This window comes from Vidua chalybeata, chromosome 1 (assembly GCF_026979565.1).
Source record: "Vidua chalybeata isolate OUT-0048 chromosome 1, bVidCha1 merged haplotype, whole genome shotgun sequence".
In the NCBI taxonomy this organism is placed as follows: domain Eukaryota; kingdom Metazoa; phylum Chordata; class Aves; order Passeriformes; family Viduidae; genus Vidua; species Vidua chalybeata.
In genome coordinates this window covers 108,417,821-108,561,999 of record NC_071530.1, presented here as the reverse complement: position 1 = coordinate 108,561,999, position 144,179 = coordinate 108,417,821, and positions in this window count along the sequence as shown.

Here is a 144,179-nt window from a genome sequence, read left to right as displayed (position 1 = left end):
CTTAAGTCTAAAAAAGTCTGGGCCCTGAACTTCTAGTCTGGCCTCCTTGCCATGGGCAGAAACACAAAGAATTTTCGATATCTTCCCATAAGAGCTCAGAGCCATTGATGTTATTGTCAGAAAGATTTCCTTGAAATTAATCCATTTTTCCTCTTTTCAATTTTGTCTTGTTTTGTTGGGTGACATTGCAGTTTCCGTAACCTAGTGTAAAGCTTTTTTTAATCAGAAGTCCAGTTGCAAATATTAGAGCTGCTTGGAACCTTTCAAAATTTACCTTGTTTGTTTTTTTTGGTTTTTTTTTGGTTTTGTTTTTTTTTTGGTTTTGGTTTTTTTTTTGGTTTTTTTTTTTTTTAGTAGCAGTTTATTGATACCATAATGTTTCACAAAATTTTAGAGATTTCAACATGAGTTTTGATGGCATGCTTTTCGAGGTCATGGATGAAATCTGTGGCAACCCTAAAAAGGCATATATAGACAGAAAGAAATATTAGAAAATTAATCTTTTCACTACACAAATGCATGTACCTTTTTGGAAGAATATTTATTGCTATCTACATTTTAAACACAAATTACAATAAAATTTTTAACTGATACAATAAAACCATATTGTCAGTTCTCAGTCAACCATTATATGTGTGTGTTAGGATAGTGTAATTATGTCTTCAATTTGTTTTTCATCAGTAATACATATCTAACAGGATACATTCTAATGGTCTGTCTCCTCTGGGTTTAAAACAATTCAATATTTTCATTAATGATCTAAAAGAAACAGAGAGCAGGCTTATTAAGTTAACAGATACCATTTCCTGGGAGGGATCAAAAGAATGTTAGAGGACAAGGACAGAATTCAAGATGATCTTAAAAAATCAGAGATATGGACAGAAAATATTACAAGATTTAGTAGGGGTAAAAGCAAGATCCTAGTAAGTCATGATTAATTCACTACATAAATACAGGATGAGGAATAACAGTCTATAGATAGTTCTATGAAAAAATAAATGAAGGATTGTGAAGGGTCACAAAGTGAACATGAGTCAACAGTGTCATGCTGGTGTGAAAAAGGCAAATGCCTCAGAATTTGTACAGCAGGATGTATAAGAAAGACTGTGTGACAGGAGGAAATGTGAAGTAATCCCTCTGCTTTGTTCAATGTTTTATTCAGTGCTATGGCCTTAGACAGAATATTGTGTCTAGTCCTGAGCAGTACACTTCAATAAACTCATAGATCAATGCAGAGAGTCTAGCAAAAAAAAAAAAAAAAAAAAAAAAAAAAGATCAGAAGTTTAAAAATATGGCCTATGGGCAAAGACTAAAGGAAATGAGTAGTTTAATTCAGAGTAGAGAAGACCAAAGAATGGCATTTTCTTTAAATAACAGTTAAACAAACAAAAGGGATGAGATGATTTCTTGAAGTTCTTTTCTTGTCCTAGGATTTCATGATTCCTGGCTGCTGAAGTAAATAAGACTATAGTTTTGTGGACTATAGTCAGACACCAGCCAGAAATACATAATACCTCCAAAATAAAAACAGAGGCATCTTTAAATTTCTCAAACTCTTGTTACAGGAAGCTGGAGAGAGAAAAGAGAGTAGCTGAGTCAGAAAAATACATCATCATTAAGTAGCAGCAAAGAATCTGTGTAATTCACTGGATAAGAACTTAAAGTCCATTTGTACCATGCCACCTATAACTTACTCCCAGTCCAAAATTCATAGAATTAATCATAGAATGGTTTGGGTTGGAAAGGACCTTCAAGACCATTGTGTTCCACCTCCCTGCCATGGACAGGGATACCTTTCACTAGACCAAGTTGCTCAGACCTCCATACAACTTGAACACATCAAGGGATGGGACATCCACCACTTCCCCATCATTGCAGAAAGGTATTGAGATTTTTGATGATCATTTTGCAGTCAAACTAAAAGCAATTCAAGGTATAGCTTCTATTCAAATAAAATAGTCAAAGAGATATATTAGACAGTATAGGAATTTAAATTTCTGTGTCTGTAAAATAACCACTTTGGGTTTTTTTTGTAAGCACAAAATCAAAAGTAAATATTAGACCCTCTAAAAAAAAGTCTTGAGTGATCGTGTGCTGTACTTTTTAACACAGATATCTCGAAAACATCCTTAAATCAGCTCTTTGTTATACTCCCCAAATGGAAAACATGAATTGGTGAGGGGGTTTCAGAATTAAGTACTGGGAAATGTGGTGGTAAAAATCACTACAAAATGTGCAGCTTACACAATATAGGTCCTAAATACAGTTAATTTTTACTTCTACGGTGTATACAGTTTCCGTGAATCTTTAAGGAAACAATATTAATCTTGTTTCATCCTGGAGAAACTGCCTAAAAGGAAGACTGCTGAGAACACAAATCACTGACACAATGAGATGTTCTATAGAAGCAACATACAGAGACTGTAACATTCATCAATATTGTGCATATATTGTTCCTTTGCAAACAGTGTTTTTTTCTCCAGCTGCCAAAGTGGTGAGAAAAATAATTTAGTTCAAGTCATGTGAGTCCCCTGTGAAGGTACTGGACTGGACAGTACTTGCTAGGACTTCTAGACAAAAGAGGACAATACAGGCAACTCAGAATAGCAGGGAGAGCACAAAACTAGAAAATCTTGGAAGTTGTGGTCTTTTGTCTCCTCACCCAAGGAGCTACAATGAACTGAAAATGTTGTACCCAGAAAATTCCCTGCAATCTTTCCTGTCCCCAACTTCATTCCTGAAGTATGTAGACTGAGGACTAATGTTCCTCTTTCTGCTTTGCTGGAAAGAATAACCTAGGCTTGTGTGTCACTAACAGGTGCCATTGAGACCAAACTGAAAAGGTGTGGGGCTGTCTAAATAGGAGAACAATTCCCCAGCTCAGGAAAAAAAAAAAAAAAAAGTACTGGCTACCAAAAACTTTGTGACTTGATAAATAGAACACGACACCAGGTAGCAATAACAAGAAAAGAGTTTTCACTTTAGGAAAAAAAAAATCCTATCAGCCACCCACCATGTACTATAATTTAAAAGCTTTTGAGCAAAAAAGCACTGCTTTACTGCTAAAAGGTTTAAAATGCTGCAGTATGTAGACCAAAAAGTCTTGATTAGCTGTGGCAGATGAGTCAGCAGAGAAACAGTTCACAATGTAGTGCAGCCCTTACATTTTGACATGTATTGTTAAGGGCTCCCCAAAGTCATTCCAAAGAGGCAAAGAAAGAAGGAAAAAAGGAAAAAAAATTAAAAAAAAAAAAAAGTGAAGTGTAGCATAATTAATTCAACTTTGAAAATAACATAAGGGAAAGGATATGAAAATGGAGGGCATAGCATTCTTCATCGTCATAGATTTTGTGGAGATTTTGGAATTAGCATACAAAATTTAGTCTTTCCTGCCACAGGGGATTCCTCAAGATGTCTATGTATTGGATTGTCCTGATGCACTTCAGGCAGAAACTTACTTTTGTAGCCAGGGAAGGTGTCTTAATATTATGTGCTACAACACAAGCCCTTTTCTATTTTTGAGAGAAAGAAAATGTTACATAAATACAGTAACAGATGTGCAGTAGTGCTGGATGACTACACACTGTGCATCTATCTGTGACTCTACCATCTACAAATCTAAAGAAACAATTTGATTGAAGGGCTGGATAAAACATACCCCAGAAACGTGCTGGTTCTGCAACACTCATGTACAGTTAGCTGTTTCTTTCAGGCCATGATGAAGTTGAGCTCCCAGAGCAGAAGTCAAAAAGGGAAAAAGGAAGACATAAAAAAGAGGTTCTGACAGTTCCAGATCCCAAGATATTTCTAGCAAGAGTCAAAATTCTGTCATTAATATTCCAGGTTTCTACAGGACTGAATTCCATGAGCATTCCAGACAATCATAGGAGATTATAGTCTGGTGTAGAAGTGAGATGGTTTCCTTTACTCTCTCAAGGTCTGAAGAGTTCCTGTTAAATGTGAGAATGCAGAACTTCTCTTGCATTGTTTAGCATGGCTGCATGACAGGAAACATTTTACAGTGTCCTCTTGTTGGAATTGCTACACTTCCCAGTGCAACAACCAGCTATAGAAGTGACTTTGATCAGGATATTGCAAGAAAGAGTTGCAGAACCAAAAGCAGCAGCTCACTGCAGAGAAAAAGTTAAATGACAAGTCCACCCTTCAACTGGGGCTATAACGTCAAGGGCTGAGGTAACAGTCTCACTTTCTCCTTAGACAGGGATACATAATGGACCCACAGCTGCAGCAACATAGGGAAAAAATAATATGAAAGCAAAGCTTTTCTCACTGCCTGGATAATACCAACAACAGCTTCTGTCTCTTCACACTGAGCTGTATATGCCTAAATTCTGAAAGATTACCTTCTTTTTTTCCTTGTATCCTGAGCCTGAACTGAACAAATAAGTTATGAATAATTAACACTCAAGCCTATTTAAATTTCAAAGGTAGTGGAAGTCTTCCTCTCTAATTTTCTAGATTGGTACACACTGTTTTGATTCCAAAATGTTTGTTAAATCAGGACAGGTGGAGTTTTTTCCCTGTACTTTTTGGAATGTGATCAAAGTCTAAGAAGGTATTAGGATATGGAAGCAGTTTCCAGAAGCATCATTTTCACCACTATGGGTTAAATCATGCTCTTTTTCTAGTATAAGAATCCTATTTTTCAGTTGTTACTAATATAGTTCAAAACTGACTTAAGAATATAAATAGAAATACTGATGGATTTCACAGTTTACTGTTAAATTCCTATCATACTTTCACATCATGAGAGGTTTCTAACCACACTGTTAAATTTTGTACAGTTCTTTACACATTATTATTTTCACTAGGCTTGTATTTTACTGTCTTATAACTGTACTGCATCTAAACACAGAACCATAGGGAGACAAGTAGATAAAAAGTGCAGATGGTGCTAAGAAAAATCTCTCAGCAGATCTTAAGCCAGACAGAATTCTGTGTGCTTTATATTGCAGCTGTGTGCAGTAACTGTAGACCATCATACTGCACAGATGGAAGTGCAAGTTTGAGGGCTATTGAGCATGTGGATTTTCCCAGTGTGTCACAATTACAGAAACATCTGTGCTAAATAACTTCAAGCTGATCCACAGCAAAAATTGGCAATGTTCAATAACTCTCAATATCCTCTTTTTCCCCTGTGGAGAGATGGCCTAGTGATTGCAAGTTGGACTATAGCATAAAACATGTAGCTTCATTATTTCAGGGCCTATTTAGAGATTTCTCCCATGGTATATTACCTAAAAAATCCATATGTTTTTCTTTACTTAGCTCTATAGAGCCTGAGTTTCAGAGATGCCACATGCCTGCAGCTATCATTGACTTCCATTAGAGGTGTGGATATGTAGGTTTTCTGAAAATTGAGTCCTGTGGGGATATTTTTAATTGATTTTGATTTGCACAGGGAAAGGAAACAGTCTGGGTGGCATGACCATAAGAGAACAGAAGAGAAACAGAGGCAGTTTGTCTGTAGGAAAGGATTAATATCTATGAACACATCTGATATTTATATTGTGACATAAAACATAGAAAACATTCATCATTTTCTTTTTTCTAGTGGAGACCGTATTCCCCTGAAAAACTGTTACAGAACAAGAAATGTTCCCAAATACCCTAAATTATATAATTACATGATCTTCAATATATTTAGACCACAATGCAGTTTAGGAAACTTCACTGTTCCTTCTGTGACTGAATTAGGACATTGTTTCTCTCCCTAGATTCTCTTGCAGCATAGGAACCCTGAGGATTTTTGGATGTAAGTGCATCACTCAAATATGACACATTACCAATTTTTCATGCACTGCCACAGAATGACTTTTCAATCCTTGTTGTCTTTAATTTCATCTAGAAAAGCACCCCAAAGCAGTCACCAGATTTTTCTCACTTTCTCCCAGTAAAAGAAATAGGATTTATATATTTTTAAGCTGCAATACAATACTAAAACCTCTGCCTAATGAACATTTTTCCATGCATTGCTCAATGTCAATTGGGACTTTCCAAGTGTATAATATTGTTTCTCAGAAACTGTGATCACTCTTTAATGTAATAGACTCAGCAGTAGCATTCCTTTCCTTGTATCTAGTATGGTTTTTATTTTCCTTAGTTCCACCCCAATTTCTTCCAAGAATACTATTATTCAACTAAATATTTCCTTGACTGCTTTGATGTTCAGACTCTTGAAATATTAGCGAAGTAGTGACATGCATCTTATCTGACATTCAGCCAACTTAAACAGTGTTAGTTCTTTCATCTTTAGAAACCAGCCTCCAGTTTTCGATAATTACTGCTACCTGGTTTTAAATTCTTCCTAGTTAATCTCTGACTCTCTATGTACTGCAGCTACTATAATATTCTAACTACAATCACATCTGAACTACAGAGGAACTATAATCTTCTTGGTTTATGATATGACTCCTCAGAGGGAACAGCCAAAATCATATCGGCTTTTTATGCTGCCTTATCTCTTTGCCAGCTCTTGCATAATTTTTTTCACTTCAATATATATTCATTCTAGGGTGAATACATAGCTAGCTGATGTCTGAATATGGGTCTTCTCTCCTTCGTTTTTCAAAGATGTTAAGCTTCTAAGTAGGAACACTGTAAAAAGCAAAAAAAAAAACCAAACAAAAAAAAATTTTAAAAAAGCAAAATGGACAAAAAAAAAACCACTCCAACATAAAGGAGAGATTGAAAGATTGAAAAAATTTCTCAGTCTTTTTTCTTCCTAGCCACCCATCCATCCCCGGTGCACACCCACCTGAAATCATCCAACAGCCCCTCTCCCAGAGTTCTCTCTGCCAACTCTAACAACTGCCAAGTTGTCAAATGATTCTGTTATTGTGTCCCCATAGCAACAAGCTTTCTGGCCTAAGTGACAGTATTTCCATATTTTCAACTGGAAAATGTCCCAAATAACTCTAGGAGCACCTGGAGTTTTCCTGCTATGCATATATCTTTTTCTTTTCTCCTCCCAGTGCTTCATATTTTAAAAAGGAAGTTATTTATACTCATTGCAATGGATGGTATGATGACAGCTGAGCTTTCGAAATTTGCTTTAAAATTCTGTAAATCTATCCTTTCCATAGAATTTATGTTCCTTTTGAAATATAATTTGTGGATTTTAATGCCATATTTAAAATATTTTTTTTTAAAAAAGCAGTAAGTAACATATCAAGATCTTGATAACTGAACAGAGAAAATATATAATGTATTATGCGACACATTCTTCAAGCTTTTAAAGTCAATGAGAAACATAAGAGAAATGGAAAAGAACTGATGAAAATGTTTTCCTCAAGAAGGAATGTGTTTCTAACCTATGTATATCTAACACATTACTCCACCGTATGCTTTGACTAATCTTCCAGAGCAATAGTGTTTTGATCATACAGACTGATTATGCATATATTAAAAGGAAAGCGAGGTGAGGAATAAAAGCAAAATAAATCCCACCCGTATTAAGTGAACTGGGTGAAATTTATACCCCTGAAAATATGGTAATTATGTCAGCCATCTCAAATTTTAGCAGCATTTTTCAGTTATATTGTTAGATCTTACTGACTTGAAGGTGACTCCCAGTCCATTCATTGTGGCCAAATAAGGTCTTCAGTGAAAGAGTAAGTGGGTGTTCTTGAAGCATGTGGAAACTATACTTATCAGCACCATTACAACATTCACAAAAAATCACTCCAAGCTGGCATGTGAGTAAAAGAGAATAGAAGCCAGTTCACTGTCTTTTGGGCAACATGTGGGTCTACACAGCAAATGGTGAAGTCATCACCCGCATCCTTGTCAAGTGCAGGTTTTGTGCCTAACTCTATCACCTGGGTTACCAGCATGGAGTCAACATTTTAACACCACCATATCCTTTTATTTGACTGCTTTGCTACATATTAAGCTTTCAATAATGAGTGACAGCTCATCCTATTAATTGCATATTGCTAATTTTGTGGGCTTAAAACTATTATGGTGCTTAATTAGCAGCTGTTTGCAATGTTCTTTCAGAGGCTTTATTGAATAAAGGATTGCATGTCCTAAATATACCAATGCAAATAACACAAATTCACAAATTAAAAGCTTATTCTAAAAATTAGGACCCCATATATGAAGGTTAGCTATATGATATGGAGAGATGTAAAAATACCTAACAATTTGATGCAAGCAATTAATCATTTATGAAATAGCATAATTTTAATCTGAGAATAATAGAGGAAGAATTAATAAAGTCTACTTCAAGGAGACAGATCCATTTCATTGCAAATATTAATTTAAAAATATAGTAATTTTATTGGGTAAACCTTGTAAACCCTATATAATAAACTAAAATGCACTTCATTCACACATTATGTCCTAACAGTTCCAGCTAGTTATGCCTATATGACAGAATTATTTAAAGAGAAATCCTTACCTGAGATCTGCAAAAGCACTGGGTCAAGGGTTTGGGTTCCACAAATGAGACACTTCCTTGAGCATTGCTTCTGTCTGGGTAAGTACAAAATACAAATAATATCAAAACATCTAAGTTGGTTAGGTTAAGAGCACAAGTTGAGGGCAAAATTTGCCTACATGACAGCAAAAGAGGGGTGGGTACAGGACAATCTGGCAATTGGACAAGGTCTAGAGACTGAGCACAGCAGCACAATGCTGGCGACATGACATGATGGTGACATGGGCCACCCCTGTCCTCACTGGCAAACCTGTCTTCACCCTCACACAAGTGTACAGCAGCAGACTGTGAATCACCAAAGATTCGCAACACCCTACCCCCAAATATAGAATGCAGAAGCCCAAAACCTGCAAAATCTGTGCTTGTCACAGGAAGAACGAAGGAGGAATGAACATCAAATATTCCACAACACTGAACAAGTATTCAGAGAACCAGAGAATCACAGCACCATTCAGGTTAGAAAGGACCTCTAAGACCATTGGTTCCAAGCATTAACTCAGCATTGTCAAGTCTACCTCTAAACAATGACCTTAAGTGCCACAAGTTCATAGCATTCCATGCAAAGATCTCATGTCTGGGCTTTGTTGTTACTGCTCCAAAACTGGGATTTTTCCCTACTCTTCATGTTTAGAATGCTATCAGTTTTAAATTCATGGAAGTAGTTGCTTCAAGCAGCATATGGGCTTTTGCTATACATAATAATGTGATTTCTGAGCTGACTCCTCTGATATTATCTTTTTCCTATACAACTGGGCTCAGATCAGCTCACGCCCCTGCCTGCTGTGTGCCTGCTGCATTTAAGCTACATAAGGGTTACTGTACTTGAGTGTAATATAGCAAATGAGTGCACCAGAATCCCACTGAGGCAGCATGTAGCCTGCGGGTACTAATGGTTCATCAAGAAGACCTTGAAGCCTATTTAATGCCAAAGACTAAAGATCTTTATATTTCTTTCTGCCATTTTGCAATTCATTGCAGAGTTGAAGTCAAAGAGCGAAGGTTTTTTCCTCATGTAGCAAATTAAAAAATGAACAACTGGGTATTATGTGTTTCTTTATAACACAATATGATTCATGCCTCATCCTTCTTGCAAGCCAATAGTTCTTTGATTTAGAGCCTGGATAGCTATAAACCATTATTACAAAGTAATCTGGTTCAGATGAATTTATAGGACAAATCCCTTAAGTAAGGGTTCATGGCTCTTCAGCCCAAACATCCTACATCTATCTATTTAATCTAGTTAATTCATCTATCTCTATATTTATAAAACATCCAGTCACTGGTAGCCAGATGCCACCAGTGTAAATGCAGTTTATTGACAAATGGAGAGGTGGGAGGGAGGTTGTTGCTGACAGATACAGTTCTGTCATTAAGGAAATAACTGTTTTAAGACATGTAATCACTGTGTTGATATATTTTATAGGATTTTATGTTCTTTCACATTCTGGCCAATTATAGTATTTTTATTTGGACTGGAGTATTTATCTTTGCAAGTAATAGCTGGGGTGGGTGGGGAGCACAGGGAAGGGTAGTACAGATGAAGAGTCCCAGATCCTTGCCAAAACAGCAGTGTCTGCTATCACACAAGGAACTCCTTTACATGTTATACATGTTAGAAGTGTTACTTAAGTAATCAAAAAGTTGATTCGGGAAAAATCACTGAAGTTTCCTCTCTTTGTTCCCTGTTATTCATAGTGACTACATAAAACATTTCCAAATTGGGAATATTTTCTCTGGAACAATATGTCTCATTACTTGCAAGGAATGATTATGATCATTTTGTATCTAAGTTGGTATACACACAGTTGAGAATAGCATTCATAGAAATTTAAGCTCACACATAAAGAGCTGTTGTTTCACGAGGACAATTCCTGTTGCTTTTCCTGATAGTGAAGGTCCTGCTGTGCTAGTTTTGTTTCTGCTATGATGGGACAAATTCTTGCCTGCAGGCGAGACTGAACTTCCAAAATGGTCATGTTATTCTCTGTGTCTAGTGAGCAATGTGGAAAGCATGGGGGTTTGATTTGAGGATACAGGAGAGCTATAAGGATTTAATGTCTGGAATTAATCACACTGCTAGAGTTCACTCTGCCACTGGTCAGTCATCTCTTCTGTGCTCACATATTGTTACAAATCCTTGCATGTTGGTATATTAAAGGAATATTTCTGTATTTTTTGTATCAATGAAAATTTTATAATGGCAGGAGTTCATTGGTTTTTGTATTGTTTCAGTGAACAACAAGGATGTGAAACTGTAACAAACAAATTCTTGGTCAGACCATAGAGCTTCAAACGTGAGCTGACACATTGTGGTGATGTATATGTAATACAGATACTCTCCATTTTCTGCCAGAAACTAGGCCATCTAACTGCATCCTCCTGAGCAGTGTGAGTCCCAAGCTACCTCTTCCATGCTTCTTCCCAAAAGCTTCAGAGCAGTCAGTCCCTTCATTCTGTCCTCCAGCTGTGCCTCATTTAATCCAGATTTTGAAGTAGAAAAGAAACTGATTGCTGAATAGCACCATGAAGATGATAAATTGAGATTTTTACTCTTTTATCTATAGGCAGTAATGATGCCTTTCCTAAGAGTAACAGTACTGTTCCCAATGGCACTTAATGGCTAAATCTCTGATATTATGCTATAGAGACTAATATCTTCGTAGATGTCTGCCCTTGTTCTGGAGTACTTTTAAGATAACAATGTAAGGGCACATACTTTTTCAGATTTTTAATATGACACAGTCACAATCCAGGCCCTTCACTGTCCAGTGCTTGCAATTAAATTTTATATCAGATGCCTACATTTGTTTCCTTTTTCTCAGACAATGCAGTTATTCAGATCTTTAACATTTAACTGCTTATATTTTTGCTTAACTGTTTGATTATTATTTTTCTCCTCACTTACTGTGAGCATTTCTCCTCACTTACCAAAGCATGTGCTCAGTCAACCTGAAAAAAATGCAATGAAAGGTGTAACCTGGAGTCAGATTTTGGTTGCCTAAAATAATTTCAAATAAAACCCATGGGAGAGTTGTTCACAGTGTTCCATGATTTAAGGAGGTGCCAGGGTCAGTTTGGCACCTCCAAAAAATCGGCAACTCCAAAAAATCAGATTTGGGACAGAGGTACTGGAACTCATGGTAGTGCATGATACTTGCAAAGAGGTATTTTGTAGGTGGAGCCATTAGGATTCAGCAATACTGTGGAAAATCTTATTGACGCTGTGCAGCTGCTGTACCAGCAGAACCAGTATTTATGCACAAAAATCTGGATAATTTGATCCAAATCCCTGTATTTGCTATTTCTGGTGTGCATCTTTTTTCTATTTCCAATACAATGAAAAACTGATATCTTAGGTCTGAGCATGACTCCCTATGTATGAGTATTTCTCAAAAACCAATGCCCATATTAATCATCACACATTCTATGTTTCACTCAGATGCCTGTGCACTCAATGCATTTTTTCCCTGTGTTACCATGACCTCTAAAAGTTAGTTTTGTTATTCCATGCTTCCTAATAAGCAGACAAAGCTAAAGCAAAACAAAAAATTATTTTCTTCCTCTGATCTTTTTTCTGGCTTCTGCACCTAAAAATGCAACCTCTATTTCTCTCTGTTCCCTAGCTCATTCCCTTCTAAGCACACCTGACACACATAAGGTTTAATAATTTACAGGTAGAGGGCCTAGTTTGCCAGGCTAGAGACATATTCCAATTTCTTCCCACAACTCTAATGAGACAAAGCAGTCAGAAGCTTATTGCTACCGCCACATAAAATCAGATTTATAGATGCTTTTTGTCAGAAAGTGGTGCAAAGCAGTTTGAGTGTTCCACTGAATTTCTCCATTCATCTTCCAGAGTAAATTTTCCTGCCTTTTAATGGAAGAACCACTATTATGAGTATTATTTTTTTTTCTAATTAAGAAGCTAGATAAGATTGCCCCAGTCCAAAACACACTGTGCAATTCTACACAAAACTACTGGCTTTATATCTAGTGGTTATGATGGTGGATGGCTCTCTCTCTGCAGGGAGAGAGCTTTGTGTGCTATAGCTCATTCCTGGGTGACATATTAGGGAAGGGTGATATGGAACCAGTGATCCTCTAAATGATCTGCCACTGCTAGCAGAGCTCCAGAGAGCTCTCCTCACAAGGTAAAGGTTATTCTGTACTCTCTGACAATGACAGCACAGCATACTGAATATCCCCTTCTTTCCCAGCTAACCAGGAGATGTCCATTAACTTTTGTTTGTTTGCTTTTCTCTGTTTCTGATGTGAATTATTCATTGCTTCTGTTTAAACAGTCTGGGGTTTTAGATCATCTGAAGATGCTGCCTCAGCATTATAATTTCAGAAGATGCAGTACAAAGCCAAAAGTGAATCATGTTATATATGGTGGCAGCATATCTAGCTCTAGAAATGGCCAGATCTGAGATACTATATTCTGAACCAGATGGTGCTGTCAGACAGCACTGAATGACAACGTTTAGGTGATACAGAAAGGGTAATGTGCCCAAGAAGTGAAGGAACTCTATCTCTATTTGCTCTATTTTTTTAACTTCAGTTACAGATGGCACAGCAAGGATCATCTCAGAAGGAAAAGTGAGACTTCCATATAGCTGAACTTAACTTAAAAGTATCTGTTGCAACATTTAAAAATTAGGCAGGCAGACCCTTTTTTCTAGTGACTGCCTTTGGCTCCCTCATAGTATAAGGAATAAAGGGTAATACAAGGAATTGGGATTTTTTGTTGTTGTTGTTGTTTTTTTTTAATCTGAAAAGCTACAGAATAGTACTCATTCCAATCAAGCAACATTTCTAATGCAAAATATATATTAAAATAAGACATGTTGTTTTTTCTTCATAAACTGGTTCCATTTCAGGTCAAAATTTTTTCAGTTCAAAATACAACTTATAGTAGAAACAGTGAAATCTTTCTGGGGAATCAAATTGAAACAAGTTGAAATTGTCAAAACTAAATTATATCATTGACTCAAAGTATCACATATTACTTCACAAGTCAGAATTTTTGTTTTGTAAACAATTCTTTTAAAATTATTTTTCATCATAATTTGTTGTCCACAATTTCTCTCCATCTTGAAAATACTCATGAGAAAATACAGTATTTCTTACCCAGTGCCAATTCAAATATGAGTTTTAGCAGTAATAAACCAATTATCCAAAATGTCAACTTTCTTTCCCAAATATCTCAGGAGGATATATTCTGCATTCACCCCATTTAGAGCCATAATGCTACTAAATGACTGGACTTATATAAAAATTAAGCACAATTTTTGTTTTCTCTTAAAGTAAGTTTGCTTTGAACTACAGGATCCACAGGCCAAACGGTCTTCTTTCATCTGAACAAATGAAAATTAGCACGTAAGTCCATAAAGTGTACACTAAGACTGTGCCAAAAAAAAAGTAACAATACCTGGGGCGTTTATTTTGTTTGTGGCAGATAAACTCAAGGAAGATGAATTTAAAGTCAGAAAATTAACCACTAAATTGATAATGAGGAAAAAAAAATGCAATATGCTACTTCTCTTCCTGTAGAAATGTATTAAAAACACACAAATACAAGGGGTTTAATTTTGCTGATCTCAGCTCTCTGCAGTCATCAAAAATTGGCTGGCTGACAAATTTCTAATGACAAATAGGTGGAACTTTTATCTCTAATGGGAAAACATAAATAAGATATTATTTTACACATTTAGGACTAAAATACAGTCTTTAATCATTTAATGGAGATGCAGAGGACAGCCAGAAAAATTAGAACATTTTTACCTGTTGCAAGCAGATCAACTCCTTGCCATGTTTGTTTTGAGCTGTATGGCACATAGGTGTCTTTGTAAATTACACAAATTTACTTTTGGGTGGGATGGTTAGGAGGGAGGATACAAAATGAGAATCTTTCCCTGCACCCTGTATGGGTGCAGGGAAAATCAGCATGGTGTAGATGAATCAACATAGAAGCAGGAGTCAGGAAGGAGTAAGGGAATTAAGATACTTGTCTTTCAGGGGTGCATTTATTAGGACTGACTGCTCAATGAAAACAGGTATTTTAAATTATGTAGTATAAAAAATTCCATATAAATTCAAAATATTATTAGAAACTTGTTCAGGCCTAAATTTTCTCAGTCACACAAGGAAAATAATTTTATTGAACCTCTTCTCCTGAAGCATTATACTTTTGCAGAATTAGAATGGATGGCAATATTGCTTTCTGTTCCAGAGTGAAAGCACATTCATATGTTTTTTTTGCAAGATTTCTTTCAAAAGCTCATCTATATTCTTCTAGCTCTAGCAAAAAATATGGCATCCACCAAAAGCTAGTTTTTGCTTGTTTGTTTGTTTTTTCAAAAAAAAAAAAAAAAAGGCTTTCAAACATGATAAGCAAAGCCAGCAAAAAGCAAATTTACATTGGCAAAACTGCATCTCATAATGGTTTGGCTGCTGTAGTGATGCCAGCCTGGGGAAGAGATATTCACAATACTAGCAGCAATGTTGAGAAAGTGAAGTCAAACAACATTTTTAACTGGAGTATATAAATACCTTGTGTTTGTTTTTTATTTTTTTTTCTTGTGGTAACAATAAGTATAAATCATCATATAATCTACACTAATGCATGCAGCAACAAATAAGAGGAGCTAGAAGTCACTGTGCAGCAATTAAACTGTAACATAGTTACCTTGACAGAAACATGGGATAACCTGCACAACTGAGTGCTGCAGTGGATGGCTAAAGACACCTGGGAAGGAAGAGGCAAAGAAGGAGAAGCAGTGGGGTAGTCCTTTTCTGTTGAATCAGAGAGCTGACAGAAGTGCTCACCAAGCCACTTTTCCATCATTTGTAGAAGTCCTAGATGACCAGAGAGGTCCAAGCTAGCTTGAGCCTAACCATTGTGATAACTACAAGAAGACTGGAAAGAGGAACTGGGGAACAGCAGGCCCCCCTAGTCTGACCTCAGTGCCAGTAGAAGTCATGGAGCAGATCATAAGATCATGTTGAATGTCATTGCCTGGCATGTATAGGACAACAAGGGGGTCAGGTCCAGACAAAATGGCCTCATGGAAGGCAAGTCCTGCTTGACAAACCTCCTTGTATAACAGTATAACCCACTCAGTGGATAAGGGAAAGGCTGTGGATGTTGCCTGTCTAGACTTCAGTAAAAAAATCTGACATCCTTTCCCACAGCATCCTCCTAGAGAAACTGCTAATGGATTGGATGAGCCTACTCTTCACTAGCAGGAAATGATAGGACAAGAGGAAACTGCCTACAGCTGGGCCATGAGAAGTTTAGACTGAATCTTCAGAGGAAGTGTTTTCAAGGACAGGAACAGGCTGCCCAGGAAGTTGAGTCACCATCCCTGGAGGGATTTATGAGACATGTAGATGTGTCACTTAGTGACATGGTTTAGTGCTGGACTTGGCAGTGCTGGGTTAAAGGTTGGACTCAACTGTCTTGAAGGTATTTTCCAACCTAAATGATTCTGTGATTCTATTCTATAAAGCAGACTTGGCAATGGTATGGAGACAAGTACACCTGCTGTTCTAGGTCTGATATGCAATTTTTTAATTTTTTTTTTTTTTGTACATGAAGAGGTACTGTGTAAAGAGAGTTATCCTGCTGATGGATGAAAGAGTTAATCCATAAATAGGCAAAAATCTTATGGCAGTTGCATCTGTCATAGAATAATTGGAGACAGCTGTAAAAACACATCTTAAGTAGGGATCAATTATTAGATTTACCATTCTATATAGTTCTTAAAAGTATGTATAGTAATGTAGCCCCTGAACAACTTGCCCTTCATTGTGCTGTCCGATGACTGAACAAGTTTAGAAGCAGCTTCTGAGTCCTGACACTGTTCTGTTAGTAGATGAATGCATACAAGTTCCGCTGCAAAGTCCTCTGCCATTTTAGCTGCGAGTTACTGAATTTCTAAGAGCTTCCTTAAATCCAGTCTGGCAGTTTGGAACCCATCATGTATAAGCCGCAGGAAGCTGAAGGCAGTTTCAAAGACTGCAACAATGGAAAAAGAGTCTACATTGAGATATACATTTTAGACTGTGTATTGGAGCATTGTAGGGAAAGGTACTGCCTTGTAATGAAAAGTGGGACTAATTGAAAAGTAGAAACTTACTCCTGACCAGAAAATAATTTCAAAGTTCCATATTTCCTTCCAGGTATTTTCTCAAAATAACTTGCTTGTTGTTCTTTCTCCCCCCAACACCTTTCCTTGAAGGTTTGCTGTTTTGGTTTTGGTTTTTTTTTTTTTTCCTTTTGGTAAAAATAACTTCCGTTTTATGTATAGTAGGGGATGTCTATACTTCAACCTTTTGATATTGCGTCAGTTCCCACTTCCTCCTGTAACAGGTAAAACTTGAATTATCAAATATAGAAACAGTCCTCTGTTCTAAGCACTTCTTCCAGGTTCTGATCTTTCTACAGAGACTCAGGTCCCTCTTCAATAAAGTTACTCCTCAGCTACCTAACTCTAGCAAAGACTTCACATCACAGCATTCTCACCCAGACAGGATTGCCTCAAAAGACCTCAACAGATCAAAATTCACCAGTGGACATCTTATGTTGGTAAGGATTTATGAATTTGTCTCTCTGAGGGTCACTAAGTTTCCCCAGACCACAGTTTATGCTCACAGTTTACAAGAGCAGGAGTGACACGGCCACTGACAAGTACCAGCAGCATTATTAGCTCTAGCAGACATGCTGTCCAATCCAATTTTAGGCTCTGCAGACCTGCCCATAACTGCAGTTCATGAAAGGTCAGATCTGTCATTTGTGATCATGGTACAAAAAAACAGATTAATGTCTCTGTTCCCATTTTGCTGGATAAGTGTGGCTTCATCCACTTGCTCTTTCCCCTGGAGTGTTAGAACAATCTTAATTAGAGTCATCCAGAAAGCTGGGATAGACAAATAGCTTATATGGGAGTTTTGTCTCCTGCCCTGCCCTGCACATTCACCTTTTCCATAAGGTCATATTTGGAGGATGAGGAGGGGAACTAGCCTGAGCCTGGAAGCACTAGCAATACATTTCATTATTCCTATTTGATGTGGTCAAAATCTGCATCAGTTCTGTCAGTCACCAATGAGCAAGAACCACTCTCATTCTATGTTATGGCCTGTGGCCACAGAAGCTCTGAAAAAGTTTCTTGTGATCTTTCTAAGCCTCTTGGGATTATTCCTTGACTTCTTGCATCACCTTCTAATTGTTAAAGTCTGGGTTTTAACAGGCACCCCTGGACAAACTCACTATGACAAATCTAACTTTTGTGACACCAAGCATTCATTTTTGCTCAAAGTCCTTTGAAACATCTCTATTTTGAGGCCTTATTTAGAGTTAGTAGTTCAAATGGCTTTTATTAATGTAGACACAAGTACTTGCAGAAAGAGAAATTCTCTCTGAGCTCCTCATTACAAATATTTTTCTGAGACCTTTAGATATTTTTCTAAGAGCTTATCACTGTCTCATTTGTTCTAATTTCAACCAGTAGTCAGACAGCATCATGCAGGTATGAGTGTGGTTAGTTTTATCTGACATATCTGGCATCAGTTTGGGCTGTCCCCCTGCATGATTTATTCATTTTTATCCCCTTAAGTCCACTATTGCTTTATTTCTTCCCCATAATTTTTATTCCTTTCTGATCCCCCTGTTTTATTGTAAATATTTTCCTTTTCCCTTTGGATTGCCTTGTAAAAATAGATCACCAAATGAAAGTATTGCAGAGTGGATAGTTAATTGTACTAAACTGACAGTCTTATCTGCTTGTGTGCTATCGTTACTATTGTTATGTTTTGATAGGACATAATTTCTTTCATCTTTTGAAACCCTCAGGAGCAATTAGGAGGACTTGTATTACCAGTGCAGGCTTGTATAGAGAAAGGAGAAAGAAAACTCTATTTCTCTGCTACATTGTGGTTTTGGCCACAGACCACAGCAAAAGCCAGTACAAAGCTGCATCATTCTGTGGAGGAAACTGGAGGAAATCTGGACTGGACACCAAGATGCCTTGGAAGTATAGTGCCTTCAAAAGTCCTGGGCACATTTATCATATTTGACTAGTCTGAGGAGAAATCTATTACTTCCTTTCCACTCTGCTTCATATGTTGTCCAAAGGAAACACCACCAAAACTGCCTATTAGCCTCAACTAGAACCTCTGTGAAGGAAGAACATAGGTAATTTTAACGTCCAGGAGGTGAGTCGTGAGGAAAAGACCTTTATCCTTCCTTATGACTTGTTGTCTTTAAAAAGTCCTACAAGCTTTTGGGAACCTTCAATATTAGCCAGACATCAGATGTGTTTAATCATGTAGAAAGCTGAACTCTGAGCATGTCCTCTCCCAACAGTCAGAAAAAGTATGGCCTTTCTGACAACTGAGAATTTAGCATTCAATTCTGGCTAGGCAAAACCACAAAACTGTGGAAAGGTATGACCTCCCACGAAAGGGGGGTTGGAACTAGATGATTCTTAAGGTCCCTTCCAACCAAACCATTCTATGATTCTATGATTCTATACTTATGAACTAAGGATTTTCACTTAGTTTTTTCAACTTTGAGACCTTACCCTTTATGCAGTTTGTGACTACCACAAAAAGGCTGTCTTTGCCTGGTAAACTGGGGACTCCTCAGAATCCAGAAGGGCTGTCCGTGACTGTCCCTCTGAGTGTTTGCAGAAAGCTGAGGCTTAGTAACTAGCTCTGCCATGCTTGCAAAGCATTGCTGTGAACTCAAAGCTGTAGCATGTTTCAGACCACAATGCACAGGAATGCGTGTCCTGCTTATCAAACTTAAAATCCTTCCTAATTTATAAAAGACAGAGCAACAAACAGAAAGGATTGAGCCGCAGTCTATATATAATGGATCTAAGAGATACCCTTCTGTCATGCTGAGACTTGATTACAGCCTAAGTGCTGTCAGAAGGGGCCATATGTTCCATTCACAGCATGGCTTAGCCCTCTGTGGGCTCAGCAGGAGTGGGCAGCAGCTTGGCAATTTGTCCAAAGCAAGTCATGAATTGACTAGGATAAAGAGATTAGGGCCCTGATCCTCGAGTACCTTCCTCCTTGTGAAGTGACTTGTTTTAGTGTGAAGTGGATATGAATAGGTACTGCTTGGCCTTGGTAGTGATTTAGCACCACTTTGGGCTCATTTTGAAAAGGTGAAAATGACTGTAGATGCAGAAGATAATCATTGACCTTAATTCCTGTCCTGTATTTCCTTTGTGCTTGTGTTTTTCTTCAACGTTTTGTCTGCTTTTAACTGCTACATTTGAAACAAATTGGAGTGGGGAAATGCAAAGGCGACTGCCTTTCTTCACTGCATTTGAATCTGCGCTTAAACACCAGGCATCTGTGGTCACTAAAATCAAGAAGTAATGGGAAAAGCTAAAGTTTGCTTTTAAACAAAGATTAATAACACAACTAAAAAAAAAAAAAATGCCAAAAAAAAAAAAAAAAAAAACCACCAGAAGTGGGCTAAAAAATTAATGTTCTCTTCCTCTACCAAGCTTCTAACATTATTTACTGCTCTGTTCTCCACTCCCAGTCTATTTCTGTAATGGTGTTTCTCTTTCTGTTTTGCCTTAGAAAATGGCTTGTAGGCTCACAAGTCAGTGGTACAGCAGTATTTCATGCACTACTTCAGGAGTGGGGATCATGTCCAGAGCCCTAATTTTCATGCAAATTGCTGTCTCTGTTTAGAAAGGTCAGTACTGCAAAATGTTAACAAAATGCAACAGCAGGCAAACCTACTGGAGTTAAAGGTTTGCTCATGATTTTTTTATTTTTCACAGAGCCCTGTAAAAAATAACCCTGTCTCCGTCACAGAGAACACAACATTATGATCTGAAATAAGAATTCTATGAGTCAGTTGGGAGGTGGATAATGTACTAATTTACTTCCATCTAGAAGAGAGGGGGAATAAAACGTCAATCTCCCCTTGGTTTTTTGCTCTCAAAGAAACTGAACATAAGTATGGTCCCTTGAATCACAGGTATGAATCAGAATTTCACACGTTTTTTGTGGTAATTGGCACCACACTCCTTTCTTCAAAAGGGCTCCTCAATTAATGCAGGTAGGACAAAAGGAACACTGACATGGTATTGTAATATTAAGCTCCATCTGTACTAAAGGGTCAACTTAATGCTAGCAGGTATAAAATTCCATCTTTTGTCATATGAGGGGACATTCAGTCTGTGAGTTCTTTTAACACTAGACAGAACCTGGTATTACAGCAGTACTGGAGTATTCTGAGTATTTTTTTTCTTGGTTTAAAGAAGGGAAAAAGAACCCAAAAATATTTTTTGTTGTTTTGACCTAAATAAAATGTGTAACTCAACTATTCAAGTTTTCAACATTAAAGAAATAGTCATTATTTTTTTTTTTTAAATAATCACTTCAGTTATTTTAAATGGTTAGCTTTTCAAAACTAAAAGCAGTATTTTTCCTATTTAGACTGAAATGTACCCAATTTTTTTTCCTTGAAGTTGTTATTTTCAATTAATAGGTTCCCTAAATGCAGTAATTGTCCACACAAACTTGCCAGTTTATATGAAAAAGAGAAAAAGAGCAGCATGGAGGAAAGCTTATTTTCTGAGTGGTTGGGGTAGTCTGGTGATGATCCATGACTATCCATGACACCTATGATCTAAAGCAATGGAGGATTTAACATTTAGTTCTGACTGGCCACATGTATGGGGCTGATGATAGCATTCTGCTTCCTGGACTTTCACCTTAAGGTTTGTTTGGCTTAGCTATCTAAAAACACTGTAAAGCATTTGGTGTAGTTCAGCTTTGCCATTAAAAAGTATCAAAAAAAGAAAAATTCCTGAAGTCCAGGGAGGCGCCTGTAAAAAGTGGGAGAGGGAGGTATGTGTTCAGACGAGGTGCTGAGCTCCTCTTATTTTGCATGGTGGGATGGTGAAGGCTATTCTGCAAGATCATTCCACCAGTGCTGGTAGGACTGGGACTTCACTGCTTAGCAAGGGAAAAGCATTGTTGGAATGTGCCATGTTGGGAACAGTTTGCCTTTTCTGCTATTTAAAACCTCTCTGAAGTAGAAAAAAATGGCAAAATGCACATACTTAGACTGGACTTCATTCCTTTTTAGCTGCACAAATTTGTGTGTTGTGTACAGCAAGAAAGACCAACCCCTGACAACCCCTTTCGCAATGATTCACGAACAGGAGGGAAATTCATCACATACAAACCTATGTACACTAATTTGGTCACCTCTAGCATTAATGACTTGAACACTCTCCTTCCTACTGACTGTTCTGTTATGCCCTGTGGTAGTTCAGCTGCTCTGTTCTACTTCCCGTGGGAGCTCTGCAGTATATTTGGAATAAACCCTTTGGCCTCCAATTTCCTCCATTGCTGCTCCCTGCTAGTAGGCCCCTGTGATTTTCAAAGGTGATCTGGGAAGGAGCTACTTTGGAGTCTGATTTCATTTTTATTTAATGCACAGAAATGACAAGTAAGCCACAACAGTGCCCCTCTGCTTGGAAAAGTGCCAGATTCAAAGACCATAGAGCCTTTTATGAAGTTCCATTACCAGAATAGGTTTCAGTCCTACACCATTCAAGCCCATTAGACATGTGCTCAAACAGATATTTTCCCCATCCCTAACACAGTAGGGTACAAGGTGAGACAGATCAGGATCAGCAGAGAGATATTACCACTGCATTCTCAAATTAGAGTGAAATTGGTTTTGTTGATTCTTTCATTGTACTCCCATGGAGAAAGCCTGTCCTCAGTAAATTTTTTTTGTAATCAAGTGCCTGAAGTGAAACTTCAGAAATACTGGAGGTGCGATTTTAAAAAAGCCTGTATTCTTTATAAAATTTTTATAAATATGTAAATTTAAATGGTATCCAAAACCAGGAAATTAGTATCAGTATTCAGTATCCACATATGTGTTTGTTTTTATGGCTATTAATCTATTGCTAAGCTATAAATCTATTAGGAAGGGCTTTGAATATTGCCTTTCATCTGCTCTTTTCCTCTTCCTAAAATAGATCTCACTCAATAACCTTCCTATTCTTGGATAAGAGGTTCAATATCCATTGGTATCCTTTCGCTTGTCATACATGAGGTTATTACTGAATAATGATGATAATTAAAAGTACTCTAACTGATGTGACTAATAAAACAAATTTACATCAATGATGAAGGGCAAATCTTGACACATAGGGTGTGGTTTAGATAAGCAGCCAAATGATTGATTATCCAAATATTATTCAAAAGCTCTGTGCTAAAATGGGAGCAGCAAAAATTCAGATGAAAATCTTATAATAGCAGCTGCTTCGTGGTGAGTTCCTTCCTGCAGCTGGAAAAAGTAGTAGTTTATAACTGAAGGCAATATAACCATTGTTCAAAATTGGCTGATATATGATGCCTTCCCAGCACTTCTCAAAACCATAATCACAGATACTGACACTTTTTGGACATTGATGAATAATTCTCAGTGAGGTGGGGGGACTTGTAGCTTTCAATTTTGACCACTGAATATTATTAAGCTTTGTTCTGGAATTTTATAAGAAATATAAAAATATGTTTATATTAAGCATATATATCAAAGTAATTTTAATGGTATATTTTCATTTATAATACAGATTATAAATTTATATTATTACTTTTAATATATTGTCATGTATAGCGCAATCAGCTTTCAGCTCTAGATTTTCCTTGCTTATGAATACTTCTCTCCAAAAGCAAATGCACTACCTTCTCAGCTCCATGTATATACTAGCCCTTTTTGCTTCTCTTTCAACATAAATGCAAGCATTCCTTTTATTTCAGGCATGTTAGCCTTTGTCTACCAGGTAAACTCTCTTCTCCTTCAAACCTTTGAGTAAATCTCTCCTCAAATCCCATCTTGCCAAAAAATATGCCCAAGAAATCAGACGAATTTCTAGAAACCGAGTGAAAAGACAGATGGAATAAAAAATATTAAAACAATAAAATGGAAATGCTTATTTCCATTGAAGACTGTAGTTATTCAGCTGTGTGGTTCCTCTCCTCTCCTTTAGCACTGGCAGAGTCCAGTGTGCAGCAGTGTAAGCATAACCCAGATGCAATCCCTGAGGTGTGCAGGCAGACATGAGAGTACCCACCTTATCAGTCAATGGAGCAGCTAAAATTCCCTTCTACTCTTCTGCCTACAGAGAGTACTCTGTCTAATGATTTTTGGTGCCTTCATTTTCTTGCTGGCAAAAATAAATATTAAGCAGCTGAAGGAAACGGTTTTGGAATAAAAAGTTAAAACATCTTGATGTAAAATGTTCTTGGTTTTTTTATTTTTCACACAAACTTGAACATGCCAATTAATAGGCAAAAATCTCATCCTGTGAAAAAATTTCACATATAAAATCTGAATAAAATAAACCAAACTAAGTATTTACCATGAATAGTTTGCCTTGCTTTAGTCCTTGTTCAAAGGAACCACAACTCATATCCATAACTCACAGCTCTGTGTAGAAATCCTGGTATTTGGCCTTTAGTTTTTGGATTAAAAAGATATTATTTTGCTCAGAATTAATGAATGATGTCAATGTTACATTATTCCAAACACATGATGACTAATGTGGGCTATATAAAATCAGCTACCTTCCCTTTTTGTCTTCAATTTCCTTGAATAGGAAAAATGGAAAGACACAAAAGAATTCCTTAAAAATTAGCATTTAAAAAAAAGAAGAGACTAAAGAAATTCCTTCAATTTCCTATGAAGAAGCCTTTCACAGTGAGCGCATTAAAAACACCCCCACAACCTAAACACATTCATATAAGAGCAATTTCCTTAGATAGCAGCATTCTTTATTTCCCTTGCTATTATTAAAGATGCTGGTGTTTGAGCAGCTTTCTCCCTCACAAATCAGCTTTTCCTTCAGATGAGGGAAGTCATAACCCTGAGTTTATGACATCTCATGCTGCTTCTCAAAAAATAATTGTTGTGCCACCAGCGCAGAAAAGATCACAGAGCTGATGAACTTTTAATATATTAAACACTTATTCTGATTCAAAAAGCTATGTTTTCAAATTAGATGCATCCTGGCTTTCAATTTTGTATGATCAGAATAAGGTACCTACACGCCCTGAGGGTACAAATTGGAGCACCTGTGATATTAAGCCCTTAAAGTGGACACAAACAAGAGTGTAAAACACAAAGGATTTGGTTCTGGTGTGTAAAGAAACGCATTTCTAAGGTTTTGAGTGTTATATCAACTCCATCAGCTTCTGTTGAACTGAACAAAAAATGAAGATGCAGAATATTCTAAGATATCCACAGATGAGTGTTTAGTCTTTACCTTAGTGATCTCTCTTTCAAAATACCACTTTACCTCATGAGAATGTTGCGGGTTTTTTCACTGTAAGGGTGACAAAGCACTCAAGCGTATTGCCCAAGGACATTGCAGAGTCTCCACCAATGGAGATACTAAACATGTGTCTGGACACAGTACCGGGTAGTTGAGTCTAGCTGGCCCTGCTTGAGCTGGAGGGCTTGGACCAGAGGACCTCTGGAGGTCACTTCAGGGTGCTGTCATGTGAGATCCAGTTTACTGTCAGAAGCTGCTCTTACTTGCTATAATGTAAACTAAATGAGGCTACCAAGATGAACAACTAGCAAAACCATTTATTTTCAATAGGAAGCAAAATTAGTTAGGTAAATGGCGGAACATAAATGTGTTTTCTCCTGTTGAATGGTGGACATTATTTTTACATTTTCCTTACCATACTGATGTCTTTTTTAAAACGTGAAACAGTTTCTATGGTAATTTTCTAATTTTAAAAAACTGAGTGAAATAGCACTTCATAAAATTTATAGAAAAACATGATTAAGGTAAAATATATTGTTAACAATTTCCTGTGGGAGAAATATGACCATAACAAGAAAAATGAGGAAGGAAAAAACTTAAGCAAAACAACAACTTTAATTTACCTGAAACACTATTTACTCGTTTGATGCATTATATTAGTCAGACGAATCCTGTAGAAAAAGGAAAAGAACTTTCCTTTTAAAGAATTCTTTATGGGCTGCAGAATAATTGAACTCTTGGTTAGGGTATGTGTGCTTGAAAACCAGTGCATAGATAACCATTTATTAGTCAGACTAGAGCCATATTTACCAGTAAATCTGACTTAGAAAAAAACATACAACATTACTTTCAGCTCTCCAAACAACTCCCCATACTTTTGATTTTTGCAGCACTGCCTGGTGGCTCCCTGCTCACCCTATTGAGGACAAAGAGGGTAGTTTTATACCTCTGGTCCCCTAGCTGCTCCTCCACTGTGCCATCCAGCTCTGACACAACCTCTTAGTCAGAAGCAATCATTGCCAGCTGAGAGCTGTATGGATGACCTCTGATAGGATACAGAACCTCCACATTTTAGAAAAAAATAGCAGCAGTCTTTTCCCACAAAATTCTCCTTACCTTTTGGTACACAGGTACAAATTATGGAGCCTTTGGAAGGTGGGGATTATATATCTAAATCCCCTGCTGACATGGGGGGTTCTGACTCAGAGGCTAAAGGTTAAGGCTGAATGTCTTTGAGATAGAAGTCTATACATCCTATAGTCAAGTCACACTTATGGACTGACATTTAGTACTCTTTAGATTAGATTTGATAATATTGGCCTTCTACACTGCCACAGTACAAACCAAAACTAAGTATGGGCACATAAGTCCCAACCATTTTTCACAACCATTTTTCAGCTTCTTATGGTGACACTAGAGAGATTGTGCTTTCATGTTTTTTTATTGTCTCCGTTTGCAGGTTTCTTTTGAATCTGGATTACCATTTGCTTTAACATAAAAAAAAAAAAAAAAAAAAAAAAAAAGAAAAAAGAAAAAAAGACTAATTTATCTTACAAATTAGAGCCACCAAGAATGTTACTTTCAAAATTCACTGAAAAACTAATTAGAGTTTCCTCTGAAACTAAATGTTACTACAGCCTCTTCTGTCCAGGCAGGTTTGCATGGCTGTGGGACATAGCCAGTTATATTCGAAGCATGTAATTCAGGTGATCCAGAAACAAATTATGTACCCAGAACACCTGTGAAACATAGCAAATGTGACACAGAGAATGCTGCGCACCATGTTCTCAAGTACTTCCTGCAATAAGTAATAATCTCCTCAGCTTTAAAGAGAAGCACACTGCTCCTCCCTCCTCAAATGTTTTATTTTCCATGTCTTACCCTGTTAACTTTTAACTGTTGGGAGTGGGAGGGATCAAGATATGGGCAAGGCAAACTGGGATATTGACAGAGAATGAAGTGACCCTGGAGGAGAATGTTGATTAATTAGGTGACAGGTTTGACACCAAGGATTACATAGCGGTATCTAGTTTGCTTGTTATGATTTCTCTGGAACAGTTTTGTTCTAAAACTTCTTTAGGAAAGCAATGCAGACTCTGGATTTCATTGAGGACCTAATTCAATACACTTTTCCTTCAGATACCCCATCAGCCAACAACTAAATCTTCCAAGTTGCTTCATCGTTATTGTTTTGCTGCTTGATTGTTTGTTTGTTGGGGCTTTTTTTCTTGATTAAAGAGTCTTTTACATTTCTGAAAATAACCTATTGTGCATGTAAATTTTAGAGGCAAGAAGTGATGACTAATTAGATCTAATGTGATCACTAAGCTGTAATAAGCCTTGTGAAAAAAAAATCAAATGGATTTTTTATAACAACTCAAGATTGGCATCAGTATTAATATCATATTTGCTGAGACCAAACCTTGAAATTAGTTTAAAAAAAAATAGGTCTGATTTTATCTGTATTACCCATAGATCACAGAAGCTGCATGAATGTCTCTAAAGCCACTCAAAAATACTTATTGCCTTCCTTGTTAATGAAGAGCTCTTACAATAAATCAGTCTTCACATGTTCAAATGCATTTTAACAGTTTTTTATCACTTTTAGCTGCTAAATTCCCAAGATAAATATGTAACGGAAGAAAGTGGAAATTTTTCCACCCAAAATTAAAGATAATTTTTTTTATCATTTGCTATACTATTTTTCCTCTTAAACATTAAGAAATACTGGGGGGGGGGGGGAGGAAATTAAGTGTAACAGCAACTGCAATTTCAAATTACTTTAAGAGTATCCAGATCAATATTGAAAAATAAATAATGTTAAAATGAACAAATCTATGAATGCAAATACAGGGAAAAAATCAGATAAAATTTTCAGATTCAAAAATTTACTTGTAATGTCACTAGAATATCAGTATGTGAAAATCTAATCAATTAAAAAGGTATATGATTATTTAAGATTTAGAAAATAAAGGTTATATGCTAGATTCCAGATATCTTATTTTCCCATCTCTTCCACTATTTTTTTTTTTACATATTGGAGTTCCTTGCTTTGTTTTTGTTTTTCTACTATGTGTGGTCAATTTCAAATAATGCTAATTAACCCCATGCTAAGCCAATTGTCCCATTCAGATTTGAAAACTGTATTAATATAACATGAAAATGAAAGTTAAAAACTTGGTAGCTTTTCATTAAGTTACATGGATCTTTCCCCATTGAAAGAATGTTAAATCTCTCTTCCCTTTCTCTTTCATAAAAAATAAAAAAGCTCTCTGAAAGGACGCCTAGGAATTAAAACGGTGCCTTCAAAAAAAAAAAGTTTAACTGTCTTGGCTCTCGGCAAGTATCAGTACCAGTTTCATCTCTGATGCCCCTCCAGCTCTTTCCTCCACAGTTTTGCAAAAACAACTAGCATAGTTCAGATTCTTCTTGGTTGCTTCTCTGTGAAAACTCAAATTATGTAAAAATAAAGCTTAAAACCAATAAGGGTAGCTTTTTTGTTCCAGATTCTGTATAATACTGTTTGATCAAGTAAACACAATTAGCCAATTAAGAACAAAGAAACACATGAAGGTCATGCTGAAGCAAGTCACAATGACTACTATCAGATTAGGATCAGATTAAGTGAGACTGAACTGGCATTTGCTGTTCCTATTAGATTTCATTCTGGCCAGTCATGAGGAATTATTTTAGGAAATAATAGGATTAACTAAGCAAAAACCAAGATGCAGCATTCACTTTCTTAACTAAAATAGACATGATCTTAAAAAGCTTGTCAGCCCTTTATTATTCATTCATACTTATGGCTGGTTCTATGAACGGGTGTTTGTGGCAAGAATATAAAAATCATAGAAAAAACAAGGCAGAACACAATTGGCATATCTGTATTTGGAAATGTTCTTAGCTAACTGTGTCTGACCAATAAAACACACCTGAGTTAACAGGAGATGAAAGATTTCCCAGCTACTTATGTCAACCTTCCAACCTATAAGTGGTTTTGTGTATTTTACTTTTTTTATTGGGTTTATGGTTTTATTTCTTGTTTAAACATTTTCAGAAACAAGAGACTTAGAATTCTGTGTGTGTGCATACATATTCACAGTGGTCATGGTAGGGAGAAGAAATCCTTAGCATGTGATCTATTCATCTAGGACAAAGATGAGAAAAGAAGTGCCAGTATTCTATCTTTGAACATTGAATATACATGTACACACACATATTAAAATGAGGTAAAAAGAGGTCAGAAACTGGCTGCAAAGGTCAGGCAAAGAATTCTTCTTCAAAGAGAAATAGATTGGGAGGAGAAATGGATTTTCTGACAAAGGAATGCTTTCAAGTGCAGAGGAAGATCTCAATTTATTTTTCTTATTTCATTTGCAAACCAAACATCTCTCCATCTCCCAAAATAAAAAGCTCTGTTTTGTTCTTGTAGAAGTTATCAACTTCTAGTTTGAATGAATAGTATACTGAAGAAAAGAAGCAAAAAGCAAAAGAAGCAGATTCACAAATTCCATTTAAAATGTCAGAGTACGCACAAAAGTAAATGTGAACCTTTCACATATGAAAGGTCTTTTTAAAAACATCCTGGTTTAAAGCATCAGTCTGGTGAGGTAAATGACATAAGTAGGATTTTGGAAAATTCCAGTGCAATAGCACTCATGAACCAGCAACTCAGCTGGGCCTATATCAGCTGCTTTTTCCCAGCCTGGGCTGCAAGAAGGGGATCTTGCTGCAATATAAATGCGCACGAGGAATCAGAGCTCCATCATTGCACTGAAATAAGGAGACATATTTTGGTGAGCACAGTAATTGCTGTAAGTATTGCCAAGACAAGGGGTACAGATTAACTAGCTGTAGACGGTTTCCTAAAGCCCCACCTATATCTCCTATAAGGAGCAGAGAGAGATCATATGCAGTAATTGTTCCCTTTGTGTTTGAGTGTGTGCGATGTGGCCAAGTCTGTGGAACATTTGATTGCAGATACAGAGCTTTTTCAGCAAGAAGGCTCTTGTAATTTTAAAAATGTAGAACACTTAACTGATTCCTGCCAAATGAAATTACTTTAGTGCTAAGGTGTAGCTGAGATTGGTAGATGAATCTTGAAACACTGGTGAAATCAGTAACATTTCAAATCCCTACTGTGCATTGACTTTCAGGACACTTCTACTAATCATCGATAGTACTGTTTTCTATTGGTTAGCAGGTTTCTCTGTGCATGCATAATTCTGTGCAGCACTTCTGTCTCAGTCATAAAACAGAAGAGCCCCAGAGCTTGAAATGATTGTGGCCATTTAAAAACTACTTAGTAAATGGTTAATTTTCAACAATTAGCAGCTAAAAAAAAAAATCTAAATATAAGGCAATTTAGGGATTTTGTCAATAATCAATATTTAGGGAGAGAAAAAAAGTATGGGGCATGAAAGAAGGGAGAAAATTTAAAAATTAAGAAGGAAATGGGCTCAATTTCTGAATATATTTCTATTTTCAAATATACAAATCTAACAAAATGCTGTTGAAACCTTACATTTCACTACTTTTTAGGTCAGACCTGAGCTATCTGCTTGATCCAGTTAGCTCACAGGCAGCTCCAGGTTAAAGAACAACAAAAAAATCCCACTTGCTTCCTCCCCCTCTAAACCCAAACAAAAACACCCCCAAACTTTAATTAGGATATATTAATCTCCTCTTTCCCAAGCAGTTACTCCAGTGACTGTTGGTAATACTTTTACAAATATTTTAATTAATTTGGAAAACTTGCAAATGCAACAACAACAAAAAAAAATCATTTATTATTTGCTCACAGGTTTTAAAGCTAAATAATAAATTAAGATCTCATATGTTTAATGCAACAAAATTAGGTTCTACACAACCATCTCAGTAGTCTACTATTTTAAGGATATGGAGGAACAAATTACAGTATTTTCATTTCCAGGGAAAATTCCTGAGTTTTTGTGCTCAGATAAATATCCCAGACATTTTCCAACGTCACTTGCTGAGACAATCAGGGAAAATACCAGCCTCCACACACAGTGGTTTCAGTGATGAAGAATTCCAGAAATATGCAGAAAGGAGGAGTTCTGGTGCTCTGGACGGCAGATGCTGAGAGCCTGAACACACCGCAGCACACATCTACTAGTCGGTTTGGAAGGAGTGTCTGACCATAGATGTACATCCATCTCCTAAGGAGTGACCTCAGACTTTCTTACATCAGTGGTTTCTTTTTTGTGAATCAAAGCACAGATCAGGGAAGAAAATGCCACTCATTGTTTGCAGTTTACAAGAAACATTTTGCGACAATGTACCAGAATTGTGTTGGCTTTTAGACTGGCCATGTAAAGGGAACAAGAGGGAAAAGTTCTTTTACCTTGCTGTCAAGTGTACATACCTACACAAGCAAAGAGCATTGACTACAGTTATCCAGCCAGAATTCTTTAAGTGATTTCGGAGGCCAAGTGGGTCTGCCCACTTGGGCAGACAAATGAACACAGCCCCACTTCTGTAAATCAATAGACATCTGTGTTAATGTACAATATATGAAAATCTAATAAATTATTCTACCAACAAGTAGAATTTTTAACATCAGAAATTTTAGCATTTTTGCAACTGTTCTTTTTCCTTACTAAAAACCATGGATGAGTGAATTCAGTTTTGTTAACCTCCAAACTACTCAAAAATTGTACATTTAAATATTAACATTACTTGTATTCTACTTAAAAAGAAATAATAAGAAAAGAGAGGGGCAGACAGAGGGGAAAAATGTAATTCCTAAATCATCTGAGTCAGAGGCTATCTATTTAGAATATGTTTATTCAAAACCTAGCACAATGGGGCTCTGTTCACATGACTGGCCTCCTCTATGTTACTGTGATACTAATAATAAATTGTTATAACCACAGAAAGTAAAAATTTTTATGCATCCAAATGACAAGGAAACTTTGTCCCCATTTTCCAAAGCACCTAAATTGCCTTCAGAGTCTGAATGCCATTTACTTCCCTACATACAGTGGCATTTTTCAAAATATTACCTAAGATGTAAAAGTGGATCAGTAACTGAGCCAAGACTGAGATACTGTGAATAAAGAAGCTCAAAGAAGGCGAGAGGAAAATCCAATTGAAATGTATAATACCTACACACACACACACGTGTACTTACAATCATACATACGCACATACGTCAACTGAATTTATTGTGCTTAAACAGCATAACATTCTCTTTACCTAGGAAGATTTTGCATTAGCTCAAAACATCTTTCCAAGTGGCAAGTAAGTTTACATTACAAGAAAAACAGTACTTCTGGGCACTAACTGCCTTTATGAACTTTATGAACTCATAAACTACTTTGTGAGGCGTGCAAAACTTCAAACCACAGAAGCAAGAAAGTAATCCAGGAAAAAGAAATAGTCTAGAGTGTCTTTTTTGCAAGCCTTTCCACTTCCCCTGCTGTCTTGCTTTTAGTTTCTCTGCCCTGACAGCTATATGTGATATACCACACATACTGCTAAGTCTCTGCTGAGCAAATTCAAAGCTGCCATAGTGTAAACCAGGCAAGTCATATATATTATTTAAGGTGGTCCAGATGGCTATGGGAGACTTCCTAAATTTCTTCCCTAAAATTTTAAATAAGTTTTAAAATGTAAAAACAAGGGAAATTACTCAGTCTTTGCTAGCAGCATTTAAACATTTGTAATATTGGAAAATATTGAGATATGCACTAGAAGATTTTCTCGAACTTGTTTGGTTTTTTCACAGTTTTGGTTTCTAATGAGAACTTGCCAGATTTAAAAAATGGGATGACCTAAATTTTTCTGCATCATATCAAAACTATACCAAGTAAATGTTTGATCAGGCAGAAAGTATTGATAAGCCTCCCAGTGAACAGGAACTTCAAACCAGTCAAGTTTTGCACTGCCAGACCCTGTCAGACTTGAATACAATTACTCAGGGACTGGACAGCTTCTTGCTGCCAGGATTTTCTCAGGAGTAACATCAGGAAATTTTTTATTCCCACAATGGTCATAAGGCTCTTTGGAACTCCACGTTTCCAACACACAGCAAAGAACAATGGATAAGCTTAGCCAAGCCATGATAAAGGTGATGATATCACCACTGTCATGAGGGTAGTTCTGAATTCCTCTTTCAGAAGGTCTTTGTCTTAATATTTTCCTGAAATGGAGAGTTGGATAAAAACAGTCTGGATGAGTCAAGATCAAGGTAAGACAGAAATAAAGCCAGTTTACTAAAGACATTTTTTAAAGACCTTGGCAGAGAGTAATTTGAGAAAAAAGGTTTGCAGCATAATTTATTTTAATTTATAGTGATATTCTTGATTGCTCTCTATTCCTAAGAGGTTTTCATGCCTTGTAGTGTTTTTCCTTCTTAATTTTATGCTCAACAGAACTATTTCAACAATGTTTATTAGGTGGGAATCTGATCCTAGTTACTGGTACCCCTGTGACCTACAAAACAGAAGAGTAAAATGCACCTCCATAACTTTGTCTCCAAGGAAGAAGCTTGGTCTAGAGAGGACTATCATGGACAGTCAACTTCATTACACAGACCAGAGGGACCTCATTAGGCCTTAAAATCCACTTTCAGGAGTTGCTCAGGGACCGAAGCCATTCTTTAAATCCGTAGCTCTGCTGACTACTGTGTACCCAGGAGGCTACATCCTTCCCTATGGCAGTCCAGTCCAGCTGTTGCACACTTGCCCACAGTGCCTGCAGAAACTCAATGATGGCAAACTCTGATTTTCAGACAGCCTTAACTCTGCCTCCTTTCAGCTACTCGATGCTGAAATAGCAGGCCATCAAAGAAGATTGCAGGACCCAGCCATACTCAGGCTTCTGCCCACTGACCTTCCTTTCAAGCTCCCAACTACAAAGTAGTTGCATATTCTTTTGACATAAACTTGGGGGAATATATATATTTTTAAAATGAATATTAGTGGGACAAGACCACAATTACCTTGCAACTATACTCTTCCATGTTGAATATATCTCCCCATGAATATGTTATTGCAAATATTTTCCAAGACGATAAATGTCCAGTTCATAAACTGTTTGGATTGCTTCTATTAATTAACAACCTTTTTTTATACTGGTAGATTGGTTTGGGATTAATAGATTATGAAGACCACTCAGACCTGTCATTCCCTAAGGCATTGGCAGAAAATCCAGCTGGGTCCTGGCTGACAAGTGTGGAAGGTCATCCAAATTACACTAATAAATAAAGTAAATATAGGTCATTGCTAGTTAATGAATCTTTTGAGCCAAAATAGAGTTTCACTGTTCATGCATGTTATTTTTATGATGTATTCAGGGACAACAAGGCCTGTCTGGTGTCCTTATTGACTTCAATTTACAATACAGCTATTTCACCGTCCCACTCTGTCTTTAATTCAGTCACAAAAGGCCATGCACTGGAAAGTTATTATTATTTATATACACCATGCCACTGCCTAGGCACGTAATCAAGGATCGATTGTACTGTGTAGTGTACAGACATATAACAAAGAAAACAGTCCCTGCCTCAGGCACTCGCAGTCCATGCAGCAAGTACAGCAGGTAAACACAAGTGATAAATAGCACAGGGCTAGATAAGTGAAAAGTAAAATGCATAACATTTATCAGAAAACAGATGTCCCAACTTCCTACCTAGGTTTTATATTTGTCTTGTCTTTGGCATCCCACTCTAACAGTTTGTTTCGGTATGAAAGTTACTACTTTATGCTCACATGCACATAAATTCCATGAATAAAAATATCATAATAATTTTACATATGCTTAGAAACCATATGTATATGCATTTACACAAAAAGTTAAAAATTAGTGAGGAAGACTAATGGCAATCACAAAGCTTTGCATGCATATCAGAATGCATGTAATTATGAGTGCATGTCGGTGTTTTTACTGCATATCTCAGTTCATTGCATGTGTAGAGCTAATACATATTGATATACTACCACATCATTATTCTGTTTTATACTTGTAAGGATAGGAAAGTCACTGCAAAAAAAGCTGGGAAAAAAAAGTAGCTTAGACAGCTTTTAGAAGTTAAAATGAGTGACAAAGTCACAGCCTTGAATCACTGTCCATATATGTACTCACTAGAAAACTCTCCTTAATGTTCATCATAATTGTTGTTTATGGTGTACATTTCATCAGCCTAGTTACACTGATTTCAGGGAGAGATAATTGATGGATGACATTAGGCAAACAAGTGCAGCCTGACATTCAGGTCTAGCAATCACAGAAGGCCCAGTAGCAAAGTGAGTCAGTGAAAAATTCAACTACTGTAAAATGCTCTAGAATTTAAAACAGATTTGTCTCACTGAATTCATTGAGCTGACCCTTCAAATCAGGCTGTGCACATCTGAAGTAAAAACAAGATCTATGGTCTCTGCACATGCAGTGCTTGGGCTGCTCACCAACATCTTCATATGCTGCAACTGTCACCTTTCTCTCCCCATTCTCGTTTTAGCAAGCAGAAGGTCAACACCTACTTCATGTATTTGATTCATTACTGATATCTAGCTCCTATTTTTTACACATGGAGAAATGTACATGAGCAGATCCAAAACAGAAATGGAAGCAGAATGAAGGCTTGCTGCCCCTCACTCCATCTGCTGCTGCACTAGAGACACATAGGGAGAGATGACATCTGTTTCCAGATGTTGATTCTTTTGTAGACTGATCTCTGGGAAGAGCCCACATATACGGAGAGTAAGTGAGGAATGATTTAGCCTACATCTATCCTACTGCAAAAAATAAGGCCAGGACAGAGTCAGAAGTACAGTAAAGTACTGTACCAGGATTGTTTCACTCTTTTATTATTATCACACTCCTTAACATTGTTTTGGCACATGCCAGATGATGCCTGGATGTGGTTCGTGGGACAGCACTTGTCAGAAGCAATTTCCTTTAGCCAGCCTGAACACTGTGACACTGCCTTCTGAGAGGAGCAGACCCAAAATCCAGATTGGTAAATTCTCTTGGTCAAAAATAATTAGGAAAATATTACTGACAAGGATCACATCCACACTGCACCTACTCTAAGCATCTGTTCATGGCCACTACTGGTAGGAGTAGACATGATTAGGTCACTAAATTGGGTCACTAAATTAGGTTTCAAGATGTATTCTGTATTTGTACATATATGTGTATACACACAGACATAGACAGACACATACATACCCCCCAAAATGCAAAGGAACGCTTTGAGTTGGTGTTCTAAGATCATAAATTTGGAAGGTCAACAACTAATAGTAAAAATTTTCTAGAGGTTAAAAATATTCCATCCAGAGTTCAAATAAAAAATTGAAACAGAAGGTCAATGACTACAAACTAACAGCCTCAGAAAAATCAACTCCTCATTCCTGATCTATTATTGGCCAGAAGAAAAAAGTAAAGCAATGCATTCATATTATATGCCTTTTTTATCACCGTCCCCCACTGAGTAAATGATAGTTAAGCACACTTAAACATAGTATCTGAAAAGAAAATTAGCATTTTTTGCTGGTTAATTTGAAGTGTAGCTTTCTGATTAATTTTAATGCAGTTATTCCCTTAGAAACTAGTTTATTAGGGGAAGCTGTAAGTACTACACTTCTTCCCTAGATGTTGTCTTTTATACACTTTCAGATATTTTCCATTGATGTTTTTCAGAAAAGGAATAAAACACTCTTATCACCAAATCTATGTACTTTGGGATCTGTACCTCAGAGATTTTTCACGAACTTAAAAAAAAAAATAATTTTACAGAGCTGAGCCAGGAAAACAGAGACACAAGGTATTGATATTAAATAACATTAAAGACATAAATCATTTTTACCTCTCTGCTTATACTGAATAGTTTTGTGTTTCAACACAGTCTTTGTGTTCCTTTTTGTGGAAGGGGCCTTACAGCTGGAATTCTGAGCACAGGCTGAGGACATTCAGTGGTAAAATGCTTTATCTCTCTTGTGTAGCAAGAAAGCAGCCATTCTGCCTCAGCTGAATCTAAATGTCAGTGATCACGACTGATTGCGCCCAGATTTTCTGTCATCCCTGTTAACTGTGAACAGAGGAATCAGCATTTGGCACCCAAATTAGCAGATATGGCCAGCAACACTTTGTGAGAACGTAAGGAACTCTTTAGGTGACTGTTCTTGCTGCTCTATAATGACTGTAAACAGGAAAGTAAAGCAGTCATGGAATTCACAGATTCCAGCCACAAGTTTCAAATCCTGCCAGGATTTTATCCCCCTGTGACCATTTTTAATTTTTTTTTTTTTTTTTTGGTCATCTCCTCCCCACTCCCCCCTTAAAAAAAACTAGAGAGATTCTTCAACTGTTCTTCTGAAAACCTGACACTTCTTTGTCTGCTCTTCCAAGGGGAGGGCTCTTTTACACTGTATTCATCTTCAAGCTGGGACTGCCAATTATAGCTCCACCTGGGCTCAGGAATAAAAGATGTCAGACTGCAGCCTTTGTCCTTTTTTTGACTGCTTCATACAGCTATTACATTGATTGCTCTTTGTTTCCCTGCAAATGGTGTTTTACAATTGCAGTCCACCTCCTTCCCTCCTTCTACCACACTCCCTACTCCTTGTTACAAGCTTTTTTTCTTTTTCTTTCCTTTTCTTCTTTTTTTTTTTTTTTTCCACTTCTACTATTAATTTTTGGCAGATGTTGAGTTTTGATAAGAATCACTCACCTAGCTCTGAACCACTTCTTTATGAGATTTTAAACTGCACTTAGACCAGCAAAGGTAAGTCAGCAGAGGGATCAACACAGACATATCTCTATCCAGGAATAATACAGCACCCTATGTCTCATTTACACCTTGTGATTATGATTGGTTTTAATATGATTTTTTTTCTCCAGTTTAGAGACCTGATCTGTATTCTTATTAATTAAAAGTGGATCCCTGCCTTTTTGTGGTTTGTTCACATCTGTCCAGATAGCAGAGCAGGAAAGCTTTAGCCAACAATGCCAATACAACACTATAAAGATTAATAGGATACCTGAAAAGCAACAAGGACTTTGAGTGATTTCAAGGATTCCAAAGACTCAAGAAATCAATTTCAGTGAAAATGTCCTTGCTAATTTAGTACCTGATAGTATTTGGCACCTCTGTGCTCCAGTAAGAACACTGAGCAATATAAGGATTTCTGGGCATGCCTTTTGCAATCAGGATTGTAAATGAAAATTAATGTTAGCTAAATCCATACAGACAGAAAAGTAAAGATCACCCTTCTAATACCTATCTATTTAAAATAAAAGTTAGCTCTATTATTATCTTCACATCTAGCAAAAATAAATAAATCAGTAAAGGAAAATAATTTATGGACATTGGTTAAGTAAGAGTGGAACATTGTTGAAACTATTACATTTTGCATATTGTGTCAGAATTGCTGCAGCATTGCCTTAGCACTGTGAGGCTGCTGGGGAAAAAAGCCCACAACTCCTCCTGACATGAGACAATTTAGATGCTAGTTGACTTGATCTTGTCATTGCTTCATTGCACATTAACAAAAACACCAGCTCATGCTAGATGCTCAAAATAGGATAAAAGCAATCCATAAAATAAAATCTCTCCTCTGATGATGTGGTAGGTATTAAAATTCTGTTTATAGTGAAAATTTTCATATGTCCTAATTACATGCTGGAACAAACTATTGTCAGTTCTGCCATGCTGAAAGAGCCTTAATGATGACATTATAGTTTGAATAGAATTTTTAAACAGATCTAACGTAAAAAGAAATATAATTAATCAAATTTAAAGTTTATCTAGGAATAAAGGCCTGCTATATCGTTCCTTAAGACTATTGCAATCTTTTTGATGTAAAAAAGGTCTAGATCTATGAACTTACAAAAACAAAATAGCAAAGTAAATTGCAGACAGAAGGCTGCAGAAGGGACAAAATACCTAATAAGAGACACATTCCTTCTTCCAATATCTATGGAAGATCTTATGCCCTCTTATTTTTCTAGGAAATATATTTCATCAGCGCTAGCAAGGTCATTATCCACATCCCACTTCTAGAGTGCCAAACAATTTGCACATAGAGGAATAACACAAAAGCAAGCAGATGAAGAGGGTTGAAGGGAGAGTGATGTGATACACACTATTGGATGTTGGATGATATAAGCCAGATGTGTGAAGGTTTTTTGTCAACCAGTTGCAGCCTTCACGTTGCATTATTTCATCTGGGGAAAAAAGGTATCATACTGGATTTCTCTTTTTTCAGTTTCAGGTTAGTTGAGAGTAAAGATAAGTAGAGCTTCACAGAAATCTGTTACACTTTGTTACAGTTTGTATGCACACTCATTTTGCGTGTAAGTACATATATTCTCCTTACACAGACACACACATACACCACAAACTCAACATATAGAAGAATGTATAAAGATATATGTACAGGCACATGTGACCAGCAGCACACACCAGTTTAAAATGTAGCAAACAACATCCCTCTGCAAGGAAAGAGAAAACTGCTGAACCTCAAAGCTTATAAACATTGTGATCCTTAGCTGCGTGCCTAAATAAATGTTTTATGTTTTAAGGCTAGCTATGCATAGTTCAAGTTAAAGCTTTAGGTTTTATGTTTGGATTGTACCTACCGTCCAGCTTTCTCCGTTTGTCTAGTCCTGTGTGAATAATGCAGGTTAATCGTCAAGGCACATAGCAGTGTGAGGACAAGGCAAAGCAGAGAGCAACCCCAGCTCCCCTCTCTCGTCACTGCTGGCTGTGCTCTTCACCTGTATGCATTGCCCAGCTTGGCACTGTGGCAAGCTGCACCCACATTTAAATAAAATGTGTCTAATGAGCGAGTCTCACAGATCTATTTGATATTTTTTATGTTCACTGGCCTCATCTGTGCTGATAAAGGCTTATGAAAAAAATCAAGGCAATCAGAATAAATATCTGCTGTGCTACTATAAATGGTGCCAGAAGCAGCCTTTAAAATACAATTACAAGCTAAAACTCAGAAAGAAAATTCTCAAGCAGATACAACAAAGGTAGAGAGAGGTCATTTGTTCTATTCAAATAGCCATCATATGGAAATGTTACTGCCAGAAGAGTGGCATTTCCAACAAAAACATCTGCTTCCTATGAGTCCTCTCAGTAACATCCATGGAGCATACCAAGAAAATGTATTTGAAGCAGAGGTGTGGGAGTTAAAATCTCTGTGATCATTATTGAATTTGCCACCATGTTCATACAGGACCTTGAACATATTGCTAAATGTTGCTAAGTTAGTGGGTCTTACTCAGCTAAATAAACAGACTAAAATTTAGTACAGTTAAAATAGAGTTGATCCCACTGAATACATCAGGAACCTGCTCTGGATTAGAAATATCAACCCACCTTCTGCCAGCTAATTTATAGGCATTAGTGCTGATGATGTATTTCACAGTTCTTAGATAAATAGGCAGACATGGAAAAAGGGCCACTCAAAGACCATGTTTTACTGTGCTTTGTGCTGATGACTCATTATTTTTCTGGGAAAGAAGGTCACTGCCTCTTGAATCATCAGCAAAATGGCAGTAAATTCTGATTTCAGACTGTGTGCAGTGCCTGGGGGGAGAAAGGAGAGAAAGTAGAAAGCATTTTGCAGATGATTCCTGAGAATTTTTTCCATCAGACTTTTCTCCACATTTTTATTGAACACAGGCAGGAGGAGAACCTGTTCTGTCTGTGAAAAAGGCCAAAGACATAACCCTTGTAACTTGTCACTTAAAATTTGTTGGAAGAGATCTTCTAGAGGCCATAAGATTCTCTCCAGAAAACCTCAGCTTCAGCACTTCTTTCCAGGTGTCCATGTAGTTTCTGTAGCTTCATGTTAGTCTCTGTTACTGCTACCCCAGTTTATTTGAGGTGTGTGGGAAGACCAACTCTCCATGAAGGAACCATATTGAACACTGTGACTCTGTAAATGGGAGAAGCTGTGAAAAGTAACTGAAACTGAGGACTAAGATCTTCAACATCACTACAGTCTGTAGATAAACTAAGTATTAAAAAAAAAGTCACAATCTACTCTAGGTCTTATACCTGGCCTTGAAAAAATGGCCTGTTCTGTGATTCCATTTCTTTTTATTTTTCCATTTTACTGGAATATTTGACCATTAGAGTTTGCTTAAAAGAGTATGAAATATGCCAAGAGGAATAAGGGTCAAACCTTAACCCTTAGTTGTTAAAAAAATAATGCATTTTGATTTAAATTATGTTATTATTCTACAATCTTCAACATGATCAAATTTTAAAGTTCCCTGCATCAAAGTATCAAGAGGTGTAGTTATCTATACGTTGAAGTAAGTTCAGAAACCTGAATTTCTTCCATTTGGAAACCCTCTTGAAACAAAATGTGTATATGTCATTGGTAGCAACAAAGTCCCTTCCTTCTCAGTGCCTTGGAATTTTAATAGATCAATGGTGCCCATGCTCTTTTTTTTTTTTTTTTTTTAAACAAAGAAATGAAGCTTTCTCATCTGCTGGTTTCATGTTGCCTAAACTAAATTCTTCACATAACCAAAGCAGGAATTGGGTACTTCAAAAATCTGATAGCTTTGTCTGAAGAAAGAATTGTCTTTGGCACTCCTTAGTGCTTAGTTGTCATTAGTTCTTACAGTTGGTTCCTGTGCTTCAAGCCTTAGCAATCAAACTAGTCTTTGAAGTCCAGTAGATTCACAACACTGAACCAGAATCTGACCTAATGATTCTCCCCCTCAAGTATTTGCTAAGCAGTGGCTAAGTTTAATACAGTCTTCTCTTTTCTGTGTATTTTTGCAGGCAGATGACTCTGGAATTAGACCAACGCATTCATCCAGAAAACAAACTAATGTCAGGCCACCAGAAATTATTAGACAGCAGTTCCCAATTTATTACAAAGGGCAGTTATGTCAAAAAAAAAAAAAAAAAAAGTTTAGGTTTGCTTTTTTTGATTTTTTTTTTTATTTTGAGAGTAGGTTACTAATTTCACTTCACCCCCTGCTTAGCAACTGTGAAAACAAAATATGTCATAAAATGGCATACTTAGCCTCAACATTATAAACTGTAAACTGAACATAAGTGGCACATTCATCACATTTTTGAAAGCATTCACTGCTCTCCCTTACCCCATGTTTTCCTACCTACCAGCACTCCTCAGGGCAGAGGCCAGACCACTGTGAAAGATAAGAGTGGGAAACAAACACTGTGGAGATGGAGCCCTGAGGAAGAGAGATGACAGACTGCATAGCACAGCCACAAAGGTAAGGTCAGGATGGGAAGGTGGAGTCACATGTCAAGCCCACAGCTTTTTATCCCCTCTTGTATGAATCAGAATAGTGCTGAAAACTCTGCCTGATTTGTGTTCTCTTTGCCTGTAAGCTCTGATTGGAGTTTACATGCAAATTGTGTTCTGTTCTTAGCTAAGGTTTTTAGTAGCAACAGCTGCAAGTCAAAAGTTTATGCCTTTGCACAAGTCTGCTAGATTAAAAGGCAAACTTAGTAAAAACTCAATCCAAAATATCTAAAAGAATAGATTTAAACAAAAGTTGTCTGTTTTTCCTGTGCTGGTGAAGTTCAGACCTACCAATTGAAAGAATTTTGTATGGAAGAGCTTTCCAATTATTTATCTTGTATGTATGTATTTATCTTATGGTACAGAAGTATGAATTAGTTTAATTCCTGTTCAGTATTGTCATTTCAAACTCTTTAATATAAAGTAGGATTGGGGAACTACTGACCAGAGCTTGATTAAATGAATAATATTCTTGGCTGATCAAAGTGAAAATGCAAACCAGAGAAGAGGTAAAATTTGGCTTTCTAGGAAGAAAGTAAGTTCCACCAACTTTCTTGTATCATCCCCAGAGATTAGACACCATCAAAAAGGAACAGGAGAGCAGCACTTCAACACCTGGCTTCAAGGCAGTGTCAGGTCAGGTCTGTGTGCTCATGAAAGAAGCAGACCAACTATTGCACATCTGTCTGCCACAAAGGTGTCTTCAACATCAACACCATCATTGTTTGCTTCAAATCCAGTGCCAGAAGGGCTTGTGATGAGTTTTTAAGAATTTGGGGAGGTTATACAAAGACTGATTGAGAAGAAATGTTTTAAATGAACAAGGAAAAGGATCAGTGTTGTGGAAAGGAAAGGCAGGGGGAAGATGGAAGAAAGGCACATAAAAGGTAAAATGAGACTATGGAGGGAAATTTTAGGGCTTGCACTTTACCCCGAAGTCTGGAGAGAAGCATATCTTGTGCAGTCTTGTCCACACTGCCTATTGGGAATGATATAGCCATGGCCTGAACCAAGTCTGATTTTCTACTGGAAGGTGCTGACTAGCAGGAACATGTTATTAGGAATCTAGACAATCAGTAATCTGTACTTGAGCTCATTCTCTGGTTTGGTTTTACATAGCATTATGATTTATAATTTATAATGTTGCAAAACACACAGCCCAGAGTAATGCTTATTACTCCTAGGGATTTTCCCTTCCAACTTTAAAAGTGAACAGTGTGCATGAGACGCTGATACTGTGCTTTGTTTCTTTCATAGTCTGGCAATGCTTTAATACTAAATATTATTAGATGTGGTAGTAAGTCAAGAAAACCTGAAGATAATACAATACTCCTAAGAAATATTATGACTTTTACATTCTCATATGTTTTTTTTTTTTTTTTCCCAATGTAGAGAAATGCTTTTATTAATTTAAGTGTGAGGTTTCTCTGACTAAAGATTTTGTTCAAATCAAGGCTTGATGTTGGTCCACTGGTGTTCCCTATGCAAATCTGACAAAATGTAAGGGAATAAGGATCTAGCATTAGTAAAAAATTTTGAGTGGACAGAATACACTCCCAACACCAGGATTTGACCCGCAGGAATGTTAGAAAGAATCTCACTTCTTACTCATCTTAAAAGATCTCAGATAAGTTTTCAAAAGTTGTGTGTGTGAACATGTGTTTGTGTACATGGACATGTAAGCCTCTGTTTATTTATTTTCAAATAATCTGTCAGAATCAGATGCTGCAAAAATTATTTTAAATTATTTTTCTATATGGAGAGATGAAAAATGTTCATGGCTGTCCTTTTCTTGGCCACCTTTCAAGATGCTACCCCTAAAACACTTTCCTTTTATGAACTGAAACCAAAGTGGGTCATTTGGCTTGTAAGAGACATCATTATATTGAGCTGTGTGCTAATTAGTTCACTTTCACTGATTATCATTAATACCTGTAGCTGTATGATTCACATAGGCCAGTAATATGCACATAAAACCAAGGGAATGCAGATAAAAAAACTTAGAGTGACTTAAAAAAGATTAAACACAAGCTGCAAATATGGAAACATAAGAGACCTGAAATGAAAAACCGACATATTAAACATCAAATTTAAATCTGCTTTACAGAGGGATTAAATGCTCACTGTGGACTGTGAGAGAATCCATTTCTAATGGTGAATTTGTATCAGTCCACAGGGAACCCTATCAAGGCACAGCTGACTAATGACTATCATTTTCTCTTGATTTCATTAGTATTTAAGTTATAGCATGAAGTACATTCCCTTCGGTGCCCTGAAAGTTAGTGATTTACATACATTTGCTGTGAAGCTTTTGCTTTGACTAATATAAAAATGATTTGCTAGTAGAGAGTGTATGCTTTCTCATGCCTACTGAAGTCCACTCATTCAAAAACAAATGTTAACTTTTCAAATGGTTAGTCACAACACATTTCAGAGGCATGTTATAATAAAAATAAAATAATGCTGTCAGACTGAAATCATTCTGTCTTTCGGGATATGATGTAACACTCTTTGTTAGTCAGCCTACAGTTGTTTGTTACCAGGTTTTTCTTTACTGTGTGTGCATGCAATATGTCTTTTTCCTCTATAGTGTACAAATCCACAGTTAGGGCAAAATATCATAGACAAGCTTCGGTTTATAGACAGCTGATGATGTGTGTCTTTGTGACAATGCCTGCAAAAGAAATTCTGAATATTTGGTCAAGATGGGTACCTTTTTGAAAAAGATAGAAGAAAACGCTGAAAGCAAATGACTGCCTGAGTGTCCCTTGCTGACACCTTACTCCTGCATTCCTCATCCAATTAAAAATAAAACCACTCATCCTCACCTCCAGTTTTTCCCACCTATTCTCTCACCTCCCATTACTCAGACAATACAATCTACCAAACTAGCTTCTCCTCATACATTTTTTCAGACTTTTCCACCTTTTTAGCTTTACTTGTACCCCTCTCTTTTTCCTGCTGCTTTTCATCTCCAGCTGCATTTTCAACTTCCTCCCATAAAATGACAAATAAAACAGGTACAAGCAGCACTACTTCAGTATTTTAAAAATAGCTCCATTCACACCAGCTTTCTTCAGAATATCCTTTTCTTCTGATCCTTTTTGTCCAAACCATACACAGATACAGCACACAGTCACTGTTAAGTAAATAATATTCTCTATTATTCTTAGTAGCAAATCCCAAACCCACTCTATACATGACACTAGCCTAATTGTAAGTTGTTCCTTTTTTTAAAAAAATTTCATTTAATGAGGCTACAGGAAAGCTTAAAATATTACACTTAGATAAGGAGACATATCTGTAAAACATCAGTTCTACATGCATAAAACGTCCAGGAAACCCTGAGCCTATGTTCAGAGGCGCAAAGGGATTAAATCAAAATACAGTTCAAAAAGAAGGCTTAAAAGTGCATGGTAAGATGGTTCAGCAAATGAACAGAAATAGAAAACAAAGGTTGTGTGGCAAAGGAGCAAGGGGGGTAACACAATGTGTTTGCTGTGTATAATCACTTGTAAATCCTGGCCACACAAGAAAGGTCCATGCAAAGGACTTCTGATTTGTGTTAGTACCATCAATTATGAGTGCCAGCCAGACACCCCCATCAAAACTGGAATGCTGTAAACAGACACTGAGGTGAGCCCATGTGTCAGGCAACTGACAGGCTAAATAGACAGGGTGGAAAACGGAAACAGAGGAAGGATTGTTGTTCCTGTGTTGTACCTGGATTACTAAAATACTGAAACCTTATACAATTTATTCAAATCACTGAAATGTTAGACAGAAACAAGCTGCAAACCCACATCTGCTCCATATCATTTTGCCCCAACTCACCAGATTTTTCCATCTTCTTCTTTGATTTCCTCCTGTATTTTGATTTTATGGGGTTTTGATTAGTGGTTCAATTATTCCAGTAATGGAGCATGCATGTATCAAGATTATGGTGGATGAAAGTCTTCCTTGATTTTTTTTTTTTGAGATGAATGCATCAAGTTGAAATGGTCCTTTTTCCAGATCAGTTACTGCTTCTCTCCACTCTATATAACACTCCTCTGCTTCAATGCTCTTGACAGAATATTGCTGCTTCAGCAAAAAGCTTTGAAGGTGAAAAAGTTTGTTCCAAGAATATGGTGTGTATGATCATGTGGCCTCTAAGTGGAGATGTAATGCTGAACTGGGGAGCTCCTGTGTCTGTTCTTCTCTCCCTACCAGTAGAGACAGAATCTCCTGTTAACCCCTCTAAGCTTATAGAAACCACGATGCAGATTTATTTTGGTTTATGAAGGGGATGGATCACAGGAAAATAATCAAAACACGTTTTCAACACTAGAAAAACAAAAATTTAATTAAAACTTTCAGTATATAGATAGCATACGTTCCAGGGAAATTATGATAGACCTCCCAAAGTCCATGAAGAAAGCATTGTTTTGCCCACTGGATACTGGCTTCTGAGAATACTGGGAGTCCAGTAGTTCCTTATTTTCTTAAAAACTCAAATCTTAATATACTATTTCAGTAGAAGATCTTTAATTTCTAAATCCCAGTACAGGCAAGACTTTATTGTGCTTCAGAGTTCATCTGAGACAGTTGTTCTGTCCATGTTTCTGTCTGCTAGCAAATGCCCTTTAGCAAATGACACTGCTTTCAAACACTGCATTTCCCTTTGAATTATTTGCAATACCACTGAGTGGTCTGCAGTTTGTTCTCCACCCCAGCAATTCAGTTTCAAAACTAAAGTGCAATATTTTAGATTAAAAAGGGAGGCCCTGAAAATTAAGTCTGCCAACATGTCAGGCATGCTAAATCCTTTTGTAAATACTGGCCTAAAAAAAAGGTATTACTAGTTAAGCACAAAGAAATTTATTATTTTAGTCTACTGTTATTTTGCCAACCCTCAAAAATAGATTTAAGTGAACTGAAATCAAAGGAGTATGTGAAAAAGATAATTGTTTTTGTGACTCTGTTCACAGTAGCTGTTGACTACTCTTTGCATTTCAACTTCATCTATTCATAAGATAATTTGTGAGCAAGATATAAACTGTCCTTGAGGGTGAAAATGTTGGTAGAGTGGAATACTGGCAGGACTTTTGAAAATGTGGCTGAAGATTAACTGAAAGAATTTATCTTATTTCAATATCCATGATTAGCTGAAACTTTTATATCTCCATTACATTTAATCAGTTCACTTTCTGCCTGTATGAAGGATCAGACTCAGGTTGAAACTTGAAATAGAAAATATTTTCCCCATTTTCTGCAAATAAGAACATTATTGAAAGTGGCAATGTATAAGAATAAACACTGCCTGAAAGTGCCACTAGGGAGGATGATAAACTAGCAAACAGAAAGGCTTTTTGTACCTTAGAAGTCAAAACAGAGATTGAGCTTTTTCAGAGCCTGGTTTTGTTTGTTTGTTTTGTTTTTCTGTGCAGAATCACAGGAAGAATTTCATTCATTTGTAAAGGATGTTGAACAGCACAGTATGCTCTAAATGGTTGAAAATGCTACCTATTTGTTTAAACTGTGATTAACACTCTGCAGAACTCAGGCTATCCAAATCCCAATGATTAATTGAACCTCATGTAATTTTCTTATTGTATTTGCAGTAAACCAGACTCTAAAATCTCACAGTAAAGTACCTAATCATTCTTACCCATATCTCAGCAAGTCTGTGTTTTTTTGTAAGGTGAGGCTGTAGCTAAAAGCTTGTAGCTAGTCTAGGCCAGGCTTAGAAAGGAAAGCATTCCTTGCTGAGAAAGTTTAGAAAAATTTTCAGAATTTGAAAGTCTTGTTGCTTCATGAGATCTGGAGTCCTCTTTGTTACTGGTATGATATGCAGACAGATTCTGTTAGATTTCCTGGGATTCATTTGAGCGGGCCTCCCTGAAAACAGATAGAACTTCTGAATTTTCTGCTGTTCCCCACTTCTTGAATTCCTAGCCAGTCTGTTGCAGGGTAGCTTAGAGTCAATTATTGGGTGGGAGTTCACAATTATTTGGAGCTTTGGGCACACATGGACACTATTCCTGTCAATTTAAAACAGAGGAGTCAAAATTACATTTGAAAACCGTGGCAGACTTAACCTCAACTGAGAGGTACTTTGATAACAGGATAAACTGATTCCTCAAGAAGTGCTATCACTAGAGATAGCCATTTCCTATTCTCAGATAAACAGACTTTCAAAAAGTTTGGTGTGCTGCCACTGATAGCGCTCATGTAAATGACATCCGTGGACCTTTGGCTACTGTGACAATGGCACAAAGTATGCAAAATCAAGTAGTGTTTTATTCTACCAGACAGTAATAAGCATGTAATTATATTGTAATTAAAAAGCAATTATTTACTGGCAACTATTGAAGACGTCTTTAATGGTAATTCTGAGTGTGACTACCATGTAATTTGTAGAGAGAAATAAGTGTGCAATTACCCTGTTAGTAACACAGTAATTACCAAATACATCCATGCATCTTTCTGTTTTCTGACATGGAGTTACCGACACCTGCAAAGTATAAATTACATGGCAACTACATATGCAGCTGCCAGGTGATGTACAGTAGAATGAAAAGATGGCAGATATCATTTCAGAATTAAGGCTTGATTCATTAATGTAAAACTGGTGTGACAGATTACAAAACAGTGATCAAATCTGAAATAAAACCAAGCCCCTGTAATCCACAGAGTTTGAGAGAATTATAAATGTGCTGCAAATCAACCCTAAACCTTTGTGTAGAATTGTGGGTAAAATAAAATATACTGTCACAAGTCTGGAATTAGTAGCTTATCCCTTTCACGTGAACTGATCCTATCCTATTCAGAAGAGAGAGTTTCTGTTGTTTCTATCACGGGTTCCTATCACAGATGAGCGACAGAGTCTTGCTGTACATGGAGCTTCATATGTCATCTTCTCACCTCCCTCTTATGTCATTATTGTAGTGACATTTCCAAATAATGGATTTGACAAAAGGTGGGCCCTGAGCAGAGGAACTTACCAAGTGAGAGGGAAAGCAGAAGGAAAAACCCCAAGGCAAGATATGTCATAAACATTTCATAGAAAGCACTAAATACATTATTTTGAAGCAAATGATGTGTCATTTTTTGACTGGTGTAGGCTACATTCATTCTTGTGACATGGACTCCCATTCTAACAAAGTCCTTGTTTATTCCACATAAATACAGCTTTAGTCTTAGGCATGAGACTTGAAAATAGATTGACTACTTAGGTCTTCAAAGCTAAAGATACATTTATCTACACTAGCACACACATCATCTCAGTCTTTAAACCTGTGCATCTAAATCACACCCTGAACACCAAAAGATTATGAACACCAAATATTACACTAAAGCACACGCAGAGCTTAATTTTAAAAAGTCTTGGCAACTAGAAACTAGTATGAGCCCTAAGTGGTCAGAATGTTTGAATGTCAGTCCAATTTTATGCAACAGTCTACAATAAAAACCTGTGTTTGAGGTTTATTTATAATTTATCTAAAATGAAAATAGTCCTTGTTTTCCTCAAAGAAATCATTAAAAGAATAGAAAAACACAAGACTGCAAACCCCTTCTGAATCACAAATTCTAAACCCTATAGAAGAAAGATATTTATTGCAACTAATCCAGTGTAATACGAGACAACACTCTGCCGTGCTGGAGAGATTTCTCTCTAGCTGTACTCCACTCCCCTTTCTTGGTCTGGGAAACTAAGGTTCAGCAACAAAACTAAGTATGACTATTATTTACTTAGCCCTCAGATTTCATTTATTACTATCATATTACTTAGACTTTGCCATCTCATTTTATATGCTTGCTGAATTTCTTCAGTGGTGCCAGAATATAGCCACTTAATATTTACAGCAATTCATTTGATGTTCTGTCATCCATCAGGATTTACAGCAATACTGTCCCAAGATGCCTGAATCCTATATAACAAAACACAAAGCTGTTGATTACAAAATAGGATGGTGAAAGGGGGGCTGAAGTGTCTTTCTAGAAAGTTATGGAGGAAAATGTGAGTCATCTTAAAGCACTGAAGAGAAGCAGGATAAGCCCTTCCATTCACATCCCTGATAATTTAGAATGATATAGATAATTAAAGTTTTCTCCAACAGCTATACTGTGGGAATGCTGTAATCCTTCTTTGTCCACACTGGGTGTTTCAGGGTGATTAATTGTTAATTGACAAATGTCAATATACCCTGGAGCATATTTTACTGAAAACATACAGCCAATGATGGCCATTAATTTTTTCTTTTTGTTTGCTAAATCTCACTGAGAGGCATTCATGTCTTATAATTTATCCAAAAGTTTCTAGGGAACAATAGCTTTCATTCTAGATGTTGGCACTCTATTAAAACCTTGAAATAGGTACAAAGAAGGGTGTGTGTTTTGTCTGAAAGACTGGATCCCACTAAGACAGTGCCTGCACATAAGTAGATGACTATTCATTTGTTCAGTTAGACATGTGCCTAAATGTGATGGAACTGAGACCAGAGAGTGATTTCATCACAAGCACTCTGTATTTGCTGCTGATGTAAATCAAAATAACAAAAACAAAAAAGAAGAAATAAAAAATAAAGAACAAAAAAATCCTAACAAAAACCCCCAAAAAGACAACAAACAAAAAAAAACCCCAACCCAGTCTTGCTTGCTTTTTGAACTGGCTTCCTGCCATTTTGTTACCAAAACAGCTAGAAAGACTATTAAGCCATGGTGCAGGCTTTTAGTGACAATACAGCTATTGCCCAGTTCGTGTTGCTTTGTTGTATCATTGTTACAGTCCAGTAGTTATAGTTAGCTGCAGAGTTTCTGGAGTTGGTGTGGAGGTTGCTGCTTCTGCAAACATCTACAAAAAAGAAAACCGCTTTTGCCACTAATGGATATCGCTGTAGCAGTGTAAATAGAGAGGTCAAAGCCCGTGAACATGAAAACATGGGTAGTACAAAAAAAAAAAAAAAAAGAAGAGGAAAATATTCTTTTTAGTTTTACATTACTATTCTATGTGGGTTCATTCTTTTTTAAAAAAAATTGTCAAAACAGTTGTGAATACACATAACTAGGTTGCATGCAGGGTATGTTTAGTATTTGTGATTATTTGGACTGACAGTGTCTGTATGGTTTCTTTAGGCTGTTGAATAAAGGTCAAAATACATTACTGAGCTCCCAATCCTACAAGTATCTTCCCAGAACTGTGCTGAGGAAACTCACTTCTCAGTTGTCTGCTTTTTTGCCTGTTACAGAGATAAACAGAAACCTTCATTCTCTGGAGCTGTCATTCTCATATCTTTCATGTGTACTAAACTCACTCAAAAAATATTTCAGAGGAAAACAATAGAAGTGCTTTATAACTCATACACAGTAATTGGTGTCCTGATGAAATCTGGGGCCTCATCTTGAATTCATAGCACATCTTATGCTTGCCAGGACGTCACCCAAAGAATGTGGCACAACTGTTTGTTACTGATATAACTTTCAATCCAAATGTACAATCTTCTTATTGTTCACTCTCAAAATATATATATATATGTGAAAATTTCAGTCTAGGCATGTAATGAATAAAGAATCTCTGAATCTTTTGAGGATATTTTTTCCACTCTTTTTAGATAAGAGACCTTATTTTTTTCTATTTTAAGTAATAAGACCTTCTACAAAACTTTGGATGGCATTATTTAACCTTAAAATAGTCTGTATCTTTTAATAGGCATAGAAAGTAATAGGTATAGAAAAACAATATAATTTTATTATTTTTTAACATTATTTTAATGTTTTAAGAGTTTAAAAATTACTAAAAAAACATGATGGACATCTACCATATGGGCTTTTGGTATATCTCCTACATGAAACAAAAAAAATCAACACTGTTTTGGCTACACACTGCATCCTACTGTGTTACCAAAAGGCACAGCAGAAATTTCAGAGGTGGCCCAAATTATGATTGTGCTTGGAAAATTATTTCTGTAGGAGATATCTGTATAATCTTTACCATGAAAAGAACCAAAACGTGCCAAGTTCAGGAAAGTTGCATATGCTTATCTTGGAATCCAGAAATCATCCCAATGGCATGATTTTTGGATACAAGTTCCTTGCATTTCTGTGGTAGCCAGAAGGTGATGGAGTGTGAAGTGGGGTTGGAAAGTGCCTGTGGTACACACAGAGGGAATCCTGCATCCATAATGCAGAGGTGACAGAAAACTGGAGCACAGCAATCTTCCACTTGAGTTGTATATGCTCTACTTCATGGCTTTCCTACAGGGAACTCAGCTTGTGCCCAAATACTAGATTTTATCACTGGCAGAAAAAATGAAAAAGAAAAATGGGCATTTCAGAGGTCTCAGCTGCTCTGGTAGAAACAAGTAGTTATTCACATTGTCTGAAAATGTCTCTGTGGGTGGAGAAGGGAAAAACAACAACCAAAAACACAGGTCCTTTTCCATTCCTCAATCAGTTCAAAATTTAATGCAAGCCTTATCAAGCCTAACTCATTCTCCTTAAGCACCTGCAGTCTTATGCCTCTGGGATCAACTTTGTTGGGAAGCCCAGTCACTGATCCAACCTGTGTCTTCTTAAAGATGACGTTTTTCTTCTAAAGCTTCCATCAATTCTGGAAGTCAAACCTTGTTCTTCCCAAGAGTGCTGTTCCTGAGGCAAGAAGCTATAGCACAAGGAAGTCCTTACAGACTAAAGGAAGCTTGGAGAGAGATGGGGTGTGGGGGCTCCAGAACATTGACTAGCTCCAGGGAAATGGCTATAAAGAGAATAAAAGCCCATTGTTCTCAAGATCAGACATCCGTCATTAAACGTCAAAGGAATATTATTATTATTATTATTATTATTATTATTATTATTATTAATAACAACAATAACAATAATGTTATGGTATTGTTGTTATTATCATCTTTATTATCACAATAAATAGGTTAATCAGATCTGCTAAAAGAAGAGCAGACCTGAATTCCCACTGAACCTTTTTTGAGTTTTAAAAAAAGTTAACATTTTTGTTCACAATTTTTCCCTCCATTCTTCCAAGTCAGGAATGTCTGTTTTACTACCAAACATTAGTATTACTGGAACACAGAGAAAACACCTGTGTCCTTACACTTCCTAAAGGAAAGATAAGCTATATCACATGTTACTTACTCAGCTGTGTATTTTGCTGAATGTTTATGTATAAATTTAACCACAAATGAGAAGCTTGTGACCATCGCTTTCTCTGAAATGTGTCCACATATAGTTCACTATACTTTTTCAAATCTGTATATGTCATTTCATTATTTCTAGCCTATTCAGACTCAATTTCTTATCCTTTCCATTATCTCCCTGGAAAAAATGGATGAAATTGGGTCACTATTGTGCTCATGACAACCCCTGGGCTGCTGGACACCTGGGTTTTTAGGACACTATAATATGACAAATTTAGCAAACTTTTATTGCTTTTTATGTCCAAATTCAATATCTTCAAGATATTTCCCAATATAACATCCACACTAGGATGAAGTGAAGGTATTTAGAGCTCTTTTCCAGTTGATACTTCCCAGCTGCTTCTGTGGAACAGCAATTTGATGCCTCAAACAGCTCAAAGAGAGCTACAGGGTCACATCTAAGCCCACTGCACAGACAATAATATCCATCCTTGTCTCTACATTTTAACAAAACTGGTGCAATCATAAATCACACATAACACAACAATTCCATATCCCATTGCATCATAATAGGAGGGAAGAGTTTGGTTGGATTTGGTTTGGTTTGTTTTTCTTCCTTTTTAGCTTGCTTTTAAGTGTGAACTGGCTTTAGGAACAGTTTAACTCTTCATAGGGGTGGTCTCATATCAGGTTTTTAATTTTACCAACATGCAAAGAAAATTCATGCATCGTTCAATATTTTTCCAAACATTTTTCAGGATTATTTATTCCTTGCCTATATTTGGAAATATTTTTAAATAAAATTCAGTTTATTCCTAATATTAATCAAATTCATCAAACTTTCTGTGACTTTTAAACTAAAGAATGTTATTATACTACAGAACAAACCAAATTAAGTTTAATGAAGTCTGCTTCATAGACATTTGGATTTGCAAAAACCCATGTGGGGCCCTGGTTTGTTGGAATTTACATTTATATATGTAAGCACTTGAAATAAGTGAGACAAGACAGCTCATAGGTGTGTTTTCTTTTGCTTGTGCCATTACATACAGTATGCTTTTGATTTGAAGGTTTGTAACTGGTGGGAGATGGTACATTTCATTTACAGCTAGAGCACCTGAATTAGTGGCATTCAGAAATGTAACCTCCCTTCCTGTCACAGTCCCATTTCATTTTAGATTAAATTATATCAATACTTCAGTTCTAGGAACTTTTAAATCAACAAAAGTAGGAACAGTGGGCATTAATTTACTTTATAATGTTTATTCAGTGATACAGGCACTTCTGCATAAACCAATATATACTATTTGAATAACTTATAATAGATGGTTTGTGTTTCCCTAAAATAATAATAATAAAAAAAAAAAAAAAAAAAAAAAAAAAAAAAAAAAAAAAAAAAAGAATAAGCCTGCAAATTCAAACATTATGAGCAGATTTGCTAAAAAGGAAAATCATGCTATCCTCAAGACCCAAGCTTTCAGAGAGCTGGAAAACCTGCAATCAGAAGGGCACAGTATACACAGGCCTGTCAGGCTCTATCTGCTACCGAGCCATAATGGCCTCTGTTGCAATTAGGGAAACACAGTGCTCAGGCTCGACCTGGCACTGCTGACCTCTGGCATTGTCACCACCACACGGTGCCCAAATGATGTTGACAGGAGCAGACAACGCTCATCCAAAGCACCAGCAGTTTATCGGCAGCACGCAGCAAACACCCAGGCCACCACCAGCTCTACACCAACACTTCCACCCCCCCATTCCAACTGGTTCAGCTCCACTGATAATAACCACAATAGGAAGTACTTGGGAAAAAAACACACACTGCTGTAGGAGCTGAAAAAGAAATTCCTCTCCTCTCAACCATGAGGTTAATGCCTAAAATTAGAAAGCAAAAACTGTGTTAGCAAGCACAGAATGACTTAAAAGGCCCCTGCACAAAAGAGTGAGATCCCTGTCATTATTTAAATATGGCTCCAAATTGATGAGTAGATTTCATGTGGGTTTTTTGCTCTGGGTAATAATACAGTGAGAGGTAGCCAGTGAATCAGACTCTGATATTACCAATTACTATGGTCACTAACAGCTAAGCTTGCAATCACTAAAGGGTAAAAGACACATGGTTTAAGTTGAATGGAACATTGGTAGAGCATAAATGACACATTTTATTAACAGACTATACAAAATAAAGCAGCGTATTTACATGAACACACACAAGATTAGGCAAGAAGGACTAGTTTATGCCTTATCTGAGAGAGGTAGTGTGTTAGAGAAATTTAGAAAGAAGAAACTTGTGCTGTGACAGATAATGTCTAAATATTAGGGAAAATTAAGAAGCTGTTAATTCATATAATGATATCTTCACCATATAAGTTTTCAAAAAGTAGTTTTCCTTTTATCTATTTTTTAGACACTTGATAGAATAAAAGCTTCTTGGCTGTAACTGAAACATCTGAAAGCTGATTGCTTTGGGAAAACAATGAGATTTGTGGTTTTATCAGCCAGGATAGAAGGAATGGAGAAAGAGAACAGGTATTTTTCAAGGAGAAAACAGTGTTAATACAACTTGCATAGGATGAATCTGCATCTTATCAAGTAATAGAAGCACATTCCTCCACATAAACCTTGGCACTATAGTTTAATTTCGTGACAGCATTCATTTGCTGTAATGGCTTGTCAGCCTCCAGCTGCTCTACTGGGATATTGAGATTTCAGCTTTGGTAAGAATGTCAAGACACACAAAAAACCAACAAAGAACAGTTAAATGTCTGTCAAAGCAGGTCACAGAGATGCATCTGTCCTCTTTAAGGTAGGAGTGGAAGTAAGGAAGTGTGGGAAATGAGTTCAGATTGGAAAGTTAGAAAGCTGACATTGATGTGGTCACCATAGGGATTCCTAAGATTTTCTAGAGTCTTGTCATCAGTGGTCCAATGCAATGTAAGGTCTGAAAAATAGAGGAAGTAGTCCTGAGATTGCAATGTCCTCCCACACCATTTATTGTTTTAATGAAAGAGGGAAAGAGTGAAGTACAATTAGGTATTTTCCAAAATTGTGGCTCAACAAACCACTTACAAAATTTTCCAATCCCATTGCTTAAACGTGATGACCCTGGATCTCTAGGACAGTGATGAAATGATCCAAATCCAAGGACTATTGGTTTCTTCCCAAATAAGATGTAAGGGTTGCATTTCTTCCAGCCTGACTTTCACTCAAAATCTTAACAACTCTTACCCTGTATTGATCACATGCCTTTACAGTTCAATTAAAGTACTGTATATGGCCATTGTTCTCAGAGAATCGTGTCCACAAATGCTATTCACATGCTTTTAATCACAGGGACAACATTCATCAACAGTACACTGAAATCGCTATTTTTTTTTTCTCAGTTCTTCTCATTGGTAAGATAAATTAAGTCTTTCTAGTGTTCAGCCTTCCTTCAATTGATAACAGGCTACTTAAAAAGAAAATATTAAACTTTGTGTGAAAAGTCTTCTGATTCAGATTAAAGAAGCACTTAGTAGCTTACCTTGCCTATAGCAAACACCTCCAGAGGAAAGGAAGAAAAGAGTGCAACAAGGCTAAAACTGGTTTTTATTGGCTTTTAAGCTACTGAAAGTAACAAGGTGCTGTAGCACTTTCATCAGCCATCAACATCTTGGCTCTGGGGTAACAGACCTTTGATAAAGAGACAATTCTCCCCAGCCAAATAATATCAGAAAAAATATGCAGGGAACTTCACTTCAAAGATAATCTGCTGGTGCTGAATTTTAAGGAAACTGTCTTGTAACTTGTCACTGTTTCACAGATCTTTTACTCATCATGGTAGAGGGGTTGATAGATAATCCATCAGTGCCTTCATAACAGCTCATGGGCCATGTTTGATAGGAAAAAGCATTTCAGAAACATATGCTAAGATACTAGTAGATTCTTTGGTTACATTTTGCTGGCATGTCAATCTATGTATGTACTATGACATCTACACTTGTGAAAGACAGTGTGATAAATCTCAATTATTCTCTTTTCCTAATGGGAAGATATGGTGATAGGCTGTTTTTCCTTAAGCTACAGAGCTAGATTTATGACTAATTGACTTTAGTATCACAGTTTTATGTTTCCCTGAATATATACAGAAGGGTAATATATGTATAAAAATGTTTGCACAATTAACAACTTAGATTAATATAGTTTAAACAAAAGCCAAACCAACAGAAACTTCTCACAAAATAATGATACAAAATACAAGACTCCAATTCATAGATCAACTCTAATCCACGTCAGTAATACCCAAAAGCCATTACCAGCTGATGGATCTTTACTGTTTCTCTGACAGCTATATCCCCAGGACAGGCTGAACGTCACTGTTTCCATCTGGTGGAAGCAACACTGGATGAACAAACGCTAATTTAGTTCTCACATGCACTGACACTAGCGTGAACTAGGATGAAAATTACATTTTAAAAATTTAGCAAATCAAAGGCAAGATCAAAAATGCACTGCTAGCCTCCAGGGTTACCACCAGAAGTACTCATTAATTCTGTGTGTTTCCAGAATTAGGCTTCTGTGGGACTCCCTGCTTATACCTAGCAAAAAAAGGAGGTGTGTAACCCAAATCAATGGTGGAACTTATATGCTTCAATCTTGTATTCAATAAACCACTGATGCAGACTCATGGCTTAAGAATTCATGTTAATTCATCTTTTCTGACATCCTTCTAAATAAGAACTTCCTTCTCTTCTAAATCCAATCCCCTTTGTTAAGAAAGATTCTGCATTGAAAAGTACCTCTATTTATCCTTCTTTTCTGTAAATAGATAGAGTGACTCACTACCATAATTTGACAGGAATCTATTGTAAAATCACCCTTGTCAAACATTCTTTCACTTGACCCATCACCCAAAGAACAAAAAAAAACTTCCAAGAGGGAAATATCCATTCCCTCTTCTTGAAGTTGCCCAAGGGCTACAGCTTAGGCCGAAGTTCATGGTATTTATGGGTGCATTCTAAGCCCTTTTCTCTAATTGAATCCCCATTTCAACCAGTTCCAAACTGTAGGCTGAGACACCAAGGCGAGTAGCAGCTCTTCAGTTCTCTCTGGATATGCATACACGCAGTCCAGCTTATTAATAAAGAAACAGAAAGATAAGGTGCCCTTAAATGGCATATAAATCAATGCATTGTGTGTCAAACCTCTCTGGGTTGCATATTTGCATAATGTAGTATTAGCTATATAATTAATTATTATATAATTATTTATTTATTTCCCCCACCCCTAGAGAGCCAGAGTGATTCTTTCTCACAGCAAGCCTTATTAAATGCACAGAGATTCCCAAAGCTATGCCACAAAGTGATTTCTGCATACAAAGCAATATTTTGTTTTTCTGTAACATACTATGAAAAAATGGTTTCACAATAAACATACACATTATTACACATGCTTGTACTCTCTCAAGACATAAAGTATACAACAGGCATGCCTTTTCTGTTACTTGTATCTAAATTCTGCCTACTAATCATATCACAATATTTTAAAATTACACTTTTGTCCAAATCTATCTCTGCTCTAGATAATGGTAAACAAAGGCATCCTTCTGTGCTCCCTTGACAGTTTAAATGGATATGGAAACCGTCCTGTCTTTTTGGGGGGTACCTCATGGCTACCATTTTAGGACAAAGCAGAAGCACCTTGACTGCACAGCTTTGAGTTCCTAGTCTTCCTATTCCTCATAGGTGCATGAGAACATTTGCTACCAGCTGTAAAAATCAGATGACTGTTGATTGCCCTCAGCTGTAATTAGCACTGAATGCACCAGATTGCCATGATCACTCTGAGGCTGACAATGTCCATGTTATTCAATTCATCTTGTTTGAAGGATATTCCCCAGCTAGGTCATCATTAAAGGGATTAAAAAGGTACAAAATGGGACAATGCTCCTTTTAGTTTGTTTGGGGGTTTCTTTCATACCTTCCAACGTCTTTGAAGTTTCTCAGATTTAACAGGTGAAATTTCCACTTGAACATTGAACACAAATGTTGTGCTAAACATGGAGTCTTAGTAAATTTTATATTGGTAATCAGATCAGGAAATATGTAGATCTATATCCAGTATCTTCTAGAAATCATCATAAATTCAATCAATAATAAAGGCTCTTTGTCAAAGTGCCTTTATTTTTTTTGTAATGTATTCTCAGGCTTGGCAAACATAATGTGCTTTCAACATTTCAGTATCCACAAAATCCTGGGGAAGGGAATTAGCCTTTCATAGAAAATAAAAGAATGTTCCCCCTTTACCACAGGTAAAACCTACTGTGTTTTCTACCTTTCTGTGTCTTTGTAGTGTGGAAAAAAAAGGTACACCTCACTAAGTTATGACACCAAGTTATCAAAACAGAATCAACTCTTGCCCATTAACACAGTATGTTGTACCATCACTGCCATGCTATTCTCTTTTGCAGTACTGTTTTATTTCTCACTACATCCAATATCCTTTTGTGTCAAGAGTGAAGAGAGAAAACATAATTAACCACATGAATATGCACTATTGTATAATATCCTGTTAACTTTGCTTAGCAAATACCTCTGCTGGAAGTTTTGCTAGAGAAAGGAATGCAAAACTCAGCCCTCAGCAATGACACTTCCTACTAAAATGAAGTGTTGGAGTCAGCAGATGATCTTCAGAACATGGTTAACAGCTTGACATGTCTTGGCAATTCCAGGAAACTGGAAGTGTATGAATCTGACTGCACAGCCTAATGTATTTGTTTTTCATAAAGAAGTATGTGTCCCAAGAGATGAAGTTTCTATTTCAGTATTTTGCTGTATTACTCAAGCGAACACACCTCTTTAAGAAGTATCTTCAGCTGTCTCATTGTCCTTTAGAAGTCAGACACATTTCCCACATAAATGAGTCAGTACTTACCTTAGAGATGCCTGTAAAGGAACAGAAAGGTATACTTCTGACTGATGTGGTAGCTCAGGACATACTGTTTTAAGATCTGAAAATGGGAAGATGGAATATATTTTTATTTTTAGTTGAAAGTGACCTTTCAAGGTACCACTTATTTCTTCAGGTAGCTTCAAAATGTTACTTCTCTATTATATAAATTCCCTTCAATAATCCACCAATTCTCAATGACTCGTCTTTGGGGGCAGGAGGGAAATAAAATTCTTGGAAAACATCAAATAAAAATGAGAATAAAGTATTGTGCCAAAATATTTTTTAAATGTATGAAATACACTTCAACAGCATCAACTATTTCTAAACCATATCAATATGTTTGGCTATGTACTGAAAACCAAACCACAAGCCATCAGATTATAATAATGACATTGTTACTTTTTAAAGAATTCAGTGTGGCATAGGCAAAGCTGAGTTCTTGTTTGTATGAACTCTTCTTTTCCAAACCCAGTGTTTAATAAAGACAGAGAGTAGAGCAATTATTTAATCTGCAAAAATAAACAGATACCTATTAAATAGAGCAAATATTTGGTTTTTAAAAAGAAAATGTTTTAAAATATTGCATATATTTGCAAATGTTGTACCAATTTACTTATACTTGTTTATCTACATTATGACCAAATTTAAGATTGCCCACATTCAATTTAATTTCTTGTTTTGAATTCAGATAAGCAACACTGAATTTTTCTAATTTGTTTACTTCTGCTGCTTTGCTTAACTGACAATATATAGTAACTGGCTCATAACAATCTCTGCACCATGAAGGTATTAATGAGCTGAGGATGCCAGTGAAAATCTGGATGAACAGTGTATCTTCTTTGCCTTCAAGTTATGTTATAATCAGAAAGGTCAAGCTCTAGTAGTCCCTTTTTCTTGCCCACACACAGATTCTTCCTGAAATTGTTCTTAGTGTTATATCGCAGTTTATAGGTTCCATTGCAAGACTAAGCTGATAAAAATGCATCAAGGTTGGTCTATTTACAATGGAAAATTTTGTATGCTTTTTGTTAGCATATTCAGAATAGTTGGGGTTTGTTATCCCATAGTATTTGTATTACCATAACAGCAAACCTATTTAGGGTCTTGCCAGGAAAATAAAGAAAAAACTGTTTCTTCAGACATCCTAACTCTTACACAGAAAGTTTGACAATGAGAAGAGGAAAGAACACAAAGTCTCAGAGCAAACTATTTCCCAAACAAAAACTAAAAATAGAAGAATAAAAATGCAAAAGCATGTCAGTAATATTTAGCATATTGGTTATGCCATAGTCAAGCATTAGCACTATAATCACAGCTGAGATGAGCAAAAGAATATTTTCTAACTCTCTGAAGTTAGTCAAGTCAAAAAAAGGGAGCATCAATAGCCTTGCAAAAAAAATTAAACCAAAAATTCTGAGACATGAGGGAAACAAACTTCATCCATTATATACAACACTACTGATGCACTTGTATTGTCTGTGGCCTCAGTCATGGACAAGTATCTGAGTTCCTTATGTCATTTGGCTTTTTAATTCTGGTTTTTCATTTGACATCCCAGAAATTTTTATAAGTGGGAAGTTAATACAAAGGGGAAGTCAGGGTATGGGCATGATAAAGTAAAATCCCCTTCCTACCCCAGAAATTTCAGCACTGAAATGATTGTAAACCTAAAGCTAAACCTGAGGGACAGAAATACAAGGGGGAGAAATAGAGGAACAGAACTGGTTGGCAAGAGAACTCATCATTGGAAAAAAAGCAGTTTCAGGTCTGTTGAGGCAGACTATATGGAAATCTAAGGCTAAACATCTTCTATAAAAGAAAGTTATCCTCAAATTGATCTGTTCATCTGAAACATTATCAGGACTAAATTATTTTCTAAGATGTTCAGCAACAGATAAATTGATACCCATTCTCTTATTGTTTAGTAATTCATCATTCTCTACTTGATACTGACACTGAGACTGTCAAATATTATCAGATAACAATGAAGTTTTTTCTCCTACCTAATAACAATTAAAATAGATGTGTTTAACAGTATTGCTACAGTAGAATCTGAAGCAAGAATGCAACTTTAAGATAGATTATAAACTAACGAAGATTTTCAGAAATATTTTGGCCAGTTATTTCTCTTTGTTCCTTCAGGAATCATCAATGGAAAACAAAGTCCTAGGAATACAGGATTGTGTAGCAGATGGTGTAGCTTAATATAATCAATATAATCTATAAATCCCATGTATTTATATTTTTCTGATAAGAAAGTATTGACAGTTCCTCAAATAAGTGAGCTGAATTTCTATTTAACCTTAATACAGCTCACTTTTTTCTAATTACTTTATTGATTTCTTTGTTGGAGTGTTGAGGATGGGGTAGGAATTTTTCTTCTTTTTTTTTTTTTAAGAAATAGCATCCTAAAAGAACCAGTCCAATATTTCTATGCTTAGTCAAAACTGATTAAGTTTCTTTGTCTGTTTCATGTCCTTTATATATTTGTGGCATAAGCTTTCAACTAGAGACCATTGGCACATTCCTTTCAAATCAAAGAGATTGAACTAATACTAACCTAGATGCAAATCCATGCTCTGCAACAGATTTCCTGTTATACCTGACATCCAAATGTTTTAGTGGATCTGGATTAAATTGACTTGTCTCTACAGCTCATAAAATTTAATACACATGAAATTAATTGCAATGTGTCAGGGAACAGAAGAGGAATTGCTGGGGATAGCTCAATGGTATTTTCCTCACATCATAAGAACCATGAGAGGAGCCATAATTATTGAATTTGTAACTATTAAATTATTGAAATTTTAACTATCAAAAATCAAAAGAGTAAAGTTATACAAAAAGGGGGAAATGTTTAATATATATTTTATATATGTAAAACATATATATTCCACATTTACATGTACATAATGTAAGACTTATTTTAACATCAGATTTATAACATTTTCTCTTCTTTCTCTAGGTTACAGAATATAATCCTTTTCTGTAAATAGCATTGTAACTAGGCAGTTTCTGAAAACAGAAAACAAGAATGCTAGCAGCCATGAAAAAAATGCCCAGAGATGTTCTCTGAAAAGCCTTATTTAAAAAGAAAATGAAAGAAAGATAATGATAAATGCACTAGTGCAGGCTGTAGTATAGGAGAAACACTTCTAGTATTCCTTTTTCATAAAGGGGTCTGCTAAACCAGTAATGAAGCATCCAGTGAAACTGGAAAGAGAGCGTTTTTTAAAATGTTGAAAGGAAATCCTCCATGTACACAAAATTCACCTGCAAAATCTTTGCCACAGGGGTGACAGTTCAGCACAGGACTGAGCATTACCAAGAAGACAATGAACAGCTGCATTTGCAGTAAATGGAGACTGTCATAACTACCTTAGTGTTACTTAGTAATCCTCAGGCTTGTAAGCACTAGTTCTGACATGACTGGTTAGGATAAAAAAAGAATGCTTCCCTATAAAAAGGTTGTTTTTGGTACGCATATTTCTTTCTCTCTCTGTACTTACCACAGTTGTTGACCATTGAAAGTTCTTGTTGTTTCAGTTTGTAGTATGCACAAATTTGAACAATTATGGCCTGTCCAACATTATTATATTTGAAAGTAGGATAGATATTTAATTTCAAATACTACTTTGATTATTAAATTGTGGAAGAAACTTGTGTGTTGCATTTTCAAAATTCTAGGTCCTTTTATTTACAGGATTTACAATATCAGGCTTCTTAATAGAAAGATTTTGTATGACATGACTTTCTCCTAGTATTAGGAGAGAAGACATGACTTTCTTCTCTCCTAGTATTCCCTCCTTTCTGCTCAAATTTCCTTTTATATTTATCCATCTGAACTAATGTAATGTTTACATCTGTAGAAAATATATTGGAGGAGAAGTAAACATAAGCAACTTATTTATTATATATTTATTTTTTACAGTACCCTCTTGGTCGGGACAGTTTCCATTAGGATTTTCAAGGGACAAATAAATAAAAATCAAAATATGTTTCTACAATGATTTTCCAAAACTGCAACCTTAATCTCTGTAACAGCTACTATACAAATTCCCCATTTAACAATTGTAGTAACGGCTTGGGCTGACTAACATTTCACTTCTCCTAGATTTAATTTTGAGCCTGATGGTAATTTCCTTCTCCTCTTACACATACTTGTGTTGCACCACTTCCCCTATTTTTTTCAGCTTAACCAGTATGTTTAAGTTCAACAGACAATGGCCACTAATAGTTGCAACCTATCAGTGGCTGCGGTGACTAACAGCCCCTGGTCCCAAGCCATGACTGAATTTTTACCTCCAAAACCACAAAACCCATCTCTTACCAGCTGAATTAAAGAATATTGTAAGAGATAAGAAAGTAGTAGATTACAGTTATTGTGAAAAGCAAGTCACGGTCATGGAAACAAGGTCAGTATATCTTGCATTTCCCATGATTTAGTACATTCTGAGCCTCGTCCTAACAATCTCTGTGGCCTTTAAGAGCTCATGTCACTTCCTGAGTCCAGCTTTATTATAAATGCAGCTATATTTCTTGGAAAGTGTGGGATTGTGATAGTCATTACTGGAGAATGGCATTGTCATCTTCTGACCAATGCTTTAGCCCCTCCCTATCATTTACTGCCTGCATTTCACTCTTGGTCCTAAGTCACAGAAAAGTTTCATTCCTCTGGAAGCCTATACTGTGGAGGAAAGAAGGGGATTTACTCCCTACTGACCATGTTTTCCTGAAAGTTGACAGCTTCATCACAGATTCCTCCATGCTTTGGAGCTGGTCCCCACAGTAGAAACTATTCCTGGCTCTGTTTTCCCCCAGAAAATGTGAGTTCCAAGAGATTCTTCAGGGATTGCTCTAATGGCCCTGCAATCCACTGTGAGATGGTTTTAAATGAAATAGCATTTCTTTGGCAACTCTACAGCGAAAGCGGGAAAAGAATGAAATACTGGATGAAAATAATCTTTTCTGGAAGCACACTGTGGAAAACATTGCAGGGGAATGCATACCATAGAAAATTCACCTACCAGGTGCTGAAATATTAACTTGGACATGTAGCATGCTATGACCCTGTGCTTTTCTTAGACTCTTGTCATAGCAGCATGACACTGTCTGAAGGCAAAAAACACTCACACAGTTTGCTTTAAAGATCATCTTGCTAACAGACACTTGAGGCTTTGGGAACACTCTCAGCATTTTAGGGTTGAAAGTGGGTTAACTAAGCTAATTAATTTCTTTGGACCACATCATTCATAAAGAAAAATTACATTCCTTGTCAAACAGCTGTCTTGATTTTTTTTTTCAAGTCCCTCAGATTTGCAGCAAGAATACATTTCTTTTTTATGAGCCTTCTGGCTTTCCCTGTAATACCATTATAATGTTCTTTGACAACTGACATTACTAGCATTACTTATATGCCCAGCTCATTGTTCTTAACTTGCAATTTTTCCAAACTAACATTACCCAACTAGCTGGACAAAGTGCACAGCACAATTAATTGCATAAACCTTTCAAATCTATATGAAGAAACACCGTGAATCACAGTGCCATAAATATTTATTGTCACCTCTCCTTAAATACCTTTAGCTTTTAGCCATATCCACAATGGATAGTCCAGTTTAATGAACCTGAAAAATAGCTATGTTATTTACAGAAATAGTTGATAGACACACACAGTTTCCTTCTTTCCAGTTCATTTGAAATTGTGGCAAGGTGCCTGCTCAGGAGCTTCTCAGATCCTATCCCTATCATAAAATGTAGTAGATTTGCATAAATAACTTGCCAGAAAAAGAAAAATGTCTTTTTGATAATGTCCCATCATGTGCCAACCCTGGCACATTGATACCACATGCCTCTTTTCAAAGGATTATATCAGTCCATATTTAATTGCAGAAAATAGCTTACATATTTTTTGTAAACAGCATATTTTCAAACCAGAAGTGTTGTGTATAGCTGGTTAACACATAATAAGAAGAATGTTAATTCCTAAATAAACAACATATGAGTCTTTACCCTCTACCCCAAAATGAAACAAATAGAACTTGAAAAAACATAGGTGCCTTAGATAAGTCTAATACAAGTCTAATTAAAGCCTGTGTCAGTAATTGTAAAGGACATCACTATCCCACAACTTGTGGCTAACTTGCATCTTCATTTAGCTGTAGTTTTGATGCCATATCTAAATATATTGTCATTCATGTTTTTTTTTTTTTTTATCCATATTTGCCTCTCCTTGTGCAAGGTACAATCTTCAGCCCTTTTTAATATTCTTACATTAAAAAAATAAAAAATTACAAACATCTGCACTAATGAAGGAAGTGTATGTGAATGTGCACGAGAAAGAAACTTTCTCTAATTAAAAAATTAAAACAAAATAGCAATTGCTTGCAATCTGTTCTTGGGAAGAGAACAAGAGAAACAATTTTACCTACAACACAAAGTTGTCACCCAGTTAAATGAACTGCTCAATAGTATTCAAATATTTGAAGATATAAGAGTGATTGCAGAATTTATGTAATGGGAATGGAGAAGGTCTCCTCCACACCTAGAGAAAAGGAGTTGACCAGATGTATGCTGATGTATAGTTTGATGTAAAGCACTAGACTTAATGTCAAGGGTTATCTGCACATTTTTGGAATAAACACATTCTTGAGACAAATTAATATCTGAATGGAAGAATGAATTATACAAAATAGTCACATATCAAAATCCTTCCTGCCTAAAAGGCAAAGCCTTTGAAACTGGACTTTGAGAAGAATCCTGTCTACTGCAGCATGAATTTTGACCAGGCTCAGGATAAAAATTGCTGTGGTGAAGTCTACAATAAATTTATGTTGGTCAGATGGAAGAAATATCAGATGCTTCCAAATAGAAAGGAAGTAGTTTTTCCCCAGACAGTTCAATGTTTAACCAATCCATCCAACATCGCTCTAATCATATAAAATCCTTTATATCATTACAGCTGTAACTGCAAGCAGATAAAATATTTGTTTCCTGAATAGTCATGTAAATGCTGACTTCTTCCTTACATTTTTAGACCTTCTGAGTCCTTCTTTGGCATATCCCAGCATATCCCATACATTACCATGCAAAATATTGGTACAAAACAAAGTTCAGGTGCCTATCTCTTTTTCAAAACTCAAGCTATTTGTCCAGAAGGGATTTCTCACATACTATAAGTATTCTAAGAGTTAAAAATCAAGTCTTTAAAAGGTGCCACTATTTTTAGATGTTACAAACTCCTATAACACACTTTCAAAAGTATTAGCCTTATCAGCTGTTCTTTAATGGAAGCAGCACTTACACAATTATGTTCACCTTCTCCTAAAAGCTTGCAATCTATACAGCAAGGAAAATATACAACATCCTGAAATACTTGCTTTTCTTTTCTGTCCAACTTTCTTATTTCAGTAAAACTGCATTGCATACTAGATGGCAACAATTACCTCATGCCAGTGAAAGGCCAGACTGTAACCATAATTTTTTCAGCTTGCATTAAAATTTTAGTGCAGGAATCTGAGCAAAACATAGGTTTGCAACTGTCACAGCAGGTGCACTGTATGCAGTGGTCTATTAAAGGAATAAAGATTAGTAAAGTAAGTGCAACACAGTATAATGCTGTAGGGTTAGTAAAATCTCTCTTAAAAGTATAGCACTTATGATGCTATCAGACTATCGACTGGTGTGACATAAAAACCACTTTTCCTAAAAGCTGAGAGTACTCAGCTTCTCACAAGTCCCAGCCCCATCTATTGGTGAGAGAAACTACAAACATCTGGAGTCAGGAGCAAGTCCTTACTCCCTGAGCATCTGCACCTTTAGTGTAGGAGTATGGAAAATGGAGAAAGATGTTGGGCTTTGGTTTCCTTTTCCTCACACAGAAAGGTACATGTTAGGGATGGCAAAAAGCAAGTCATATTAAACTAAAGAGCATGTTTGCTCTGCTTAAGGCTATGTAGGAAACTCAGAAGATATATTCCTGGTGTAGAAGACAGTAGACATTGTAAAACTTTTATCACTACTTTCTACTGCAAATAATTTCGCCACTTACTAGTGTTATTTTAAATATAACACGCATTACTCTTTAAAAGTGTAATGATATTTCTAAATATGAGATTAGTTAAATTATGTTAGTTTGTCTTAGACTTTGTTTAAGAGGGAGCCACTATTTTTTGTGGCTATTTTTCTTACTAAGCTGTGTTTGCTTAGTTAATCTACTTCTCCAATTCCATCATACTTGATTACTAACCTCACTGAAAATGGTCATTTTAAGTGGTAGCCCCTCACCATTACAGTTGTATTTTGAGGCTATCAGGAGCAGGGGACAGGCATAAACATACATAAGAAAAATAAGCCTTTTACTAGGGATCGGGTGATTTCAGAGGATCCAAGCAAGAGCAGCAACATCCATGACATGTAATTACCTCCAGCATAGACAGTTGGTTGTGAGAGATGTTCACCTTATATTCTCCCTGCTCTTTTGGAGCAACCATCACATCATCACCCTAAGGCCAGTAAAACAGCCAAGATAAGCCAGAGGTCCTGGCTATTTCCTTTCTTATTATTACAGCTGTTCAGACTGAAACTGCAATCAGGGTTGAGTAAGGAATAAGGTGTAGAAAACCAAGTCTTACAAAGGCAAACTATTAGACCTTCAGTAAGCTGACAGCACTCTCACTTCATTTGAGTTCAGTGCTGAACTGGGATTTTTCAAACCATCTGTGACTCATCTATGCAGTCCTCTCATTTCAAAGTGCTTGCTTCTGCATTTATACCAGCTTTACCATGCACCACACAGGTGTGAGACACCTGTGGGCTATTCTGCCGCAGTGCTGCTACCAGTTTCTGAGCTGTGCAACCATATAACCCAAAACAGGTTAGTCACTAAATTTCAGAGTCCTCTTTATGGTGTAAATGGAGTAACAGAAATTCCACCAGAGGAACCACTAGAAATAATAAAAGATAGTAAATACAAATTAAAATTGTGTCCTGCATTAACTTAGTAGCGTGCTCAGTTACTTGCTTTGTATAACATGCATATAGGGACAGAGTCCAAATTTTAGCAGAAAAGCAGACTATATTTAGCAGAAAAGCAGACTATGAGGTAATATTCTAATGTTCAGTCTATCATTCATGGAGCAGAACTCTGCATTAAAAGCACCTTTCACCATTAAGGAAAGCAATAGCAAATTGACTGATTTGCATAAATGTACAAATGTATTGTCTCTCAAGAGCTATTATCATGCTTTCCAAATGTTGTTAAATTTATGAATTCTACTGGTTTTTTAATATATAAATCTTGGCACCTCTATCACACATACTATGATTCCCAGTAGGTAGGAAAGCCCTGAGAAAATAAAAAATGAACCTTCTTTTAGAAAAATATGTGAAGCTGGGAAAAAAAGACAGCAATTCAGAAAGGCAATTAACGCTGGTAACAGTCTCAAATAAACTTTGGATTGGGAAATTTACAGAGTTTAATCCAGGGAGATTTTGTTAAGCCTTGATATAAACTGCATAAAGCAAATAATAAATTAGTCTCTTCAGTCTTTCACTTCTAAAATACAATAGTGTAATAGTGTCCCACTTCTGGTATAGAATCACACACACACAAAAAAAAAAAAAAAAAAAAAAAAAAAAAAAAAAAAAAAAGGTATGTTGATTTTCATAGACTTTTCCCCTTCTGGGAAAAAAAAAAATAATCAGACCATTATCCCTGAAATCCAAATGTGCTAATCAGCTGAATTCAAGAGGTTCTTTCCCATGAAAAGGCAATGAAACCCTGGCACTAGTCATTCCATTGACTTAAATAGAACCACTTGAATAAGTGAGAATCTCCCAACTGGGCCAGAGCTTTCTTAGCACTACATTGTAAATTATAAAAAGATATACTGTACTGTATCTCTTCCATTAGGCATAGTTCAGCTGTCGAAAATTGTACTGTTGGTGCCTTTTTTATCATCTAGTGAGAATATATCTGAGATAATGAAATCATACATTACCCTTTGAGATTTACAAATCTGACACCACATGTAATGTCTGCTCTCCCTTCTTTAAATTAATATATAGGAAGACATCTCTTTGTATGTAGGAAATCATTTCTTTCAGTTCTCCAAAATTTTAGAGGTCATTTAATGAGGAGAATGATGATCTGATAGAATCTTTCTCTCATTGTAACTAATCTAATAAGTACCTAACATTTTAGGTAGTACTGTGCTATCTGTATTGCTGCTCAATGAGGCTGCCACTTGTTCCAAAGACAAAAACCAGACTGGCAGGGAAGCAGTTTGGCTTAACTTCACATACTCACCTGTCGGAGAATTTCAAATCACCCTTCATATCTTTAGTGAGCTCATTCGTTCAGGAGAAGCAGCTTGGGCTTGGCAATGGATTTTGGAAGTACATATTTCTCTGATGTTCTAGGGAGTACTAATTTGTGCCTTATAAATTATACAAAGTACCTAATAAGCAGTAAATAGGTAAATGGAAGCGAAGGTCAGCAATGTTTGAATGATTCTGCTGTTGAAGATTTGTCCTCTGATATTTTAATTGCTCCCCTCTGATGCATTCAGAAGGCATGATTATCTTTAAATAACGGTGAAAATATAGACCTTTTTAAACTCCCTCTGCTTAATCAACCAAATCAAGCTCAGATTTTATGTATTCACCTATAAGGCATCTCATAGCTCTGTCTGCAGTACTAGCTTATTTCTTCTCTTACTCCTCTCCTTGCCCCTTCACATCTGTCAAGCTGCAGGTTTTTTCCTTGATCTTTTCCTATTTTATATAACCATCACTGCACCATTTTTCATCTTGCACAATAGTATCTGTAGTGGTATTCTGACTAGTCTTAATACTTTGCCTGGTAATTTACATGATATACACATGGAGCTCTGATATTGGATGTGCATTGCCCAGCAGATTAATGCTGCCTGTTGTTTTAGAAAAACCCTTCTTCAAGTCTTGATCCTATTTGCAGGGCAGAGCATCATGTTTTTAATGACAGGAGGATGAAAGGAACAGGTTAGCAGCTGTGTCCATATTGCAGCTCTGTAAATTCACTTGTACAACAGAAGATTGGAGGGTTTGAGCCAATGGTTTGAAACACATCTTGTGACTCTGGGATTTTATAAGTTTTGAGGAAGAGGCAATGATTCTTTATTTTTTTCCTGTGAAATGTTCACAGCCACCTCCATGTGGTGATCAATCCTAGGTCAGAGTGAATTTTGCTTAGACTCACAGCCATCATCCACTTTAAAGAGTTTGTTAAGCCCTAGGCAAAGACCCAGAACTCCACAGGTCACTTTGCTACTGCTGCAGAGAGAAGTGACTGTATCCCCTTCCCTTAAAACCTCAAAGCCATTTGTCTTGAAATTTCTGATTTTCAGAGTTTTTAAGAGGCTACTAGTTGAGTAGTGACAATTATTGTCCTTCAACCTGTTTTATAGATACAGGTTTCTTGTCAGTAGGCTACAAATTAAATTTCCCAACACACACAGACTATTCAGTAATTCACCACAGCCTTTTAATCATAACTCACAGTATGTGAAGTAGTTCTCCACAGGAATGAAGGATTGTCAGAAAAAAAAAATACAGATACAGTTTATTCTATCATTGAGCAAAGGCTGGACATGATGGACTCTTGAAGGTCTTTTTTAGGATTTCTTTAAAATATTTACTCCTTTTTTATCCTGTATATTTTGTAAATACATCACTTCAAAGACTACAATTCCCCAATAGCAGAAGTATTCTTCAGGCAGCTTTCTATCAAACTGGAGGATGTTACCCAACTATCACGCTCATCGGGACTTGTTAACCAGAGGTTTGAAGCCTACAATAAAGATAATGTACAAGACAAATCCTCATGCATTCACCACTCACTATAGATGGCTTCTGCTGTGAGCCACTTCTATTTCTTTTGATCAGAAACTTCCCTAGGAGATGAAATAACAGGTATGCCTACGTGCATGCTGATTGTCTGCATCAATTCACCAAAATCTGTGGGAGAGATGCAGCACAACAAAACTGCTTACAACAAACAGCTTGTTAAAGAAGTCTAGAACAGTTCCCTTTTATTTCTCACCCACATCCCCACACACTCCCCTCTGGTATGTAAGTGGAACCCCTAGATTATAGGGAAGGAGGCCAGGGAAAGTTTCACAAAACCCACGGAGTTAGACCTCTGGATTTCTAAATTGTCTATTTCTGAAGCTTCAATGCAGGGAGCAGACAGCACAAACACTTCATCCACCCACAGATGTGATTATCAGTGCACAAACTGAAAGGAAACACAGAGATGACCTGCTTTAGGTAGGCAGCAGAATGAGTGGCAGAGAAGAAACAACAAAGCACACCTCAGGCTCAATAAATGCCCACTAGTGGCAGCCACCTTCCCTGTGCCTTCTCCAACCAATTTAAAAAAAGTAGTTTAAAGCTGAGGATGAAAATCAGTACCAAAATTTGAAAGAAAGGGGAAGGAAAGTGTCTTATTATCCAGACTAGACTGCTATAATTCAGTCAAATCAAGGCATTCCAGATGCTTTGGTACTAAGGGAAGGATTTCTGGTTTGTTTAAAGAAGGGAGTTAGTTCTCAACCTTTATTATTGTATTTTATTTATACTTTTATGTACAAATTATTTACATGAAAATCGTATACCTGCAGTGCTGAAAGTATTTTTCCCTCAGATGGTTAAAAATAAAGGTAAACTGAAATAGCTTTGGCTCTTATTAATCTTAAAACAGAAACTGGCTAGAAGAGTCTGTGTTTGCCTTAAGATAATGCTGTGTAAAGAATATTTAAAATGACATAGGCATTCTTTCCTGGGGACCTCCTGATGGCTCCTGACATTTCAACCTCGTAATGTACCAGGCTGATTTTATTTTGTTTGTGCAATTAGTCATGTTACTTTGCAGTACAAAAAGTGCTTTTACACTAAACTCCAGGGAATAAAATATGCAGAATTCATGAGATACAAAACACATCAAAATTCATTTCCTGAGCAGAAGCACTGAAACACTGTGTAGCAAAAACTATTACTTTTTTCATTGTGTTTGTAATAAAGAACTCAAGCAACCATGCCCTTCAGGGCTGGGCTCCTCACCACTCCACTTGAACTCAGCCTCAGCATTGAGCCATGGCATGTGAAGTTAATTACTCTGGGCACTGGGGCTCTGAACAGAAGAATGACCCTATTTGCAGCTCTGTGTACCGTGTACCACGCTACAGTGAATTCTTTCAGTACCTACACACCGCACACTCAGTGGCTCCGAATGGAGTAATAATTCTCGCGCTCTGGAGGAAAGCACAACTGTCATCTCATTTTCGCAGGGACACTCATCTTCCCTGATAACCATTTAATGGGGGCTGACATCAGTCCACATCCAGTCACTGTCACCCTCCCAGTTCAAATGGCATGAAAATCCAAGGGTTACAGCTTTCAGAAACGGTCATGCGAGAGGGCAGGCTTGAAGCGGGTTCCGTGCCTGGATCTTGTGATCCTGATGCCTTTCTATCAGCTTTTGTGATAAGGACATCAGAATTATGCAGATTCAGAAGTCTGTGGCTGTGAGTGACTCCCCATCCGAAGAACCAAACACTGTCTGCAGGATACCTGGTTTACATAATTTGACAGAAGGGTTGACTTACCAAGGAGCTGAATATTTTCATATGAATTGCAAATAATTTAGCAAAAAAGGCCATTAGACATGACTGCTCATCAAACAACTAACTACTCTCAGTTACTGTTGGAGTGAGAACTTTCAGCACCTTTAAGAAATCAAAAAACAAAAAAAATACCCTGCCCCTCTACATGTGCTGAAATGTCTGGCTTTATCTGACATAGTCAAAAATTATGTAGATTGTGTGATGTATATCAAAGTAACATTAACCTGAAAGAAGAATAAAATAAGTGAGGAAAGATCTATGCCTGGTAAAATCAGTTGCAAATCTAACTCAAATAATAGAGGCATTTGGGCATTTGGTTTCTTTAGCAGGATTTGTACCATTTTATTTATTTATACTATGATACATCTTCAACTTGAAATAAAGTTCTTAACGCTCAGCACTTTGAACAGTATTTGCAGGAAATGGAATAGTCACTTGGAGGTAGAAGACAAGAGCTGGACAGTTATTTCTTGAGATATTCCTTCATTTTTCACCATCGTAAGGCAATAAGTTTATGTTTCATCTACAACATAAGTTCACAAATTTTTTTCAATCCTTCTTGACTTTTCATTTTTTTATTTCCTGATGTTGGTTAATTATTTGATTCATTCATTCATTCATTCATTCATTCATGTCTAACTAGAACAGGTTATTTTGCAGCTTCTGAATTTAATGCATCAGATACACAACTTGCATAATCATGTAGGGAGAAGAGAGCACAAAGAAGAGCTATGAAATTGCTCTTGAATATTGCCTTAATTCTATATAAGATAGGAAAATAAATTATAGATTGAACTTTTAATTTACTAGGTCTGGACTAGTAATCCAGGTAGTTTTTAACCCTGGCTACCATTTACTAATATTCTCTTGCCAATAATCCTTCACAGGCCTTTGCTAATCTGTTATCCAGCTCTAACAGAAGCAATGGTGTTTGATTGGATGTAGAGAAAAACACACTTGATCCCTTCCTGATACATGTATATGCTGAGATGGGTTGCATTCAAAGAATTATATGACTAAAAGGAAGAACATTAAATGTTCTACCCTTTGGAAACTGTTCCCACTTTTGTACAGCCCATATTAAGTTACTGTCTGTCTTCCAACACAACAAAGACATTCTTGATATGCTTATTGCAATACTATGTTCTCAGTAGCTGAAGAGAACTAGATTTCCTAGTTGCAATTAAATGTCACTTCTTTTCTGATTGTTAACTCAGTAATATCACCATTTATTTCAAATAGATTTTTTTCAGGACATATGACATTGTGGGTTTTTTGGTTTTGGTTTTGGTTTTGTTTTTTTTCATTAAGGAAAATGTGAGAAAGCATGTTCATATCAACAAAATTTTTGTCTGAAACTTTCAAAATTCTAAAAGTAATCTCCCATATCTCCTGAAACATCATCAGGAACAGAACTCTCCTGTTTCTTTCTTTTCTTCATTCATTTTTTCTTCTATTTTCAAGCTCTGAGTCTTTTTTTCTCACAGAGCAAAATCTGAAGCTTCAAAACAGACAGCGATGAAGGTGACACTTTAAGAAAGCTAGAGTAGGTTAGATCTGGAATGGTTTTGCCTGAAATGACACTTTAATGTACAGAGCTTTCAAGTGACCCTGCAGAAAAGGAAACATCAAGTTTTTCCTGACATACTCAGTGAAGTTACCACAAGCCTTATAAAGTAACTTGATTATTGAAACACATGCACTTCCATAAACCTTGCTCAGCTGCCTTAATATGAAAAGAATAAAGTGAGGTTTTGTCCCACTTCCTTTTTTTTTTTTTTCTCCAAAACATAAACCTCCTGTTATTTATTTTCTACTTTACTAAGGAACTGTTACAACAATCCAGATTATGAAATTTCAGATTAATCTATATGATTTTACATGCTGCTTAGTCACAAATTGTCATAGTCAGTGCTGATCTCAATAAGTACACTTCTCAGGTAAACAATACTTGACACAGTATCTCTTTCTCTTTTTTATTTGTTGTTATAGTCAGTGGCTTGTTTGCATGCTAATACACCTTTTTATACCTGGATAGCTAAAACAACAAAACCAGAGACTAAAGACCAGAGGGTTGCAATATACAGCCTATGATACTTCTAGGGGAATTTTTAAGAGTAATATTGATTTTGGAATACAGTCCTCAAAGTTTTTTACCTATGCACAGTTTTCAAAACTGCCAGACTGTTGTCTGAATAATCATCAATAATATTGAACTAGTTGTATAATGGGACTGATTTAATCTTTCCTTATTTCTGGTGAAAACTGACCTTTAATTTCATGTGTTTCTAACCATCCTAGCTTACTTCCAAGAAACCAAGGTTTTTTCTCTTATTAAATCAAATCTGATCATATTAAAAAAGCATCATAGTCTGTCAAGCATAAAATATACTACTCATGAATTGATATTAATATTTGACCCATTCCAAAGGTTTTAAATGTTCCAATAAGATATACAATCACTTGGTAGATTTAGAATATGTTTAGGGTATTTAAATTAATGACTTTGCTGTGTCACCACCAAATGTTCAGGGAAAAGTTGGCTTATGGGATCCAATTACAAAGAAAATCACTCTAAGCATGCAGAGATGAATTGTTGGGAAAAAAATCCATAACTTCCAGAATTCAGTTCCTGTTATGTCATGCTTTGTGTGACAAACTCTCTGGATCTTGAATTCTGCAGTTTTTTGAAACAACATTGAAAGGTTAACTTTAAAGAAAACACACTAGCAAGCCTCCAAGACTATAGGAGAAAATCAAATGCCATAATCTCACAGAACACCCAAATGAAAGGTAAATGTACTGGTTTAAGCAACTGATTTGTGTGTTCTGCAGCAGTGCAGCAATTGCTGATGGAAAGATCTTTTGCGGTTTTGCTTCTCTGAAATGGAAGCAATTAATTTGATTAGTATTTTGCAATTCCATCATTTCCTCTAAAATAAAACTTAATTCTAAAAAAAAAAAAAAAAAAAAATTTGAGAAAGAAGGAACCCACATTGATACGTGCCTTTTAGAGCTCAGAACCAGGGACATGAAAGTCCCTTTAGAGAAGCAGACTGACTTCTGCCATTCTCAAGATGCTATGGACTGTTTTTCAATGAGTTTTTCCCTTCTGCTCTCATTAACTTTACTGATGAAAGCCAAGCAAAAAGCATTTTCCTGAGAACTTTCCATTTTAATAAACCATCACAGCAAACAACTGTAACTTCCCAGGTACAGAAGAAACTTGTTATTTGAGATAGAGTCACTCCTTCTAATACTTATTAAATATGCATTAAGCCTGTTAATGACTCTGCTGTCCCATCCAGTGAGAATCCTGGACACATGGGATCAATTCCTAGGAGAGTGGTGGAGGCACGGTCTTAGATTGGATCTGCTAAATTTGTTGCCTAGGTTTCAACATTTTAATATCCACTCAGAGTATAAATATGGTAGCAGTAAATGTTGTATAATGAGAAGTCTTTACTGAAGTATACAAAATCTCCCACTGATTCTTGGAATGTGCTGTTTCTGCAAGGAATGTAAATGATGTGCTGATTTCAATTGAACTATTCTTACTTGTATCAACTGAAAATCAGGTTCAGGACATGTAAATTGTCATTATTAGACACTGTTTACACAGGATATGTTTTTATTATTGTTTATCACTGATGTATATACCCTTTCCTCTTCTACTGTCATGGTATTTAGAAAGATGAAAAATTAAAGGAAGTACTGTCTAACTTCTGTGTTATTCCTTTTTCTCTGTTCTTAAGAGTACTGAGCAATGTGCTTTTTTTTCCCTATGGATGTTGCAACTCTACTATCTGTAAAGCATCAAGAAATTATAGTAAAAGACAGAAACAAAGTCAACATCTTGATTTGTTTTCTAAAAAAACCCCAAAATCAGTGTGTTTGAGAACAAAAACTAAATTTTAAAAAAATTTAAAAAAGGAAAGAAAGGAAAAAATATGCTGTTGACAAGTGACAAGAGAAAATAACTTGTAGGAAGGTTTTAAGCCCTGAGGATTTATTTGTACCTGCTGGGTTAGAGACGGCCAAAGAGCAGAAATAATGATCAGACAGACAAATACACAAGCACAAATAAGCCTGTGCCATTGCTCCTGGCAACTGTTCATTATTTAAAACAAACAAAGACCTGTTCTTTTTATAAAGGTAATGGAAGGCTCTGTTTAAAGATTGAGCATCCTGAGACAACTTTGAAGGTAAAAGGCAGTCTTCCAGAAACATTTCTTGTGGTAGATATTTAGAAACAGGATGTGATTTGTGTAAAGTAAGTCAAAAGTGTTCCAAAATCTGCAGCTCCATATCTGTAGCAGTTCAGAAGGGGTTGTAGATGTCCATGTTGCTTTGTGGCCATTCACTGAACCAAATAATTTAATTTAATTTCTGGTATGATTTACATGCTCAGCATACTGGATTTATTCAAAGGATGCAAATAAACTAGTAAATGTTGCACTTTGAAGGAATGGAAGGGGAAAATGGCATACATGAAAGCTTTTCATTATATACACCACAGAATGAATTGGAAGCCTAGGTACAACCTTAATTCTGAGGGATAGCATGTGATCCTTCATGCATTCAAAAAGGTTGTTTGAATATCCCACAGGCATAAATATAACTTGCCAGTTCACCCAAGGAGTAAATAGCTTTTATAGTGTCACTTGCAGTGACTCCTGGGATGGTGCTGTGCAGGCCAAGGAGTTGGACCCAATGATCCTTGTGGGTCTCTTCCCACAAGGGAAGAGCAACTCAGCATATTCTGTGTTTCTGTGTACTGATAATCACCTACACCTATGAAAAAATCTACTGGGAGTCATTAGATTCATTTATCCTTTCTATTCTGGCTACTCTGTACTTGAGTTAACTCAACACACTTGCTTAAAGAAAAACAAACTTCCCACATACAAGAAGGGAGCTTGATGCAAGAAGCTTGATGCAACAACATTTGCTTCTTTTCTTTTTCCTTTTAACTTTTGAAGAACTACATTGTACCCAGCAGTTTATCAGACTGACACATCTAGTTGTGTTACTGCCTGATGTGATGTGGCACAGCCCATCAGGTACTTGAGAGTCAAGTTCCACTTTTCCATTTTGGCAGCAGCCACTCAGTCCCAACACAGGTTGCTTTTACTTTCTTTGTTTGCTTTGTCACACTAACACATATTTGTGTGTGAAATAACAGGAGCAGAGCTAAAGTCACAGCCTTGTGACGACACATTCCGTACCTACGTGTCCTTCTCAGTCCTTCGTGGCCACACTGGTGTCTGTATGGCTAATCTAGACCTTTCATTTTAAAGAATAACAGAAAAATTGTGTTTGTTTCTTCCCAATTCCATATCAAGCTTAATAGTGCATGTCAATTACACTGTCATGTCCAGGCAAGTGCATATACAGAGTTTAGGTTAACAAAACCAGAAGGACTGCAAATCCCACAAGAAAATTCCCTTCCAATTTCTTTGTTCAGCATAAGCCACCATCAGTATTCTTCCACCCCAGACTTATTACTGGGGTGCTCCACAACATTACAGCAGTCTTTCTACGCACAGCCTCTGGAAATTTGCCAATAAAATGAGCCTGAATTTTTCCTTTGAAGACAATGAATTTACAGACAAAAAAACTTGTGCAGTTGAAGAGCTGACACTCCTCTCTCCTGTTGTTTCTCAGTTTCAGTTTTAAGTGAATAAAAGGAAATCTGTGTAGTTTGAAGTCCCTAGGAATTCTCTCAACTACAAAGAAAGAAGCTCGTGTTGCTGAGGTGACAGCAGACAGATAAAACCAATACTCAGGAGAGAAAATACCAGCAGAACATCACATGGCTCAATTTGAAGCATTATTTTTATTATTTGCAGCTAAATCAATTATACCTAGTATTTTTAGCTGTAGATCAAATCTGTTCCTAGTTTTATGTGAATGTTGATGAAAGCATCACTTTTAGCACACAGTCTGAAGGTTTCTTTGTAGTGAATAAAAATATATATTCAAGCGATATTTTTCCCATTGAAACAGATATTTAAGCAATTTCGACCTTCTCTTTAATTATGTATAACAATGCCCACTTTCATCCTCAGACAAGCCCCATATTTCAAAGATCAGCTTTGCCCAAGGTCTGCAGGCAATTCTAAACAAATGTTTGAAGACCCTGGAAAATGAGCCTATTGCTACTTGCCTCCAGGGTGGTTATCCCAGTTACACTCCCATATACTGCCTATGCTAAAGAAGTATCCTTTTTATCATACAAGAATGACTTCTGAGTGGCTGCAGCTGAATGAAAATAATAAAAGGGAACTAAACATTATCAATTTCATAAGAGGTTTTAGTGGGTCAACTGAGGCAGGATAGAATATAGCACAGATCTCTTGCTTAAATAGGCGAGTTTAGCAGTTACTTGTTTCCAAATTTAATTGCCTCTCTCTGGGAAAAGAAGTTAGGGTAATGTTTTCAATAGAAGAATTTTTGCTGAAATTTCTTCCCATCCATCAATCTTTTCCTCAGTAATGTGGGAAGTTTGTTTTTATGAGCTCAGAAATCTATTTTATAGTTGTAATACATAGAAGCAAAGATTACTCAGGGTCTGTTTTCGTTTGGTTTGATGTGTGGGGTTTTCTTTACAGAAATTAACAGTTTAGCTTTCCTTTGCCTTGTGATTGCCTAACTTAACCAAGGTCACAGGGATAAGTTGAAATTTAGAAAGGAAATGTACACAGTTCTGGGGATCTGGGCTCTGCTATGCAGTTGCATGATCTCATCATCCACAAACTCATCCTTTCCCACAGATCTCCACTCACTTTGCCACTTTCTCCTCCTGTTCTCATCAAGCAGGATGTAAGAGGGCAGGCTCACACTCATCCAACACTCATTCCACAAAGCACAGCCAGCAGGATCACAGAACAAGAAAGATTATTCCTTTCTCTTCATCTCTTCTGCCGTTTAGTTGTGAAACTAAGGGGACTGCATCAAGCAGTGAGTACAACAGGCATGTCTGGAACCAGGTCATTAGTGCTTACCCAGCAAACTTAAGAGGTATAAGAGGAAGGAAAGCAGAAGCAGACCCATGTAACGAGTAGTTTCATTGACTTGTGGGGCCAGATGTGGCTCTACTGCAATTTCATTGACTTGTGAGATTACCCCTGAGTGAATATGGGCTGTAGAGAGATTAGTCCTCTAGGAGAAAATGACACCTCATCAGCCCATATTTTGCTTTCTGGAAAACTGCATATGGCTTGAGAGGACAGATTAAGGCATGAAACAAAAGGAAAAAAAAAAAGCAATTACCAACCAAGGTGACTACAACTAGGCCTAAATCAGTGTGATAGAAATTAAATGGCTCATTTTTGTAAAATAGGAAGCTGTGTGAGACATAAACAAATTACAGATTTTTTTTTTTAATGCAGTAATAGAGGGTCCTTGGAAAGTAAACAGTGAGCACTAGGAAGGTTTATGTCATAGCACTAGTTTAAATCCTTGGATTTAGCTATAGCAACAAAAATATTTTTAAAAGAACATACAGATATGCCTTCTGAAAAAATACTTAGATTATTGTAGGAAAAAATATGGAATAAAAATATATGTGCAGAAGAAGGAAAATACATGCTATATGAAAGCTCAGAATTAAAGAACAAGGTTGTCAGGACTTGGTTTTAGCAAATGCAAGAACTGAGGATCTCTTTAAGCATTTGATTGCCTCCCAGTCACAGACTTAGAAAGAGTCTCATGGCTCCAATATAGACCATTAATAGGCCAGATTCTTCATCCTTACTAACTGCATCTGCAGCTGTCAGCCTGTGACTCCTCCAGGGGACAGAGAAGGAAAAAACATTGCAAATCTCAGTAGAGCTAAAACAATAGAAGCCTTCAATGTACATTTGTTAGCTAAACTGGAACAAGGGAGGTGTGGATGAATGTTCCCTTCTGCAGCTGTGTAAGAGGGGTGCTACTCTCCAGCAGGAGTACAGTAATAGCCAGCTGGCAAGGTGTGAGGCATGTGAACCCCTTTCACCATCTCACTGGGTTGCAAGGATTAACTTTTAGAATTGAAGCCCAAAAAAGCGATTAAACACTCACCATTGTTGTGAGTTAACGCAGGATACTGAAGAACAAAACATCCAGAAGGTGGATCAGGCTGCTAAGATTGAAGTGGCTCAGGTGGATCTGGCCTGGCAACATAAGGGTGAATTATTCATAGTTCTGTTGTGGTTTAACCCCAGACACACTAAGTACCATGCAGCTGCTCATTCACTGCTCTCATCTCCACAACCCTAGTGGGATGGAAAGGAGGATCAGATACAGTAAAAACCAGTCGGTTCAGATAACAATTAATAATTGAACTATAATAATAATAATAATAATAATAATAATAATAATAATAATAATAATAATAGTAGTAGTAGTATAAAGAAGAGAGAGAGGAATAAACAAAAAAAATCCAAGTAATGCACAATGCAATTGCTCACCACCCACTGATTGATGCCCAGCCTGTTCTCCAGCAGTGATTGTTATGCCACAACTGATATCTCATTTTTCTCCACCCCTTTGGTAGAAGAGTGAAGATCAAAATTTACTTTCGCTCAGAAAGGTGTCCCAGGGATGGAAACACAGCATTACCATCTGCCACAGACTGATCCAACCTGCACTGGAACTGAGTGGAGCTCCAGAAATCTGAGATACATTGATGAAATTATTGTACCATGCTGTAGAGCAGAAGAGGTTTTTGAGGAGAGGAAGAAAATGGTCTGAATCCTTCTGTGTTGCCATAGAACAAAGTATGGAACCTGCATAGAAGAGTCAGTTTTTAGAAAAAAATTGGCAAGATGGACATCGTCAGATGCCAGTGGGTCAACTGATGTGACCAACAAAATAACAACTATGCTTTCTTAGGCATTGTGAGTTTTGTAGAATTTATATTCCAAATTACAGTCTGATTGTCAGTCCTCTCTATCAAGTGACCCAGAAGAAGAACAAATGGGGCCCTGAGCACTGACAAGCTTTTGAAAAAAATCAAACAGGAGACATCTCATGCAGAAGATTTTGGGCCACTTTGGACAGAGCAAAACATAAAAAATGTGCTCTACAACTCAGCCAAGAGAAATGTCACTACCAGGAACCTCTGGCAGAAAGCAGTGGGTGAGACTCTCGGTCAACCCTTTAGGTTTTTTTGTCTGGGATACAGAGGATCTGAGGCATACTATACTCCAACTAAAAAAAAAAAATAGTGGTTTGAGCTGCTTCAGAAATTATTTGTGCTGAAGCACAGCTCCTGCTAGCACAGTGCTGGGTTGGATGTTTCAAAGGAAGGGTACCCTCTATACATCATGCAGCTGATTCTACACGGAGTAAGTGGGTCCCACTGATCACACAACTAGCTTGAATAGAAAACCCCAGTCATTCAGGAATTTTGGAAGTGGTCATGGACCATCCAGAAGGCAAAGATTTCATGATATCACTAGAGAAACAGGTGACAAGTGCTGAAGAAGTCCCCTGTTGGACATTAGAAATTAAACATTGCGGTTTAACCAAGCAGGTGTTTAAATACCACATAGTCAGTCACTTACTCAGAGCCCTGTGGGGATAGGGGAAAAAATGGGGAAAAAAAGTAAAATTCATGGCTTGAAAAAAAAAAAAAAAAGGATGACAGGACAGAAAGGAAGCAATCATAATAATAGCAATAATAACAATAATAATAATTATAATTATAATAATATTTATAATTATTACAATCCTATGTACATATCTATATATATAGACCTGTTGACTAATGCCCAGTCAGTTCCAAAACATCACCCCAAAGCTACCTTTCCTCCTGGTTTATATAGTGAGGATGATGTCATATGGTGTGGAATATACTTTTGCCCAGGTTGTGTCAGCTGTCCCAGCTGTGTCCCCTCTGGGCTTCTTGTGCTCCCCCAGCCTCCTCACCAGTCAGGAGGCATGAGAAAAGGCAAAGTTCTTGATTTAGAATAACACTGCTTAACAATAACTAAAATATCCTTTTTTTTTTGGTCAATATTCTGATCTGAAATCTAAAATACAGTACCATGACAATTACTAGGAAAAACATGACCTCTATTCCAGCCAAAAACAGGAACCTTTTTTTATCAATCACAACATAATATATAATTGTAATATAGTAACTATTATCAATTTAATATCATTGGAAAGATAAGTTGATCTGATCTATTGTAGTTGAGTTTGGGAGAAGAAGAAACAAAAAAGAGTAATGAAAGCAAACAACAGAAAGACTGGGTTTTCAAAAAGTTGTTAAAAGTTTTTGCTTCTCCTAAAATACTTGCTTCTTAATGAAAACTTACAGTTATTCCAAAGGTTTCTGGAGTCTGTTTTTGCTTTTCCTATTGGAAGGGAACTTACTGCACTGTTGTAATCCAACCACTAAAATTTCCACACCAGGAACAGGCCAGGGGCAAAGTTACTCTGATCTTTACACTGTCCCAGAACTGTGTTTTGTTACTGTATCCCCTCAGGTCCCTAAGTTAAAATAGATATCAAAGTCAGCTTTCCAAATCTATTTTCACAATAATTCAAAGTGGTTTCATGCCTTTTTTTTTTCATTTTCCATCTGTACCATGTTTAATATATGAAGCTAATTATATGTGAAAATGTAAAATGGTCTGATTTAATGAAAAAAAAAAAATAAGGATCACATGTACACTTGAGGAGAATAAACTGTGTTATTCCTTGCATTTGTCCTATGCAGCAGAACATAAATACAGGTTTTTGTAGCTTGTTCAGAAGTGTTGTTGATAATATTTTTTACATTCCCTTGTCTCAACTTTATTCAAAGTGGATGTAAACAATATATAAAATTATTGCCAAGGTTACTTTTCCTAAAAGTGCTCTTATAATCAGAAAAAAGGATGCTATAAAAATGGTATCTAATATCTCACATTTATTCTCCCTCAGTGACTTCTCTATCAATTGTGCTCATTTTGCAAGTCAAAACAAGATCCTACTGACTGCCAATACTGCAGTTCCAGATGTTTCTTGGAAAGCAAACAATATTCTTCTACTCTCTTTTTCAGTGATAAAGATTGTAGAATAAAAACCATACCCACCCATCTGGATGATGATGCAGGAGGGAAACATAAGGCTTTGCAATTCTGCTTTGCAGTTCAGATAGTGCAAGACATATTTATAATTAAATGTATGAAAATGTTAAAAACCTGAGACAGGTACTTGAGCTGCCAATTTGTGATTGTCCTTCTGATGCCAAAGCTTTGATTCCCACAGCAGGCCTTGAGGTATGGCAAGCATAGACATTGATGCAGCAGCAATTTTAAGCATAGCAAAGTTTAAAATAACTGAAATTATACAGAGCTGTTGTCTTAGTCAGCATCTCCAGTGAGCTGACTGAGAGCTCAAGTCTGGCTCTGAATCATAGGTCTTTTATGGCACAATTTCTAACAAACTCTCAGACCCTTTGCACTTTATTTAACCCTGAGTAGTGTAGTAACAGAAAAAACTCTAAATGTAAAAATAGTCAAGACCCTATTAAAACTCAGTGTTGTGTTGGTTTCCAAGTTTTGTAGTGGACTTTTGGCCTATGCATAGAAGAACCAAGGGAATCCATAATCAATGTAATAGAAAGTTTTCCACCTTGAATTTCCTTCTACCTTCTTTATAGCTAGCCTGTCTTTTCTGATTCTTTACTGAGGACCAAAGATAAAGGAATGAGTACTCCATTGCCACACCTGAAAATGAACTTTTTCTTTATAGCAGATCCAGAGCACAGAGAATGACTGCTGGAACAGAGACAGAATTAAGGCTGCCATTAAAATGTTGCTCTGCCTTTTTTAGTGTTAGTGTTTTGGAGATTGTAGGGCTTCGTGTTTCAAAAGTATATCTTTGGTATTGTGTGGTTCTTAATAATAAATTATGTCTTCCTCTTTTACATTGAAAGGACCAGAAGTGACTTCTTGTATGAACCTAAAGACGTATGTTAAAATATTAAAGGGAAAATAAATAAATAAATAAATTTTAGGAAGTTTTGGGAATGATGCTTCATTTGTTTTTTTCTCCCTCATAAATTTAACAATCAAAATACTGTTTTTGCTGCAGTTTTAGAAAATTTAAAATATTTCCAAGTGGCTGGCACACATAATTTTAAAAAAATATTTGTTCTAATTGCTTTTTTTGATTTACTTGGAATCTTTAAAAAAAACAATCTTTCTGCTAACTATTGACAATGTAACCTCTTGTTTGTTAAGTGGCCAAGAGCAATTTACAAACCTTTTGTTTTAAAAAAAATTAAACAGAAAAAATTAATGGCATGTTATGTGCGGCTGCTGATAATCTAGTCAAAAAACAGCAATACAAACCTAATAAATGTTCTCAAAGTTTCACTGAACTGTCATTGGAGCAATTGTTGCATTGATCATTCTCTCCTTTCTTCTGCTCTAAAGGGCTACATTTATACACCTCACATGTCTATCAAAAGAATAATCTTTCCTTCAATAATCTTTATTTTGTCTGAGCTTTTAGCACATTTAATGTGCTGCTGCTCTTTAGAGCCTAAAATTTATAAACAGCATTTTGAGTGGCACACAATGGTTCAGTGTGAGGTACCTAAACATATGCACTTGTTTAACTATGGAAATTGTCACACTGTCTTTCACAGCTCTACCTGCAACTGTGAAATTGTCTGTGCTCGAATATTTTATTGAATGCATGACTTAGAGAGAGAGATGCTGAAGACTTTTGCAGTGTCAAACTCTAATTACCACCAAAGATCTTCTTCTAGGTGTTTGTTTACACATATATCACCCCAGCAAACTTCCCAGGACTTAACTTCTCCCTGATTTATTATCTCCCATCCCATTGTATGTACTAAGCTCTAAGCCAGCTTCTTCTTTAAATTTCAGTGAAGGAAACACATTGTCATCAAGTTGCCCACCAGACATTGGTGCAATTGACATGATTTGCACTAGAATAAGCAACAACCTAAGTATGTTTACAGTGGATGCATTTTATTTTAGATGTTCAGCCTTGGGCACTGTCAGATTACCCTCAGAACCTTCTCTAGATTGACCTTTCCTTGATTATTTTTTCCCCTGGCAGAAACCTCTGAATAAGCTTTCCCTTTGCTATTGTTTTTTCTTTTTTTGCAGCTGCCTCTCTTCCTAAAACACCATTCACCCACCACAAATAGCTATTGTATTTGTAAATAAGGCAGACAGACACTGACTCGTAGCCAGGTATAGACCACCCAAATTATCTGTAACTCCCACCACATTTCAACTTTCTTGTCTGAAATGAACAATGACCAAAACTGGCTGCTATTAAAGTTCTGCAAAGCATATTAATGGCAAGCTCACCAATAAAGTTTAATCATGTTTTTCTGAGCCATATTTATCTGGTTCATATTACTGGGATTTATGATGTCTGTGTAGTGCTGGTTCTTTGCCCCCTACTTTCATTTCTTTTCCCCTCAACTGAAAATGTAGCCTAGGTTAAACAAAATCCATAAAGGCTATGATCAGTAAAAAGAGAAAATCAGATGCAGTGTGAGATATTTCAGTCAAGCAGCACAGCTAGAAACTCAACCCAGAGGTGCTGTTGATTCAGTTTATGTGTGATGCTGAATAAGCTGGAAGCTGTTCTCAAGATTCTTTGTTTAAAAACTGAATACCAAAGAAAGAATTTCTGCCAAGTACTGTCCCATAGCAAATGTAAAAGTAATTTCATTCCTTTTTAATTTCCTCAGATTACAGACAGTCAGGAATCATACAAAGACAGAAAATCTATTCTTAGCTTCACTGGAATGGGTGAATCAGCTCAGATTAAAGAAGAAACAGCACAAATCTTTCACTGAAACTTCAGCCAAAAAATTTGAAATGTTCTAGGATAAAAAGGGGCATAGTTAGCTTTATGATATTATTTCTAGCCCATCTCTTCATCTTTTCTAGTGAAATCAAAATACTAAAATAACGGAAAAAAATATCCTCGTGTTTTTTCAAAATACCTAAAGGTTCTTTTTACCTAACAGTATGCAGAATGTTTTTTCATGTCTGGCTGAGATTGAAAGCAAATGAATCCACAATAGGAAATGATAAGAAATAATTTTGAAAAATATTTAAAATTGTATGCTGGGGCAGATATGCAAATTAGTAATTTGCAAACAAGCTCCTCAATAGAGTACTGGCAGCTGGATCCATACCTCTGTCCTTGCTAGAACTGATGGGCAGCACATGTGTCATATTTAAATCCAGCTACCTATAAACTATTGTTTGAGTGGAAACATTTCATTCTATTTAGCTATGAATACAATATACTATACAAGAAAATCTAGTAAATTATAGAACTAGACAAAGCAGAGGAGTGCACATTCTAGGACTCCCCATTTGCAAAAGAACCTTTCTGAGTTTGTGCTACTAATTATGTTACTGTGTGCTTCTGGAAGCTCTTTTTCAAAAGCTTCAGGATTAATTTGCTATCAAAATGGATGACAAGCATTCACACAGAAAATAATGATATTTTTAATTCATAATTTATCATGTCATGTGATGTAATAAATTAAATAAAGCTGTATTAATTCTAAGTAAAAATATCCTTTTAGGGGATAGCAATCAATTCCCACATGACTGTTTCTCAGACAAAGTGGGAGGGTCTGTGAAATAGTTCTCCCCTAAAAAAAGAATTTTAAAAACCTGGTGAGGAAGTTTACAGGAAGAAATGTCTGGAATGATAAACTGAATACAGTCATTGTTGGAACTAAAAAAAGCAAAGCAGATTAAAATATTTTTTTAAATGTAGAAATGAATTTGGTATCACTTTTCAGTCTCTCTCATTTAAATAAGATTATTTTTGTTGCCAGTTAGATTATTTTCAGTGTGGATAGGATAAAAACTGAGGGCCAGACTGAACAACCCTTCCTCTAGTGGAAAACATGTGGATGAAATAATGACAAAATTTGATATCAAAAACTGACTGAAACATTTCACAAAATACATGTTGTTCTTTCTAGTTCTTTCACTAAACTATGAGGGACAAGAAGCAGTATAAGCTAAAAATATTAAAAAAAAAATAAAAAAATTTAAAAAAAAAGTAACTTTCCTCCCAGACATGATAGAGAGCACAGCACACTGCATTAAAGTAGAAACTGTACAAAACCCGAGCAATTCTAACAACTCCCATGCTTCTGCTGCACTTGTGAATATAAGAGTGCCTTTGGGACAAGGCTTCACTGTTGGCTAGAGGAGTCCTTGGGGAGGTGGGAGCTCTGGCTCAGATGACTCTTCAGTTTGCTTTCCCTCCCCTTGCTGGCTGTCCTCATTCTCCTCAGAGAGCTCTTACTGCATCAGAGAGAGCATAGAGCATTATCTCCTTTGTTCCGGGAGATAGCTGGGAAGTTGGAAGTTGGAACTGAGCTGCTTGACTTGGCTCATTATGAGCATACCCAAAAAAATCACACAAGGAAAAACTGCAAGCAGAACTTAAGGTGCACATAGATATTTTAGGGGGGAAAGGAGATGTAAATGCTGGTGAAACACAAAAGAACATTTAGGCACCTTGGAATTCATCTAGACTGTGCGAGGGCCTCAAGCTAATAGTGGTCAGATTTCTACATCCACACATTTTGGGTCAGCACGATACAAAGATGCAAACTAGGTATTGAAAGCAAATACTGTCCTGCTAATGCAGAGCTCTGACTGCAAGTAGAACATGTTAAGCCAGACACTAATTTTGCAAAAAGTGGAAATGTAATCTTGCAGTCCCAAATCCAATGCAGCCTTCTCCAGTTTAAGCCTTCTAATTGTGCTCCTAGGAAGTGCATGCCCACTACACATCTTCTCTGTGAATATGGCTTTGGATTAGATTTTCAGGTCTCTTAAAACAGAGAACTGTAAATGTGCAGGCCATTACAGATGGACACAGATCAATCAATACATCACATGTTTATAGATAAAGTGGAGTCAAATAATTCCTTCCACTTTGATATTAAATTTATTACTTCTTTTCAAGTTCTACATACCATTGACACAAATATTATTAGAAATTTTCTGATAGTCCAATGATTCTTAACCTAGCAGGAAAAGGCATAACAGGATTTGAAGGCTGGAACTCTAATGAGGTGCAGAGAACAGTATTCTGCACATGAAGAGGGGTGGTACAGATCATAATGGTAGGTCCCCAGGAACATTTGTACTAAAAGCTGGTATATTTGTACCAAAAAAAAAAAGAAAAAAAAAAAGAAAAAACAACAACAACAACAACAACAAAAACAAACAAACAAACAAACAAACAAAACCCAAACAAACGAAAAAAACCCCAAACCTAGTGTTGTTTGGATCTTCAGCCCAAAGAGCTGAATTTCATCTCTGATTTTGTCAACAAACTCCTGTGTCAGATAAATGAAGTCACTTATATCACTCATATTAAGCTTTTCATAAATGACTCTCCTAATTTCTAATTTCTAATTTTCTGAGTGACCATCTTAAAAACATTGAGTCTGATTTTCAAAGGTCCTGAATAGTTACATCTGTAATTAAAGCCATGGTAAAAACACAAAGAAAATGCCTTAAGTATGATAAAGTCTTTGAAAAAATCAATATTTTGTAGTACAGTGTTTGAAAGTTTAAAACTTTCAAACTGCAGCTGTTTTGGTACACATCTGGCTCATATACAAATGGAGATTTTCTTACATTACCTAATGGGCATTTCGATAATAAATTCATTACACATATAAGGCAAAATTTCTGCAATTCTTGGCTACCTAAGAAAGTCAGATGGAAGGCTGATTTAACACATCACATATCCCTGTGGTTGCACATGAATTCTGTACGGATATGTCTCCTCACACAGCAGTGATATGAGGGAACAAGTTTCAGACCTATACCATCTCTACTCCTTTTTTTTTTTTTTCATTTTTTCTTTGTGTGCTGGTTTTCATGGAAATTTAGTTGAGCTGATCACTCATTATATACATTAATCATCATATACTTTTTAATAGCTTTATATAAGTACAGTGGTGCTTAGAAATTCAAGAAGGCATAAGGCTCTCCTCTTTCATCAGACGTGTTCTGGGCAGACAACAGTGTGTAGTTAAAAAATACGATACTGAAACAAAGAAAATTACATTCTGTCCATTTTTCACTTGAAACAACAGCCAAATACATTGCTTATAGCAGTCAATTTGGACATTTCTAGGGCCCTGAAGAGAGATGGGAAAGCTGTTGGGCAGAGCCATCAGGTGTAGTAATGAGATAAGGGAGCTGGAGAGATCCTTTGAAAATAGTTGTTGGAGAAGCTAGGAGGAGGGAGTTTGGAGGTTTGGGTTTTTCATTTTGGGGCCACATATGCTCCAGGAAAGATTCATATTTCCTATCTCAAAGGAACACACATAGTATACCAGTAGGAAATACCAAACAATCATAAGCAGTGCCCAGCAACTTCTGGTCTCAGTGGATCTAAGTACAGAGATGATGAAAAGGCAGCTAAACACCAAATTGAATAACACTGACTCTGAAATAAATCACAGTACTCAGTTCAAGTGTAACCAATATTATCCACATTCTTTTGCCAAAACAATAAGAAATTATTGTCAATTCTTCACAGACATTTTAAAACAACATTGCTTTTCCTTTACTTCTAGAGAAGAAAATCATTGTGTGGAGAACGTTTAAGAATTAATCTTTTTCCCTTATTAGACATTCCAAAACTGACTAACCTGCTTATTCTCTTTTAAAAAAATAAGCCAATAAAAAATTAGTTGAGTGGAAAGTATATGTTTGAAAGTTCAGCAAAAGTTCATTTTTTTCCAAATGTGGGTATACTAAACTTTGTGGATGAATTCAAGTAACCTAGATTATTCATGCAAACTAGAAATTACTCAGGAAAATAGACATTTTATTTACAGAATGATTTAAAATACTTTTTCTCTTGATTATAACCTCTACTTGCTTAAAACATACACAGATTGTTCCAAAATCATACATGACCCAGAAAATAGAGATCTAAAGAATTTCCAGTAATTTTTTTTAGCTTGCAACTTTTCTTACCAGTCAGTTCATGGCCATTAAATTTTATATGTATTTTATTCCACTAATGATGACAGAAAACTGATTCAGAAAAGTAATTGTGCTGGATTTCTTCAGTTAAAGGGAATACTTCCTTTTCATATAATAAAAAATAATAAAATTTCACATGTGCTCTTATGTTCTTTCAAAGTTAATGCTCCTTGGATCTTTTGTCTCATAAACCTTTGGGGTTTTCTGGAAAAATGTTCACACAAATAAATGCTTTGTATATTTTAAAAAATAAAAATAACTCATTATGCTTTTTTATGAATATGAGATAATCATATCTCTTTTGAAACACCTCTATGCAAGTGTAAGCTACAAAATGCTCTCAGATCTTTAGGAGATCAAAAAGCTCATAGCTTTGAAAGTCAGTCTCTGTTAACTGCAGAAACTTCTACACATTTGGATATTTTATGATTGTTAAAATTTTGAATATTTAAAGGACTAAGATTGGTAGAAAGTGGGATAAGGTACTTCTTGCATGCATTTGTGGTCATATGGGTTCAAAGGAGACTAGTGTACAAATCTGCTTGTAGAAAAATTAATTTTGGAGGTGTTAGCCAGTAAGAACATTAACCTTTTCAGACACTTTTATATAGATTTATTCAGAAATTCTTTCCCTAATGATCTCACCCAGGCTTTGCTTTGACGTAACTGGGGCTTGTGTATCGAGCTGCTGAAGATGACTAGATTTGCCCTCATTCTATCTGAGGAAGAATATTTCCTCCTTCCATCCAAATGAGGTCCTCCCAGACCAGTCTATTAGGCAATGGAAGGAAGAATGGGGTCAGCTAAAGATGACAGAATACCATGGAAAACAAATGTCTCTTGAGACTAATGCATTACAAAATCTTCTGATGAAGGAAAGAATGGACAAACTCCTTTTCTCTCTTCTCTTCTCTTCTCTTCTCTTCTCTTCTCTTCTCTTCTCTTCTCTTCTCTTCTCTTCTCTTCTCTTCTCTTCTCTTTCTCTTCTCTTCTCTTCTCTCTTTTTTTTTTTTTGTTCCTAATAGAAGATTGAAATTTAAAAATTATGTATTTAAAAACAATGGCAAAATTCACGTCTGTCTTGTTATATCATGTATAATTTTCTTCATGTCTGAAAGTTATGTAGTGTATATTTTTCTCAAAACTGCAATCAACTGTAAGGGTCAAGTTCACCATAATTCACTAACCTAGCAATGAACTTAGCTATTTCTTTATTTTCCAGATACTATCTCATAAGAAAAAAGAAAACTTTATATAAAAGGAATAGAGAATAAGAATGTGGTAATGGGAGGAAGCCAACACAAACCAAATCAAGGATCAACACAATATCTTAGAGTTATATTTAGTCACACTCAGTTGGGACATGGGAAAGGAGAGTAATTAAAGAGGTTAGATGGGTCAGAAGTTAGGAAATTAACCTTAGATTTAGAAGACTCACATTCTATTCCCTACCGTGCCACAGACTTCCTAGGTGAAACTGGTCAAATCCTTTTACTTCTGTCTTGATTCCAATTCTTCATATGCAAAACTGAGGATAATAATACTTCCCTCACACATTCTGTTAATGATTTTCATTATTTGAGTGTTACAGTGGTTTAGATTGTATAGATTTGGATAAGGGCAAAGAGAAGGACAAAAGAAATGGTGGGGTTTTTTTTGAGAAGCTGAACTGCCTACAGAGAAAAAGACTCCAAAATAATTATAACCATTAAGACAAACTCTGCCTTCAATGGGTTGCAATTCAGATAGCTGAAATTTATGCTGTAATGTCACTGTGGGTATTTATTTCCTTAAATCTCCTCTTTGTTTAAATCAGAGCCCTACCATTACTTTGGCACAATTTTTGTGCTGAAATAGAATGGTATTTATTAATAGGTTGCTCTTTTAAGTTTAAGTCTATAATTTAAAGTAACTATGAAAGTCAAGATTCAGTAAAACCTGTGTCCAGAAGTTCACAGAAGCTCTGGTAAGGGTGGCACCTATTTTTGAAAGTGTTCCTAAATTATATCAATTGCATGGTTTGTGGTATTATATACACATAACAGTTTTTAAATAACTAGCTGAGGATTTAATCTGTTTCTGTACATTAATTTAATTAAAAAAATATATATTTTCTCTTATGTTTATTACTTTCAATATAGCTGATAAACTGCTTAGGCTGAAACATATAATGACACTCTGAATCCAATATAGTACAGGACAGTCCTAAATGGCATCAAATTACGCAATTCTTCCTTTAAAAAGTCATGAAAAGATATCTCACAGGGAAAGTTAACAGTAGCAAAAAAAAAAGTGGAGAAGACCAGCCAATGAATTAATTTATATTCACACCCAGAGTGCCTTTTTCCAAGGGCAAATAGACAGACAGCTCAGCTGTCTACAGCTTTCTTTCACCTTTTCAGTACCTCTGTGTATCACTTATCCACATGGGTATTCCAAGGGGTAAATGGGAGTGAGAGCAATTAACTGGGCAGTGCAGTCTAATGGAGTTGTGGCTCTCGTTATGTTCCCCTTATTTGCATCACCTGCTCCAACACTTCTTCTTAAGAGGCATCTGCCAAACTGCAAAGCACTCTTCCCTGCTTGTGCAGGTACTGCTCTTCATGTGGCCTCTTAAATGGAACAATTTATCCTCGGGGAAGTGAGTCACACTTCAGTTAATGATGATGCTGAAGCTAGTAGGGGACAATGTAAAGGTTAACATGAATATTTTGTAGCTGGTATATTAACAGTATCATCCAGGTTTCCTGGGAAAAGAGCAGTGGTTAGCTTGGTCCTGGTCACTATTAACGTCTGTAAAAGGAAGAAGATCCAAAGAATAAATTTAATTCAGTCAAGAACTCACTAAACATCATCCAAAGATAGGGGAAAATATTTCCAAATTTTTAAAATTTATTTCATCAGGCATAAATGTTGATCGCTATTTGATAAAACCACTCCTTCAATCCACCCCCCAGAGACTTCTCATGTAAATCAACTATTATTTACAGCCCATGTATGACTTTATGGCCCTCTGATAAAGTCTTAGAGTTACAGACTATTGAAATAAATTAAACTACTTATCCCTAGCCTTTAGAGTAGGCTATAAGGACAATGCAAAAGTTTTGAGATTAAGTTGTTTATTAAAAGCAAGAATCAACAGAATTGATAGGTAATTTATTTCCAAATATTGTGAAAATGCTTACATATATAATAATTACAAGGGTATTATTACAGGTCATGTCAAAATGGCATGAAAAATCTTAGAGATTAAAAACATCTTATCAAAGATTTATGGCATTTTATAATAGAGATCTAGCAGATTTCCATTAGTCTATAAAGAAATCTATAAGTAGGATTTATAAAATAAATTCAATTTTCTTTTCTGAATTCATGAGTGTCACTATATAAAAGTTTGCATCTTAAATGAACATAAAACACAGAAATTCAACCACACAATAAATATTGCAGAAACAAGACTTTTTTCAATACCTGTGAAAGCCTAGAAATTAAGTCAATGTAATATTCTGCATACTATTTCATACTTAATTTTATTTTCATTATTCTTATTATATATGGCAGAACATTCATTAATTTAGGGTTTCTGCTAACATTTTTTGTTCTTTTTTTTTGGTGTTTTTTTGTTTGTTTTTTTTTTTTTTTTTTTACTTTAAGCATTACTCTTGCATGCTACTCTAAGGAAGGTTTGAGAGGGCGTGAGTCTTGGGTTTTTTCTTGAATATTTGAAAACAAACAGCTTAGAGTAGTAAATTTGCAGACAGATTTGCTCAAAATATCTTTCCCAAAGCATAAGAATAGATTGTTTTCCTTGGTTGTTACTCCCAATTCCCACTCCAGTAGCAGATCCAGCATATCCTGAAGACAACACAGGACCCAAGTGGAAGTACAACCAATATACCAGTAACAAAAGTTGTAGCTCAGAAAAATAAAGATGAAATAGCTCTCCTCTGAACCTACTCACCTAAAAAATAATTTTAACCCAGTTTTTCCATCTCAAAATACTTTCCTTCTCTGAATGTTTTTTCTTTTACAAAGACAAATCTCTACGTTGGATTCCATTGCTTCCAGGGCTGACTTGATGTGCATCAGATCTCAAGACCCTGAGTGACAGCAAACTCAACACAGCTCATATACTAAGAACTGACCAGGACCAAAATCATCTGTCTAGTCAATCCCATGTTGATTCTGCTGTGCAAAGATTTTGTGTACAGAACCAAGAGAGCAAGGAACTTAAACACAATAGATGACATGAAATCTAGCCCAATGTTAACTTAAGGTACATGGTGGACTAACCCAAATGAAACATTGATGACCCCAATATATGCTATGTGACTCCCAAAAACGATAAATAACTGTCATTTCTTATGAAGATTCTTAAACATGTTGATTAATTTTACTCCTAGCTATTGGGTTTTTTTGTGCAGCTGCAGAAACAGTACCTTGTCCTGCAGTAGTCAAACTGACAGCAGCCATCCATAGCAGTAATTGCATATAGCATCCCCTACAACAGAACCACAGTTGTCCATGTTTGACCCTGGCATGGAAGCCACACATAGACACACAAACCCTTATTTAAACAGCAGATGGATCTGGAGGAGTGGGAAGTTCCCAGCTTTGCTCCTGCCAGAACCTGGCTGTGCCGCTTGGCTGTCTGATTTGGCTGTGACAGCTTCCACCAAAGGGGAGAGAGACAGGTTGTGCTGCCCCGTGACTGAGAGTGCTGCAGTGCAGGTCTGGGGAGCCCCCTCCAGAAGCAGCAAGATCTCTCCCTGTACCCTATATGCAACAGTGGCTGCCAGGCCACTTCCCAGGGCAAGGTTCCCTCTGCCTACCCCATCACAAACTTACCTGTAAAAGGGTTCTTGAAGCCATTTCAGAGTAAAAGCTGTATTCTCTCAATATATCCTTCCTCCTTTCCCTTGGTGAAACTCATCTTTCAGAGTTAAAAGGGAATATGTCTTATGGTGTAAATAGGAATCCAGACTAACATCTCTCTAAAGACACTTATAATCAAATAGCATAAATCATATAGTTAACCTTCTGACATAGCAATTTTAATTAATATATTTTTAATCATACAGGACAAGTTGTATCTGCTAATGAGTGATGACACTGGCTAGAGAAAGAAGCACAATATCGGGCCTCAGAAATTTTGCATTAGGCATGGCTGTGTGGATTTTAACAATCACCTCACCATTCAGGAAAGCTCGTGAGCTGAAGCTTCAATATGAACATATGAGTTGCCTACAGACATTCTAAAAAAATCTCTTTGAATCAAAGTCTTCACTTCCAGATAGTTTTTTTCTCAATATGGACAATAGAGACTACTTAATCTAATTGCACTCTCACAAGAACAGGATAACTTCTAAACTCTTTGGGGCCAAAAGATGTCACTCACACTTTGATTTTGAAATAGTTTAATTACTAATCTCTACAGATGGGTTTTTCTTCTTAAAGACACTGAAGGAAGATGGAGGAAAAAGGTTTAATTTCCTTGTAATGTAAGTGATGTGTTTGATGGTCCAGTTCACTAGAAGATCAACAGCATATGATTTCCCCAGAGATCTTCATCGTTACTGGTGTAGATCTCACCACAATTCAACACATTTATTGCTCTGTCTCTTTTCACAGATGGCTGTGACACTAGTTTCCTCCTTGGATTTTTTTAGCAACTGTACTTTAAAGAAAACAAGCTGGACTAACAAATCTTGTTAAGATTCTAACATAAAGCACTAAAAGGGTAGAAAAAATCTCAGTTAAAAGTGAAATGTACCATATGCCCTCGAACAACTATGCATCATTTAGAACTGCCTTTGTGACTGTCTTATTGTCCCCAGTTGCACCTGGATGTATGTAGAGATAAAACTTTCACTACAAGCTGTAAATATCTTCTTTTTCATTATTCTTTTTGTCAGTACTGAAAAATACTTTTTTTGCATAGTTTTTTTTCTGAGAGATTTTATATACAAAAGCTATGCAATAGTTTCATAGATATCCTTTACTATGAACATTTTTAGTTCAAGAATGTAAACCAATTTTAATTAATGGGGATGAGTTTTTAACCTACTTCCTTTTTACAGGACTTACTAAAGATAAAAGTGATGTACGGAGAGTTGCCCTCTTTGAGTATTATAACCTTTATTTGCATAATAAAAGAGACTATGCATAAGCTTAAGAGTAATCATAAATGTATATTAATGAAGACATTTCTAGACACATGCAAATGTATACCACGTTGGGAAAAAAACCTAAGCTATTCATGTTGACAGATTCAATACAGATGATGTAATGTATGCTAATATTATTATAAATCCTTATTGTTATTCATAGGCTTATATTAATATTGCCATTATGAATCATATTCTGTCAGTTCCCATGAGAAAATAAAAATACATGATGGCAATACACAGTGGCAAAGTGGCATTGTCACGTTTATATTAATGTCAAGTTCAAATTAAAATTAGTTCTAAAATTAGTGACAAAGACATTGTTTTGCATTTAAAAACAATCAGCATTCATGTTAATGCTGCTAATAAATTGATATTGAAATAACCAGCTTCAATAACTATAGATTGAATGTGTTTGTTGTCAAAGTAAATGGAAATATAATCTTTTGAAGTTGTCATTACCAAGCAATGAATAAGGAAAGTGATGTGCAGACTCTTTGCTTATGAATATGACGGTCTTGATTCTTTTTCCTGATGACATTTATTTTGCCCTAGAATTGATTTATGGATGTCATCCTGTTCTGTTTTTTTTTCTGTTGTTATGCCACAACAGTCAGGTTCAGGACTTGATGAAGGGCATATATGGCTCTGAGATCAAAACAGAGGGTAGTCACTGGGTATCATAGGGTTGACTGAGCAGTACTTCACCTTCCTTCACCTCAGTTTCAGCTTTGGAACACATGCAGTGTTGAAATATCTTTGGTCCAGCCTACTGCAAGAAGAATCATGATGCTTGTTTGCTTAGTTACATCTCCATTCAAATTCCTAAGAAATATTTAAATGAGAACTTATACTACACATAGAGGGTTTATTAACATGATGTTTGAAATTGTTTCACCTTTCTTCTTCAGCACTGTGTCAGTGAGGAGTTGTTGGTTGTATACATAGTACAGTCGGCATTTTTGTTCGTTGCAGGCACAGTTTGTGGTAATTGGGAGTGGGGCTGGGGCTGAGCCTCATCCCCAATGGGCTACAGCTCGTAGGACAGGTGAAAAATGTTGAAGGCAAGGAGATCTGGAGTGCTAAGGTGTACTGACCAATCACAAAAGGGCAGAGAGGGCACACAGGTTTAATGCAAGTAAGATGAAGGGTATAAAAGGTTTTACTAAAAGTGCTGATGCTTGAAGCCTTCTTCAAGTGTCAGTCATATCTTCACCTGTTGTTTTCATCAGTTGAAATAAAGTGCCTAGGGTCTGCTAGTAACGAACAGAAGCCTAAGCCTTGCAGCATTTTTTCTCCTCTATTTTATTTTGTTTGGGCCACAAAGAGACAGAAAAATCAATGAATAAATAGGACTTGGTATATTATCATTTCCCAGACAAAAGCAAAAACAGTTGTAATACACCAAAGCATATAATGAGCACCACTTGTGAGAATCAGAGTTTGGATTGAATTATGTCGCTAATTTGAAGAGGATTTAAGAACATCTAATAGCTGATCCTTTGAGAAATATGATATCTATACAGGGAGAGGTTAATTTTGAAGAAGTTGAGTTGTATATAGAGTCTCATGGACACAATGTACTTTCTATACCAAGCAGTACTTGAAAATGAACATCTGTATACAGTAAGGACTTTGAATGCATATAAGAAACTATCTCTTTGTACACTCATTTAATTTTCTTGTTTACTTTCCATAGATACTTCACAATGTAGATAGAGATTTTCATATTATTCTGCCTGTGGAACTTGTCCTTATTTTCATAAATATTTGGGCTTAACTAAGGATACAAAAATCTATACAATGAGAAACTATGCACAAGATGTATACATTAAGAGTTTCCTATCCATCTTTCTATTCCCTAACATGTTACCTTTCATTCAAACTATGCATTACTAGTGTCAAAGGGGCATTGATAAAAACACAAGAAACCTGCATAGATGGAGTAACCATAGCCAGTTGTTACCCCACTTGAGAAAACATATCCCAGTCTCTTTCACATTAATGCAAACTCTCTAGATTATTGCCGTCTCTGAGTTGAACTGAATTCTGCAGTCACACTGGTTAAAACCTCATTTAATCTACATGGGAAAAGTTATTTCAAAAAGAAGGCTAATTATTAGTCTACACTAGCATACAGATGTCCTAGGTAGTAAGTGCACAGAAACATTTGTGAAAGATAAAGAATTAAAAAAGATATAACTTTAAACTAAACAGATTCAAAGTGAGAAAGAAATGTTGCATCAAATCCACCCAATCAGAACTGATAATTCTGTCTGCAAAGCCCTAATCTTGTTTCCTGTTCAGGAAAAGATTACCTCAGTAATGCATAGAACCCTGTTTCAGACAAATACTTTATTGGCATGATTATTTGAATAATGGAAATTATCCCACTAAAATCTATTTACAAAATCAGTGAGTAAGATACCTCAGAGAGCTTCATCCTTCAGTCTCTTCTAGAAAAGTGCTCCTTTTTAACCTAGAAGCATAGAACTTTGTATCAATGTCTTGGCAAAAAAAAAAAAAAAAAAAAAAAAAAAAAAAAAAAAAAAAAAAAAAAAAAAAAGATGTACTCTAAAAAGTGTTTCAGAGTTGCATTTTCTACCTAATGTGCAGGAACACAATCAAGGTCTTTTCTTTAGGTGTATTTTCAGACTGTCTTGATTTGTGTATGGATAGGTCTCACATTAATCAGTGATGGTGCCACATTTGGATCATGTCTGTTCTGATACCATCAAAAATGGAGAAAAATACATCATTCCCTCCCCTCTTTTTTTTCTGCCCATCCGCCTTTCATTTCTGGGGGATGAGAAACCATGTCTAACCCAGGGAAAGGAGTGAAACAGAGACAAGCTACACAGCAATCTGCAGCTTAAGCCTGGCAAGAGATCAGCCTCTAAAGTGTTCCCTTTCAGAGAAGCAGCTTACCTACCTTCCATAAGTATGTGAAAGTCTGTTTCGTTTCTACGTTTTGTCAACACTTGTTTATCTCATCCTACCAAATCTCCTTGAATTGAGTGGTGTGTCTGCAAAATGAATCCAAAGCTCAAACAAGCCATTGACATTCTCTGCTCCCACCCAAGAGAAGTTTCATTTTTCTGCTGGCAATGATCCATGACATTTAAATTCTGTCTTCCACAACAGGTTTATAGAAAACTACGGAAAGAACTACAGAGCCAGTGCAGGAAACATAACCTTATCACTCTCGTTAAACCAGCTAGCAAAGCCAGTCAGGATAATGTGAATTTTTGTTTACTAGCTCATTTCTTGACTTTTTACATGACTGACTTTCCGACATGCTGTAGTATGTCATTTTCAAGATCCAAGCATGGTCTGCAGAACAACAATAATCTCCATGATGGTGAAAGAGTAACAGCCTTGAGACTATACATGAGTTTGTGAAGAACTAATTTTAAACCCATTTTAGCAAGGCTAGGAGCTGCAGTTTTAAACAGAACTGAAAAGGCTGACAAACTCCCCCAGTCAACCCAGGCTCTCAGCTGGCTTCTGCCTGGCCATGTTCATGCCACCACTAGTCTGAAGGTACTCTAAAACAGACAGTCTGGCTGTCTGGTGTATTTTTTCTCACTAACTCTTAATGTTAACTCAAGGTAAAGCTTTTCTTTGATGTGTCGCCTTAAGAAAGCAGCATTACCAGAAACCTTGTCTCTGGGGTCTACAGAAATTCAAGCTGTAGGGAAAATAAGTCCAGACTCTTGGAAAATTAATTTCCTTGAAGAGATGTCCCATTCAATGTCACCTGATAAAGCTCCTATGATTTCATGGCAGAACTCTGAGCATTCAAGACTTCTTCAAGTCTTCTTCGAAGACATCTTTAACTCATGCTTTGCATTCCATATTTTTCCTTTTACATCTGACTAAAAAGAAATTATTTCTTGCAATAATTTGTGAATCTGATGAGGAGCATATAGCTACAACTTATCTTCTTTCCTGCAGCTCACGATTCCCCTACCTCTTATATTTAATCAAATATGATTTATATAATAATAACAATAATAATGAGAATGACAAAGATATGCTAAATGCATTCTTATAACTACAAATTAATGATTGCTCTCTGACATATGCTCTCCAGGGTTTTTCTCAAACTTGCTGTAAAACTGATGGCATTCCCATGAGGAAAATATTACCATGAAAAAAAAAATACACTGTTTTCATATGCAGCCAATATTTATTTAACCATAGTTAAGTTTGGATATTTTTCTCATCCTACTTCAAAATTATATTTGTCATATATGAGCTCATCCATTTCCATATTTGCTATTGGGATGCATAAAATAGTAGGGACCTTTTAATTGTTCCTCATCTTTAACTCACTCTTTGAATCATTGAATCATAAATCTGTATTTATTGGTACCTTTCTGTAGGTGGTGGAACTGGAGGCAATAGTGCAGGTGTGATCTGGCCAGAGAGGTACAACTACAATGCTGCTGTGCAGAGTAATTGTTCCATTGCTTTACTACACAAGATCACATTGCTTTTTATTGCACTGCAATAGCATACGTCCTACGTATTTGGTAGCTGTCAGCCCCAGATCTTTTCCAGCACAAGGCATTTCACATACCTCTTTCTTGAAAATCTGGGCTTTGGAAGCACTTTGGTTCTGTTATATAAACAAATCACATTTTTCTGCCTGGACATGTGTCAGAGTATCCACTTATAGGAAGAAAACCCCCAAACTTTTAGTCACTACAGCTAGGGACATGAAAATAGTAATATTTTCTCTGGCCAGTACTCTTTTGGTGAGATTTGCTTGCTTTTCTCACCATTCTGCAGAAGGAGAAAAGTGTTATGTTCCATATTTCACAGACCCAACAATCCAAAGAAGACACGTGTGGCCTAATTACTACTCATCAGCTCCTTGTAAACACATGCATTAATTATCACTGAATGATACTTGATATCATAGAAGGTCTCATGCAAATTAGGCAACACTGGCTTTCCATTAACCTAGTCTTGAGTTCTGTCCACCTTTCAAACTCTTTTTTATTTTCCAAGTATCTAAAGAGTTTTCAAGAACGGAAGGAAAAGGAATTGTACCAAGAAACTTGCTGACCCCTTTCTGAATGTCATGTAAGTGATTCTGAAGACAGACAAATCTCTTTTTTCTTGGTTCCTATGGAAACATTCACCTCTACTCTCCTTTATCACCATATACCTTATTTCTCATGTCTCTAGGTATTTTCTTTCTGCTTCCCAAAATGCTTGAATTGAATGTACTCTCCATATTTACTTCTTATGTGATTTGACACTTCCCTTATCATTGATGGAAGCACTCAGCAAGATTTTGAGATAATCTTTCACCCACCCATTGGTAAAATATCCATGATTTCACTAGAGGAAAGGATGGACTGTCAGAATTTCTACACAAAACTGTTCCTATTTTAGATGTGCTTCTTCCAAAGAGATTATGGGTGTTCACCACTTAGACTGGTAGGATGAACTGCTGAAGGCCATATGTACCTCTCTTCAGCATTAAAATCACATGTTGCCTGTGATATTAACAAAGGTAATAACTGTAAGCATATATTTATGTGCCTGTAGAAATGTGAAATGCAGGTTGGAAAAACAATGTATTGCTTATTTTTCTAGAGCAAAGTGATACTTGTGATAGGTTCAGTACTTTAATTGTACCTTTAGAAAAAACATAGTATCAGAAGAAAACATTACAGACTATGAGTGATATTACAATCAAATCATGAATACATCATTTCAGTACTGATGTATTTCTTATTAAATTGAAATGAAAGGGGCACAGGGAAAAAGAAGCCCTTTTCTGAATGCCTAAGACCAAAGCCTGAAACAGTGTTATCCTGTATCTACATGTGAGTTTTTACATCACCTGATAAAGAGCAAATTTTATCTGTCTTCCAGATAAATAATTCTTCAAGTTTTTTGTTTATAACTCCACTTCTACCTTCCCTAAAGAGAACTGTCTGTACCAAGGATATATCATCAATGAAAATTACATTGTGGTCTCATGAACAATTTTTTCAGCAACAGCACCTAAGTGCAAATAAAAATGTATGGCTGTGGATAAAGAGAAATGTTTTAAATTAGTTTTAATAACAAAATCAATCGCAACACCAAGTCATGAAATTATCACTAAACAGCAGTGATGGAACTGCATATTGAAGTGTGATAAGAAAGCAAGCTAAAGAGCAAGTGCTGGGCATATTTCTAGAAAAAAAGAAGGCCTAAGTAACCTTCAACTTCCTTTCTTTTTGCACTCTGCATTCTTACTAGATGATGTGCAAAGATAGCAACATTTATCATTTTAAAACTTGAGAAAATTTCAGAGAGGGCTTGTGTTTGGGGGCACATAAGTCTCAAGGTTGTTTTTTTGCCAATGTGCTGTACTGTTATTGCACTCAGGATGCACTGCTGACAGTCACTGTTCTGCAAAAATGACAGAAAATAGGGAACCAGAGTAAGCAGTTTCACTTCTTGCACACAAAATGTCAACTTAGCTGTTATCTTATGGCCTAAGTGATTAGCAAAAAGTACACAATCATTTCTGAAGCTGTTTACTGTATCTGCCACAGAGGCAGCCAAATTCCCAAGTTATCTGAAATCCTCTGCTTCCAATTCTCAGGGTTGCTTGCTTATATTAGAGATGATGTTTCAATCTCTCACAGTGATTTTGCTGCCAAATTTTTGTGTGTTTCTGTATTATTTTCTAACTCAGTTCCCTTTAAGTCATGTTCTGTTTTACCAGAAAGTTGAAATGATCAGGCACTTTTCAGTACAAAGTCACCAATCAAACATTTGTTGCATAATTTAAACATGTGGTGAGGGAGAGACTACCTGTGTAATTCCACTGTGTTGTTTACTCAACATACTGAGATAAAGTCCCTAAAGGCACTGTAAGCATACAAAAAAAAAAAAAAAAAAAAAAAAAAAAAAAATTCTGTCTTTCTCATTCTCTTACTCCCTCATTACTCACTGGGCTTTCTTCCAAAATACTGGAGGTCAGTCTGAGGGACTTTTTATAACTTAATCCTTAGAATCTAAATCTACACTTGTTTTTTCTTCAGCTAAAAGAAAAAAAAATAAAATGCAAAACATTTCTCTCAGTTATAGACTCCTTTTCTGAAGAGAAAGTTGGATTCCTAGCTCCAGTGGGAAGTACGTTTTCTTTTCTCTCTTCAAAATGTGTCTGGTTTTCATAAGGCCTTTAATGATCTAATATAAAATTGCCTGATTTGTCTTTTCTAATGTTGCATTTAAAGCAGAATGCTTAAATCTGCCCCCTCTGACAGACTGTAGCTAAAGTAATATTTTATTTTTAAATTCTGAGATAATTTATTATGATAAATAAATTACTTTATTATGGTAGTGAATTGCATTCATAATTGCTGTTATATTGGCTTCAGGGCTCATTAAAAATATATGTTTCTGTTGTAATAACTATTTTGCACCACTTCATCTTAGTACTGAGCTTTTTAAAAATATATAACATGATTGTAATAAAAATACTGAATTTATATGCTGTTTTTCACATAGGTAGAGACAAGATCATCTACAATATATACCTGTGAGAAACTCCATGGAGAATTTTATCAAACATTAAAGAGAAGGTTTATCTGGGGACACCACAGATATCAACAATCCAGGGTTTCTCAAACTGTCATCTGTGTAAATCACAGGTTAAAAACATTACCACACCCGTCTTTGGAGGGTACACATTTTTTCACCAGTTCATAGCAGGGATATGATGAAGCAGGCAATAAATCAAACTCTAAAAAATTGTATTCTATAGAAAGGGAATGTGTTTGCTGTTTATAGTCACATAATGGTAAACTGAAAAAAGGGTGCCATCTCGTAGAATTCCTCTCTCATAAGTGTGCATCACACTTATGAATTTTATGCTGAACTAGAAGCAGCTGTGAGAAAAAGGCAAAAAACACTCCTTCAGCTTTTGAGCTTTTTTTAAAAAGTCTTTAAGAAATAGTGCACTGTGTTTTCCTTCAATAATAGTAGAAGAAAAACCTCCCTGCAGGTTTACCACTGAACAGCCACAGTGGTATTTGTTTCAGACTTAAACCTTTTTCCCACTGACTTTGATTGACAAAGGAAGTCAAAGATGCCTAAGACTTTTGTTCCTCACAGGATCGACCAAAAAACTTTGATATATCTACGTTAGGCAGAACAATGCCCGTTTTAAAAAATTTGTCCCCAAAAGTATCATCCAAAATCCAGAGCTCTGAGCTGTGCTCCCTATATAATATGAGAGAATTGAGTGCCTTAGCTGTATGATCCAAAAGCTCATACCCTTACCTTGGGAAGCAATCGGACAGTCAAAATACAAATACAAAGGTGTACACTCTGGGTTTTCTTTCATCATATTTTCATCATATTTCATCCTGGCCTGTCAGCCAGGACTGCCCATGATATAAGGGTAGTCACAGCAGCATTGCTTCCTTCCTAACACTTTGTCTGAGCATGAGTTTGTGGGGTGGGATCTGAGAAATCATTTTAGGCCAGTCTGTTTTCATGTGGGCCGTAATATGACATCTCCATGACATGCAAAAGAGTAGTTATTTAATTGCCTTAGCCAAACATGGAACCACATATGAGTTGGTTTCCACACAAAAATGCTTGGGGATTACAATGAACCTGAAAGTCCACATATTTTGCAGTATGCTGTGTAAGATCTGGAAAACTCTTGGAAATAATTTACTCACCTGCAGGGAGCAATGTGAGTATTTTATTAGTCACCTCCTGACCAATGGGCTTAACCAGAGAAGTGGCGGAGGCCATCTTTTTAACTTTGAGGAGAGTGCCACTGTGCAGGTTTGGGAGCTGAGCTGAAGGGCAGCCTAGCTTCATTCTCAAAGTAAAAGCTAAGCAGCAGCAATAATGAGCAGGATACACTTGTCCATCAATGGCAAGCTAACTGCAAGCTTTTTAGTAACCATGTGTAGTGGCCAGGTCATGTTTCCTGTCACCAGAAGGTGAGAAAAAGAACTCTCCAAGTCCTGCTCTTCTCTGAACAGTTTTCAAGTAACTCAGGCTGCAGATTGCTACTTCCTTAGCAATTACATTCAGGAGTGTTCCCCAATTTCTATCTTAAAAGTCAGCTGTCAGTTCCAATTGCCAGTTCTTCCCTTCCACAACTTTTCAGTTAATGGAGTGATTTCTGAACTGACCTGGGGTTTGCTTAACCATAATAAGAAAGTTCATTCAAAATAGAATGTTGGGCCATCTCTAACTCAGCTGATAAAATCACTCCCCTTGCAATGACAGAAACATCAATATGTAGAGAAAGTAAGGAGAGTTTTTAGTGTTATTGAAGCATTAGCCTTGGATGCTGGGTTTTTGTAATAAGAAAATGGCTCTCTCCCTAGCAGTGTTAGGGTAAAGGGTATTCAACATGATTACATTGCCAGCAAAAAAATTGACATAACAAGGTTTTCTGGCTTTATAACCTGTATTCACTAAAGCAGGTAATCTAGCTGCTAGCGTCCTGAAAATTACCTGTTTAGTGATACTCAGTGGTAACTGATTTCTAATGCAAACGTTTATTGCAGTCATTAGTTTCAATATCTTTCCTATTTGCTTTTGCTAGTGGTGATGGTTTTGTTTGTTGAGTTTTTTTCATTATCTTTTACTCCAAAACTTGAATCTTACCAGGCCAGAGAGTCTCAGGTTAAAACAATTTATAACCAGATCTCATCACATTATAATACCTCTACCTTTCTCATGTTGCCAGATTAACAGGCCTCTCCTAGAAACTGATGGTCTGAAAGAGAGTAGTTAGATTATTAGGACTCCAGATTTGCAGCTAGAAAGGCTGGGGTTTCATCCTCCCAAGCCTCCAAAGAGATCAATTCTTCAAAATAATTTAGTAGGAAAGGGCTTTGACCGAATTAGTATTCTCTGTGATTTTAATTTATAGAATCAGACCAGTGGAAGAAGACCTATATTAGCAATATGGATTGCAACAGTTTAATTATCATATAAAATTCCTTTACACCATTTTCACAAATAATGCTTAGGCTAAAAAAAAAAAAAAAAAAAAAAAAAAAAACTAATAAATATTTAGAAATAAACAGAAAAGGAGAAAAATGCAGTTTGCTAAAGTTATTGCTGAATGTGAAACTGAGATTCCTAAACTATAATTTTCAAGTAGCATGTGTCATGGAGCCATTAGCGTGCACAGAGTGCAGGTTTTCACCAGCTCTTAAGGGAGATATTCTTACAGGAGGTTTTCACTACAGACAGTCATCTATGGAAATTTTTAAGTGAATCAGCACCCATGCATTTTCCTTCTTTGGATTCTCTGACAAGTAGCAGTTTTGTGATATTTGTCTATTAGGAACCTGGTAGAAATTACCAAGATCTTTCACACATATCACATAGCTTAAGGTAAAGATTTATTTCCTGGTGTTTTTGATAGTTAAACTGTGCTAAATAATAAGGTGACATTTTAATGAGACAGAACTCTATTCAAGTGTTGTCAATGAAATACCTTTGTCTTCTTTGCAGTTATTTAGGGTTTTCTTTAAAATCTTATCAAGGTCAAGTATTTCTCATCAAACTGGAAAAAGAGATTGACAGGCAGTACTGGACTTTTTAGTAATATTATTCTCTTGTTTTTATATGATTCTGGATTTGGGGATAATTTTTCCACAGATTACTTTAAACATTGACTTGGAAAATCAAAAATTACACAGATCCTTCTGAAGTTGTTGTTGATATGATTTCCAGCTATATCAAAGACACCTAAAGAATGTTTTGTAAAACATTCTAGGTAAAAAATAGCTAAAAGATTTTGGTGTAATGATCAGCATTCTGAGATGGTGAACAAGCTGGTGAAGCAGATGGTGGTTGATGTGAGAAGCAGGTCCAGCACATATAAATGTTAATGTAACTGAAAAACAGGAGTATGAAGGGACATGCAGTTTCTACTTAATAAATATATACATTTCACTGACATTGTAAGAAAAAAAGTATTGGAACAAATTTGCCCTTCCCAGTAACCCTCCTCTGTCATATATACCCTGATCCACTCCATGAAACCACAAGACCAGGTATTAAAATGGAAAATTTCCATTAGATATGATTCTAAGTGGCTTAGAAGTTCTTCAAAAACTCTTCCGCAAGCCTCATCTCATTTTAAATGAAAACCCATGCTTGTCTGTCTTTTGAGCTGAGATTACACCACTTACTAGGCATCTTTGGCCTACAAAATAAACCTTCCTAGAAAAAGAGATAGGTCTTTTAATCTGCTATGCCTTAACAAAATTAAATATTTGCTTAATTTGGAAAAATAATTGCCATTCTTCATTTTAGAAAGATTTTAGCAATGCTGGAAATCGCTCCTGTAATCTAAAGTAGAGGCCAGAATCTCAACTAATGTAAAGATTTTTAGTTACATCAAATTCAAAGTTGCAAGCCAATGTACACCAACTGTGAATCCAGTCAAGATGCACGTTAAGCTTCATTCTATTTGTTGAAATGAAAGGATGAAGCTATGATGTAGCCAGATTCCTAGCAGTTCCTTCCTAGCATTGTCAAGATTGTACTGATGTTGGCAATACAAGTCTGACCAACCGTCTTAACAAAGAGAGAGTTGTTTAAACCAAGTATGTGTGTGCCTTGCAGGCCTGTCTCAGAGAAGATGACAATTTCCTCTTGTCCTTTTTCAGTACTCTTTATACATAGTTTTATGAAAAGCTGTAATATTCCCTGAGACATAGAAAAGATCCAGCTAGTCTTACTTACTCAGAACTGAAAGTTTTAAGGTTAGTCTTGAGAGACATTATTACGCTGCAGGTCAATAATGCCTCATAACCTTTGCCATGCCTCCTGAGGGCAAACACACATATTGTGATATCCCATTCTGCTCTGCTACAGATGAAAGCCTTTGAAAAGGCTGGCTTAAGTTAGGAACCATGTGAAGGAATCCCCCCAAGGATGTTCTGTTAGGGCACCAAGCTCGTGTGGAACAGCAGCAAGTTTGCCTCCCCTGAACCTTGCTCTGTGTATCACTTTATCTTTAAAGCAAAGGTACTAAAGGAATTCTTGCCTCTAACAGAAGATGACAAAATGTTTTAGATCCATGCTTCCCAGACCAGGGAAAAATTTGAGACTTCTCTGCTCATAAATACTATATTTCAAGGCTGAAAAAAGAGACACTGGGTGGGAGGGTTGGTTTGGGGTGAGGAGGCCAGTTTACATGGGGTTTAGGTTGGGGGGGACTGAGTTCTATTCAATTTAAGATTGACTATGCTCTACTCCATTTTGAAGTTTCTCAGACAAGCATAACAATTCCTCCAGGAACTTTTCAGTGGAGAATCATTTCCATTTTGTAATGTACGTGTTTCAACAACCTTATCTTAACCTCCTGAACTAGAATGACCATACTAGATTTTGCTTCAGTGACAGGCCAGTGTGATAAACTCAGTTTTTATGTTACAGTCTATTGGATTATAGCAGTGAAATTAAAAATAGCCATTTATCTTACTGAATAATAGCTAAAGGAAACACTTGAAATCTAAACTATATTTATTGTGTTTCGTGCTTACAGTTCTTTCTTATTTATTGTACATTTTGGTAAATCAGGATGTCACATTTCCTTTCCAGTTACAAATTATTCCATGATATTTAAAAGTAAAAATTATTTTAAATTGAAAGGAGCAGAAAAAATTTTGCCTTGCCTCACAAGTCCATAGAAAATCAAGGTAAATTAATATCCTCTGTCTTCTGCTAATAGCAGAAGTCTTGCTGCAAAATTAACCTTCCTATGTAGGCTGCATTGCTTAAATTCTAAAACACTTGGATCATGGGTCCATTTTCACTGACAGGAACCACAAAAATTAGCAGAGAAAATCATATCTTCAGGTGACATAAATAAATTGCACTGAGCTGAAGTCTGTTGTTCTGTACTGATCTGAACAAATTTCAAATCTGGTCCTTTAATGCGTAGGAGGAAAAGTTCAATAGTTCAAGGAGTTTATATTGCAACAAGCCTTTCTGATTTGGCTGTAAGAAATCTGTTTCAGAACCAGTCTGCTTCCAACTATCTAGTTTGACCCCAAAAGTTAATAACAGTGCATTGCACTCCCAAAGTAGAGGGTTTAAAAATAATTAACCATTTTGAAGGAGCACTGTGGCCATATTTTTTGCAGGTTTTTTTTTCCCCATCTACATTCCCTACCAAAGAATTTTCTTTCATATTTGGAAGAGATAAAAAATCTAAACTACCTTTCTTTTTCTCTGCTGTTGCAATGTCCATTTCTTTCTTGGTTAAAGTAAGGTGCAGCTTTAATGCTTTCTCTAGAATCAAGAGAAATCCTTGCCAGCCTCACAGAAATAAACACAATAAGGATCATAGCTAGAAAACATGGACAGAAGATGCAAAGACATGTTGATATGGTGTTGCATATTCTTGTCCAACTTTAAAGAAGTGGCAATTTGCTGTTAACAATATGTGTATTTTCTGTTAGGATTAATTACTCTTGTCAATTTTTTTTAGGCTCGCTCAGGCACATTTTTATTTTTAGGCTACTGAGCATTGAATCAGGAGTATTATATCTCAAGTGCTGAGTGTTTGTCATTTAATCATCCCTTCTCCACACAGTCCTAGGACTACACCTCATCCAGCAATTTGGAAAACTTGTTCCATACTCTATACAAGACCCATCTCCAAACCAGTCCTTCATTCCACAGCTGAAGCCACTGCAAGTAGAGTCTCGCACATCAGAAACTATTAAACTCAAGTTTCTTTAGTGGCTCAGTGGGACACAAGTAGGCTCAGCACTTCAGAAAAGAAGGCCACTTATTTAATCACCTAAATGTAGATTTAAGTCCCCATTGTTGAGAATCTAGGCTGCAGAATATGAGCCATTTTCACAGGGACACCCTGGCCCCTTTTTCATTGCTCTAGCAAACAAAGCAGCTGTAAATCCAGCTGAGTTTATGACTCTGTTGTATTACTGGAACAGCAGAAAGTAGCCAAATAACACTAGTGAACCTGTCCATATATATGAAATACCTCAACATTGTCAGTTTTAACTGTCAGATGTTTTAGAAAATAAATTTGTACCTTTAATGTTGGTTGTATAATGGACAAGGACTGTTAAAGAAATTCCTGCTTTCTTTGCCTTTCCACTACTGAAATCTTGGCTTTTCTAGCAAGAACTTGCTTTCCTGAGAGCTATCTGTCTAGAACTTCTGGTTGCAAAGTGAAGCCAATATATAAATTATTTCACCTTTAAGTGCATATTATGAGTAGATAGCACAACAGACACTTTGATCATCACCAGAAAAAGAACACATAAAGAGTAGCACTCTGTACTTTTTCAGCACCAGAAAAGGTGCCTGTATTAAGGTATCACAAAGTATTCTGTGATGGAGCTGAAAAACCAGGTCTGTCACACAGCTGAAGGTTTAGTCAGCCATACTTAATGTCCTTCCTATGATAAAGAGTGTTCATGCACATTTATATGTGCTATTTATATGGACTCACACTCAGAAATAATCTGTCTTTTTGCACTTGCTTGATCACCTCTCCATCAGCTGTTTGCAACCATTTAACTATTCCTATTCAGCACACACACAGAGGCCTGATTTGATGAGTCTGATTTTGTGTATTCATGGCATACACAAAAATTGCACGTGAAAACTTTTAATCTGATCATACCTTTGCCTTATTGTACATCATAACTGACAGACAGCCCTGCCATTGAACATGTCAATTCCATAGTTAGAAATTGGTTAGGCAGTAAGCCAAATCACAGAGCTATACATTAAATTGCAATAGATATATTCTGACTACATAATTGGTATATTCTGTACTGGGAGCAGTCACTTCACAGTTACTTCATTTTCCACTTTGCGGCAACACTTCCCTAAAGAGTATTTCAGTGCAAATATATTCACAATAGAACATATAATAATAAATTAACAGAACATATAATAATAAATTATAAGTAGTAATAAATCACATACAAAACATAAAAAAGTTATAACAAGTTGTATGAATTTCTGGAAATGTATTCTCAGTGCAATATACTGTCAGAGGCATTAGAGAGCTAAAAATCTATTTATGCTAATTATTTCTGTCACTAGTAGGAAAGCCAGCTGGGAATAGTCACAAACATAGATATGGCTTGTGTTTTCTCCCCTAACAGAACCCTGCAATGGCCTTCCCAAGGGGCCCAGTACGTCACCACAACTGCTAACAGCAGCCAGCATGTACACTGTAGGAAAACATCCATATGTCTTTAGCTACAAATCACAACTTTTTTATTTGCTTCTATTGCAAGCGGGATGTTTCCACTTGTTTTTAAAACAAATCCGATTATTTTAATATTTTACAGCCATCAGAATCAAGCAATTTTTCACTTCATCAGAAAGAAGCTGGTGTGCAACCATGACAGCATCACTTTTTGATAATACCACTACAGCTTTCTGTCCTACTTTTTCAGTTTTCCTTCAACTAAGATTTGCTGAAACTCCTTAAGCACACTCCTATTTTCATTCTTTTTTAAGCCAAACCATCTCTTTCTTTGCAGATGAAAGAAGGATTTGTGTGAAAATATTTACAACTCCCTCAGCTGCTGTGATAATTTGTGTTAGCTGCCTTTTCATCCATCACTGACCCAAAGAGCTGAAATCAACACAAAAAACTTCTTTTATCATTCTCCTAGCCATGCCTCTGACATGTCTTCTCTACCAGAGGCAGAGATAGATTCCTGTGCAGGAGATGGACATCTACCAAGGGAAGTCCAAAAAAAGTAATATTTACACAATGCAGACAGTAGGAAATGTGTGAATTTCAGTATCAACACACAGCAACCAAATTTCTGGGTAAGTAGTAAGTGCCAGTATAAATTACTTAGTGCTGTGTGCCAGCCACACCAGACACCAATGATAGGTACTCTGCCTTGGCCTTAAATATCTGTTTAGTGTTCTGTACTGTGCGGGGGCAAGGTTTGGGTCCAAACTTTGACTGCAAAAACTCTCATGAGGCAGAACAAAAACAAAAGAGTATTTATTAATATAAAAGTAGCATTCATGGGTTGTGCCAGGACCCCTTCATTTATTCAAAGATAAAACTAGAAACAGTTCCTTTCCCACAGATACAGTAGGTGACAGTCCTGATTTACAGCAGTATGTGGCCATGTGCATGTTTTTGTCCTACTGTAAATGTGACGTTCAAAAGGATGAGGAGGGGGAGATACATCCTAAAATTAGCTATATGTTTCAATATGGGCTATAGGATATTTTTCTTCACCTTGAATAATACTTTATTGTTCAAATAATACTGCTGGAATGCAAATACATTACTATAATTTGGAGATAGATAGATAGATAGATAGATAGATAGATAGATAGATAGATAGATGGATGCACAGTGCACACATTGGAACAGTTGGAACACAGGGAAAAATATTGTGCCAGCTATAATTCCATGAGCTGTATTCAAGATATCCATGCTATTTTGAAAACTCAGCTATTAATAGCTATATGTATATTTAATAATATGCCCCTGTTAGCATATGTTAAAAAATCCAAGTCTTCTTTTTGACAGTAAAATTGTCATAAATTTACTTGTTTGACTTTAGGGAAGGCTGGGGTCTGAAATAGCAGTGGTGTCACAGGTTAAATCTCCTCCAGTGTGTGCCTGCTAGCTAGGTCTTCTGATCATCAGCTGAAATTCTGGGGACAAGGATGAATAGTGAATTGAATTTCTTTGCTGTCTTTCCCTAACATATGTGTGGCATCACTAGTTATATCCTGGGTAAGGTATTCGGAGCATTAAAAATGCACCAGAAAGATAATACTGATAAAAAAAATAACTCAGAATGACTGGCTGTCTAAGCAAATCTAAACTCTTTTGGGGAAATATTAATATGGGTTTTAAACATTTTCATAATGTTTAAAGATTAATCAATGTAATTTCTTAATTGTTTTCACATTATTTTGAAACACAACAAGTACAGTGCACAGTAGGAGTCATATTATGTCTAGATGTAATAAGAATAATATTGTATAATTCTGTAATATTTTAAAATATTCTATTTATCATTTTATTGCTTAAGCTTTTACATAGCTCTGATTAGTTGATTTTTGACATCTTCAGTTTTTTAAAGCTTTGCCTTAAAGTTTGTGATAGAAAATATAATTCCAAATTTAAAAGGAGGATTTTAAGAGCAAGTTGAATCTTCATAAATTTTATGGGCACAGTTTCTAAAGTAGAAAAAAGATTGAATATTCAGAATAAATTAAATTTTTTTTCTTGCCTTTTCCTACTTAGAATGAGGATTTAGCAATAACATAATTATATATTTTAATATGGTCTGTTACAATTTCAACTTTGCTATAATACATATGTAATACTTACTATACTACAGCTCTGATTTTATGATAAACTGTCTGGCTTTTTCAGCTCTGATATTATATGTGCTGACCACTGCTGGGAGAGTTTGCCTAAAGGAAATTGCATTTCCTGGTAAAATCATCAGGAATTAGCCTGATAAAAAATGGTACGTGAAAAGATGATGCTGGAGGAGAAGTGAAAAATTCTTTTCATTACAAATTCAGCTGTTGAAATATCTCAATAAAATGCAGTTTTCAGTGAAGTAATCCACAGCCTTGACCTTAAATGTTATTCTATATCACACCCAACATATGCATAATGGCTCTATGTTTCATCAAGAGAAGTTAGCCTGTTCACAGCAATACATGCACCTGAGTTCTTCTAATTTGAAGGGATGTCTCTGCTTTTAAAATTCACAGTCACCTTTTTCTGCAACACGTAGGAGTTTTCCCAGCCTGAAACGCGGGAGTGGCACCATAAATAAATGTTAACATTAAATCTAGATATCACTGTTCCACATGTCTGAAATGCAAAAAGCTATGTCTAGTTCTCTACTTTATGTCTACACATACTAAATGTCTCCTATGTACCAATGTTTATAATAAGAACCTTTCCTAATCATGGATGATTAGAGCACAGGGCACATCTCCTATGAAGACAGGCTGAGAGAGCTAAGCTTGTTCAGCGTGGAGAAGAAAAGGCTCTGAGAAGACCTTAGAGCACCTTTCAGTACCTAAAGGGGCAAGAAGAGAGATGGAGAGGGACTTTTTACAAGGGCATGTAGTGACAGGACAAGGGCAAACAGCTTTAAACTGAAATGGGAGTAGATCAGTATTTCCAGTAGATCAGATAGTGGCATTTCCACTTTTTCTAGTGGAAAGTTTCTCTGCCCTTGGCAGTGGGATTGGAATTAGATGGATCTTTAAGGTCCCTTCCAACCCCAACCATTTCATGCTTCTATGATTGTAAGTTTCTGTGATTTGAGGAGTTCATACAGTTTACTGTCCTTATCCATTGAGATGGTTTTACTGAAGTTGTGATGGGCAACTGGCAAGAAACAGAGAAGCTGTGTAGTTTTTATTTGACTAATTGGCATTGTGGGAAAGCTTTGGAGAATGTAAACTTTCTTTAGTTTTTTTTTTTTAATCCAAATTAAGCATTGTATTGACAGCTTGAACATTTTGAATGGATGTCAGTTAATTAACTACCACGACAGTGACTTGACAAAAACCTGTTTCCTTTAACAAAGAAATTTTAAAAGACCCTTAGTGCATCCTACTGCCTAACAGAAATATTTACATATTTTCTAAGCCATCTATCAAACAGGCATCTGAATGCTAGCCACAGTTAAGTGAGCTACATAAAAAACATTAGACTATGATTATACTCAATCCGAGACAGGAAACTTGTTTATTAATATGGGGGTTTTAAATGCCACTCCACAAGTTAAAAGCTTTATGCACATTAAAATACAGCACATATTCCTACACTCGATTTCAACATATATTATTCAGCACTTGTTACCTAATAAAGCTTTACTTGTTTCTTCAGTGAATGTCTTATTCTCTGTAATTACAGATTTTTGGGTTTGGGGGAAGAAGAGAAAATAATGACAGATCATAAGATACCTTAATTCTACCTCATGAAACTTTTTAACAATACTTTCCCTCTTATAAGGGCCTTAGAAAAAGAAAAATTCTCAGTTTCACTAGTAAAATCTTGAACAACATTCAATTTAATATTGAGCCATGTATTCTTTTTTTTCCTTCTTTTCTCTTCTGCTCATTTTTAGTTCTTGAGTTTATGATAATCAGCTCTGTTTCTTTCTTTATATTTGCGTTCTATTTTTGTAAGGGATGCTGTCTTGGAGCACTGATGTTTAAAACTGAAGGGTGCCAGACCCAAATCCCACGCTGTGTGGTAGTCTGAATGATTATCTTTCACATTACAGTGATTAAATTAGACCAGACAGTACCACAGACCCTGATGTGCATGCAGTTAATACTTTGAAAGGACAGAAACTGTTCCCAACAGCTTCAAAATTGTCCAGCACAGAGTAGCTGCTGTGTGGGCTTTTATCCTCCTACAGATAACGTCAAGCATATCTACTGCTGTGTGCATTCTGCAGCCTTGATAAGAGAAAGAAGAAAACTTTTCAGGACCACAAGACATAGCTAAAACTAGAGCTTTCTCTCTGGCAGATTTTTGGGATTAAAATAGTATTTTGTTAGTTTTGTAGATACTGAGGCCATAAAAACATTTGGATTAGTTTTTTTCTGGAGTTCCTACTAGAAAATCTATGTAGCTGCAATGCATTTAATAATTACATTAGTCTTAAACAACTAGAAACACAACCACAGTGTACAGTGACCTTAGAGATAGGACAGATAATCACTGTGCAGTGACAAAGAAAACTTCAGACAGCAAAGTTGTTGTCTTTACTGTTAGCAGTGATAATGCAGCACATTTAAGTTATGTAATAGATTTATATGTCAAATTAATCTTTTCCTCAGCACAATCCTAGGAAAGCACCTTTGTTTCTATGTACCCTCTAAAATACATCCCCCTGTAAATCATCAGTCCATGTTATTATTAGTCTTCTGCATTTACTCTGTAACCTTATGGAAGGTGGCTTAAGCAAAGTGACCTGAAGTGCTGCAATACATTTAATGGACTTGAAAACTCCACTGGAGGCAGAGGAAGGAAGCAATCTATTGCAAATGCCCACCTATCCTTTTTTTTTCATTATTATTTTGTTTTGCTTTGCTTTATTGGTTTTGTTTGGGGGTTTTTTTAATGTAGTTTTCTCCTAAGGAGATGAAGGCACTTTGATGAAAAACATAAACAGGTTATGTACTCTCAAATTAAACACATGAAGTGAGTATAGCAGGAAGAGAAATATCTGTATTAGGAGGCTAAAATCCACAAAGAACCTGTTTTGTGACTGATACTTTGTCTTGATCCCATGTTTTCTTTGACAGTGAGGGCAACTTAAGTGCCCATGTTCCCAACAGTCCTCCCAACAATTAGATATATTTGTTTGAGGAGATTTGAAAGATTTGGGAAAACTCTTTGCTGTTGTTTTGGGATGTATTTTTTTTAACCAGCAAGGCTTCAGGAACATGCTTAAGAGTCTGGTGCCCCAGCCTGCAGTAGCACAGCTGAGGCAAAAGTTGAACAGAGAGGTGGGAGAGGACAGAAAAGGTCAAGGGAAGAAGAGAGCTCAGCTAAGTAACATAAACATGTAGTTACACTAGAAGCCTATGGGCTCGTTTTTGACATCCAGTGATTGGTCCTGAGGATGCCATCAGGCTCTGCAAATTCCTGTCACCCAGTGACTCCCCACCTGTCCTCAAAGTCAGTGCTAACATGGCACAGCCACCCGGGACCAGGGACCAGGATACTGTGAGAGGGCTATACAGGATGAGCTGCTGGTCCCCCTCCTCCCTTTTTGCTCCAGAGCTGCATTTACACTCAGGTCCTTGCCTGAGCTACTTGTCTGTGTGTCTGCACTGGCTGTGCACCTTGCTGATCCTGACCTTGATTTATTTCCAGGTTGTCCCTGGACCTATCCTATCCCTATGGACCCACAGAGTGATCTGAACGGGGGCTGACCCTGGTACTATGACTGGACCTGTTCTATTCTTCTTGCTGGAGTCCCATGGGGCTGCATCCTGTGTGTGTGAGGGCACTGCCACACTGTCACACACACACACACACAGAGCTCTCCACTGATGCTGGTGCATCTGGCTCTGTTGTTCCCTGATATCCTGTTTCCCAACTGCTTCAACAGATGCAGCAAGTCTAAGTTACATCTGCTGAAGGCCTGTTCTTGTCTGTGCAGTCCTCTCCTTTACCCACAAGTTATGGTACTTTTCTTACTCTTATAAAGCCCCTCATCCAAGCTGCCATTAAGGCAGCTTCAATAAATCACTGGTTTTATCTCCTTGTTTTCTTTATTTTGGCTTGGTTTTCTTTGGTTTAACCTTGGTTTTGGTGTGAGGGACAAGATAAAAAGGAGTTATTAAGGCCAGCAAGTCACTTCTTACACCCCCTTAGCTGCAGTGAGAACATTCATTTAAGGCTGAATGAAAGCTCCTATGCAGGTATGAAAGTTCTTTAGTGCCTAACCCAGCTTAATCCTTAATCACAGACATGAACTGAAAAAAGACTTACTGAATTTATCAACTGATGATTAAGGTACTTCTGTTCAAATGAGTATTTCATTAGTTATTCAAAATAGATCAGCTGCAACAAGAACCAATAAACGAACTCTGTAATACACCCAGGTAGAAGGTTAGGGCAGTAATACATAAGCAAAGACAGCTGGATTTATAAATGCTTCTGAAGAGAGAGAGCAAAGTCTTTTAAATTAAAAATAAACATTATTTTCTCCTTTTTATTTTCCTGCCAAACCTCTAACTAAACTTGATCTATATTAATAAACTATTCCAGTCAAATTCTAAATTATATTGTGCAGCAAATAAAACATCATTCATTTTCTCCTCTGTATTTTCAAGATTTCATTGCTGCTGAAATAATCCTTCATAGATACAGCCCCCATAAGTGAGGCTTTCCTCTCCAGCAGTAGCTGCAGGTGGCAGCTGTGCTAAACCATTGGAAAGGACTCTGGTAGATGATTCCTTCTCAGCTAAGCTGAGGAAGTTATTTCCCCTGCCTCCATCCTCTGCCTCCCCTGCAAAAGTTTGTTACAGGGGCAGCAGAGCAATAGTAGATCTACTCCTGAGAGCAGGTCTACTCATAACCAAGGGAAGCAATTTAATTTATCACATATTTCTGTTTTAAACTTCAATCACCAAGCAAACATATCCCTTGATGAACTCAGGCAGTAACTTCAGCTGGAGCTAGTAACTGGGTTTATAATCTTTCCAGTCACTGTTCCCAAGTCCAACACAACTTCTGTAGGTAGAATAGTATTATTTCAAATTATCAAGTAAGCTAGCTAAGATGAGTTAATGCTTTTCAGGTGAGACAGACACTGATCATTTTTCTACTCCTAGCTAGTTTTAAGTGGTGTTCAAGTTAGTTAGTCTAGGGAATTTCCCAGCCCTTGTAGGCAACCACCAGAATTTCAGCTGAGGTTGCTGAACAGCATAAACCAGAGCAGATGATGACCTTATACTGTCTGGTGTGCCAGCACTGCTTCTTGAACAACTGAAGTATTCTTTAATCAGAGAATCAAGGTAGCCCTCTAAAAATAATAAAAATTAAAAAAAAAAAAAAAACACAAAAAAAAAAACCAAAAAACAAACAAACAAAAAAAAAAACAAAACAAAACAAAAAAAAAAAAAAAACAAACAAAAAAAAAAAAAACAAACATTTGAGGGATTTTTCTCTCTGAACTGTTTCATCCTGAAGTGCATACAGGTGCAGGTGCCAGTGAAAGAAAAGGAATGGAAACATCTTTCAGGAGCTGCCAATAAAGGCAGAACCATGGACACACTGACTTAGACTGACTGAAATTGTCACAGGATTGTCTCCTCTGGGGACAGTAATTTCCAGCTGCAGGCACTAGTCTCCTAAAAAAACAGTACTTCAGTCACTTGTGATTCTGTGACCATAACCTGAGGTTAATGGTTGACATTAACTGAGTCATGGTTAATGTCATAACAGAGCTGGCATTCAGTGTAAATGGCAGCAATTTTAGGCAATGTGTGTTTGAGGCAAGTAAGCATTTCCAGACCAGGTCTCCATTAAGTTTCTTGTTTAGCAGCCATGATAAAACACCCTCACATATTTATTAATGAGGCTGATGGATATGAGCATTAATGAAAATGGACAGGTAGGTAATGAGGGAGGTACAGTCAGAACATAGGATTAAAGTCAGGTACAATTAAAGTTCAGCTCCCTAGTCAAACACAAGCTCCTTTGGGGCCCTAAGTAAATCATTTATGCATAGCCTCTCAGTTTTTAAAGAGAGGATAATAATATTCATTATCTTCACACATACATCTTGAGAGTATGAGCAGTTTTGCCGTATTTTTTTCCTTAATTCTCAGAAGTGCCCAGTAGATTACCAATATCATGATTACAATACTGGGCAGACCTGGAGACAAACAAATACTGCATAAGTTTCTTTACAGAGCTCTAATAACTATTGCAGACATCTTTAGCCCTTATCGGTTATGCTATTCCACTCTAAGCTTAAGACAAGTTTCCTGGAAAATATCTGCTACCTGTAGGAGTGATGCCACATCATAAGACAAGCTCTAATGCAGAGCTGTCTTTAAAGACCACATCTCTGGAAGTGACTTGAAAGACTCAGCAGACAATGGCAGCACAAATGTCAGATATCCTGTAAAGGAGAAAGCAGAATACCTATCCTACCAAAGGTTGTAAAACAGAACCAAACAATGCAGAGAAATTGCAGGATAAGGAGAGGAGGGAGGGAGTTAGTGAGAGGAAGAGAAACCACTACATCAAGCCATCTGGATTAAAACCAGATCCATCATTCTAAATTGGTGCTTGAGTGCTGAGCAAATGAGCTAAAGGAAGAAGAAAATCAGTGTGTTTGTATAGCTGCATCGTAGGGCATCAAGGAAGTGCTGGTTTGCATTCTAGGCAGAGGAAAGTCTGTGCACAATCTATTATCTCTGGCTGATATTATGAAGCTGTTACTAAGAAGTGAAGTGTATTTTGGGATATCCCCAAGCACATGTACTGCTGACCAAGGTCTGCATTACAATCTATCCAGAACTTAGGCAGCAGTTAGTAATTAAATCTTAATGGTTATCTGTTGAGATGGAAACACTTGGGACAGAAGAAACTGAAGTTTAAGAGGCTCACCACTCCATAGAAAGAGAGTTTGGAGCCAGGAAGGGTTACCACTTGCAAAATAAAGATATGGAACGAAAGATATGGAAGGCAGCGGGGAAAAAAAAAAAAAAGCAGCAGTGAGACAGGGAAGGAAGTCAAGAAAGAAGAAAAGAGAAGATCCCTGTGGACAAGCTAAACAGGAGTTAACACATGAGCTTCAGAAGCAGCTTAGGTTGTCACAGAATGAAAAGAAACTCACACTGGGAATATAAAGAGGAGTTGTTATTTTAGGCAGGTTTGAAGATTTTCTTGCTCTATTTAGCAGAGAATAAAGATAATTTGTTTACAGCACCACATGCACCTGAGAAATGGGCTGCAGCGCAGCATGTTCAAGCTAGATAAAAATGGGAAAGGGTAATCTGAAGTAAGAACAAATCTCAAGGACTAAAGTTAATCCTAAAACTATACATATTTTGTTCAGATTTTAAGGCTTAAGGCACACATATTCTAGTGTCTGGTCAATGTCTAGCCAGGCAGCTTAGCCAGATCTAAGACACAGGGGCTATTTATATATATAAATGCCTTAAACAACTGAGCTTGCACCTTGCCTTGGTACAGCATTTACTGTAACAGAACTGTCCCTAGACCATGCTTCTTTGCATGCCAAAGTCTGTCCAGAAAACAGGTGAATCCCTGTAGACAACAATCCATTTCTCTTCTTTCACAGCATTTTCTCCACAAGTAATGTGGCTTTTGGTGATAAACCCGATGGTCATCTTTTAAATGCAAAAAGCATCAAATGCAAAAAACATCAAATGCAAAAACTTTTTTTGCTTTGTTTTCTTACATCTGCAGCATTATTCCAGCTAGAGTAAAACTGCTGTCAACTCAGGTGCTTAGACTCAATTGTCTGTGAGAAGAGATCCTGCAAAGTTCACAGCTCCAGGAACAACAGTAAATCACAGAATCACAGAATAGCTGGAGTTGGAAGGGACCTCTGGAGTTCATCTAGTCCAATCACCTGCCAAGGCAGGGTCACCTAGAGGAGGTAACACAGGAATGCATCCAGGTAGGTTTGGAATGTCTCCAGCAAGGGAGACTCCAAAAATGGGAGGGAAGGTGCTATTTAAAAGCACCTCACCCATCAACCATGCTAGTCTAAGACTGTAAAGGGATCTGGAGGAAATTTTTTTCCCACAAGGATGGATATACTTACCTTTGTGAAATGGAATAATTACTGCTTCAGATTTTTTACTTTACATCAAATCTGGTTGAAATTACCAGCAGGTCTGAAAGTTTGAGAGAACACTAGTACACACTGCAGCCATGTAACCTGTACTGCTTTAGAAATCTGGATACAGATATTCTTGAAATTGCCTTCTCAAGGATGTACATAGAATCCTAACTTGTATTCTTTCTTCAGTTAGACCTGTATCAAAATAATGTGTTATATGGTTAACAAAATAATCTGTTATATGGTAAAGATTGCTGGTTTGTTCCTCGCTCTAGTTTCTATTTCACTTAGCCTACTAAGCTCAAGGAAAGCTCAGTCCACTTACAGCAGAAGTTGAAAAACACCAGGTGTTTCACTATCTTTGCTCAAACTTGCTTTAAGAAAGAAATTGTTCATGCCATATCCCAGACTAATCCTTCTCAGGAAAACTATCTGTTTGGTGATTTTCAGAGATGCTGAAAGGAAAAGAAATACTTAAAACTTAAAAAAAAATACTTTGAGCAAGTTGATTTTTCACTTAAAATTCCATTACTTCCTTCAGAAAGCAGCTTTTAAAATCAAAAGAAAAATCAGTTTCTAAAATCAAATTGGAGACAGACCCTGCTTCTAAACCTGTCAGCTTGCAATATCTCAGAATTGAAACTCCTTGCAGCCCCAGAGTCATCATATCATTCTAGGTCGATTCCCTCTGGAAGCAAGGCTTGAACAGTTCCACTGTGTATACACACATTTGAATCCTGTGGCTCACCTCAACTGTGAAGAAAGGTGGAAAGAGCAAAGATAATTTTCTACAAGTTTCTCATAAACTGGTAGCAGAGAGAAACTCTCTGCATGCTCTGGCAGATCCAAGAGACCACTTCCTATGCAAAATCTCACTTTATCAGACTTCCAGAATCCACACTGTAGGACCACTGCAGCAAAGATCCCAATCAGAGCTCCTGAAAAATTAGAAGATACAAAATCATTAGGAAGAAGTCCAGCACTCTCAGAATAACTTCTTAAAAGTCAAATAGCTCTGTAAATATATAAACAGTTTGAGCATCTTCTGCTTCCTTTCCCATTGCAGGTTGGAGTACTGCCAGGAAAAAAAAAAAGATGAAGACCAAAAAACCAATATAAGAACTTCAAGCAAGTTCCACATTTGTGCTTTTGTGATTTGAAACAATGTGGTGATCCCAAATGTAAATAAACATATTTTTAGCACTATGTTTTATTTCCTTCCTCCCAAATGTGATATAATAGTAAATGGTCAGAGTCTATAAAGCACATGCAAACTTTGAAGCAATGGGGAAGAGCATGGGGCTACTGGAAACTGCTGGTCAAATTACTCTGTTTAGAAAAATACATCCCAGACAGATGCATGACTCATATCCACTGCCATCTGTTAGACAGAAATAAGCTATCTTTGCCTCATTAAGGTAGAAATGATCCTCTTTTGTAGTCAAAGATGACCTACTGACCTGGACCCCAACAGCTCAGATCAAGCAGGCTGGGACAGTTGATGGTGTTAGGACCATTTCCTTGCCACTCTCAAAAATTATAATTTAACCAAATTTCCATCCTCTCCTTCTGAAATAATTCCTCCAGGTCACAGCATTAGGATTCATTACCCTCCCTTCTGTCCTTGGTTGAAGGCAACTAAACTGCATAAACTGTAGCAGAGCATTCCTAATCATAATAAATCCTCGTCTCTCCTGGAGCCTGGTGAAAATCCCCTGGATATGGGAGTGATGTGAGATGGGATTCACAACAACTGTGAGGCCTAAAGACCAACTCTGTGGGTATCAGCATCCAGACAGCAGGTAAAACTGTCAGTCCCCGTGAAGAACAAAGCCAGAGGATCACCTGCTTTGCAGCTCTCAGCCAAACAAGGAACTTCCAGGTGCTCCCAGCAGCCATGGAGCCACAGCAGTGCTCCTGAAGGGGTCCTGCCAAACGTGTGCCACCTGTGAAATCCACTGACCATAGGGAGGCCATGGGCTGACAGGACAGAGATGGCTTTTGCATCCAAGAATTAAAATTCAGAATCCAATAAAGGCATATTGTGTTTACAGTCTGTGTGGGTGCAGGCTAATTTTGTGTGTGTGTGCACAAACTACAAAGGGTTGTATTTCTTGACCTTCCTCAGTGCCAGCAACGTGTTATCATTTTGGGAAAAAAAAAAGTGTAACACAAGAAGAGTGCTCTTGTATGCACATATCCAGCAGAAGTGCTGACAGCAACTGTAAGCTGGTAGAACTACAAAACAGTCAAATATATGGAGAACGATGAAGTTAAGGTTTCTATTCCAGAATTTCGAATTATTTTACAGTCTACTTTCCATTTGTGTGCTCCAGTTCTGAGCACAGACTGCAGGCTGAAATACTAGGATACACAAGAGCTGGGACTATCTCAAAATTATGGACTTTTCTATCACCACAGGTACAGCATCCAGTTTTCATAATATCAAGTGGCTTCAGAAAGGGAATATACATTCTCTCATTGTAAATTCTACCAAGATTACCTCCTGCTGAAGATAATTTCATAGCTATGGCCACATACAAAGAAGATTCCTCCTGTCTAATTCGCAAATAAAACAATAGAGACATTATAAATAAAAGGTATCTAATCTTTACAATTTATGACAATTTAAATGCTAAAACATGAATCTTCCTTTTTTTTTCCTCTAAGGCTGGTGAATTATGAGACCAAAATTTTTCTCTCACTCGCCACCCTCACCAACCACCATCTCAGGAAAAAAAATGGTTTATACCTGCACACAAAACACCTGAGCTGTACTGGAGTGTGTCTGACCTGATGCAAACAAGCAAGCACAGTGTGATGCCTACTTCCTAGCAGTGTACAGCCTAATTAGATGGAGACCCAAAAGTTCTTGTCAACTCCTGCACATGGGGAACTTCCTTCTAGCTCTTCACAAAGCAACAGCATTCCTGTGATGCCTTAAGTTTTAGCTTTCATATTTTTCAGATTCTCTACTGCCTTAGTGTGTAACTCTGAACTTCATATGAAGTGTTAGCAAGTTCTCTTCACAGTTCAGTTAGACAAAAAAAATCCTTTTCCAGCCTGAGAACCAAGGACACCGTTGCAGCTTCAGGCCCAAAACTACAAACAACAGTGAATTGAAAAGTGCAAACCGCGAGGACGGGACTTCATAACCTGAAGCTGTAATTGGACAATTGACCCCAATCTGTAAATGGACCAAAACTTATACAAGTGTGAAAACTTGTGACCAGGAGTCCATCTTGCATCCATCTTGGGTCCATCTTGGGTGGAGCCACGGCCAGGATCTTGTACTGCCCAAGGTGTATCCTTTGAAGGCCTTTTAATAAATGCCTACTTTATTCCTTTAACACTGTCTAGCCTCTCTTCCAGGTAGCCACTCAGGCATCACATGCACACCACAAAAGTAATTAATTAGGATCTCCAAAAGTATGGGAAGAATGGCTAAAAGGTTTTGAAAGCTCAGTATTGCATGCAAAGATATTGAATACAGCAGGAGCCACAATGTGGTTGAGGGTTTTGGGATTTTCATCTAGCCTAGGTTGGAATTTGGAAAAAAAATGGGATGTGCATATACCAGAAAAGATTGGTTCTTTTTTAAATTGAAAGCCCTACAAAAATGTTTGAAGAATTGCCAGGGACAGTTTCACTTTTCCTTTACTGTCCATCAGACCATTCCCATTGTTTTCTGTCAGAAGGTGAAGAAAAGGGATAGATTAATAAAGAAGCATTGTGGAAAACACATTTATTTGTTTTGTTTTCCAAAGTTGTAATCTTATTGTTAGAATTAGCATAATTTTAATTAGGCATAGACAGAAGCTATAAGCTGGCTTCCAGCTGTGCCTGTGTGCTTGCAGGGACATGCTATACCTGCTAACAACAGGGGATTTGCACGTGTGTGTGTTTAGAAATTATCTGCAACATTTTGAAGCCTTCTTTCTCAAGTCTGATATCCCTGCAATGATATCCAAAACAGAGGCTGAGTTAGCCCGAGCCTGGCAGGACATGTCACTAAGATGGATGAAAGCTATCTTGACTTAGATGAAAAAATCTATTACTGATATTGGGAGGAGACTTTTTATGAACTCCTATACTGATTACTGATACCAATACTAATACTCTTTTTCACTATTATTTTCCTTATTAGAAAAGCTCTCATTTGCTTCACCTCATAGTTTTTTGGGTTCACTGTTCCAGTGCTGAGGTTTTTTTTCTTCCATATATGCATAAATCGTTGCTGGCTGACTGCAGTCACATCTTTAAAGCTCACTTCTGCAAATGCGGAAAGAGCTAACTGCTCTGAATACCTGATGTTCACCAGGGTTTAAGTCTAAACTGGTTTTCTAGCCCTTTAGGCACAAACATTTGAAAAATTTGTTCCTAAGAATGTCCTTCTAGTTGAATAATTTTAATCATAGAGTTTGGAGTAGGTTTCTTTTTGTTTCTTCTTGTTTTTCCTTTTTCCTTTGCTTTTTCTTTTTTTTTTCCTTTTCTTTTTTTTTTTTTTTTAATTGCATATACACTTGTGTGTGTGTGTGTGAACTGCTACTGCTGTAGAAAGTATGACATACAGTCTAGTGCAACTTATCAAATCCAGGCTGTCTGACAGTCGATTTCCAGCACATCATGTTTGTCTCATGAGCTGTGACTACGGCCCATATAGTTTTGATTTCCAGATCTCGTGACTGACCACATACAGCTGCTGTTTACAGAACTGTCATATTTAGGCAGAGGGTGTTAAAGCAAACCTTCTTGTGCTATAGAGATTATCTTACAAGAGTTTAATCAGGGAAATAAAACAGGAGCAGACTAGAAAAAATGTCTAGGTACTGCAAAAGCTCTGTGTTAAAAAAAGCAAGAGCATATACAATACACCTACACACTCAGACAGGTGGGTACAATTATATACTTAGGTGTATATATAGAAGCACACTTCTATGATAATTGAAAAAATAACTTTAATACTCATGAATTGTATGCAGTAAATAGCATTCATATTCAGGTTACAATCTGTCAATTAAGAAGGTTGTTCCAATATATTTTGCTGTCAAAAACATATAAATCTCACTTGCAAACAAATCCCTCTTTTATTTAAGAAAATATTTAAGAGCTGCTTCTTTTACTAAACTCTTTTTCTGCCAACCCTTTTATAAGAGAAGGGTACAGTAAGTATCCTAATCTAAGAATTATAGATGATGACATTCTCTTTCATTATCTGGGATAATAAGCAATTTTCATTCCTTGGAAACAAGCAGACTCTACAGCAAGCCTTCGACAAATAAAAAGATGCATAATAGATGCTAGGGTCATATAATGTTTCTCTTAATTTCAGGAGTTTTTATGGATGACAAAGTTACACTGTGGATTGAAGATTATTAGGAACAGAAAATAAGGTATCTTGCAAGTAAGATCTTTAATTTGATTTTAGAAATATTATTATGCTTTCAAAAAATGATATAGTCTAGCATGTAATGTCAGAAGAGGTGTTGAAATTTGCAGTTCTGGAGGTGTGCATTTGTTCCTTTTTAGCTGATTATAAAAGCATCTATGACTCAGAGTCCTCACCTGAAATTAAACAGTGCCTTTAGCAAGCAAATTTGACAGAATAAAGAAATATTTTTTAAAAATTGAAAAATATCCATGAGAAAATTGCTGATAGACATCAGTAAGAATTAAATAGAAAATAATTCACTGGAAAAGGATAGATGGAAGCAGCTACTGTTGATTTTTTTATAAGTCTCTTACCACCTGTACAAATTAGCCTTAAATAGTAGCTTAGTTAGAGCCAAACTGACAGTCTAAGAACATCAAGATGTCAACTCATACACTGTTACTGCTTTTAGAAGAAGACAGTAACTAATTTTAAGGGGGTACATGTTATACAGACTCTGTCTGGTTTATCTCACAGAGCTGGTTCATTTCTTCTCCTAGCCCATTTCTGATGCAAGCCCAAATTTGGGAAAGGATTTACAATTCATTTTAAATAGATGAATAGTGTCCTTTGAAGGACATATTTATTTTCTTTAAAGGAAGGAGAAGGCTAAAGGACTAGGAATGGATTTACCAGAGTAATAAAAATGTCACATAAGTGCTTTCCTTCACCCTCACACCAACCCCAGATAAACACTTTAGTGCTATCTGAAACTGTATGCATGACTCCAGCTGTGCCATTCCTCATCTCCATGCATAATGTTGGTCTCTCAGTACTTCTTTGATTTGAGACTTTTGTTCTTTTGTCCTCTGTGGTAAAATTGCAGGATGTTATTCCTCCCTCCAACTTTGCAGTCACAAGTTGACATGTAGAAGAACTGAGGCATCAGGTAAATTTCAAGACACATTGTCACCAATAAGAAGAGGAGACACAATACAAGACATTTTCTGCATTTCAGAGAACATGTGCTTAAATGACATTTGCCTATTGCCTAAATATCCCAGCAACTAGTGAAGAAACCCTGTCCCCTTGTTCCCAAACATGTATGTCCACATTACATGAAGCCTGTCATATGAGTTTAAATACAGTTTACAGACATAAATAATAAAAAAGGTAAAAAGAAAAGAGAAGCCACTTAAGAACCAAAGGATAGAAGGCATATTTCATTTGGAAACAGGTGTCAAATCAGATAGGGGAGGAGAAAGAATGAATCCAGGAACAGGATCAGCAGAGATGAAAACTCTGGTCAAAAAAACCAGCAAATACTATAAAAGCTATATAGTATACACACTGCTTCTAGTGGTGACAAAGATAAAATTAGTTAGTATTCATTTCACATGCATCTTATGGTTGTTGCACACTTAAAAATCCATCCCTCTACTCAATCATAAATCTTTTGAAACACAATTTGCTCAACAACTGTTTCCTACCTTTTTTCCCAAATAGATGCAAGTCTAAAATTCATCAGAATAACAGAGCTATACAGATTTCAGTATATAATATGTTCTATTAAAACACAATGATTTTTTGGGCTTTGACAATTCACTGAGTGTTTAATTATTGTTTAAATAAAGGGAATCTAAAGGTCTTCTCTCAAGAAAAGTTGTTCCTTTGTTGTTGTCAAATGGTAAAGGACACTAATAATGGAGTATTAAAGCAAAAATTGACAACAATGAAAATATCTGTTTTATCCAAACTCAAACCCACTTATCAGGAAAACAAATTGCAGTACTCACAAAATATTTTCTTTACTGGTATGATGAAGAACTTTCCTTTCAAAGGCAGATGACTGGGATAAATATTTATTCTGCTGAGCCTAGTGTAAAATGCCTATATTCTTTAGAGAAGTATTAAATGATTAAATAGACTGAGTTTCTTTTGAATTTGAAAAATTAGAAGACAATTTAGCATAGCAGCTGCAAAGTAGGACTATGTCACATATAGGTGATAGACTGAAGCTCAAAACAGGAAACCTTGTGTTTGAAACATTGGCATTTGCTTGCACAGCAGTGGCTTACACAGCATTCTGCTACTCAACACCACATCCTTAGCTTGTGTAAAGTATTTGGAGGATTTGATAGCCCAGAGCTCTGACTGATTTCATTCTTCACACCTGCAGGGCTGTGATCACAGAGAAGTAGTGGGATGGCTCCTATGGCTGAAGTGTTGGGAGAGAAGGATGCTTTAGGAAGGACAGGCAGGGGAAACACTGATGGAGCATCACCCTCTACATCAGTGATCAGCTGGAGTGCATAGAGCTCTGCCTTGGGATGGATGAGAAGACAACAGAGAACTTGTGGGTCAGGATCAAAGGGAGGGCAGGGTGACTTTATACTGGGCATCTGCTACAGGCTACCAACCAGGAAGACTGAGTGCCTGAGGTGCTCTATAGACAGGTATGAGCAGCCTCACATTTACAGGCCATAGTCCTAAGGGTGAACTTCTGTTGGAGGGTCAATACAGCAGGTCAGTAAATCCAGGAGCTTCTTGGAACACAATGATGGTAACTTCCTTCTCCAAGTGACAGAGGAACCAAAGAGGACAAGTGCTGTGGTGGACCTTGTTCTCACCAACAAGGAGACAGACTGGTGGGGAAGGTGAAGCTCAAGGACAACCTTGGTTGCAGTGACCATGAATTGGTGGCATTTGAGACCCTTACAGCAGAGAGGAGGGCTCACAGCAAGCTCCCTATCCCGGACTTCAGGAAAGCAGACTTGGGCCTCTTCAGGGATTTGCTTGGTAAGATACCAGGGAATAAATCCCTGGAGGAAAGAGAAGCCCCAGAAATCTGGTTAATATCCTCATCCAAACTCAGGAGCAATGTATCCAAAAAAAAGAGGAAGTCAGGCAAAATCACTAGGAGGCCTCTGTGGATGAACAAGAAGCTCCTGGACAAACTCAAATACAAAAAAAAAGTTTTGAGAGGGTGGAAGCCAGAACAAGTAGCCTAAAGGAACACAATGAAATTGTCTAAGCTACTAGAGATCATGTTAGGAAAGCTAAAGCCATGATAGAATTAAATTTGACAAGGAATGTCAGATAATAAATAAAAAGCTTCTACATAATAAATAAATAAATAATAAATAAAAGCTTCTACAGATATGCCAGTGATAAAAGTAAGATTAGGGAAAATGCTGCTTGTCTCCAGAAGGAAATGGGAGACCTGGTTACCCAGCTACACTGCCTGGGTTGAGAAGACAAAGGCAGGGACTGAGAGAATGAACTTTGAGCTGTAGGAGAAGATCAGGCTCAAGAATATCTAAGGAACCTGAAAGGTTCCTGTGACCAGCAGGTCAAGGGAGACAATTCTGTCCTTATACCCTGCTCTAGTGAGACCCCACCTGTAGTACTGTGTCCAGCTCTGGGGTCCCCAACAAAAGAAGGATGTGGACCTGTTCTAACAAGTCCAGAGGAGGGCCATGAATATGATCAGAGGACTAGAACACCTCTCCTGCAAAAAGAGGCCGAGAGTGCTGGAGCTATTCAGCCTGGAAAAGAGATTACCGTGAGACCTTACAGAGAAATTGTGAATGTTCCATCCCTGGAAGGGTTGAAAGGTTCAGAGGAACTCTGAGCAACCTGGTCTAGTGGAAAGTGTCCCTACCTATAGCAGGGAGGTTGGAACTAGATGATCTATAAGATCCCTTCCAACTCAAACCATTCTATGATTTTATGATTCTATGGGAAGTGACTGGTTTTACAATTAAGTCATTCCAAATCTTTCAACTGCTTCAGCAGTTAAGATCTGTTCTTTATTCACCAGGTAGGGCACAGTCTTCACATCTAGACTAACATCTAAAGGGAAAAGGTATCAAACTGCATGACTGAAAGCACTACTAATCATTTATGCATACTGTTTGGAAATAATTCTCAGGTCTGAAAAGTGCCTTTCAAATAAATACAGACCAAGGAAATGTAACAATCAAAAACAACTTAGACATCACACTCTTCAAAAGGAACAAATTATCATCATGACATGTAATAGCTCTTAAAAAGCATTCACATCCCTGTCAGGGGTTTTAAAAGATTGACAAAACGGGATGTGGATATTAAATTTATTTTTTTTCCTATATAAAATACACATGCACAATAGCAATTTCCTGGCAAGCTGAACTTCACACTTTTTGTCATTTTGTTACAGGCGGTCTTGATTTATAGGAAGTGTTATCTCCAGTATGCAACAGTGCAAGGGGAACTGCTGTCTCTAGCCATGCACAACTGACCCAATTCTTTACATGTGGAGATTAAAAATGAAGACTCTGGAAAAGATGATGTTGACCCCCACATCCAGGTTCTGAAAGCTTCACAGCACTCCCAAGTTATGAGTCCCAGAAGCCAAAGTTTCCCAGGACTAATCTTTCACATTGGCATCTGTTGAAACAAGAATGAGACCATTTCTAGAGGCTGTTTCTTTCATTCCATATCCTGAGCTGAAGCCCTGGGTTTGCCCAGGGAGCCCTCTAGCATGTAACCTGGGAAGAGAAAGAACTATGGGAAATTCTCTCCTCCCTCTGAGAGACCACCCACACAAGGTTGCCCCACTGATCTGAGGCTGAAAGACTGTGGTTCCCTCTTCTGCCACAGAAGTGTGTCCCAAAAGTCATACCAGCTGTCCCAGAGCTGGCTGGTTCCTCCTCTGCAGCTTCAGGCAGCGTGGGAGACAGGCCACTGACTGCCATGGCCTTGCCTCCCTCAGGCAACTTCGTGCTTCTCTTTTCTGTCTGTTTGTTGGCTTCTTTCCCAGTACCAGGGGCAGGTCTGAGTTGTCAGCAGCTTATCACAAGAGAAATATTGGGATTCACTTCTCCTACTCCCACCCCATCTACTTCTGCTCCTCTGCCCTTGTTCCCAGTGAGAAGGGGAAGGGATGGAGGAAAAGGAGTATCTTTTACATGTTCAGTGCTCTGACCCTTGCTACAAGCTGGTCTTTTTTCTTGAATAATGTAGAGAAGCTATCAGTGGAGTGTTTCTCTCCACAGTGGTGGCCAATGCCTCAGACCCATAGACATCCCCCTCCTACCTCAAACTGAAATCTGCATGCAGCATACTGAATGTCACAATAATAACAATGGATGTATTCCTCAGAGTCAGTTTTCAAAGCACAGAGAATGAATGAAATCCCCATCTGTTGCTTTATATCCTGCTGATTTAATCCCCTGAATCACTAGCAGTGATAAAGGAAGTGCTGGACATGTGAGCGAGCCATCCCAACTCCTTTTTGCCACACTGCCACGGCTGCAGGAAGAAAAGCCACTCAAGCTGAAAAACAGGATGGTGGTTACAGAGAAGTCTCTGTGAGGAGTTCTCATCTCTGGAAAGGACTCAGTGGTCTGAAATAGCCTGGGACTGCTGATCTCCAGGGCGTGCTACAAGAAGCACTCCTCCACTCATACCAGTGATGACCATGACATCTTCAGAAAAAGAATTTGTGCCAGCTCTGTAACAAGTGAGGGGAGAATGTGGTCGCCTGCTGTAAGTGTTGACAGCAAATTGCCAGGTTTTCTTACTTTGTCTTTATATTTTGTATTGAAAGAACCTTTGTGTACATCCCAAAAAGGTGACATATATGTACAGACATAAAGGTGATTGGTTGTGCCTTGGTTTCTCCCTGCCACCCTCCTGTGATGTCACTTACTTTTCAGTTGTTATTTACTGGAATTGTGCAATAGGCTCATGTTTCCCTTTTGCAGGTATATCTACAGCCTGGACACCACCTGTGGCCATAATACTTTCAGCTCAGCTTTAGCCTTTAGGCACTAGCAGCTTTTCTTTCTTTAGTAGGGCTGGGAACAGGTGTCCTTTGTTCACTTTGCTTTAGTGTGGTACCTGTGCTGCAGGGAGGGAGATGAAGGAAGGGGATGGAAGGGTGATTTAGAAGTGAAGTTGTTAAAAGGGAGACTGGTGTCTCCTCTCAGTCTCAGGTGGATTTCCTTTTGTTTAGTCTAACAGAAGAGAATCATATTTCCTGCTCTGCATGCACAAACAAAAATATAAGAAAACAAAACCTCTCAACAAAGGTATTGAGAGTTGTGGGCTTAGTGGGGAAAAAATGAAACAGGAACAAAACAGCCCCCCTCACAATCCCAGCTTCCTTGGATGGCACAAAGCATCATAAACAAAGTTCTACAGCTAATACTGTAAAACAGGGATATACAGTACTGCCCATAAAATTAGTCATGTGTTATTGCACAAAGTGGTGTTTTCCATAAGAGCTGCCTATTTAGCAAGCTTGATCAAGAACATTAAATATGAAAATAAGAAGAAAACATTTAACATTGTTGAAAAGTAATTAAAAATATATTTCACCATATGCTTCCCTGCATTACTTCATTTCAGCAAAACAAATGCCTACAGCATTTATTATCCCCCATCATTTTTTAAAGAGGCCTAATGTTTCCACTTGGCACAGGAGACACAGAGATAAAATGAATCAGCCCTGAAATGAATTGTGTGAAATGCATTTGTCTGAATTCAAAAAGCTTCTCTGTAATCAAAAAATGCAGAAGTATTTCCATTCTCTCAAAATGCATATCTAAAAATAACCAATTTTTTGCTGTTTTTGCACTGTAATCTTCGACAAAAAGGCAAAAATTCCTTTATCTTTATTAGGGTTCTGCTCCAGTTAGAGTCAGTTTTACAAAGTCCAGGTTACTAACACAGCTCCTAAACAGCCTTAGTAGTAAAAAAGCAAAACAAAATAAAAAAATTTAAAAACATAAATAAAGTACAACAATACATCAAAAAGCTTTCAAAGCACAACTAAACTCTTGAGACTGAGTTCATCCACTGTGCAATTATGCTGCACTGTGATGCCAGGCATAAATTTGACCACAGGGTTTTAAAAGATAGATTATAAGCAATTTTATTTTAATTCATGGTGGACAGAAGAAAAAGGTATCTTCTTTCATAAGTGATGATTCAAAGAGCAGTAGTTTGCAGGGCTGCATTTTGAGATTTATTTTTGAAAGTGAAGTATCTCTGGCCAGTTAAAGGCAGGGAGGGGAGGGCAGATATTATTCTTCAGAAGAATAATGGATTAATAAAACAGCCACTTAAAAAAAAGTCCTTGTTTGTGTCAAGTGATAGGAACAACCATAATTAATGAAAATAATTTATAAACACAGCTGGGTAAAGATGTTCATGCTGTGTAGTTGATGTGGTAGTTTATTCATTACTGGCACTGAAACACGCGCTGTGTCTCTTTGTCTTTACACCGACTCCTTTTGAGCGTGTGAAACTTGACCCACCAGCCTGTATACCAAAGCTCTGCCATGCAGGACAATTCACTGGCACTGACCTGGCACGTAGCTGTGAGACAAGTGACCTGAGACAGAAATCAAACACAGCAGATTCTTCCTGGGTGACCGGAGGCAAGGAATGCATTAGAAGTGATGTGAGAAAGCCCTACGATGCCCTGAAATGGTCTGTAATAGTCCCTCCCTTTCTGGGAGCAATGAGGGGAGACAGAAGCAACTGAGGAGGAAAGAGTATATTACATTAGTCCAAAAGATCTGGCTTTTTCTGTCACTTCATAGAAGGAAGCACAGAGAAAAATGTGGTAGGAATCAGGGAGATGTGGATACGGGCTTTGGGTCTTTTAGTGGACTCAGCAGGAGCAAACTTTGTCACTGTAACACAAAGTCCATATCATGTTTTTGATAGAAAATAAGATGTCTTTCCTTCTCCCTTCTTCTATTACACCCAATAAAGTGTTTCAGTTCAAACACCACATTCTGTTCTCATTTGAAAAAAAAAAAATGAAAGTGCAGCACTGGCTTCAAATGACATCTACAAATGTAAAAGCTGGATTGAAATGTTTCATCTGAAAACCACAATGGGGCTTGGTAGCCTGGAAACGCTGGAAACTCCCAAGGGAATTATTATCCTTCACTGCTGACCACCATCAAAGAACATGACCAGGAGAAATGTCTAAATATTATCAGATGCATAGTTAAACCATGTTATCTAACAGAAGAGTGTGCTTTGCAGCAGATGCAATTTTGTTATGGTTCCACATGACAGAAGCTGGCTCTTCAAGCTCTACAGATGGGTTCGTTCAGCTCTGGAAGTCCCTTTTTAAGCAACACTTTATCAGGCAAGAGTATAACACTGATGCAGAGAGAAAAGATGATGGAGCTGGGGAATGTAACAGATTTCCATTTTTATCAAGGAGACCAAAGGCCTATGCTGATCAATGAATCCCATCAATACAGTAATGTATTTCGAGCACAAGGGTTGCTTGTCCTTTACAGAAGAAAATAATTTGAGTTTGAATGAGCTTCTTTAGCACTTTAGCTCATTATTCGATCTACTCTTCGAAGTTGTGCTAGCATTACTGAGTGGAAGAGGAGTATGAAAAGAAATCACACTTTAAACCAGAATATGGAGAGGTAGCTCCTCAAAAACCAGATTTTATTCTCTACTGAAAGAGGAACAGTTTTTCTAATTGAAGCTGCATTTCCACTTCTGAAACATGCTGGTGTCAATGGGTATAGCTATACTGGTAGACCATTGTAGATGTAAACAATCCCTGTAAAACAATTAAGAATTTAACTAGAGATTCTAAGATGTTTACTTAATGTTTGCAAACTGATGTGAGATCTCCAAGTGAAAGGAATTCTTAAATGCTGCTAGATTAACTACTAAAAAAAGAATATTTGACTAATTCAGTTAGTTGAAAAATCTTCCATTATTTTATTATGTCTAAAATAATCTATAATCTTCTAAAGACCCAGCATGGTGGATTTGTAGTATAAAGCTGAAAAGCAGAGGAAGGAGAAATGTCAATAACACTCAGCATGGCCACTCCCCAGATTAGCTGTATATGCCTAGAAAAGGCATTTCCTACATACCAGCCTGGGATATATGTCATATATCCTGGGATATATGTCCCAAGGGCCTCTCAGCTTCCAGGACCCAGACATTCAATAGTACCAAACAGCATCATAACAATGCTATATCTATTCCCAATTATTGTGCATACTGTAGATCTTAATGCAAGATCTGTTTTAATTAACTGGTATTTTTAACTACTCAGAATGACTGAAACTCACTTTTCTCCACCAAGGATTTATATTGTGTTAAGTATAAATTAGCTCTATTTTGAGCTCAGAAATTGTGCATAAGACTGTTGCTGTCCAGATTAAAAAAAAAAAAAAAATCTGCCTGAAAGAGAATGAATAAATAATTGTCATCTCCTGACAAACATAAAAGCAGAGGAGGAAACACATATGTGATTTGGAAACAGGATTACTCATAGATTCAGAAGTAATAAATCCAATTACCTTGCTTGATTCATCAATAAATGGGAAAGTAGTATTTGTTTTATTATCAAATTACGTTATTCTTTGGAAGTAATCCACTTAAAATAATTGTTTCCTAGCATCAAGGAAAAGTAATCAGTAAAAAGGAACATAAAATGTCTTTCTACTGCTTTCTCTGTAAGAGGCTTTTTTACATTTTTCTGAGCACAAGATAAGTCTATCATAAACAGTGGAAGAGAAATTCAAGGAATCCAGATAAGTAAATGCTGCTTTTATAACATCTTTTGCTCTAACTACATGGCACAGTGATTTAAAAGCAAAAGTTCTCACACCCTAGATTCAGAATAAAATGGTCTTCTGGGAACTCCACAATTCAGCTACTGTTGAATTTTCTCTCCTCAGCGAAGCAATGTTGGTGAAACCTTTGACTGCCAGGGCTGAAGTATTCCCAAAAGTATCCTCTGCTCACAGGACATTCCTTTCTGTGTGTAGAGTACAAAAATATTGGCATTGCTGGTTCACCAATATTGGCACAACAAATACAGGTTCACCTATCTCAGGAGTATTAGTTTAAGCAGAGACAGAGTGAGAGGGAAACACCTAAAACAAAGTATCTGTTGTGGCTAAAATATACTCCTGCAATTTTATGACTTAAGTGTGTGAAACCTGCAAATGTAATAGAAGGAGCAAAACAGGGAGAAAAATACTTAAAATCTTAACCTTTCTTCTTCTAAATTTCCTTTCTGCAAGGCAGCAATGTCCCCTACAGTCTTTGAACTCTCAAACAGCAAGGCGTCTAGAACACTGCCTCATGTTCAGAGTTTGGTATGCAACAGAATAAAACATCCCTCTGCTTATTGAAAAGGAAATCATAAATCTCACCAATGCAGAAAAGGCTTTTATTTGCCATGAAAGAACTGATTTATCTCATGCAGAGTGAGATTCAACACTTGGATTACAGAGATTACCTGGCAGTGACCAGAAGTTTTTATATTCACTGTATTCTAGTAAGACTAAGTTTTTTGCCCATCTGCTAGGGAAGCCTCCACTGTGTTTCTTTGTGAAGAGATGAATCAACTTGCACTGCCATGCTAGACACACCAGCACAGAGTTTAAGACAAAGCTGTGACACAGTGATGATAAATTAATTTTTAAATGAAAAGTTTTCTCACTTTGTACAAGTCACAGTCCGGAGCAGCCTTCTGATAGTGTAAGCTCCAAGCAAATGAACAGTTGCAAACATTAACTAAAGATATTGATTTATGGCAATGTCCGTGGAAAGCACCATGGTGTGAGAATCTGCTTCCATGACCCAGACACTCCTTTTTCCCCTGTACTTTATGCTCCTAAATTGCTAGGAGCTGCAGGGTTGTACCAGACCACAGTTCTCCAATGAAAGTAGCCATTAACCCCTCAGATATGCAGGCTGTTCAGCTTTCTACTCTTGCATAAATTCAAGCTAAGACCTAGCATAGTAATGGACAAGCCACCAAATCCTTTGGAGTTAATTATTTCAGCTCAGCAATCTATTTCTGGGTGTCACTAATATTAATGTGGAGGTTGTATGTTCTTGTCTAGGACTGTATTTTTAGCTGGCAGAGACCCATCTGAAGGCATAGTTGGCTGTCTAGGGTTGGAACAAAATGTCAAACCAACCAACATCTAAAAATATTAATGTAATTGCATGCTGAAAAGTGATAACTGAGTAAGTAAATACAAATGGATGTCAGCTTCAAATTGTGGAGTATGCTATTCTATTTTTTCTTGCAATCGGCATCAATCACTTTAATTTTTTAAGATTCACTATGCAAATATTTTTTTCATACAACAGTGAAATATTTTGGTTTAACTTTGAATACCTTATGAAATAATGCATCTGAATACTTAACAACAACAATAAAAATAAACAAACAACCCAGTATCCTAACACATTATAATATTTACAAATATTTACATATTCTTTAAAATAATAATTGTATCAAAGACACTAAGTTCAAAATCTCATTAAATACTCAGGTGCTAGCCTGAGGATTGGAGTTACCACTATAAATACAATAGGAACATTATAACTGCACATTCTGCTTCTGAGATAATTTAATCCCACAGTTTCTTTTAATGATACTCATCCTCAAATGAGATTGCTGTACTTTGAAATTTTAGGGAACCTGAATTCAGTGGAGAACTCTTTAGATCAGAATAACCAATGATGTATGAGAACAAAAATCTAAGATAGTCAAAGGGAGAGAAAACCAACAGTGATTAAAATAAATGAACAAAGAACAAAACTCATAGATATAAATTAAATCAAATACCTTTAGGCTCCTGTGAAGTCTGAAGCATATCATTACAGTCTAATTTCAGGGAGGAAAATCAGAGGAGGAATTCTGCAGTGATTCTAAATAAAGTGTTCTGTGAGCACAAGGATTAACCACAGTGTACTACATAAAATATTAATCTATTTTTGTCATCTGGATTCTATGATTCCATATTTTTCAGCTCCACTATAGGAGCATTTGTGATATTTTTTTCTCCTCTTCACTACACATACCTAATTTGTCACTGAGAATTCATTTGAATAACAGATCAGAAGCACCTCTGGTGTGTGCACACAGAAAGACTGTATGACCAAAAAGGAGTATTTTCCCTTGCAAAATTCTAAATTCTGAAATCCTCCATTATTTCCTCATATGAAGTCCATGGCTCTTACTCTTTAAGTTATGCTATGGACAGAACTCAGCACTGAGGAGAGTATCAATAAGAGACTGAATCTAGAGAGTGAGGACCTGGGTCCCTTAACATTTGAGGGTCTGGGCTGGATGCATCTCTGCTAAAGAAGCTGGAAGAGCTCTGTAGTCCTAGGTAATGTTATGTTCCTTACCTGCAGGGGAACTCCAAACTGGGGAAGACCCAGACTGCTCTGCAACTTTCCTATTCCTGACTTCCTCAGAAAAGGAAAATATGGTTGTGACTGAGGTGGGAACTACTGAATATTTCAGTCTGTATGCAGCGGGAGAAATCAAAGGACAAGAATCCAAAGGTAGAGCCTCTGTGACAGGTCAAACATTGAACCAAATAATTAGAAGTGCTTTGGGCAGAAAAATCTAGCCCTTTCCCACCTTATTTTTAAAATCTGAAATCCCCCAAAAAAGGTTAACCTAAAAATTAATGGAAATTAATGGAATTAATGGAAATTAATATTTTCATTATTTGGACTTCTGCTAAGAAGCCTTATTATTTCAAATACATAGCCAATTCCCAACAGGGACTCCAACAGTGTGATCTTAGGGCTTCTCATCTCTATCTTGTCATTTCACAGAACTGGGCAAACAGAGCAGCAATTAATAAAATATGGGATTTATGTTTGAAAGGAAAGAAATTTTCAAGGCAAGAAATTTTCAAGACTCAAAATGCATAAACATTTCTGTTAAACAGCAGTTTACAAAACCCTGGGTGATATACAGAGCAATGAGATTTACTGCCAAAGGTAAAGTTCTGAGTGCATTCATCAGTTCAGATTTCATTTTTTCTGAAGTACTTTGTGGGACGGAAAAAAAACCCTGCCACCATTCTGTCTGAAGAAAGCCCCCTACAAGGGTGGAACACACGCCCAGAAGACATCAGAAACCTTAGAACCTCAGTGCTTTTAGAAACCAGTGTGGAACTTGTCTTTTGCACTCCATCTTTCCTCAGAAACTCACACAGAGCAATCTCATTTTTCCCACCAGCATGGAGAAAGCAGATAGTCACAGAGATCCCTTTCTGTCTGTGATGAACAGCTGCAGTTACAGATGTTGGGTTTCACTTGGTGGAGCGCACCATTGTATCCTCTGTGTTAAAAGGTGCTGAGCTGGGGTTTGATGTGCTGTTGTTAAGTGGCATAGCTCCATTTGCACTTCTTGGAGGTCCAGACCGGTTTCTCTGTCTGGGTTTGTCCTTTTGCTAGCTGAGATCAGTGAACTTAGGTTCATACAGAGAGCATAGGCTTTGAAGTTATCTGAAGCAGGTGTCAATGTTATCATCAATAGCACTTCTGACACATGTCTTCAACTGGGATTTTAACTGCTTTTTTGCCAATACACAATCCTTTAACTTCCTCTAACTTAGCATAATTGCATTACAGGAATTTCAAGGAGTTCTTTGAACCAAGATACAATTAACATCCTTTCAAAGAACATTCCCACCCAGCATTTACCCTAGGTAAACTTCCTTTCTGAATAAACAGTCTAAGTGTAAATCAGCTTTTTCACTTGTGGAAACAGTTTCCAGTCTGTTCTCAAATACACTTTCACACCAAAACCAGTCTGCAAGGCTTTGCATGTTATAAGGTGCAATTTCAGCTAGAAAGCAGGTAAAAAATGAATTCAAAAATTATGAGAAGTCAAAGAAAATGAGTCTCTGCCTCTAGATCACTCACCCATGAATTCAAGAAAGAAAAGCTACAGACAATGGATTCCTAGGTAAAAAGATACCAGTGGTCTTCCCCTTTTAATCTAATTTTTAAACTGTCCTGAGAAATCCTTGCTGCAAGCTTTGGTTGATTGGGAAAAAAAAAAAAAAAAAAAAACCAAAAAAAAAAAAAAAAAAAACCAGCAGCTGTAGAAGACAGATGAAAACTGACCAGAAAGAAGCATAGGCAGGATTATCCTGTCGTCTGTCCACTGCTGAGCAAAGAGGAGACTTCAGACTACAGAGCTGTCATTTTAACACCTCTATATAGTACTAAAATATAAGTTAAGAAAAATCCATGTAGTGTCTTAATCACTACATGGTGTCATTTAGGATATCATCTGACATTAGCTAATCATGCACATCCTCTTCACTTCCCTAAGTCAGGCACTGCTACTGAATGGGAGAAGATAAGAACTTCATTTTAAAAAGATTTTTAAATGATAATGTTTAATTTCATCATTATTTTTAGGAAAGAAAAACCTTTATAAGCCTTTTAAATAACAATCCACAGCCCTGTGGTAATAGGCTGGCAAGTGTAGGTGAGAGTACTGTGCTATAAGAAGCTTTGAAATGTCATAACAAATTCTTTCCTTTCCTTTACATCTAATCATGCTGTGCTCAAGCCATGCGATTTCTAGAGGCAGCCCATTTGTGTGCTGTGAACATTTATGAGTTTATACATTATATAGTATTTATTAGAATTTGGATAGAAACCCAAGAGTTTTAATGGTGGAGTTGTATCACATTTTGCTGAACACACACACAGAAGAGCTTGAACTACTGCCTCTATTTTTTTCTCTTGGATTATCAAGGATTAACTTAATGATTTCTGTGGGAAAAATCCTCATAAAAGGAAAGAGAGAAGGAGTGGAGAGTTTTCATCATATTTAAACCAAAGAAATCATTGCTAATAGCTAAGTAGATGTGATGAAAATATAATTTCCACAATTTAAAAGTTCAGGTTGTTTTTTTCCTGAGCCAAATGTTCAGCCTTTAGATGTCTTTGCATTGGAGAGCTTAATCTCTTTTCAGAAATACCTGATGCTATGATTAAAATACAACCTCCTGCAACAAATGTTTTTTAGTCAGGAAAACACTGTTCAGGGATAACACATAACCACTTATGGATCCCTCAAAATACCACTTACCTGTCAAACCAGGGTCACACATTTATTCCTGGACTGCAAGGGAAGGTGGGCACCATTGGATAATCCATTTCCAGAGTTCAGGGCCTGGAATAAGAAATCTTAATGATCTTTAACTTCTGGGTTTAGTGGTTTACACTACATATTGTGATATTTCTTGTTTGGGTCCAAAGCAATAAAAGTGCTTATAAAGTTCATCCTACATCTGGCAAATACACAAATAGACGGTATAGGAGCTCTAAATCTGTGTTCCGGAACTAATTCTTTCAAAATGGAGTCAAAGGAGGATTTAATCAAGTAGAGTTAATAAATTCACCAAGCCCTTATGATCACTATGGTCATGCTTTTAGAAAAGATCACAAATCTCAAAGACAGCTGCTCTCAAAAAAAAAAAAAAAATAAACCAGAAAAAAACAAATAAAGCGGAACAAGCCTAAGCTCACAGAAACTTGTTTCTTGCTGTGCTAGTCCAGATTGTGTCTGGGGTGAGAAGATAAAAAGCACTGGATTCACACTGCTCCAAAATTGAAGGAGAGCAGGGGTGAATCAGGCCAT